Source organism: Schistocerca nitens, chromosome 1 (assembly GCF_023898315.1).
Source record: "Schistocerca nitens isolate TAMUIC-IGC-003100 chromosome 1, iqSchNite1.1, whole genome shotgun sequence".
Lineage (NCBI taxonomy): Eukaryota > Metazoa > Arthropoda > Insecta > Orthoptera > Acrididae > Schistocerca > Schistocerca nitens.
Genome location: NC_064614.1, coordinates 603,349,385 through 603,493,563, shown reverse-complemented (window position 1 = coordinate 603,493,563; position 144,179 = coordinate 603,349,385).

Here is a 144,179-nt window from a genome sequence, read left to right as displayed (position 1 = left end):
AGGGAGTGGTCAGTTTTCTCTTTTTCAGAGCGGAGAGCCCGGCACAACTGCTGGATGAAATTCAAAAGCTAAGAGCGGCTGCCCTTGTTGTGCTAACGGATTTGCCTTAAGAGAGCAGCATGTAAAAGAGATTTAAATTTGGAGGCTGGCGGCACGGCGCCGGAGCCCGCGGTTATTGTTATGCTGATGGCGTCCGCCTCATACGCGACAGCGCCAGAATTACCACTCGCAAAGCCACTGCCGAATTCGCTTTCCTCGGCGGCAGAATATGCTCCGTCGCCGGCACTAAGCTGCCTGTGTTTCTCCTCCACTGCGCCGGGACGTCTCTTTAGGTCGCTTGCGGCGTGCAAGTGAAAGAACTGTGCTGAAGGGGCTGCGGCAGCCACAGCGAATGAACGACGACCGGTTTGCATCACAACGGCCTCCACGCATCCATCACACTCGGCCTTGTATGTTTAACAGATACGGTCAAGATAAAACATACGTAGTTCTGGAGGAAAGAGGTACCATTAAGTGCGAAGACGAACTTCTCTGTGCAGCTGGCTGAACCTACTCATCAGGTTATTCCAGCTACTAGCGCCGTGAAACCCCACCTTTCTATTCCAATGAAACACCGCAGGACTTCTAAAACCAGCTCTTCAATTTGCTTTCCACATCTTGCGAAATCACAGCTTGCACGCTTGTTAAGTCATCTCTGAGATACCAAGACCAAGCACGGTGATCCAAACGTACGCATACTGAACTACTGGTTGAGCCGGTGGGTTTCTGGCGCCAGGCGATATCGATTCCTACTTCCATCTTTGATCGTTTTCCTTGTGCCTAGTCCTCTTTGCGTCTTCGAGGCAGGCTATTTATGGTGACGCGCGTGCTCAAGTCGAGGAGAGTGGGTCCGAGCATGAGCCGAGTGAGTCTGTGACGTGACGTGCTTTCGATGATGTCGTTGTGGGGAGTTGGCGAAACAATGTCACGTGGCACGGCCGTATGCCGTGAGGACCGGTTGAGTTGGAGCAACGAAGAAGCATGGGCCGCTGCCGGAAAGTATTAAAGTTGTATTGACACGGCTGGACAGTTGCGACCAGGATTTGTTAATACCTCGAGAGCTATGTGGATGGATGGCGTGTGAATTTCACATGAAGAAAAAAAAATTTTTTTCGCCAAGCTTTCGTGGTGGGTTCCTCCTTCTATATATAGTGAATATTATTGTGTACTTACGGACTGTTGACTGTTGCAGTTGCTCGTGCTAGTGGCCAGCAAATCATTCACTACAGTGGTGGCGAGACGAGTTATGTTCTGGAACGGCCATGAAATTATGTTACTAAAGTGGCTAGAAATAGCGCCTCGCATTTGTAAGTTTGGATTTGGTGCTTAGTGGCACGCTGAAGGCAGCTGGTTCAATTGAACGTCATTTCTTAATTTCGTTATAGATTTAGAATTTTCTGGTTCTACGCATTAGTGGTAATTGTTGTTTCATGATAAATTATTGTGTGTGTGAAAGTACCCCCCATGAACCATGGACCTTGCCGTTGGTGGGGAGGCTTGCGTGCCTCAGCGATACACATGGCCGTACCGTAGGTGCAACCACAACGGAGGGGTATCTGTTGAGAGGCCAGACAAACGTGTGGTTCCTGAAGAGGGGCAGCAGCCTTTTCAGTAGTTGCAGGGGCAACAGTCTGGATGATTGACTGATCTGGCCTTGTAACACTAACCAAAACAGCCTTGCTCTGCTGGTACTGCGAACGGCTGAATGCAAGGGGAAACTACAGCCGTGATTTTTCCCGAGGGCATGCAGCTTTACTGTATGGTTAAATTATGATGGCGTCCTCTTGGGTAAAATATTCCGGAGGTAAAATAGTCTCCCATTCGGATGTCCGGGCGGGGACTACTCAAGAGGACGTCGTTATCAGGAGAAAGAAAACAGGCATTCTACGGATCGGAGCGTGGAATGACAGATCCCTTAATCGGTCAGGTAGGTTAGAAAATTTAAAAAGGGAAATGGATAGGTTAAAGTTAGATATAGTGGGAATTAGTGAAGTTCGGTGGCTGGAGCAACAACACTTGTGTCAGGTGAATACAGTGTTATCAATACAAAATCAAATAGGGCTAGATTTAATAATGAATAAAAAAAATAGGATGCGGGTAAGCTACTACAAACAGCATAGTGAACGTATTATTGTGGCCAAGATAGACACGAAGCCCATGCCTACCACAGTAGTACAAGTTTATATGCCAACTAGCTCTGCAGAAGATGAGGAAATTGATGAAATGTATGATGAGATAAAAGAAATTATTCAGGTAGTGAAGGGAGACGAAAATTTAATAGTCATGGATGACTGGAATTCGAGAGTAGGAATAGGGAGAGAAGGAAAAATAGTAGGTGAATATGGATTGAGGGTAAGAAATGAAAGAGGAAGCTGTCTGGTAGAATTTTGCACAGAGTATAACTTAATCATAGCTAACACTTGGTTCAAGAATAATAAAAGACGGTTATATACATGGAAGAATCCTGGAGTTACTAGAAGGTATCAGATACATTATATAACGGTAAGACAGAGATTTAGGAACCAGGATTTAAATTGTAAGACATTTCCGGGGGCAGATGTGGACTCTGAACACAATCTATTGGTTATGAACTGTAGATTAAAACTGAAGAAACTGCAAAAAGGTGGGAATTTAAGGATATGGGACCTGGATAAACTGACTAAACCAGAGATTTACAGAGTTGAGTTTCAGGCAGAGCATACAGGAACAATTGACAGGAATGGGGGAAAGAAATACAGTAGAAGAAGAATGGGTAGCTGTGAGGGACGAATTAGTGAAGGCAGCACAGGATCAAGTAGGTAAAACGACGATGGCTAGTAGAAATCCTTGGGTAAAAGAAGAAAAATTGAATTTAATTGATGAAAGGAGAAAATATAAAAATGCAGTAAATGAAGAAGGCACAAAGGAATACAAACCTCTCAAAAATGAGATCGACAGGAAGTGCAAAATGGCTAAGCAGCGATGGCTAGAGGACAAATGTAAGGATATAGAGGCTTATCTCACTAGGGGTAAGATAGATACTACCTAAAGGAAAATTAAAGAGACCTTTGGAGAAAAGAGAACCACTTGTATGAATATCAAGAGCTCAGATGGAAACCCAGTTCAGCAAAGAAGGGAAAGCAGAAAGGTGGAAGGAGTATATAGAGGGTCTATACAAGGGCGATGTACTTGAGGACAATATTATAGAAATGGAAGAGGATGTATATGAAGATGAAATGGGAGATACGACACTGCGTGAATAGTTTGACAGAGCACTGAAAGACCTGAGTCGAAACAAGGCCCCGGGAGTAGACAACATTCCATTAGAACTACTGACGGCCTTGGGAGAGCCAGTCCTGACAAAACTCTACCATCTGAGCAAGAAGTATGAGACAGGCGAAACACCCTCAGACTTCAAGAAGAATATGATAATTCCAATCCCAAAGAAAGCAGGTGTCGACAGATGTGAAAATTACCGAATTATCAGTTTAACAAGTCACAGCTGCAAAATACTAACGCGAATTCTTTACAGACGAACGGAAAAACTGGTAGAAGCCGACCTCGGGGAAGATCAGTTTGGATTCCGTAGAAATGTTGGAACACGTGAGGCAATACTGACCTTATGACTTATCTTAGAAGAAAGATTAAGGAAAGGCAAACCTACGTTTCTTTCATTTGTAGAACTAGAGAAAGCTTTTGACAATGTTGACTGGAATACTCTCTTTCAAATTCTAAAGGTGGCAGGGGTTAAATACAGGGAGCGAAAGGCTATTTACAATTTGTACAGAAACCAGATGGCAGTTATAAGAGTCGAGGGGTTGCGAAAGGGAAGCAGTGGCTGGGAAGGGAGTGAGACAGGGTTGTAGCCTCTCCCCAATGTTATTCAACCTGTATATTGAGCAAGCAGTAAAGGAAACAAAAGAAAAATTCGGAGTAGGTATTAAAATCCTTGCAGAAGAAATAAAAACTTTGAGATTCGCCGATGACATTGTAATTCTGTCAGAGACAGCAAAGGACTTGGAAGAGCAGTTGAACGGAATGGACAGTGTCTTGAAAGGAGGGTATAAGATGAACATCAACAAAAGCAAAACGAGGATGATGGAATGTAGTCGAAATACGTCGGGTGATGCTGAGGGAATTAGATTAGGAAATGAGACACTTAAAATAGTAATGGAGTTTTGCTATTTGAGGAGCAAAATAACTGATGATGGTCGAAGTAGAGAGGATATAAAATGTAGACTGGCAATGGCAAGGAAAGCGTTTCCGAAGAAGAGAAATTTGTTAACATCGAGTATAGAGTTAAGTGTCAGGAAGTCGTTTCTGAAAGTACTTGTATGGAGTGTAGCCATGTATGGAAGTGAAACATGGACGACAAATAGTTTGGACAAGAAGACAATAGAACCTTTCGAAATGTGGTGCTACAGAAGAATGCTGAAGATTAGATGGGTAGATCACATAACTAATGAGAAGGTATTGAATAGAATTGGGGAGAAGTGGCACACCTTGACAAGAAGAAGGGACCGGTTGGTAGGACATGTTCTAAGGCATCAGGGGATCACAAATTTACCATTGGAAGGCAGCGTGGAGGGTAAAAATCGTAGAGGGAGACCAAGAGATGAATACACCAAGCAGATTCAGAAGGATGTAGGTTACAGTAAGTACTGGGAGATGAAGAAGCTTGCACAGGATAGAGTAGCATGGAGAGCTGCATCAAACCAGTCTCAGGACTGTAGACCACAACAACAACAACATGAATGGCAAGTGGCCATGATAAATATAGGTCACATTGTGTTTTATGGCCGGATAGAGGCCGTGTGTATTTTGGTCTGTTGCCATAGGGGCCGTGCTTATTGCATTAGCGACCTATTGAAGTGACATTAGTTTTCTATTGCAATTTCAAATACCTATATGAAGGTTGATTGTCACGTTAGGTACTGCACGTTTCATTTATGTGGTGTCAGCCATTCAGCAAAGACAGATTCTCTTGTAAGGTGGACCTTAAGTCATTGGGTGTGGACTGACAAATCTTTTCACGTAGTATCTAGACAATTTGTTTATTTATTTTTGGATCAAAGGAAACTTATCTCCTTAATTCTGTTCATTGGTTAACTTGTATTATGTTTATATTAAGGTATTGGTTTTATATATATATATATATATATATATATATATATATATATATATATACACTCCTGGAAATGGAAAAAAGAACACATTGACACCGGTGTGTCAGACCCACCATACTTGCTCCGGACACTGCGAGGGGGCTGTACAAGCAATGATCACACGCACGGCACAGCGGACACACCAGGAACCGCGGTGTTGGCCGTCGAATGGCGCTAGCTGTGCAGCATTTGTGCACCGCCGCCGTCAGTGTCAGCCAGTTTGCCGTGGCATACGGAGCTCCATCGCAGTCTTTAACACTGGTAGCATGCCGCGACAGCGTGGACGTGAACCGTATGTGCAATTGACGGACTTTGAGCGAGGGCGTATAGTGGGCATGCGGGAGGCCGGGTGGACGTACCGCCGAATTGCTCAACACGTGGGGCGTGAGGTCTCCACAGTACATCGATGTTGTCGCCAGTGGTCGGCGGAAGGTGCACGTGCCCGTCGACCTGGGACTGGACCGCAGCGACGCACGGAAGCACGCCAAGACCGTAGGATCCTACGCAGTGTCGTAGGGGACCGCACCGCCACTTCCCAGCAAATTAGGGACACTGTTGCTCCTGGGGTATCGGCGAGGACCATTCGCAACCGTCTCCATGAAGCTGGGCTACGATCCCGCACACCGTTAGGCCGTCTTCCGCTCACGCCCCAACATCGTGCAGCCCGCCTCCAGTGGTGTCGCGACAGGCGTGAATGGAGGGACGAATGGAGACGTGTCGTCTTCAGCGATGAGAGTCGCTTCTGCCTTGGTGCCAATGATGGTCGTATGCGTGTTTGGCGCCGTGCAGGTGAGCGCCACAATCAGGACTGCATACGACCGAGGCACACAGGGCCAACACCCGGCATCATGGTGTGGGGAGCGATCTCCTACGCTGGCCGTACACCACTGGTGATCGTCGAGGGGACACTGAATAGTGCACGGTACATCCAAACCGTCATCGAACCCATCGTTCTACCATTCCTAGACCGGCAAGGGAACTTGCTGTTCCAACAGGACAATGCACGTCCGCATGTATCCCGTGCCACCCAACGTGCTCTAGAAGGTGTAAGTCAACTACCCTGGCCAGCAAGATCTCCGGATCTGTCCCCCATTGAGCATGTTTGGGACTGGATGAAGCGTCGTCTCACGCGGTCTGCACGTCCAGTACGAACGCTGGTCCAACTGAGGCGCCAGGTGGAAATGGCATGGCAAGGCGTTCCACAGGACTACTACATCCAGCATCTCTACGATCGTCTCCATGGGAGAATAGCAGCCTGCATTGCTGCGAAAAGTGGATATACACTGTACTAGTGCCGACATTGTGCATTCTCTGTTGCCTGTGTCTATGTGCCTGTGGTTCTGTCAGTGTGATCATGTGATGTATCTGACCCCAGGAATGTGTCAATAAAGTTTCCCCTTCCTGGGACAATGAATTCACGGTGTTCTTATTTCAATTTCCAGGAGTATATATATATATATATATATATATATATATATATATATATATATATATATATATATAGTCATCTAACATTACCACTGGATATATTTCGTAAACCACATCAAATACTGACGAATCGATTCCACAGACCGAACGTAAGGAGAGGGGCTGGTGTAACTGGTTAATACAAACCATACAAAAATGCACGGAAGTATGTTTTTTAACACAAACCTACGTTTTTCTTAAATGGAACCCCGTTAGTTTTGTTAGCACATCTGAACATATAAACAAATACGTAATCAGTGCCATTTGTTGCATTGTAAAATGTTAATTACATCCGGAGATATTGTAAACTAAAGTTGACGCTTGAGTACCACTCCTCCGCTGTTCGATCGTGTGTATCGGATAGCACCGTGATACGGAGGGATCCAAAGGGAACGGTGATGGACCTTAGGTACAGAAGAGACTGGAACAGCACATTACGTCCACATGCTAACACCTTTTTATTGGTCTTTTTCACTGACGCACATGTACATTACCATGAGGTTTGAGGTACACGTACACACGTGGTTTCCGTTTTGAGTTACGGAGTGGAATAGAGTGTGTCCCGACATGTCAGGCCAATAGATGTTCAATGTGGTGGCCATAATTTGCTGCACACAATTGCAATCTCTGGCGTAATGAATGTCGTACACGCCGCAGTACACCTGGTGTAATGTCGCCGCAGGCTGCCACAATACGTTGTTTCATATCCTCTGGGGTTATAGGCACATCACGGTACACATTCTCCTTTAACGTACCCCACAGAAAGAAGTCCAGAGGTGTAAGATCAGGATAATGGGCTGGCCAATTTATGCGTCCTCCACGTCCTATGAAACGCCCGTCGAACATCCTGTCAAGGGTCAGCCTAGTGTTAATTGCGGAATGTGCAGGTGCACCATCATGCTGATACCACATACGTCGACGCGTTTCCAGTGGGACATTTTCGAGCAACGTTGGCAGACCATTCTGTAGAAACGCGATGTATGTTGCAGCTGTTTGGGCCTCTGCAATGAAGTGAGGACCAATGAGGTGGTCGCCAATGATTCCGCACCATACATTTACAGTCCACGGTCGCTGTCGCTCTGCCTGTCTGAGCCAGCGAGGATTGTCCACGGACCAGTAATGCATGTTCCGTAGATTCACTGCCCCGTGGTTTGTGAAACCCGCTTCATCGGTAAACAGGTAGAACTGCAACGCATTCTCTGTTAATGCCCATTGACAGAATTGCTCTCGATGATTAAAGTCATTACCATGTAATCGCTGATGTAGCGACACATGAAACGGGTGAAAGCGGTGACGATGCAGTATGCGCATGACACTACTTTGACTCAGTCCACCGGCTCTCGCAATGTCCCGTGTACTCATGTGTGGGTTCATGGCAACAGCAGCTAACACATCAACTGCACCCGCTTCTCCTGTGACGGGCATGTTACGGACCCGTTTGCGTGCTACGACCATACCTGTTGCATACAGTTGGCGGTAGATGTTTTGCAATGTGCGGCACGTTGGATGCTCTCTGTCCTGGTACCGTTCTTCATACACCCTGCAGGCTTCAGCTGCATTTCGTCGACACTCGCCATAGATGAGTATCATCTCCGCCTTTTCAGAGTTCGAATACACCATGGTCACAGTTCCTATAACACTACACTACCACAGACGTCTGGTAACACGGTGTACTACAGTTGGTCTGCGGGCGGAGACGAATGCAGAATAACAATAGCAGCAAGCGCTACATGCGGACACTGCGATAGCTAGACCAAACCACAACACTGCACTACAGCCACACTCGTAAACACGGTCGTCATCGTAAACATGTCCCTGCAGATGCTTCTCGCCGACCGTGGCCCGTGTTTGTTACAACACGCAACTGAACGTCGGAGGTTTCAAGCGTCAACTTTAGGTTACAATATCTCCGGATGTAATTAACATTTTACAATGCAACAAACGGCACTGATTACGTATTTGTTTATATGTTCAGATGTGCTAACAAAACTAACGTGGTTCCATTTAAAAAAACGTAGGTTTGTGTTAAAAATACTTCCGTTCAATTTTGTATGGTTTGTATTAAGCAAATACACTAGTCCCTCTCCTCACGTTCGGTCTGTGGAATCGGTTCGTCATTATTTGATGTGGCTTACGAAATATATCCAGCGGTAACGTTAGGTGACTCACCCTATATATATATATATATATATATATATATATATATATATATGTGTGTGTGTGTGTGTGTGTGTGTGTGTGTGTGTGTGTGTGTGTAACTTGTATATACTACAGTGTGTCTGTTTTTAGAAACATGTATGGTGGTCGACGCGGGAAAACCTCGCCCCGCGAGCTTGCAGTGTGACGGAAATCTCAGGATTTAAACTCAGGGCCGTCCGGACCCCGTTAACGAGCGATTTCTCTATTCCATTCAACGGGAAGCTTGTTTTAGGCAGAAGATTTCCTACTGTCCAAAGTTGAGTGTAAGTTCACCCTTTGGATCGTGTGTTTGTGAAATCGTAATAAATTAACGTTTGCTCGCGTCCATCACATGTTCATCAAATTGACGTTTTGTCGTAAGCTTGCATAAAGTCTAGAATCTTCCGGACGTTGAATGTAGTAGAATGCTAAGTGTAAACAGAACAATTAATAGTACCATTCAGGTCAGATAGCATCAAATTAATTTTACCTTTTCAGTACGTGTAGAACTGAGTGAGAAAGGCGATAGTCAACATTGTAAACATTTGGTTATCTATTTCATCTATTATTTTGGTTATTGTAACCGGCACGTAAAGGGTCCGTTGTCACTAGTTTGACGGTTAATATTGTAAATATTAATTGTGGAGAGGGCCTTGATATGCAGATGTTGTTAATTAATTATTACTGTTGATGAATTCATGTGTATTTGTAATCTATAAAGAAGTATTGCAACTAAAAACTGGTTGTGTTACTGGTATACAAGGTTAGAATATGCAATCGCCACACCACTAGTAACACAGATTTGATCATTTTAGGCTAAAGTGATTGCAATGCCAAAGAAAGTGTGTGGTGTTTACCGGACAAAGAAACGACGCACTGCGAAGGAATTACCCGAGAGGGGCGGTAATAGGTGGATGTGATGGACATGTACAGACAAACAAACGATAACAATATAAAAAAAAAATTGTATGATTTATTCAAGAGAAAGAGCTTCATAAAGTCAAATCAACAATGTGTTGATCCACCTGTGGCCCTTATACAAACAGTTATTTCGCGTGGGATTGATTGATAGAGTTGTTTGGATGCCCTTCTCAGGGATATTGTGCCAAATCCCGAGCTGAATGGGGGGCCCTGACTATAATGTTCCAAACGTTCCCAATTGGGGAGAGATCCGACGACCTCGCTAGCCAAGGTAGGGTTTTCCAAATACGAAGACAAGCAGCAGAAACCCTTCCCGTGTGCGAACGGCCATTATTCTGCTGAACTGTAAGTCCAGGATGACTTCCCGTAAAGGGCAACAAAACGGGGAGTAGAATATCGTCTACGTACCACTGTGCCGTAAGGGTGCGGCGGAGGCAGCCAATGACGTCCTTCTACGAAAAGAAAACGCTATTGGTTGTGAGGCGTATGGCGGGTGACAGTTTGGTATCCCACAGCTGTCCAGGACGTCTCCAGACATTCTTCGGTGGTCAGTGAGGTTCAGTTCCAAGCGGGACTCATCTTTTTTTCTTGGTCATCAGTCTACTGACTGGTTTGATGCGGCCCGCCACGAATTCCTTTCAAGTGCTAACCTCTTCATCTCAGAGTAGCACTTGCAACCTACGTCCTCAATTATTTGCTTGACGTATTCCAATCTCTGTCTTCCTCTACAGTTTTTGCCCTCTACAGCTCCCTCTAGTACCATGGATGTCATTCCCTCATGTCTTAGCAGATGTCCTATCATCCTGTCCCTTCTCCTTATCAGTGTTTTCCACATATTCCTTTCCTCTCCGATTCTGCATAGGACCTCCTCATTCCTTACCTTATCAGTCCACCTAATTTTCAACATTCGTCTACAGCACCACATCTCAAATGCTTCGATTCTCTTCTGTTCCGGTTCTCCCACAGTCCATGTTTCGCTACCATACAATGCTGTACTCCACACGTACATCCTCAGAAATTTCTTCCTCAAATTAAGGCCGGTATTTGATATTAGTAGACTTCTCTTGGCCAGAAATGCACTTTTTGCCATAGCGAGTCTGCTTTTGATGTCCTCCTTGCTCCGTCCATCATTGGTTATTTTACTGCCTAGGTAGCAGAATTCCTTAACTTCATTGACTTCGTGACCATCAATCCTGATGTTAAGTTTCTCGCTGTTCTCATTTCTACTATTTCTCATTACCTTCGTCTTTCTCAGATTTACTCTCAAACCATACTGTGTACTCATTAAACTGTTCATTCCGTTCAGCAGATCATTTAATTCTTCTTCACTTTCACTCAGGATAGCAATGTCATCAGCGAATCGTATCATTGATATCCTTTCACCTTGTATTTTAATTCCACTCCTGAACCTTTCTTTTATTTCCATCATTGCTTCCTCGATGTACAGATTGAAGAGTAGGAGCGAAAGGCTACAGCCTTGTCTTACACCCTTCTTAATATGAGCACTTCGTTCTTGATCGTCCACTCTTATTATTCCCTCTTGGTTGTTGTACATATTTTATATGACCCGTCTGTCTCCATAGCTTACTCCTACATTTTTCAGAATCTCGAACGGCTTGCACCATTTTATATTGTCGAACGCTTTTTCCAGGTCGACAAATGCTATGAAAGTGTCTTGATTTTTCTTTAGCCTTGCTTCCATTATTAGCCGTAACGTCAGAATTGCCTCTCTCGTCCCTTTACTTTTCCTAAAGCCAAACTGATCGTCAGCTAGCGCATTCTCAATTTTCTTTTCCATTCTTCTATATATTATTCTTGTAATCAGCTTCGATGCATGAGCTGTTAAGCTGATTGTGCGATAATTCTCGCACTTGTCAGCTCTTGCCGTCTTCGGAATTGTGTGGATGATGCTTTTCCGAAAGTCAGATGGTATGTCGCCAGACTCATATATTCTACACACCAACGTGAATAGTCGTTTTGTTGCCACTTCCCCCAATGATTTTAGAAATTCTGATGGAATGTTATCTATCCCTTCTGCCTTATTTGACCGTAAGTCCTCCAAAGCTCTTTTAAATTCCGATTCTAATACTGGGTCCCCTATCTCTTCTAAATCGACTCCTGTTTCTTCTTCTATCACATCACACAAATCTTCACCCTCATAGAGGCTTTCAATGTATTCTTTCCACCTATCTGCTCTCTCCTCTGCATTTAACAGTGGAATTCCCGTTGCACTCTTAATGTTACCACCGTTGCTTTTAATGTCACCAAAGGTTGTTTTGACTTTCCTGTATGCTGAGCCTGTCCTTCGGACAATCATATCTTTTTCGATGTCTTCACATTTTTCCTGCAGCCATTTCGTCTTAGCTTCCCTGCACTTCCTATTTATTTCATTCCTCAGCGACTTGTATTTCTGTGTTCCTGATTTTCCCGGAACATGTTTGTACTTCCTCCTTTCATCAATCAACTGAAGTATTTCTTCTGTTACCCATGGTTTCTTCGCAGCTACCTTCTTTGTACCTATGTTTTCCTTCCCAACTTCTGTGATGGCCCTTTTTAGAGATGTCCATTCCTCTTCAACTGTACTGCCTACTGCGCTATTCCTTATTGCTGTATCTATAGCGTTAGAGAACTTCAAACGTATCTAGTCATTCCTTAGTACTTCCGTATCCCACTTCTTTGCGTATTGATTCTTCCTGACTAATGTCTTGAAGACTAGTCTACTCCAATCGCATCGCAGGCCGAATGTGCCGGACACAATTGCACACGGGCATGATGTGCATAGGTCAATGGTAGTCGGCGCAAGGGGTGCCGTGGACTCAGCCTCCTTTATTTGAATCGCCTGTTAACCACTATCTGCAACGTCGGATCGATGATAATGATGAATGCGGGACTCTGAGTGCCTGTCTGGCGATTGCTTCGTCCTTTCGCTCTATCGTCTCTCTAGATCGACCGCTTCCTTCTTGACATTGTCTTCGGTCATTTTTCACCGTTTCCTGCCAGCATTGTCGAATAGCGGCCTCGCTTCTACTCATACTCCGAGCCTTTACGGCGATTACTCCAACCGGTTTCTTTGAGTCCAGTACATGTCCTCTGTCAATAGCTGACATCTGTGTATACTCGTATCGCTCAAACGCCTGCCTGTGAAGTATACTTCTTGTCCAACTGAGTACACGGAATAAAATTCGCAAAGACTTTATGCTCTTCCACCGAAATGTCCCCTGTTTACTATCCCCGCCAGTTGCGCGGTGAAATTGTGGTGCAGCGCCACACGTTCATCCACCGGCTGCCAAAGATTACAGGTTTGCATTTCCTGTCGATGCCTGTATGAATATCAATTTGTGTAAGTGCTTGGAGTGTACATGTATAACTCCTAAGAAAATAAGGAGTAAGGGAATAACTTTATACTGACGGTGAGATCACTCTGACTACTACTACTACACTCCTGGAAATTGAAATAAGAACACCGTGAATTCATTGTCCCAGGAAGGGGAAACTTTATTGACACATTCCTGGGGTCAGATACATCACATGATCACACTGACAGAACCACAGGCACATAGACACAGGCAACAGAGCATGCACAATGTCGGCACTAGTACAGTGTATATCCACCTTTCGCAGCAATGCAGGCTGCTATTCTCCCATGGAGACGATCGTAGAGATGCTGGATGTAGTCCTGTGGAACGGCTTGCCATGCCATTTCCACCTGGCGCCTCAGTTGGACCAGCGTTCATGCTGGACGTGCAGACCGCGTGAGACGACGCTTCATCCAGTCCCAAACATGCTCAATGGGGGACAGATCCGGAGATCTTGCTGGCCAGGGTAGTTGACTTACACCTTCTAGAGCACGTTGGGTGGCACGGCATACATGCGGACGTGCATTGTCCTGTTGGAACAGCAAGTTCCCTTGCCGGTCTAGGAATGGTAGAACGATGGGTTCGATGACGGTTTGGATGTACCGTGCACTATTCAGTGTCCCCTCGACGATCACCAGTGGTGTACGGCCAGTGTAGGAGATCGCTCCCCACACCATGATGCCGGGTGTTGGCCCTGTGTGCCTCGGTCGTATGCAGTCCTGATTGTGGCGCTCACCTGCACGGCGCCAAACACGCATACGACCATCATTGGCACCAAGGCAGAAGCGACTCTCATCGCTGAAGACGACACGTCTCCATTCGTCCCTCCATTCACGCCTGTCGCGACACCACTGGAGGCAGGCTGCACGATGTTAGGGCGTGAGCGGAAGACGGCCTAACGGTGTGCGGGACCGTAGCCCAGCTTCATGGAGACGGTTGCGAATGGTCCTCGCCGATACCCCAGGAGCAACAGTGCCCCTAATTTGCTGGGAAGTGGCGGTGCGGTCCCCTACGGCACTGCGTAGGATCCTACGGTCTTGGCGTGCATCCGTGCGTCGCTGCGGTCCGGTCCCAGGTCGACGGGCACGTGCACCTTCCGACGACCACTGGCGACAACATCGATGTACTGTGGAGACCTCACGCCCCACGTGTTGAGCAATTCGGCGGTACGTCCACCCGGCCTCCCGCATGCCCACTATACGCCCTCGCTCAAAGTCCGTCAACTGCACATACGGTTCACGTCCACGCTGTCGCGGCATGCTACCAGTGTTAAAGACTGCGATGGAGCTCCGTATGCCACGGCAAACTGGCTGACACTGACGGCGGCGGTGCACAAATGCTGCGCAGCTAGCGCCATTCGACGGCCAACACCGCGGTTCCTGGTGTGTCCGCTGTGCCGTGCGTGTGATCATTGCTTGTACAGCCCTCTCGCAGTGTCCGGAGCAAGTATGGTGGGTCTGACACACCGGTGTCAATGTGTTCTTTTTTCCATTTCCAGGAGTGTATAACTAGTAGTAGTAGTTCAAATGGTTCAAATGGCTCTGAGCACTACGGGTCATCAGTCTCCTAAAACTTAGAAGTATTTAAAACTAACAGACCTAAGGACATCACACACATCCATGCCCGAGGCAGGATTCGGATCTGCGACCGTAGCGGTCGCTCGGTTCCAGACTGAAACGCCTAGAACCGCTCGGCCACACTGGCCGGCCAGCAGTAGTTGTAGTAGCAGTTTTAGTCATCTACAGATAACTTTTACAAGGATATTTGACATGTCATGATATCATAGTTGAAGAACAAAAAAATCATGTACAGTGGTGTGTTTCACAGTTCCTATTACATGCTTCTGGGGGTTGTAGATGGGACTTGGTAGGTAAGTTCTTAATAAGGAACTCATGTCTGGAAATTTGCCATTTGGATACAACATTACTTTTAAGATAAGATCACTTTCAAATCTGCCGTTCCACAGTAATCACTCAAAACTGAGAAGAGCCCAACGTCAAAGTGTCAGATCATATTAATTTTCGTCCGACTACAACAACTGCTGCGTGAAACTGGTAGGGAGCGTACTAAATAACTTGGGCCGTACCTGCGTAGATGGATGACGTGGTATGAGAGGGGACAAGGCAAATGATAGGGGCTCCACTACCGGCATCGGTGGTTGGGGAGGAGCAGTTCAATTCACAAGCAGTACTTGTAAGCTACAGCTAGCGAGTCTGCGAACCACAGTATTAACTGGTTTTCCAGTACGACGAATAATCTGAGAAATCAACTGTTTGTTATTAACAAAACAATGTATTAGAGGATTAAGCTGAAGTGGCAACAGAAGGAGTGATTCACCTCACTTGCAAACCTCTTTTTCTTTCTCTTGTTGCCATCCTAAAATTAGCTCCTTTCGCGAAAACACAGTGGGGTTATACAATTTCACTCCGCTGACATGTTAATGAAGTTGACATTGCGAGAGAAGCCTGAAACGCTGTACTATCAAACAAACAACTGATGACAAGTCAGGTCTATAGCTTGTGAAAAGCTCATGCTCAGTCTAAAAATAACCATGTAATTTCCTCTCTAATGTTATTACACACGTATACTTATTCTCATTTCACCAGCTATCGGTGATCCTTAAAATACGAGGGGCGTTCAGAAAGTAAGCTCCGATCGGTCGCGAAATGGAAACGACTATGAAAATCCGATAAAGCTTTGCACAGATGTGTTTGGTAGTGTCTCTAGTATAACCCCAGTTAGCATCACGTCGCTCTTCTCATTTCTGAGCTCGCAGTGAGTGCGTAAAGATGTCTAGAAAATAGTGTCTGCCGCCAAGTACGAGGGCCTGGTGAGAAATTTCGCCTGAAGCTATGCAGCTAACATTACATAACTGTCGTGCTGTTTCGTCTTCAAGACAATTCTCAGCCGCATTCTGCAGGGGCAATGAAGATGCTCCTGCATTGTTTTCAAATGTAAATGTTAGATTACCCACAATACAGTCCGAAATTGTCTCCCCCTGAGTTACATCTCTGGTCACATGAACCGTTGTCTTTGAAGACAACATTTTGACACAGACAACGAGGTGTAGGGCAGCGTAGAGAATTGGCGGAAAGCACTTGGCGGCTGCCTTCTATGATGAGGCTATTGAAAAGTTGGTACAACGCTATGACAAAAGTCTAAGTCAGAACGGCGACTACGTAGAGAAGTAGCTGAAAGGTGTAGCTAATTGTTACAAGTAAAACATTTCTGATGTTCACTGTGGTTTCAATTTGGCAATCAATCGGAGCTTACTTTCTGAACAGGCCTCGTAATTTCACTATTTCACTGAAAACACCTGTACCTACTCGTAAATTGTGGTATATTTTTTATGTTTTACATTTTAACTGTATGGCAGAATAGTCTCCACCTTGTATCCCATCATTTAGTAAAGACTCGTATCGATATCTCGAACCACTTATGAGATATGCGGGATATTGTGATTATTTCATTTTCATACTGTCGTTTGCGTGAGATCGCGAAAGTGAGCGCGTTGCACAGAATCCATTTTCTCAAGATTGGCGATATTACCCATCTTGCGTCAAACGCAGATTCAGAGTGACCCATGTTTTTCATTGAAAACTACTAAAATTTCGCTCAGTAACTTACTTACGATCGAAATATCGCAATAACTAAGACCATTAATTAAATGAAAGGCAGTTCACAATGGTGAATAGGGCTGTAGATTTGAGAAAATCAATTTTTTTAACCCACAGTTTCGTTAAAATCGTTTGAGAAAGATTGCAACGCAGCCAGTGGGCGCACGCCGCCACCCCAGCAGCGTAACCAGCCAGGCACTGGAAACACCAAACAGGGCAGAGAATCCTGTAATAGGTTATTGCGAAACATCCTGAGTACAGGCGTTTACACTTTTCCAGGTCTAGTTTGACAAGGATGTGGCAGGTAGTTGACCATGGCCTTAAAATAGGAACCATCCCAGTATTTTCCTGAAGTAATTTAGGGAATCCATGGAAAACATCAATCAGGATGGCAGGAAGAAAGGATGAAGACTGGAGCCTCCACCATCCTGAATACATGACCAGTCTGTTTAAAACATTGTCACCTCATTCGTTTTAACCCTTGTATATAACATTTTGTGCAAAAAAAAATCATTTAGTAATTTAAAGGGCTAGTTCTACACTATTAATTCCTTTCGCACTCCCTGTCACTGCACACACTATCACTGCACACACTACTCACTACACACACATTATTTCATAACGTAGCGCTACAAACACCATCAGCTGGCGTCAGAACATTTGCTGCTCTTATCAGACATCATATTCCGATATCTTGAACCAGAGGTGTACAGCACATGCTGTATATTGAAGTACACAGCGTTTTTGGTATCATATATATTAGAGATATTCTGCTTACGTCGTAATCAACAATAGGACAAAGCAGTACAAATAGTACTTGAAATTATCAAAATTTCGGCGAGCCTCGTTTGAAATGGACCATGCTTCCTCGAATCCGTTACAAAAGGTTGATCAGCAGTGGCTACAGGGCCACATACTTCTCGTCTTTGTTTAAGCAATTAACAATGTCAGTGTATTGCTCGGCTTATGTTGGGTTATCAGTGTACCTAAATCCGGATAAGCCCTGATTTGAAAAGAAAAATCATGAACTTTTGCATTAAGAGGTTTGGATCACGCATTAAATTCAAGAACGTGATCTGACTATTAAAGTATTTAAAAAAGTTACCAATCTGTTAACACTTATACGTTATGAGTGAAACGGATAATATCAGGCACAGTCAGAAGAAACTGAATTTAAGTGATCATGAGATGGCATAACTAGTCTCTCAGCAAAAACAGAAAGACTTAAACACTTAGCTTGTAGCCAGCTGCAGTGCAAATGAGTTATATGAGTCTCAAACTGTTACAACACTCAGAATAATGCATCGTACTTACAAAGCCATGCCGCTAACCTGCCACCTGCTCTATCGCCAAAATCTACTTTTTTGGCTGTAAATAATGAAACGAACTGGGCACTTGAAGTTCATAGTTGTTGATGTGAAAGTAAGAAACTTGTAAGATATTACCAACTGCTGGTGACAATGGGATCGTATACTGGCTGCAAAGTCACGCAATGGTATATAAACTGAAATAAGCGACCAAGAAAATTTAAATGGGAGTATTTAAAGAACGTCTTGTAACTGATTTGTACATCTATATGGTTCCTCTGCAATTCACACTTAAGTGCCTAGCAGAGGGTTCATCCAACCATTTTCATACTACTTCTCTACCATTCCACTTTCGAATGGCGCGTGGGAAAAAGGAACACCTAAATCTTTCGGTTCGAGCTCCGATTTCTCTAATTTTATTATGATGATCATTTCTCCCTAAGTAGGTTGGTGTCAACAAAATATTTTCTCATTCGGAAGAGAAAGTTGGTGATTGAAATTGTGTAAATAGATCTCGCCGCAAAGAAAACCGCCTTTGTTTCAGTGACTGCCACCTCAACTCCCGTATCATATCAGACACTCTCACTTCTATTGCGCGATAACACGAAACGGGCTGCCCTTCTTTGCACTTTTTCGATGTCAGTCCTACCTGGTAAGGATCCAACACCGCGCAGCAATATTCTAGCAGAGGACGGACAAATACAATGTAGGCTGTCTCTTTAGTGACTTTGTCGCATCTTCTAAGTGTTCTGCCAACAAAGCGCAGTCTTTGTTTCGCCTTCCCCATAATATTATCTATGTGGTCTTTCCAATTTAAGTTTCTCAATTGTAATTCTTAGGTATTTAGTCGAATTGAGAGCCCTTAGATTTGTGCGATTTATCGTATACTCAAAAATTATCGGCTTTCTTTCAAGACTGTAATGGTAGGAAATTCGAGGGTAAGTTCCGATGGGACCAAACTGCTGACGTCATCGGTCTCTATGTTTACACACTAATTAATTTACTTTAAACTAACTTACGGTATGGACAACACACACACCCATGCCCGAGGGAGGACTCGAACCTCCGACGGGAGGAGCCGCGCGTACCGGGGCCAAGGCGCACCCCAGACCGCGCGGCTACCCCGCGCGGCAGACAATAAGCAACAGAAGCTTATGTACTACCGGCGCACGCAGAATAAGCCGCACACAAAGTTCTGATACGTCATGACATTAAATAAACAAATTTCAGTGAATTCCGAAATGCGTTTATAAAGTTTCACTGATAGGAAGAGTGACCGAAATAAATGTACTACCTATCACCCATATTTATTGATTACAACCTACTACCGGCAGAGACACAAAGAATCGGTAACAAGCGCAATGGGCAAAAGTCATAGCAATTTATCACCGTGAATCAAGGGAAAATTCACCAAATAATGCATATACGCCGAAAATGATTAACGAAATCGTATTGCAGATGTGCGCTGCCTACACACAACCCAGTTACATGATGCATTCTTATCATACAGCAACCCCGCCACAGGTGGCTTTCGACACTGAAAACACATCACAGAACACGCGTGTGTGCTTATTCAAACATCACCCCAGCGTGCAGAGTTCTCATTGGCCTTTTCACATGGAACCGCAAAGCATACTTTCCATATACTTCACAGACTAGCCTCCAATATAAACAAGCAGTTTGTAGGCGGCTAGCGCTTAGTATTTTGCGTAAATTAATTACTTGTTGTTAGAGAGAGTCTCAGTTCCATAAAATAAGAAGCTGTGCCGTCCATTTCATGATCTCTTGAAAAGCACTGGCTACGTAAATAACGGAAGAGAGCCAGAGACTGCCACCAGGCGAGAGGTGAGCTGAAACATTCCCGGCTTTCTTGCTGCGCCGGATCGTTAAACTCGCTCGAGCTTTCGACAGCGCACTCCTCCGTCATTGTCAGGTGCATGAGCGCCAGTTTTCCTGCAGCAGCAGTTCTTATGCGAGCCGGGCGCTCGCAGTGCAGCAGTTGGCAACCCCGTCCGAACGCCGGTGATCACGGCAGGGCTTCGGTGACGCGTCTGCCTGAAAGCCGTCACAGCTAGCGGACAACTGTTATTTAGTTGCAAAATGTCACCAATGTTGATAAGATACGTTTCCCTGCTCAACAATGTTATTTAGATGAGCTACTGTGTATGTATTTGTTACGAAACGTGTTTTGGAATTGATACTCTCTTTTCAGTAGTTTGATAAGATCTGAGCAACTTACAATACGTCTGTGTATGGCTTCTTCATCTTGCTCATTACACACTATCCAAAACTTTCGCAGATATACACTGATCAGCCAGAACATTATGACGACCGACCTGCTATCGATATAAACCCATGCTGGAGAGGAATGGCTGCTAGTCACACGCGTGGTGCATGTAGTATCAATGAGCATGCTGTCCGTGTGGAATGGGGAAGGCGCGCGATCTGTCTTAATTTCACCGACAACAGGTTGCGATGGCCAGGATGATCGGCACAAGCATTTTGGAAACTGCACACCTTGTCGGGTGCTCGAAGAGTGCTGTGGTGAGTGTCTTCAACACGTGGTGAAACCAAGGTGAAACCACGTCCAGACGACGTGGGATTCTGCAAGCGCCCATCATTACAGAGGTCGGACGTTGCAAGCTGGGCTGACAGGTAAAAGTGGGCAGGTGGCAAACTGTGACGGAACTAACATCAGAGTTAAATGCCGTAGAGAGTACAAGTGTCTGAACATACCGTGCGCCGAATACTCCTAATGATGGGCCTACACAGAGGATTGCCCGTGCATGTGCCAATGTTAACACCATGACATCGGGAACTACGACTGAAATGGGCACAGGACCATCGGCACTGGACATTGGCGCCGTGTAGAGTGGTGCATGATCTGATGAATCCCGAGGGGAACAGCAGCTTGACACCTGTACTGCAGTATAGAGACAAGCTGGCGGCGGCTACATTATGCTCTGCGGAACATTCACATAGGCATCCATGGGTTAAGTGCAGGTCGTGCAAGGGAACATGACGACCAAGGAGTAACGTACACTGGTTGTAGACCACCTGCACCCCTCCATGACTATCATGTTTCCAGACGGCGGTGGCATTTTTCGGCAAGATAATGCGCCTTGTCACACGGCCAGGAGGGTGATGGAGTGGTTCGACGAACGCAGTGGCGAGTTCCAATCCACGTGTTGGCCCCCAACTCGCCAGGTCTCAACCCGATCGAACACATCTGAGATGTGATTGAACGTGACGGTCAGAGCCCATCGCCCCCCCCCCCCCACCACCACCACCCGGAATTTACGGGTATTAGGTGAATTCTATATGCAGATGTGATTCCAGCGACCTACCAAGGCCTCGTTGCTTGTAGACATCGCAGCTGATATCCGTAACAAAGGTAGGCATACCGCCTATTAGGCAGGTGGTCATAATGTTCTGAGTGATCAATGCATTACTGGTTTGATGAATATCTAACACAACTCAGTACATTATACCGGACGCAAATATCCAACAGAAAAGAAAGTAACACCCTATGTGCTCCAAGGAAGCATAATGGGACTTTTAATGTTCTCACTATCGTAGTTTATCAGACACTGTCAGCAGCACTGTCAAACCGTTCGTTGATGAGGCAGTTGTCTACGTAGATGGACTGTCTAAGAAAATCCAAAACTCTCTATAAATTTCCGTACAGCTTGATAAAGCATATAGGAAAGAGAGAAAACCGATAATATCCAATTAGACAATTAGTGATGAGCATCTTGAGCATGTCACATCCAATAAGTATACTGGTGTGCAATCGCACGATACCTCAGAGCCAAGTAACATAGCTCAATGAAACTTGCCCATGCAGAGAAAGAGCTACTACAATATAGTACGGAAACAAAGTGAAAGAAATACGGAAAAGACGAACAGAAATGAGACGCTCGTTCAAAGTCAATAATTACCCTGAAGTCCCCTCGACATTACAGGAGGCGGACATGGTCCTTAATAGTGTGTGTGATCAGCATGTTCTGCAACGTGCTCCCACGCTGGAAGCTGGGTTGCTAAGGAGCTCTTGTGATAGGACGTTCCATTTCTCCACCAGCACGGTTGATAACTGCTGGGTGTAAAAAAAAAACACCCTGAAGAAGGTCACCTGCAATAGCGACCGAAACGTCGGTAGTTTTACATACTGACACTGCGGTCACAAACCCAGTGAAATTTTATTGATTGTGACCGCGGAAGCTTACGTTTATATTTAACTGCTGGGTGGACTTCCTGCACGCGGACGTGCTACAGTTCGTCTTCCCAACGCATTCCACATGTGCTCTACAGGTTAAGTCGAGGGAACGGACAGGCCAGTCCATTCGCCGACTATCCCCTCGTTCCGACAGTTCCTCCCCGTGCACTTTTCGATGCGGTCGCGCGTTGTCATCCACAACATGAAATCAGGGCCGACTGAACCCCTTAAAAAGTGCACATTGGAAAGAAGCACAGTGTCACAATAACGCTGACCGGTAAGTGTGCCGTGTTCAGAGATTTGGGGGTCAGCACTCCAATGCAGGTTTATGGCTCCCCGTAACCTAATACCAAATCAGTCATATTCGACAATGTTCCTGGGTACATTGCGTGTTTCCTCCTCTCGCCATATGTGGGTACAGCCAGAATCACTACCCACACTGAATCTTCTCTCATCCGAGAAGAGGATGTGACACCACTCCTCTCTGGTCCAGTCCCTATGCTCTTAGCACTATCTCAAACGGTGCCCACGATGTTGGGGTGTGATCACCACGATACAGTCACCGTGCAACTGTGGAACATGAGATTGCGTGCCTCGTAGTCCTATTAAATGTGGTTTGCAATTGCATGCTCTGTTTCACATGGGTCTTTTCTTGCCTGTTGTACAATGTAATGATCTTGCCTGTCGCACGACATAGTGATCATCGACTGCTGTATTTGAGCGTGGTCGAACATTTCCTCTCCTTCGGGCAGCAGTGCCTGTGGTTCCGTACGCTCCCTATGCATGTGATATAGAGCGAGGTGGCGCAGTGGTTAGCACACTGGACTCGCATTCGGGAGGACGACGGTTCAATCCCGCGTCCGGCCATCCTGATTTAGGTTTTCCGTGATTTCCCTAAATCGCTCCAGGCAAATGCCGGGATGGTTCCTTTGAAAGGGCACGGCCGACTTCCTTCCCTAATCCGATGAGATCGATGACCTCGCAGTTTGGTCTCTTTCCCCAAACAACCCAACCCCAACCCAACCTATGCATGTGATACAGTGCTGTGACCAATGCCAAAATCTTGGACAACACCCATCACACTACGTCCTTTCCAGTTTTCCGATGATTCCTCCCGGTGCGAAGTGATCCAGGTGTTCTCTCCTGGGGGATATTGTAATCAAGATCATCACCATAGTGCACCGTAACTCATCACTGACTAACACAGACTATCTTTTCCCGTTCCTTGCACTGCCTCGTGTGAGGCCAGTTCCATTTGACGCTGTGATCACGCTGACCCCACGCCATGTGACATCCGACTTTCTGGGCACGGCTGGGAGCCCTTTGGCAATAGTCTCCCACACTTTCATTCACTTCCACCGAGTTGTCAATATGTTATAGTAATTTATCTGTCACATCCTTCTTTCGCAGAACAGTGTATTTAGAGGCGACAGTAAGAAGCGATGCGAAATTAATGGTAGCAACAGCAGCTCCGTGGACTATCTCCTTATTGAATTAGGTTTGATGATGATTATTAAAAACTGAAACCTGTACCACCAGTAAAATTAAAACCATTTGACTTAATAATTTTTATATACATCATATTTTCTTTACAAATTCGCATTCTACTCCCAGCGATTAATGAACGCGAAGGGGCAGCAATGTTTCTCTTACAAGAGCAACATCCTTATTCGCAACCTATGTGTGTGAATGAGGAATGAATGAGAGGAAATTTACTGCTGTGCACACTAAACGGATACAATACTGCACCTGTCAGGGCTGTGGTGTAACTACAACACATAATGTTTTCCTGGACTGGTTTCGCCTCATAGAATCTTCTTTTTCCTTTATTCCCTATTCATTAGAATACAGCCTGCTTTTGTAGAACTTTAATCTTTTCAGTCATATCCTGTCAAATGGTTCAAATGGCTCTGAGCACTATGGGACTTAACATCTGAGGTCATCAGTCCCCTAGAACTTAGAACTACTTAAACCTAACTAACCTAAGTACACCACAAACATCCATGCCTTAGGTAGGATTCGAACCTGCGGCCGCAGCGGTCGCGCGGTTCCAGACTTTAGCGCCTAGAACCGCTCGTCCACAGAGGCCAGCCTATCCTATCAATCTGGGAGTAGGGCAAAGGGTTTTCCCAGTTGGGAGTATATGGTAGAGGGTTCCAGTTCCGTCATTCGCCTGAAAGAGGAAAGACGCAGGGGAAGAACTATCTTCATTCTGTCTCGACGTTGTTGTGTGTGTGTGTGTGTGTGTGTGTGTGTGTGTGTGTGTGTGTGTGTGTGTGTGATAGAGTAAAATCAACGACGACTTGCTTGACTCGTTTTGAAGTGTGCTTCAATACTCCGTAGCATACAGCAGGCTGTTTGAGATTCGACCCACTCTAGAACCAAGCTCTTTACAGTCAAACTGTAGGCTAGTTGTAGTGAAGCAGGGGGGGTGGGGGGTGGGGGGGGGTCCAATTTGGTATATTTGGGAGTGGATTCTCAGTATCGAGCGCTGCCTTGCAACAAAGGCAAACCTTTAGAAACCCCTGAATAGCATCAAGTGATTTAAGCTGTTTTTAATTTATTCCTGGAACTGTGGACCACAGATAAAATCATGTAGATCTTACTCCTCCTTATATATGCGCAGAGGACACCAAAGCCGTTGACTTTGTAGTCGTGTGCAACACAGCGGCATTATGTGATGGATTATGATTTCTTGTGAAGGCACCACCCTTGAATAGCAACGAGAGATTTAAACTGTTTTTAATTCATGTGCTTCTTTATGTGTGCGCAGAGAGCGCCAAAGCCAATGAGTATCTATTTGTGTGCAGTCTACCCATATGATGTGATTAATTATTATCTCTTGTAGTCAGACTGCCGTGTCCTCACGATTTGTTGCTGAAAGAGTCTAGTTCAACTGCGAGAAGTCATGGAACCGTCTTTCATTCAGTAACAATTGGTAACGTAAAACAACTTTAATCACGTTCTTTAATCGTGCTCAACACAAATGAAAAACGCGTTACAAGACACTCTGCTGTCATCATTAGCTTGTCAACGTTCAGTACACATCGTCAAAACACTGAAACTAACATTTGTGGCGTTCGTGAAATAAAATTTGTTCTTAGAGTTTTTTTGATTACGATTACACTGTTTGAAAGCTACTAATTATTGATGATTTCCGAATCGTGAGATGGAACAGCAGAAGTTTGAACGCGATAGGGAAGTTAGAAAATCCGAAAAAGGATATGGTAAGGCTAAATCTAGATATAGTAGAGAAAGTGAAGTGAAATGGCAGAAACACAAGGATTTCTGAACAGATGAGTATAGAGTAATATCAACAGCAGCAGAAAATGGTATAACGGGGAGATTCGTTATGAATTTGAAAGTAGGTCGGAGAGTGAGCTACTGTGAACATTTTAGTGGTAGGGGTGTTCTCATCAGAATCGACAGCAGACCGTCAGTGATAGTTCAGGTATACATGCCGACGTTTCAAGCAGAAGATGAAGAGGCAAAGGAAGTATATGAGGATATTGAACGGGTAATTCAATACATAAAGGGGGATGAACATCTAATAGTCATGGTGGTTTGGAATGCGGCTGTAGGGAAAGGAGCAGAAGAAAGGATTACGGGAGAGTATGGGCTTGGTATTAGGAATGAGAGAGGAGAACGACTAATTGAGTTCTGTAATAGATTTCAAATTGAAACAGTGAATACTGTGTTCAAGAATTACAAGAGGAGGAGACATACTTGAAAAAATCCGGGAGATAGGGGAAGATTCTAGCTGGATTATATCACGGTCAGGCAGAGATTCCGACATCAGATATTCGCCTGTAATGCGTGCACAGCATCAGATACAGCCTCAGATCACAAGTCAATAATGATGAAGAGTAGGCTGAAATTCAAGAGACCAGTCAAGAAGAATCAGTGCTTAAAGAAGTGGGATACGGAAATACTAAGGAATTATGGGATAGGCTTGAAGTTCTCTGAGGCTACAGATACTGTGTTAATTAATAGTTAAGTAGGCAGTTCAGTTGAAGAGGAATGAACACCTCTAAAAACGGCAATCACAGAAGTTGGAAAGAGAAACATAGTTAATGGAAGTCAACTGCAAAGAAACCATGATCAGTGAAAGAAGGAAGTACAAATATGTTCAGGGAAATTCAGGAATACAGAAATACAAGTCATTCACGAATGAAATAAATAGGAAATGCAGCTAAGGCTAAACAGCTCTATGAAAAGTGTGAACAAATTGATAAAGAAATGACTGTTGAAAGGACTGGCTCAGCATACAGAAAAGTCAAAACAACCACTGGTGAAATTAAAAGCAAGTGCGACATCATTCTGAGTGCAATGACTCAGAGGGCAGAGCGGATAAGTGAAAAGAATACATTTGAGAGCCTCTGTGAGGGGGAAAACTTGCCTGATGACGTGATGGAAGAAGAAACAGGAGGTCGGCAGGGGAGAGACAGAGGATATGGTATTAGAATTGGAATTTAAAAGAACTCTGAGTGACTTAAGATCAAAACAGGCACTGGGATAGATAACATTCCACCAGAATTTCTAAAATCTTGTGGGAAAGAGGCAACAAAACGACTATTCAGGTTGGCGTGTAGAATGTATGAAACTAGCGATCACCATCAGACTTTCGGGAAAAAATTATCCACACGATTATGAAGATAACAGGCGTCGGCAAATGCGAGATTTATTACACGACCAGCTCAACAGCTCTTGCATCCAAGTTGCTGGCATACCATATAGAAGAATGAAAAAACTGCATATCTGTTAGATGATGATCAGTTTGGCTTTATGAAAGGTAAAGGCACCAGAGAGGCAGTTTTGATATTGCGGTTGATTATGGAAGCAAACTTAAGAAAAATCGTAACGCGTTCATAGGATCTGTCGACCTGGAGAAAGCGTGTGACAATGTCAAATGGTGCAAGATGTTCGTAATTTTGTGAAAAATAGGAGTAAATTAACAGTCTGATAAGTAAAGAATGTGAACTGAGAGTAAATCTAAGAAAGACTAAAGTAATGAGAACAGCGAGGAACGTAACATCAGGATGATTGATCACAAAGTAGATGAAGTTAATGAATTCTACTACCTAGGAGGCAAAATAACCATTGATGGACGGAGCAAGGACGACATAGAAAGCAATTTAGCACTGGCACAAAGGGCATTCTTGGGCAAGAGAAGTCTACTGATAATCAAACGCAGGCCTTAATCTGAGAAAGAAATTTCTGAGAATATATGTTTTGAGCACAGCATTGTATGGTAGTGAAACGTGGACTATGGGAAAACCGGAACAGAAAAGAATCGAAGCATTTAAGATATGGTGCTACAGACTAATGTGGAAAATTATGTGGACTGATAAGGTAAGGAATGAGGAGGTTCTGCGCAGAATCGAAATGGAAGGGAATGTGTGGAAAAAACTGACAAAAAGAAGGGATACGATGGTAGGGCATCTGTTATCTGTTAAGACTTCAGGGAATGGCTTCCACGGTACTACAGGGAGCTGTAGACGGCAAAAACTGTAGATGAAGGCAGAGATTGGATACATACAGTAAATAATTGAGGACGTCGGTGGCAAGTGCTTATCTGACATGAAGAGGTTGACACAGGAGAGGAATTCGTGACGGGCCGCATCAAACCAGTCAGAAGGTTGATGAAGAAAAAATTGCAACCGGTACGTCAGATCCGGAAAATAGGCAGTGTTAAACAGGCTTTCATTCGTTTTCCTGGAGAAGCTGTAAGATGGAACCGGTCGATTTCACTAGTGTACTGTATTATTTTCTACTATTTATTATAATCTGAGAATAAATTGGTCTATGAAATATAGCCGGTGCTGCAATTACTGGTGCTGCAGACTAGTGTAAAAAGATGATAAAGTAATTACTGTTAATATGAGAGGCGTGTGACTAATGTCGACAGGGCGACAGTAAATGGATTGAAACGCGATATAGTCAATATTTGTACGATATCCTTCGAGTCGCCTATTATACATTTACAGAGCTAGAAATACCTTGATCAAAATCAGAAAAAAAATTCCAATTTTATTTCATGTGTATGGCCCTAAGAATTGCAAATACTGAATCAAACCACCATATTCTGTATCTTGTTTCGGAGAGGGAGATTTTAATACGCATTGAAGTCCTCTTCATACGTTCAAATGAAGCTCTCTTCCACATGTCCGGAAACAAAATCAGCGAAGTATGTGAAACTGAAGCTCCGGAAAGAAGTCAAACATCATAACGCTACATGCGTAACATCGTCATCTTACAGATACATCAGTTAATATAGTGTTATCTGATCTTAGTCCACTGAGTCTTTCCTCTGTGCAGCTGCGTTGCTGGCGCAGCAGCGGTCCTCGAGGTAATCGATAGCTCGCAATGTTAGTCCGCCGGAATCGACGCAGCCCCATTAGCCCCGCCCATCGCTGCTCCTGCTCAACCTCGAACTGCCTTGTCCAGCCGCCAGTCGGCACCGAGCCGGCGCTCTCGTTACGACCAATTATCAACTTGAGCGCGAAGCTCTCCGCGGACGCGACAGTTCGCCGTGAGGGGGAGACCGACACCGAGGAGGTACTGCGCCGCGTTCTCGCGAAAAGTTCCGCAACAGTAACTACTCTCTGACTTTATGATCAGCCACCGGATACACCTAGAACTAGTAACAACCCACCACAGTTCCACAGACTTCATCCCAATTGAACGGAGCTTCCACTGTGTAGCGTATCGCTATTATGAGTCCGAGTTGCCGGAAGCAGCCAGCCCATTATGACTCCACCCTTACTCACCCATCCTCCTTTCCCATCCGCCAGAAGGAACAGTTGGAGAGGGAAGAGGTAGAAAACATGGCGCGTGTGCAGGATACCCGCCAAGTGATTTCCTCGTCCATCCAAAAGCGCACAGCCTAATTCTCACTACAATTGTCACTGAAAATTAAGAACACCGGAGCATCGAAGAGCAGATACCTCAACCGTACAGTGATTTTCATAGCACACTACCCAACAAAAATAAAAACAAAATGTTTGTCGTGGTAACATATATCCTCGCTTTTAAGATTCCGCATCTCAGGCGAACCCTTAGTGGATATGTTTTGTAACGTTCTCTGGCAGCAAGCATCCAAAGTCAAAGTTAAAAGAACATTTCGATGTATGATGCTCACTGTAACAGATAATTTATATGTATTTCTGTTAACTGAATTTCAAAATGTCACTTAATTTTGTAAGGAAAAGGATAATTATGAATTTTGCTGTTATAAATGTTAATTCAAAGAGTGTGAAATACGATCTGTGGCGGAGGATGTGAAAACCGCCACAGAAGAAACGATATGTAATCAAAATGACAAAGACTGTACAAGAATTAGTTAAGATATAAATAGGCAATATATTGTAATAGATCCGCTTGTCTTCTGCACGGACTGATTGGGGGAGGAACCCGTGACGTTGCATTGGGCTCTTACGTAGTCTTCATTTGTCATACGCCGATGATCGACGCCATTTGTAGCTGGGATTGTAAAAGGTGTATAAAGATTTTAATTGTTCTGTTAAAATATATTTATCTAGTAAAATCTGTTTGTCACAATTACTGAAAAGTTCGCACCGGACATTACCCATTTTATTTAAGAAATTTCAACATTTTATTGGATATCGCTGGCGGTGCGGAGCTGCGCCGCGAGCGAGCAGTCTGCAGCAGCGGCAGATTTAAATATACGATCGCAATAACGACAACATCCTAAAAATGGTACAGGTAGAGGTGAACGAAAATAATAACGTGTTTCTTTTCACAGCATTCCAGACGCAGAATAAAAGGAGATGGTAGATTTTATCTTGTGCATTCACAGGTGGATACAAGCTGCAGCTTTTGTAAATTTTCATTCAAAAAGTGATAAATTCTGAACATATCGTAAAGTGTATTTAAAAGTGGATAATTTTTCAGGAGAGTTTAGCAATATAAAAAAAAGAAAACATTTTCATATAGTAAAGATAGTCTTATGCTTCAAAGCTAGTCGGGTTATATCCAGTAAACAAAAATCCACTGCAACGTGAAAATGTTTGCTAAGTTCGATGGACAATAATATTTTCATTCTTGCGCAAACAGCTTTAGTACTTGAATAAAAGTAAAACTTGAATCATTATTTTGGGAATATTCAAAGAAATTCATTTTTATTAATCTGCAACAGAATATTTCATACGTAAATTAACAATCACAGATGAAAAATTTATTGCAACCTTTCATTTCTCATGTCCATCCACGTATATGTTAAGTTCAATCTCAACGGTTTCCCAATCAAATTAAACGCAAAAAGCAAAGAAAGTTTAAAACCAGACGGTCAACTCCCGAATAATTAAAACAGACAGAATCGCATTAAAGTTTGCTGGTCAGACTCATTTTTATCAGAAACGGGTAGAAAGTTGAAATTTATGACAAATGCTAAGGCTTACGATCCCTTGGCGGTATCAAAAATTTGCCTTTAAAGCAATACAAGCAAAAGATACGGTCATTTGTGTCGCATAGATTGAGACTCGTAAACTCACTCATCAGAACCTATAGATGGTCTATCTACACACACAACTGAGTTTGTACGAAATCCTCAGAACGCCAGTCCTACTCGCACATAGTCCTGCTTTTCGTCCTTTTGTAATAAATCGTGATCTCTGAAATTAAACTGAGGCAAATGAAACAAAATACCAGTCAACTTCAGTTACGAAGCACAGGAAATTACGAATTAGCACACATCTGATTCAATCACGCTCAGCGTTACCAACAGTAGCACGCAACAGAAAAGTCGCGGACACCGTAAATGTACATTCCCCCATCTTATATAGTTATTGGCTGATCGCCATACCGCTCGCACGAGAAGAACATTGAGTAAAATTATTTTCTTCTGTTGGGTAGCATGAACAACTTACAGAGCCTTTAACGGTCATCATGTAACGTCGACATCGGAAATTTCCGTATTGGAAATGCATCCTTATTACGGACGTCTGACGTCGTCTGTCGCCTCTCTATTCTATAAATCACGATCTTCTGAGAGGGAGAGGAACGTTGCCCACTATCGTACTGTCGACCTCTCTGCCATCATTCTTCTTCCTTCTTTTCCTCCTTTAACGGCCCTCGCTTTAAGTTCAATGATGTGCTCGAAGTGTTTAATTCAGGAAGAAGTAAGAGCCGTCTTCGAAGAGTTCCACGAATTGGTTTTGTTGGAGACCTCGATGAGATGGAATCCAAAGCAAGATCACCGAAGTTCCGTAAGAGATTTTCCGTCCTTATTGTCAGAGTGTTGAGGTCTGACGGTAAAATTAACGAATCGGATATGATCATCAGTGAATTTGGTCGTAGCGCCTTCACTAACTGGAGAGCTAACATATTGATCACTGCCTCTGCTATCAACGTTGATATGTTCTGACGGAGACCACATGGCGATGCTGCTGCTTGCAGATCAGAACCAACACAGGGGCAACCCAAATACATCTGCGTCTGTCATAATCGCAGTACATTTAGTTATTACTATTAATGAGATCGAATAATTATATTTCACCTCAGATGTCCCAACATCTCTCTCCTTTGATTACTTTTGTCATCTGCAAAAGACGTCGTCATCCCTAATCCAAAAGTGATCGTTAGGCATCGTAATAGCTGTCACCATTTTTATTTGCAGAACTAAAATGATGACATTTTCGAATGATGACGAATCGACTGTCCATAAAGTCCAGATATTATTTCAAAAATTGGAAATTATTGTAGAGCGTGGTTTGTTGTAAAACGTTTAGCAAATCTCAAAGTTTTTTTTTTCCTTTGTTGCATATGTGACTTGAAATGCATCAAAATGTCAACAGACCACGAGAACGTGCAATGCACCCTCTGATATAAAGAACCTACATCTGTGACAATAGTACCGGGGAATTAGTGACACCAGTGTTGGAGGCCACCACCGGCAAAAACAAGCATAGCTAGTTCAAAAACTTTAAAGACAGGCAATGTGGAAGACATTCCCGGAAGTTGACGTCCCACTGTATCTCTAGCACATGTTGACAAAGCTGAAATTCAGCGTAGCTCACAGAAGTCGATCCGTCATGCATCATGCGAATTGTAGAAGCAAGATCAACTGTCCATAAGGTATTACAAACGGAGTTTCGACTTTTTGCGTGCAAAAGTTCTACGCATTGTAGCCAAACGATCATCCTCTGCGGTATTCACTTGCGACATCGATGTTGGCCTCCATAATGCTGACAATGGCTATGTGAAAAAAATTATCCAGAAGCGAGTAAGACTCGCGCACTGTGGTCTCAGTACAGACTTCATTACGTATGTGGACTGATAAGGTAAGGAAGGGGGAGGTTCTGCACAATCGGAGCGGGAAGGGATATTTGGAAAACACTGACAAGGAGAAGGGACAGGATGATAAGAAACCTGTCAAGACATCAGGGAATGACTTCCATGGTACTATAGGGAACTGTTGAGGGCGAAAACTGTGGAGGAAGACAGAGATCAGGATACATCCAGCAAATAATTGAGGACGTAGGTTGTAAGTGCTACTCTGAGATGAGGAGATTGACACAGGAGAGGAATTCGTGGCGGGTCGCATCAAATAAGTCAGAAGACTGATGAATCAAAAAAGAGAAAAAATGGACAGTTCATCCATTTCGCAAATCGAGAATCTCGTTGGTTTTTCCTATTATCGACATTGATATTCGTAATATAGTGGTCCCAGGGATTACATGAGCTTCGAGAACGCTTCATTTTCTAGTTTCATATTGGATACCAAATGACAAAAGAAATATTTTTTGTGTGGTGTAGTTACAAATTAACAATTTTCTAATTTTTTTCTTTTACTTGTATTGTGAAACACTGTTTCTTGCCAAATTTTATGATTCTACGTGAACGGGAAGCACCCTATATCTTTCAATGAGTGAGCTTGCGACTATCAAAATATATGACTTTAATGGGCGCATCTTTTGACTGCATTGACTTCGAAGTTTAACTTTTTTTACAGAAACAAAGGACCATAGACTTCAGTATGTGACAAATTTCAACTTGATACGTCCATCTTTTCTGAGAAAGGAGGGTCTTAACAGACGGCGCGACAGACAGATGGGCTGGTAACAAATGACAACAATTTTTTTCTTGTAATATGATTACAAATCGACAATATTCCGATTTTTCTCTTTACTTTTACTGTGAAGCCTTTCTTATAGCCAAACGTTTGCGAGTATCAAAATATGTGACGTAAAAGGCCGTATCTTTTGATTGAACTGCGTAGAAGCTAACGTTTATCATGCATCCAACAAAACACAGAACTTAGTAAGTGACATAAATTTCATCTTGGTACGTCTGCCCACCTCTGAGAAAAATAGTCGGAGAGACAGACAAACGGACGGACGCACGGACTACAAAATGATCCTATAAGAGTTCCGTTTTTACCAATTGAGGTAAGCAACCCTAAAAGTGCCTATTTTCAGATGAAGCAACGTTCAACATTTCTCTACATGTGAATAGTCACAAAATTTGGATTGTGAGCTCCGAATGCCCACTCAGCACTCGTAAACTTATCTGTGATAGTCCGAAGCTTAGTGTTTGGTTTGGCCTAATGCACAATAGCGTGATATGCCCATTGTCCTTTGCAGAGAAAACTGTAACGGAAAATATTTATCTTGGCATGCTGGAACAGTTCCTGCAACTACAGATCGAAGTGTTGCAATCATCGACCATCTTCCAGCACAATGGTGCACCCAGAAATTGGAGTTTTAACGTGGGCGATGTGCTGAATGACACATTTCGCTGACTGACACATATGGTCTCACCCCATATCCCCCGCACTTTCTGTTGACACTCCTTTAAACAACTTTCTGTAGGGTTACGTCAAGGATCGCGTGTACGCAACACTAATCAGTGACACTGCTACCCCTGGTGCGTGAAGCAGTGAAGCAACCAGACCTGTTCATGCTGCAATGCTGACCAGCACAAGGGCAGAACTCGCATATCGCCTACATATTCTACGAGCGACTAATGGGCACAGAATAAAGTTATAGCATAAGAGAAAAAAACTGAGTGCTGTTAAACGTTTTACAACAAACCACGATACTCTAATAGTTTCCAAGTTAACACTTTCCACAAAGATAGCTTGATTTTATGGACACCGTGTATCGTCATCAACGGATTTTTGGCCTTTACGCTTCCATTGCCCTGCAAGCAAAAAGAGTACGGCTTTTCCTTGATATTTCTCCAGAAAATGGTTGCGGTGCAGTTTTCAAACATGTATCAGACGTTTTGGTTTGTTGGGAAAAGCTCGGTTCAGTAACTTGTTCAGCATACTCCTGTCAGGCTCTTGATGTAACTGGAAGGGCCGTCACTTAATAATGAGAGGGTTTTCATTTCATATTAGAATTTTGAATCAAGTCGACCAACGAGCTCATATAATCCATAGAATCTGATATACGACTAACTCGTTTCATGCTTCACTGTTCATAGTTCATGGTTATAGCTGCAGGTTACCTCTCTGACGGCTTTCAGGTACAACAAAAACTAGACGTCATGTAATTATTGGCAGAATTTACAAAAACTTGAAATTCTGTCACTATCTCCTCGTTAAAAGCTGTACTCTTATTTTAAAAGTTTAACTTAGTGAGACAAACAGTTTAAACTGTGAACCTATATACCTTTATGCAGCGTAGCTTACTACTCCACTATATTCATCCAGTATTTCGGAATGAGAACACTTAGCGACTTCCTACAAACTTTATACATAATTTCAACCTTTATAAAATTTTTCCTTGCTGGCACCACCCACAAAATGATGAAAGAAAGGAGGTTCACTACTTACGCTTTCGCCGTTCCTGGAGTAAATTTTCAGCATCCGGCATGACGTTTTAATCTGCTACTTCTTTATTCCAATCCTATTCGCAACACATTTTGGCAGACGGTCTCCACAAATACCACTGAATGTACCTGACGAATTATGTGACTGTGCTACTCATGATTCAGTAGATATGACATCATAAACATCTAAATACCTGAGAAACTAGCTTTGGCTTAAAATGGAGCGAAAAAAAATGTTCAAATGTGTGTGAAATCTTATGGGACTTAGCTGCTAAGGTCATCAGTCCTTAAGCTTACACACTACTTAACCTAAAGTATCCTAAGGACAAACACACACACCAATGCCTGAGGGAGGACTCGAACCTCCGCCGGGACCAGCCGCACAGTAAATGGAGCGAAAGTTACTCACACTAAATTCGTCCAGCGTTTCGTAATGAGAGCAGTTAGTGACTTCAGCAAACTGTGAATACAATTTCAAACTTTTCCTAAACTTTTTCTCACTTACATGTTTAAAGTCAAATATTTAAGACAGTATCTCACTGGTAAATTAATCATGCATTTGGAGCTTTTTTATACACTGCAGTTCCATTCTTTAAATAATTGAGGATTTACTGATTGCTGCCAAATGATTTCCCTATCATTGCTGTGTTTTTGAGTACGCTCGCTTCCCCCTATGACTCTTCTACTCAGATCGTGTTCTCCTTCAAAACTGTTTCTTTTATTTGACGTATTTTTCACAGCATAATTAATTACTGTAAACTTCCGTGAATACGAAATATCTAATCCGCAAGGTAGGGCACAGCTCACAAAGTGCTGAGAATTTTCAGAACACCAACGTCAATTGGTCTGCGGGATTATACAGGTCGCTGCAAGCAGCCATGCTTCCTGAAATGTTGTTTCTTTTTTGATGATCAGTATTTCCATTCTGGACAGAATTTAATATCCACTTGCTGTACTGACGTCTAGTAACAATACCAAGCTTGTCATTCGATGTACTAACGTTATCTACTAAAGTCAGTTTGATTAGGCGATCAGGCGCCATTGACAACCCAGACGGAAGTGCAAACTCGTGCAACGAAATGCTTGTAGTATGAAGAACATGTCGCGTATTTTGCGTTGATCGGAGTCTGCCTCCCTGGTATTGGTTCCGACGAAGTGTCGTACAAGCCACTTGCGTCGTACGTGAATCATTCTGAAAGCATGTGTGTTTGTATGTAGATTTTATGTTACGCATTATATTTTACTGTTGCCGACTGATAAATCTCCTGGTTTGGTGCCAATACAATCAAGCTCACCAGAGAATTTCTTTATGGTCACTAAGGCAATGCTTAGCATCAATACAAAAGGAGCAAATATGAGGGCTGTTTCTCTGATTTAATAATTGTAGAAAGCTGTAACTGTAAATGCACGGCCGGCCGGTGAGGCCGAGCGGTTCTAGGCACTTCAGTCTGGAACCGCGCGATCGCTACGGTCACAGGTTCGAATCCTGCCTCGGGAATGGATGTGTGTGATGTCCTTAGGTTAGTTAGGTTTAAGTAGTTCTAAGTTCTAGGGGACTGATGACCTCAGCTGTTAAGTCCCATAGTGCTCAGAGCCATTTGAACCATTTGTAAATGCACGTTCGCACGATATATTCAAGGGAGTATTTTAGTCTCTTTACAGTCAGGATTTGAGACTGACTTCGAACTGCTGGTTCCATCGTCGGGAGTAAATTACCCGCAACAGCCATCCTGCAATTATACCGCAGCTTCCTTTGTGAGGTGGTACAAAAGTCTAGGACTGTATCTATTCTATCAAAGATTATGTAAATGTTTTTTGGAGCTGGCTCGGACACCTGTAAGAAAGAAATACTTTGCATTAATCTAGATGCAGTTGAACCGTGGTGTCACAGAAGTATGCTAAAATGTAAATGGAGATGTAATAAATACAGCATTTTAAAAAGGAAGTTCACAGGTTCTTTCCAGAACGAGAGATAAGTTGGTGGGATGTGTGCAAAATCATCCACAGTAGTTAACATGCTGTGCAGCTGGTTGCTGAGGATGTGGACTGTTCAAGCTGAAACTAAAATAAGAGTAAAGGGAAGATACCGTCAAATTCCTTTATTATTGCTTCAGCTAACACAGTGCTAAACTGTGCAGTCATACGTCTAAGTGAGCGGCAGTAATATAAAATATACAGCGAGCTTTGTGAGAAAAACATATACTATCAGTGCACGAAAATGACCCAGATTCCGAGACAGCGCAAAAATCTCACAATGAGATGATTTTATACGAGATAATTAGCAATCGAATAAACGGTTGGCTGTGATCTGACACAAATGCGCTGTTTAGTGCTTAGAGTCTGTTATTGTTGTGGGGTAGCACTTGCAGGCGGCACCAGAGTGATATAATAAAGGTTTATCTCATTACTGTTAAATAAACAGTGCTTTAGCTCACGTAATGTAACGTTTTCCATCGCTGTTTAATTAAGACAGTTATTCTTTACGTATGTACAAAATGAGAAGCGCGACCGCTCGTATTACAAAAACCAGCGCGCCCACTTGAGGGCTAAACTAAAAGAACCAATAAACTTTTTTCACTTCTGAAAAATTAACGCTCGCTTCGAGTGCATGAAAGTTTCCATAGATGGATGAATCGCAATGAAGTGTGTTTCTGACGTTTTTCAGTGCATACGTTGCTCTTGCTTTTGCTTCTTAGGTGAGTATTTCCAGTACACTTCGCTGATACTCTGATGCGAGTGGCGCTGTCCCAGAACAAACAGAGCAATGTCGACGCTGGAAGAAAGAAAATGACAGCCGTCGTGTCCGCGCAGCGCTATGCAGGCGCCGCGGTTTCTGCGTGCCATGTGTCCCGCGGGTAGCGGCGCGGCAGGGGCCGCGGGGCCGGGCGCCGCCCTCTGGGGCCGACAGGCGCTGCGTTTGCTTTGCCGTCGCAGACGCCGGCGCCGCCTCCTGTGTACACATTGCGCCACGCCGCGCCGCGCAGCGCCGCTCCACGAGACGACTTCTTCCAGAAGCTCCAGCTCCAGACTCGACAGGGGAAGACCCTCAGAGTCCAACTAGGTTTACCGCCACTGTTTTCGTTTTATTTAACCTCCTCAGTACTGATGTAGCATTCATGCTTTACCCAAATTCAATTTTTTTTTTTAGTTCAGGAAATAAACTAAAATCTTTTCGCCTGATAGTCGCATATATTTTACACCATATGTTTCTGTGTGTGAGTGTTCCCAGTCGGTGGCACCATCTGCTTAAGAGACGTTAGTTATGAAGTATGAGCATGTCTTTGAGAAATTCTTATATATAAAATTCTCGTGTCACAGTGTTAGTTGCCATACTCCTCCGAAACGGCTCGATCTATTCTGATGAAATTTTACATGTATATTCGGTAGGTCTGAGACTCGGTCGTAATCTATTTTTCATACCCCTAAGTGATAAGAGTGGTCCACCCCAAAAAATTGTTTCTTATTTTCTAACAGAACTTTTTATTTTTTTATGATGTGGAATTAAAAATTACACACAATCCTAAATTTTCACTCTTCTACCACCAACGCCTATTTTTTAATAGCGATTTAGTAATTTAATAATTTTCACCCCCAGCCGATAACTGATCAGTTATCACTTGATCAGTTATCCCCGCCAGGTGTCTACCGGGGATAGTACCAAAAGCAACGACTCGAATATCCCTCTTTGAATCGACGTAAATAGACCGAGAAGTTTAATTAGGTAGCACGCGTCATTCGCCATACCGACATTTAGGCCTAGCGCACACACATCGATTTTTATCGTATGGAAATATATCGTACGATCAAATTCTTTTAGTGGAACAAAGAAGTCCCTATGCTCTCCTTTGGTCCTCTAAAAGAATTTAATCGTACTATATTTTTATGTACGATAAAAATCGATGCTTGTGCGCTCGTCCTTATTCATAATGCTGGCAAAAGCGTTTCGACACGAAATTGCCGCTATGTTTGTATGCTCATGGATGTGCCGTTGTAACATCATAGATTAAGGGTCGACCTGCGACAGCAATCCCACAACTTGCGTACGGGCCGCTAGACGCCACCGTGGGCGCTAGGAGTGCATTGCGGTCGCAGGCGCGCGTGTTGCGTACGGGTCGCGAGGTGCCGCCACGAGCGCAACCGTGTACAAGTGCCGACGGAGTTCGGCCGGTTCTCATTTTGTTGGCATCTCATTTTTTCCTATTCTATTATTTGCTTAGTTGCTTAGCTTTTATTCGTTTATGGCTCATGTTATTGTGCTCTCTTTCAGCCATTCTGATTGTTTTGATTTATTCCCAATTGACAAGTGCTCATTTTGGTATTTCACTTTTGCATATTTCTCATTTTGCTAATAATATGCTCCTTATCTTTTTACTGTTGAATTGATTAACCTATTCTCATGTAATGTTTGTTCATTTCAGCCTGTTCATATTTTGATGTTCTTTAAATACTGTAATAATTATCGGAATCATTTCTTCCCTTAAACTTGTGTAAAGTATTCTCGATGTAGGATTTGTTCTGTGACACAGGTGTAAGGTTTTGAATATAAATTATATATGAAACTGTGCTTTAAAAGGAATTTATTTTTTCAGTGTGTACTACATCAGACGACAATTTTGTGATATGAGGGAGAAATTTGAGGGGCGAACCCATGGACATAGTCTTAACTGATCCCCTTTAAAAATAAAAGTTTGTGTGACAGTGAAAGATGTGACACTGTAGGCACCGAAAATTTATATATATAAAATTATATGTTACACCGTGTATCGGCGGCAATTGTTAAATAAGCGCTATCTACCGTAGAAACCCTGGCACTAATAGTGGCCGATACGTACTGCCGAACTTCCCCCTAAGCCTTTTCTCTCTCCCTACACAGTTTTCGGCCATTATTATTGTTTGTGTCACGAGCACCCGCCAACAACGGCTATTGTGTTACACGTATACATTGTGTTACACGTGTACATTATTCTTATAGACTAGAGATAATTTATATCGTAAAACAACGTTTGCCGCGTCAGCTATAACATATAAAGATTTTCAAAGGCGGAACGAAGTTTGAGGGGTATAGCTAGTAAAAATAATTGAAAGCCACCCCTCAGCCCACCTTTCATCTAATTTTGTGGTTTTTACAATTTCGTGGTTTAATCTAGTAGGCAGAGCACTTTTCTCTGTCTTCGTTTTCTCATATTTTGTATGCCAGGGAAGAAGATCACGGTGTAGGCCGAAACTGTGTTTTATTCTCATTTTTGCGTCATCTGATAATGAGCACACTATGTACCGGTAACCACCTGTCCTAAACGTGGGTGATCGCTGTACTGGACAAATGTTGGCGTAATTAAAAACGCAGGCGACTGTGCGAATTCAGCTGGAAAATCTTGGTTTAAAATGTCAATAGAAGCCTTGGAAAGACGGTTAAATACAGTGTACCAAGCCGGCCTGTAGCTAGACAGTTGGCTGCCCAAAGATGTTAAACGTATGGCGACGTGACTGGTTCCTCCGGACTCACGGGTTAAGGACACCGTGTTCGAATTTTGGATGTTATACCGAGCGGGAAATTTTGAGGCGAAGGAACCAGCCATTGCCCCACCTTTCTTCTGATTGGAGAAGATGCCTACTTCCATGGGAGAATTCATCTTGGTTATTGGTCAATCCGCCCCTCCAAGATCGTTCGATCACGGTACGCTGAGGCGAGGCAGTTTGGATTTTGGACAGATGTTTTCGGACACTGACGACATGAGTCGCAGCAGAGAGTCACTGTTCCCTACGGATAACGAACAGCTTCTGTGTGCAATTGAACGCTGATTTTAGATGTGAGCTACTTGATTTTTGTGTTAAAGTCACTGTAACTATTAACCTCTATCGTCAGGAGCAGTGCGGCATTCTCGCGGGTGATATTTCCGCTTCCACGCTTCTTACGTTCAGACGGAACCGAACTTGTTCTTTTATCGGCCACGATTCACTTCACGCATCAGGTGTTCACCTAACATTCATGATTCTTTTCGGTGCGACTCACAAGTCGATTCTGACGATTCAATCATTGCTGGAAAAAGGTGAACTTCGCTTTAAGTTATTCTGTGCGTTAATCTTTGCGTGTGACTAATGGCATGTCCTTATTGTGTTCCTTAGTCAACCCAATCCTTGCTGAATAGTGATGTTCGTTAAGGTATTACAGTTTCTTTATAAGGAACTGTAATTTCAGATTTTTTATATGTATTCCATGTCAAAAGCACTTCAGGAGTACGCTAAACTTTTGTGAACATGTGCAGCTACTTAGTTCGTTAAACTTCGCCACAACGTTCTTAAGTGTGCATGCCAGCACGTCTTCCCTACTCCTGTGATGTCTAACCTCTCGTACCCTGTGTGAGAGAGAGTTACTAGGAAAAACTGAGTAAAGCGTAAACAGTGATCGGCCAATCTGAAGTCAGTAGTTATATTTCCGTCGTGCGTTTTCCTTTGTGGTAGAATCTTGGGGTAAATTTCACTTAATATGTTTGTGACATTTGGCACTTCGGGGTCAAGAAGAGAATAAAAGGTACTGAATTTACCCAATAGGAAGCTGGCGACTACGAAATGCCCCTGTTATAGAATGAATATTCGACCCACCAGAAAATTAATTATCGGTTTTTTCGTAGTGATCAAAAAGCGGAGCGTTTATAATTTCTGTTCCTTTCAGTAATTTTGAACTAAAACGTATTTGGAACATGCTGTAATACTCTAATATACTCTACACTGATAATAAAGCAAGCAAATCTCTGCTTTCTAGCCCTGACTAGCCAGTCGGTACCGAGCGACCGCCGTTTCCTATTCACTCAAAAGCGTCGCTGGATGAAGTATGGAGGGGAGTCAGTGCACCGCTCCTCCGGCCATTTTCAGTCTTTTAACTTTGGGCCACTATTTCTCAATCAAGTAACTCCTCACATGGCGTCACGCGGCTTAGCGTGCCGGACTTCAGTCTTCCTACCAAGGAAAAATCCCAGGCAGTACAGGAAATATTCCGCAAAGTACCGAGACACGCTGACCACTGAGCTACGTAAACGGACATGCTATCGAATAAGTAATTCTTAATTTCATCACAACAATAAAGCGAGTATTTCTTATTTTCGATCGGGACTACATTCCGCAACGATCTATATTTTCACATTCCAGTGGCATTTTTTCATTTTTTTTTTGAGTGCTTGATATTGAATTTAAAGAATATTGCACGTGTTTCAGTTTTTGTGACGTAAAGAGCATTCACTTTGAGCATATTCTAAAATTTTGATGAACCACACCAATTTATAAATTTAGTGTTTTAATCTTTCTTTTTCCCACAACAACGCACTCACTACCAAAAAATTTATCATTCATACAATCTAAGTTCAGGCTGAGGAGGTTAAGGAGTCCCTTTTACGTCAGACATATCAGTGATTTTTAAATACTGTGCACGACAGCATCGTTTCTTTACGGTAGCTATTCGTAGTCCCAGTAGGAGCGATATTACACACCCTGTCAGCGATCCCTACCGAAAGAATTACCACAAACGTTTTTGTGTGTATCGGTCCACATATGCTTAAAATTTCCTAAAGAAGGTCATTTTCCCGCATAGACCTCTCTTTTCTTTCGAAATACTTTATTTCTGTATCTATAATTAGGCAGCTTCGTTCGCTTCGGCATTAGCAAGGTAAATCACAATAAAATTGTTATGGCTTCAGCTTATTTATTTATTTATTTTGAGTCATCGAGCTTCTGACTGGTTTGATACGGACTTGAACGAATTCCTCTCTTGTGTCAACCTCTTCAGCACCACAGAGTATCACTTGCAACCTACGTCCTCAATTATTTACTGGATGTATTCCAATGTCTCTCTTCCTCTACAGTTTTTGCCCTCTACAGTTTTTGCCCTCTATTTCCATGGAAGTCATTCCCTGATGTCTTAACGAATGACCTAACATCCTGTCCCTTCCCCTTGCTAGTGTTTCCACATTTTCATTTCCTCTCCGATTCTGTGCAGAACCTCCTTATTGCTTACCTTATCTGTGCACCTAACTTCCAATATTCGTCTGTAGCACCACAACTCAAATGCTTCGATACTCTTCTGTCCCGGTTTTCCCACAGTCCGTGTATCGCTACCGTACAATCCTGTGCTCCAGACGTGCATTCTTCCTCAAATTAAGGCCTGTGTTTGATACTAGTAGACTTCTCTTGGCCAGGAATGCCCTTTTTGCCAGTACTAGTCTTCTTTTCATGTCCTCCTTCCTCCAACTGTCAGTGGTTATTTTACTGCCTAGGTAGTAGAATCCCTTAACTTCATCTACTTCATGACCATCAATCCTGATGTTAAGTTTCTCTCTGTTCTCATTTCTACTACTTCTCATTACTTTCGTCTTTCTTAGTTTTATATTCAGTCCATATTCTGCAATCATTAGACAGTTCATTCCATTTAGGAGAGTCTGTAATTCATCTTCACGTTCACTCAGGATAGCAATGTCATCAGCGAATCGTATCATTGATACCCATTCACCTCTTATTTTAATTCCACGCCTGAATCTTTCTTTTATTTCCCTCACTGCATCTTCGATGCACAGACTGAACGGCACGGGCGAAAGAGTACTTTCCTGTCTTACACCCTTTCTAATCCGAACAATTCGTTCTCGGTCGTCCATTTTTATTGTTCCTGCTTGGCTCTTGTACATACTGTATATTACCCGTCTCTCCCTATAACTTACTCCTATTTTTCTCAGAATTCCGAACAGCATTTTACATTGTAAAATGTCTTTCCCAGGAAAATTTTGGAAATTTGTGGTATGGTCTTATGGGACCAAACTGCTGAAGTCATCGGTCCCTAAGCTTACTCACTACTTAATCTTACTACTTAAACTAACTTACGCTAAGAACAACACACACACCCATACCCGAAGGAAGACTCGAACCTCTGACGCGGGGAGTCGCGCGGACCGTGACAAGGTGCCTCAGACCACGCGGTTACCGAGGCGCGCCCCTTTTCCAGGTCGACAAATCCCATGAACGTGTCTTTTTTTCTCTTTAGTCTTGCTTCCATTATCAACAGCAATGTCAGAATTGCCTCTCAGGTGCCTTTACATTTCCTAAAGGCAAACTGATCCTCATCTAACACATTCTCAGTTTTCTTTTCCGTTGTTCTGTACATTATTCTTATCAGCACCTTGGATGCATGAGCTGTTAAACTGATTATGCATAATTTTCGCATTTGTCAGCTTTTACAATCTTCGTAATTGTGAGGATGATTTCCGAAAGTCAGATAGTATGTCCCAAACTCATATAGTCTACACACCAACGTGAATAGCTGTTTTGTTGCCACCGCCCCCAATAATTTTAGACATTCTGATGGAATATTAACTAACCATTCAGTCTTATTTGATTGTAATGTCCTCCTGAACTCTTTTAAATTCTGATTCTAATGCTGGATCCTCTATCTCTTCTAAATCGACTACTCTTTATTCTTCTATTGCGTCAAACAAATCTTCCCTTATTTTTCGACCTATCCGCTCTCTCCTCTGCTATGAACAATGAAACTCCCGTTGCCGCCTAATGTTACCACCCTTGCTTTTAATTTCACCGAAGGTTGCTTTGACTTTCCTACACGCTGAGTAACCCTTTCCGATAATCATTTCTTTTTCGAGTTCTTCAAATTTTTCATGCAGCCATTTCGTCTTAGCTTCACTACACTTCCTATTTATTTCATTCCTCAGCGACTTGTATTTCTGTATTCCTGAATTTCCCTGAATGTTTTTATACTTCGTTCATCATCTATCAACTAAAGTATTTCTTTTGTTCATCATGGTCTTCACTATTACCTTTTCTGTGCCTATATTTTTCTTTCCAACTCCTGTGATTGTCCTTTTTAAAGATGATCATCCTCTCCAACTGAATTGCCTACTAAGTTATTCTCTGTCTGACTATAATGTAATCTGCCTGACATCTTCCTGTATCACCAGGCCTCTTCCAAGTATACTTCCTCCTCCTGTAATTCAAGAACAGAATATTCGCTATTACTAGTTGAAATTTATTACGGAACTCAATTAGTGTTTCTCTATTCTCATACCTTGTCACAACTCATATTCTCCTGTAAACTTTTCTTCTACTCCTTCACCTACAACTGCATTCCAGTCCCCAACGACTATTAGATGTTCATCTCCCTTTATGTACTGTATTACACTTTCAATATGTTCATATATTTTCTGTGCCTCTTCATCTTCAGCTTGCGACGTCGGCATGCGTACTTGGTCTGCCGTTGTCGGTATTGGTCTGCTGTTGATTCTGATAAGAACAACCCTATCACTGAACTATTCACAGTAGCACACTCTCTACCCTACCTTCCTATTCGTAACGAATCCTACACCCGTTATACCATTTTCTGCTGCTGTAGATATTACCCTATAATCATCTGACCAGACATTTTCATTCTTCCATTACAGTTCACTAACCACTAGAACATCTAGACTGAGCCTTTGTATTTTCCTTTTCAGATTTTCTAGCTTCCATACTACGTTAAAGCTTCTGACATTCCATTGGTTATTCAATCTTTTTCGCCCGGTCACCTGCCCTTTGGCAGTCCCCTCCCGGAGATCCGAATGGGGGTCTATTCCGGCATCTTATGCCAATGGAGACATCATCAAGACACTTTTTCAGTTATAGGCCATGCCCTGTGGATACACATTACGTATCTTCAATGCAGTGGTTTCCATTGCACTTTGCACGCTCATGCCGTTAATAATTGCCGATTCTTCCACCTTTAGGGATAGTTTCCCACCTGAAGGATAAGAGAGTGGTCTGAACGTCTGTCCACTCCTCCACCCTCTTTGTGAAGTCCGTTGGCAGAATGATGAATGATGGTGACTTTTTATGCCGGAAGCCTTCGGCCGCTAATTTTGATTACTAATCAAAATTTAAGCGGTGGCGGCCTTCGAACCCCGAATCTAGGCGGTTTTGATTACTAATCAAAGACGTTACTCCCAGACCTCAGGCACGGGAAATGATCCACATCTCAGTGTGATGGAAAAGCAACACATCTTGGCGTCGCTAATAACAGTTCCACAAGGCAATAGTAGTTAAAGGTACAACACAGATTTGCAGCCCTCGTGTAAAAGGTAAAAACGTACAACCTTTATTCACGTTCTGTCATTGTAGCAACATGGCACACGAAAATACGTTAACGTAACCACTGAAGTGGAGACACAATTGGTGTGCATTTTTGAAACTTTTAAGGACTCCAAATCATGTTGCTTTTTTTGTCATGTTGATGTGTGAGTCACAACAAGCTGAAACCATTACCATTTTATTGTGGTGGAATTGGATAATGCTCAATGTAATGAAATTAGCTAACTGCTAGACAATAAAATAGAGATTTGATGTTGAGGTAAAAAGAAAATGTCATTCTTTAAATACTCGTATAAACACAAACTGGTGACGTTCTTAAGGTATTATATTTGTTCTGTTTATGATTTCGTGATTAATAATAGTAGATATGCACTGTCAAACAGGCCCTCTGGTAGATTCATTCTTTTTCATTTACTGACAAATGCACCTATTGCCAAAGATCTGTAAGAAAAGTACATATTTGCCAAATCGACGACTACCACAAGTTGAGGCAAAACGGACTACCACTTTTAGAGAATAAATAACATTCACATGAAATAAGAAACACAAAATGTCTTATATTTGCAAGGTATCTTCATGGCGTGTACTAAAAATCAGAGGATGTACAGATTATGTTGGAAGAACTCGCAAAATTTCTTCACAGAAACCAATTTTTACAGAGCTACTTTCCTGCAATTTCCAAAAGAGAACTCGGATCAACATCAGAATAACTAATTCATTTGTAAAATGATCACATTCTAAAGATATCTTAGAGATTCTACGTTTAAACTAAGCATGTTGATCATAAAATTCACATGAAGTTTCAATAATTATTACAGGATGGATAAAACCGACGTTTCGGCAGAGATTGCAGTGGCCTTTCTCGGAGTCCAGTAAAGGAATGTCAATAGCAGACCCCTATGTAAGCTGTTGTGATTATCACTGGAACATCGGTTTTATCTCTTTTTTTTACCCTTAGTTTATGACATTTGGCTCTCTACCCACAAAAGTCACATCAGCTCTCTCCGACTGAAGAAGCCACAATTTCTTTTGTCCTACCTCGGTCAATGAGTGAGGCAGCTGGACTGAAAAAAGAACTCTGTTTCACTTATCTTATTTACCCATTTTCTCTTAGATACAAGGTCTCAGGTGCATGGAGATATACAAGGCCATCCTGATTAACACAACCGTCAGTGCTTAGACCTAGACTGGATAAAGAAAGCAATTGTTAAGGCTTCTGGTCTGCAGTATACCTTTGTGGTTTCAATGAAGGCGGTGTACACCAACGCGATGAATCCAGTTTTTCCACAGTTGTTTCTTTATCTTAACTGTCACACTACCATTTACTTGCTACCATTTCAAGGCATATATTTACGTGTTAGTGAATATGACATAAAACAATAAAACAAACAACATTTCAATGGCATTTTGGTGAGAAAAGATTGTAACATACATTGTAAGAAAGTACCTCAAATAGTTCCAGTAACTTCAATTTCGCCGCTTAATATTGTCTCACGTAGTATGTTACGATAACAGCATTATTTTTGGGATGAACCCTTTTACCAGTCAACGCAGGAAGCCACATACGAAATACACATGTTTTGCAAAAAAAAAAAAAAAAAAAAAACATTTCAGTAATACTTGGGACCGTTTCCAGACCTACATACTTCTTTTTACTGGCTTTCGGGACGTGCCCATATAGTCATCTGAACAGTGGAAGAAAGTAAGTGCGTTCCGACAATTCAGAATTCTCATTAATGCCAAACTACACCCTGATACGTAGCAACATATGCTTAGACTCATCATGTAATATAATGCAGGTGATTTTTGTGTCAGTTATGGCGGTAAGAAAATAAGTTCATCCGAACATACAGTCCCCGACCAGTGAAAGTATCCGATCCGTTCGGGAATCGAACTCAGGCCCCGTCGGTTAGCAATCTACCAATCTACCGCTTTCGCCCCCGCGGCTACCGAGGCGGAAGGCGCACAATGTATCTTACAGTAGCGTCTGGCTGATACCTTACGATCCAGCCACGCGCCACACAAGGGACTGCTGCGGGTTGCCGCCTCAACGAGGGATGGCGGTTATCGCTGAGACAATCGTTTTACGGTTATATTAATTTCTTTCCATGTCAGTTTAACTTGGCCATTAAAATCGCTCAGAATAACCGGTTTCTCAAAGATTTTCGGTTTTTTATTTCTATTATTTCCTGTAGCAAACGTAGAAATCTAGCAGAGATTGAAAAATTTTGACCCTTTCAGTTTCAAGATACATAAAATCCAAATATTAAATTTAATATGCGTCGCAGTCCGTCCACGGCTCGCCGTTTTTCTCTAAGAGTGATAAGTAGTTAATACTACAAAAAATAACCAGTATTCTGCCACTGATTGTAATTTTCTGACACATTGTTGAAAAATCACGTAGTAATAGTGGATCATACCACTACTCGGACATCTTAATTTGTCCATTTTCAGGTAAAGGCATATTATGTAAACACAGGTAGCAAATCATCTACTGTCTCTTTCTATTTTTATTGTATCTATGAATGAATTGCTGTTTCGTTTTTAATTTATTAGTGGTACCTTATTTCCTTCCTCTTTCATTATTTAATAAAAATGTCAGATAAATCTCCAGTCTTTTAAGGCAACTGAAGCATTGTGCTTCATTGCTCTGTCACTTCGTAAAAATATTTCTAGGCCTGGGTTGGTGGCATTGTGCTGTACAACGGATGTCTGGCGACGAGAGCGAGAAACTACCGTATATACCAGGCGGGGCAAGTGTTGCAAGCTGCAGGTACACGCTTACTGTAAACCACTCCACACGGCAACGAGGAAGTTATGATTCAGCAATGCTGTACCAGTTTTTATGTCATACATTTGTTGCCCGTTTCCGTCGGCATTGTTACTTCAACAGCACTAATAGCTTTTTCCACGATAGCATAATATTTTAAACCAATACAAATTTTACGAATAAAAATTACTCCGCTTTAAAAAAAGGTTTACTTAAAAACGGAAAATTTTAGCATTGCTGCTATGGCCAGTTGATATTCAGAATTTTACTTGGTCCTTAGTAAAAAATAAGAAACATCTTTTAAAACGTAGACAAAACAAATACCGAAAAATACGTTATTTAGAGCTAAGATTCCGGTATCAGTTTTAACCAATCTTCTTTTCCCATTCCTGAACTCGAATGAAGCTGCTGCCCGCCGTATACAGCCGGCATTAGCTCGCGTCCGCAAGCCACATGACACTAGACAACCTCCGGGTATTCCTCCTCTGGGCGGCCTTTATAGGACACCGCCTAGCAGTTCTCCAGGTGTGGGCTCCAGGCTCGAAATAAACGTACTGCTTCGGAAGCGCAGGTCATCGGGGTCGGTGACATCGCCAGTGCGGTCTATGGCAATCTGTCTCGCTCACCACGGACCAAGTGGTCAACTTGAACCTTCAGCATCTGTTACCATAGTAGTGACAAACTGTCACCAGATCAGGACGATCTTGACATTTCCTGCACTAGGAAGCTGTGTCAATTGCTCAACTTTATCGTGTACTCTCTGAAATAAAGTTCTATCATTCTTGGCTACCTCGGCATCTTTCTGTTCTTGTGTCTAGATCACCCATAATGACATATTACATTTACCTTTTACATTAATTAAGATAACTATGAAAATGGCCGGCCGGTGTGGCCGTGCGGTTCTAGGCGCTTCAGTCTGGAACCGCGTGACCGCTACGGTCGCAGGTCCGAATCCTGCCTCGGGCATGGATGTGTGTGCTGTCCTTAGGTTAGTTGGGTTTAAGTAGATCTAAGTTCTAGGGGACTGATGACCTCAGATGTTAAGTCCCATAGTGCTCAGAGCAATTTGAACAATTTGAACAATGATAATGATGGATCGGCAATAAACACGTTTGAATACAATTAAAAAATAGTATACTGTGTTAGTCTCCAGCTGGCATCCACAGTGTAATTTAGATGTATTTTTTCGAGATAGTTTAGAAACTGATTATTCCCGTACAATTTGAGGATTTTTTTTTTCTTTTTGCGCGTTTTGTGTCCCGAATATGAAAGTGATAGCGGTAGCGATTCATACCTTGACGTTCCTAACAAAAGTTTCGGATATATATATTCTAATTAGCAGAAGAAGCACGCTACAGCTGTTTCAAAGAAATGCGCCCAAGTTTCCCAGTCGCTCAGTGGCGTTCTTTAATCGACTACGACCGACGTATATATGTTAGCAGCATGTCAGCACCATCACATCAGCCAAAAATCACAACAGCATTTTGCAATAGGACTTCGGACGCGAGCCACGTTTGCAGTCAGAGAGGCAGCAGTTGCAGAATTAAACCGTGACGGAGGGAGATATCGGGTGACTCAGATCAGAAGCGAGCAACGGTAGCCCTGCGAAGCAGGGGTCTGGCCGGCGCATCCGATGGCCGCCGGACACGGAATGCGGCGTTAGCAAGCCAGGCCTCACTATGACCGGCTGCGTGCGCCAGACGGGCCCTCGGCTGCTTCAACTAATGGAGTTTACTCGCCTTAGCCTGAGCAACGCAAGGACCCAGTGGTATCAGACACAAATTTCGCTGTCTGCCAAGAAGATGAATCACGCCTATGAAAGGTGCAGATGTTTGCGTAAAAAGAGGCACCACAAGGAACTAGTACATTATGTAATACTTTCTTATAGATTTACTAACTGTCCAATAAGACTATCAACAATTTTTGAAACCGCTTTTTATTGGGTACAGGCATCTCTAGATCTATTGTTGCCTAATTTACGCAAGCGATTCGTCACACTAATTGTCTTGACAAAGCGTGCTTAGGAGCAACGGCGCATGCAGCGAGGGGCAGGCGAAAATAGCACGCACGCACACTCACACACACACACATACACACACACACACACACACACACACACACACACACACACACACAACCGATTTTACATTCCGCCCGCCACTCAGGCAGACTTATGTATTCGGAATTCTTTGCAGATTCTCAAAACTGATAAAAGTAAAATTCCGACATTCCGACCGACTATGCAGCGGTTCTCTTCAGGGCGACTGAAGAAGACCACTAAAGAATTAGTCGAAACGTCGGCATTTTTTTAGTGTTTTTTTTATAATGACCCGGACTAATACCCAAAATTATTTCTTTCATATTGACATTCGCCGTGGAAGCTTACTAACTTAAAATACGCTTCGTTTCGTCTATCCCTCCACCTTCCTTGGAAATAATGTGGGTAGCACAGCTCCGACAATTATACTAGCATAGTGCCTTTCCCCACTATACTACTTGCAACCGAAAATGCCAAAAGGCTCGAGGGCTCAGGTTTCTTTACGTTTTCATTGTCGTTGTAGCTTCAGTTCACGATGAGTTTAATTTGTTTTTGTTTTCGTGACACTATCCAATGTTAAAATCAAATAACGTTTGTACATCGTACAAACTATACTCTCTCAGTTAATTACATAGTGAATAATATGGATCTGTTAAAAAAGTGGTAACATTAGTTGCTTGGTGATTAATAAACACAATTTTTCAATAACTGTGAGTTTTATTTTGTGAGAAATTATGCTTCGAATAAAATAATTTTGATTATTAGACAGCCTCATTATGAAATACGAAAACAAGAAAAATGCCAACGTTTCGACCGACTATACAGCAGTTCTCTTCTTGCCGACTGAAGAAGACCAGTGAAGAGTTAATACAGCCCCGTCATATGATGGACCGATGGCAGCTGCCCTCTCTCCCAGGTTCTTCATATGACGGACCAATGGAAGCATGCCCTCACTATGAGGTCCATCTTATGTCCGAAAGAACCGACACCATATCCATATAAGTATATAGTTCTGGGAATACCGGCCCTGACCTTCTTCTTCTGTGCAGATGCATACATATTACCCGAAATCGTACGGGACTTGGTAAGAATGGCTTCCATAAGTAATGAGTGTGTTGGGTAGGGACACTACGAATGTAGTGTGTGGACACATAAAGGTGAGAATGTGGGTCTCGCGGGAGGCGTGCGCGAGATAGTTCCTGTAGTCGCACTATCCTCTGTGCCCCGATGGCTCAGATGGATAGAGTCCCGGTCGGGGCACACATTTTCTCCTGTCCCCGTTGATTTATATCAACACCCGTCAGCAGCTGAAGGTATTATTATATAATTCTAATTTCACTAAAGAGTTGGTCGAAAAGTCGGCATTTTCTTTAGTGTTTCATAGTGACTCGGCCTGATACCCAAAATTATTTTATTCATATTGACATTGGCCGTGGATGCCTACGAACTTAAAATACACTTCGTTTCCTCCAGCCCTTCACCTTCTAATATGGGTAGCACCGCTCCGACAACTGCACTACAGATATTGAGAAGCATATATGGAAGACGTTGTGCGTAGCCGAAAATTAAAATGTTGTGATACTGCTAGTTGTGATACTGCTACCTATATTATTTAATATATTGCAAAATTCTAATAAGCAAACACGTCTTTTTTGCAGAAGTAGGTTAGACTTTGCGACATGTAGGGTATTTTTCATTACCTCCTCTATAGCCGAAGTCGCTGACAATCGGCGTGAATTCCACTTATCTCCGTAGTGTCGCATCTTCTCCCGTCTTCATCATCAACAACAAAAATACAACAGGACACTATACACACACTGATTAGAGTACTCTATAGAGGACACTTGAGAAACATGACATCCTAGGTACTTCGTGCTGTGGCAAAGGAGAGCAAGCTCTCACTTTGAGACCCGTCAAATGACAAATCAATTAAAGCATAGCTTAACTACACAGCCCGTCATATGATGGACCGATGGCAGCTGCCCTCTCTCCCAGGCCCTTCATATGACGGACCAATGGAAGCATGCCCTCACTATGAGGTCCATCTTATGACGAACCAATGAAACGCACTGTTGCTACAACTACAGCTAAATTGTTAGTCTGCAATTCACAAAGTGCCACATTCTACAAGTTTCTCTGTAGCTCCACACTCAAACAGCGCACTGGAACGACGAACACTTCAATCTTTCCATGCGAGCTCTAATTTCTCTTATTTTACTATTATGATCGTTCCTTCGCATTTAGATGGAGGCCAAAAAAATATTTTCGATGATCTTTTCCTTTTTCTGGAGTCACATCACGTAAAATTTACGAAAAGACGTTTCCGCCAATAGATTGTATATAGTGTGTTTATTTCATTATCCAGACTTCGAATTTACGATCTTTTCAAGTATTACAACGTCAAAAATCGTGTGATTTGCGTCCAATCCAAGTCATCATCGAAAACTACATGTCGAGTCACATAAAGCAGGTTTCCCGTAAGTGTAAGAACATGTCTGTGATACATAAAAAGGTTGTAAACTTGCATGTCTGGCAAATGGATTAGGACTGTGATGTAAATTAAACGTCCAGACTCCAAACAGCATCACTACATTTGCTAGACATCAAAGTTTCCAGCCTTTTTATGTATCGCAATTATATTCTCACAACTCTTTTATGCAGCCTAACATGTATTTCTCGACAGTGGCTTGTGTTTCACACTAGTCGCACGATTTTTGACATTGTAACACTTGAAAATAGCCTAAGACCGAAATCTAGACAGTAAAACAAAAACATTAGAAACAGTCAAATGGAGGAGATACTTTCTCTAAAGTATTTTCGCATTCGGAGCAGAAAATTGATGGGAGTTCATGAGAAGATCGTGCTCTAAGAAAAAGTCTTTGTTTTACTGATTGACACCCAATAGACGCTCTCCCCTATTTCGCATCAATACAAAACAAGATCCCCTTGTTTGAACTTTTTCGGTGCCCCCCTCAACGCTATCTGATACGGATCCCACACTGCGCAGCGGTGCCGGCTTTGGTGGCCGAGCGGTTCTAGGCGCTTCAGTCCGGAACCGCGCGACTGCTACGGTCGCAGGTTCGAATCCTGACTCGGGCATGGATGTGTGTGATGTCCTTAGGTTAGTTAGGTTTAAGTAGTTCTAAGTTCTAGGGGACTGATGACCACAGCAGTTAAGTCCCATAGTGCTCAGAGCCATTTGAACCATTTGAACTGCGCAGCGGTACTCCAGAAGAGGACGCACAAGCGTAGTGTAGGCAGTCTCCTTGGTAGATATATCAGTAAATCGCAGTCTTTGATTCGCTATTCGCACTACACTCTGTACGTGATCGTTCCCATTAAAATTTTTCGTAATTGTAATCGCTCCTCATTTTGTTGAATTCACAGCCACTAGATTTGTTTCATTCATCGTGTAACCCAAATTTAGCGGAATCCTTGTGGTACTCATGTGAGTCAATTGTCACTTTTCGCGCCACATATTCTGAGACGAAAACATAAATCCTAATATCGAAACGGTCTTCCTTTTACCCGGCTTAGTGCAGCAACTCTGCATGGATTTAACCAGTCGTTGGATGCCACCCGCAGAAATGCTGAGCCATACTGCCTCTATAGGCGTCCATAATTGGGAATATTTTAACGGTGCAGAATTTTGCACACGAAATGACCTCTCAATTATGTCCCATAAGTGTTCGAAGATACCCATGTCGGGATATATGGGTGGCCATATCATTCAGCAGAAATGATCAAAATGTTCTTCATATCAATCGTGAACAATTATGGCCCGGTAACATGGCGTAATTCTCATCCATAAAAATCACTAGCTTGCACAGTGCCCTGTTGACAGCTTGGGTGCTAGGTTTCGTAGGGCCTGCGCCACACTTGAATCCTACCATCAGCTCTTACCAAATGAACTCGGGACTCATCTGACCAGGCCACGGTTTTCCAGTCTTCTAGTGTCCAACCGGTATGGTCACGAGCTCAGATGAGGCGCTGCAGGCGATGTCGTGCTGTTAGCAAAGGCACTCGCGTTGGTCGTCTGCTGCCATAGCCCGTTAACGCCAGATTTCTCAGCACTGCCTTAACGGATACGTTTTTTGTACGCCCCACATTGACTTCTGCGATTATTGCGCAGTGTTGCGTGTCTCTTAGCAGTGACAACCCTACGCAAACACTGCTGCCCTCAGCCGTTACGTGAAGGCTATGGTGATAGATTACGCCTGAAATTTGAATTTGGTATTCTCGGCACAGTCGATCTGTGGATCTCGGAATATTGGCTTCCATAACAATTTACGAAACCGATTCTCCCATGCGTCTAGCACTAACTACCATTCCGTGTTAAAAGTCTGTTAATTCCCGTCATACCACCATAAGCACATCGGGCACTTTCCATGTAAATAACCTGATTACAAATGATAGCTCCTCCAACGCACTGCCCTTTTATGCCTTAGGTACGCGAAACTATCACCATCAGTGTATATGCATGTCGCTATCCGATGACTCCCACCACGTCAGTGTAGATAACTCATCTAAGTCATTTTGCAATTAGTTTTGATCACCTGATAACATTACAAGACGATAAATGGCAGAATCATCTTTAGACTATCTAACAAGGCTGCTCAGATTGGCTCCTAAATCTTTTATATAGATCAGGAATAGCAGAGGGCCTATAACAATTCTTTCGGGAACGTCAGATACCGCTTTTGTTCCACTCGACTTTCCGTCAGTTAGAAGTCGCTTATGAGGGACGGTGTCAAAAGCCTTCTGGAAAACTAAAAATATGGAATCTAAATGACAACTGCTGTCGATAGCGCTTACTACTTCGTGGAAATGAAGAGCTAGTTATGTTTCAGAAAAACAATATTTTCTAAATGCGTTTTAGCTATTTGTCAATTAATTGTTTTCTTCGAGGTAATTCATAATGTTCGAAAACAGCAAATCGAAGTTAGTGATACGGTTCTCTAATACAGCGGATTATCGCTAGTTCTTTTCGAGTATTGGTGTGGCCTGTACAACTTTCCAGCCTTTAGGTACTGATCTTTCATCGAGTGAGCGGTTGTATATAGTTGCTAAGTATGGACCTATTGTATCAGCGTTCTCTGAAAGGAACCTTACCGATATAAAATCTGCACTGGAGGCATTGCTTTATTAAATGATTTAAGCTGCTTCGCTACGCCGAGGATATATACGTCTAAGTTACTCATGTTATCACGTGTTCTTGATTCGAATTTGGAATATTTACTTCATATTCTTTAGTGGAGGAATTTTGATAAACCGAATTTAGTATCACTACTTCAGTGGCACTGTCATTAGAAACATTATCATTGGCAACGCACAGTGAAGGTATTGATCACGTCTTGCCGCTGATGTACTTTACATACGATCAGAATCTCTTTGGGTTTTCTGCCAGATTTCTAGACAGAGATTTGTTTTTCGAACTGTTAAAAGCATCTCGCATTGAAAATCACGCTAAATTTCTAGCGTCTTTAAAACTTCGCCAGTTTTGGGTAATTTGAGTTCTTTTAAATTTGACATGCCTATTTCGTTGCTTACGCAACAGTTTTACGAACTGCTTTGTGTACCATGATGGATCAGTACCATTTCTTGTTTATTTGGTACCGTATATATCTCTCAACTGCAGTCGATACCATTTCTTTGAATTTAAACTACATCTGGTCTACGCTTACGTAGGCAGATTGGAAGGAATGAAAACCGTCTCTTAGGAAGGCGTGAAGCAAATTTTTGTCTGCTGTTTCAGATACTGTGGAGATATACGAGGCCTGTTCAGAAAGTAAGCTCCGATTGATTGCCAAATTGAAACCACAGTGAACATCAGAAATGTTTTACTTGTAACAATTAGCTACACCTTTCAGCTACTTCTCTACGTAGTCGCCGTTCTGACTTAGACTTTTGTCATAGCGTTGTACCAACTTTTCAATCGCCTCATCATAGAAGGCAGCCGCCAGTGCTTTCCGCCAATTCTCCACGCTGGCCTACACCTCGTTGTCTGTGTCAAAATGTTGTCTTCAAAGACAGCGGTTCATGTGACCAGAGATGAAACTCAGGGGGAGACAATTGCGGACTATTGTGGGTAATCTCACATTTCCATTTGAAAACGATGCAGGAGCATCTTCATTGCCCCTGCAGAATGCGGCTGAGAATTGTCTTGAAGAAGAAACAGCACGACAGTTATGTAATGTTAGCTGCATAGCTTCAGGCGAAATTTCTCACCAGGCCCTCGTACTTGGCGGCAGACACTATTTTCTAGACATCTTTACGCACTCACTGCGAGCTCAGACATGAGAAGAGCGACGTGATGCTAACTGGGGTTATACTAGAGACACTACCCAACACATCTGTGCAAAGCTTTATCGGATTTTCATAGTCGTTTCCATTTCGCGACCGATCGGAGCTTACTTTCTGAACGCCCCTCGTATTTTGCGTTTACTTTTGGTGGGTTTGGAAGTTACGGTATTCAGTCACGCTACTAGGACCTTGTGGTTACTAACACTGTCTCCGTCATAATGCTCCCTGTTTGCTCATGATTATTTATTGCTAAGAGTTCAAGTATGTTTTCGCAACCACTTACACATCGGATGGCCCCCCAGAACTAATAGTTAGAAATAATTTTCTGAGAAAGAATTCAGTACACTTTCAGACGACCTTTGTATGTATACCACCAACTGTAAACACGTGTTTTGCCTAACATATCTAGAATAGATTTAAGTCACCATCAACCATAATTGTAGGGGGGGGGGTTACCTATTTAAATGAGACTCAAGTTTTCTTTGAACTGTTCAGCAACTGTGTCATCTGAATCGAGGGGTCGGCGAAAGTAACCAAGACCAAGGTGTCTCAATGAAAACATACCCTCGCTATGACGTTCATCACAGATGTACCAACGAAAGGGCAACTCACTATGAGGTCCGTCATATCATACAAAAAAAGAAAGAACACTCTTACTAATAGAGCTACCGTTTTACTGACCAATGAAAGCATGCCCTCACTATAAAAGGCCTACCATATGAGAGTTCAATGAGAGTGTGCCCTATTTATGAGGTGTGTCATATGATGGAGGCATGAAATTGTGCCCTCACCTCGTAAACCAACAATAATTTTACATTTTTCAGCTTATCAAAGTAGAGTTAGAGTTAATCCAGCCAATCAAAACTTCAGTTTCTATTATTTCTGCCGTTTATGACATGTTGTATTTTGAATGACTTAAACGTCAACAAACCCTTATTTAAATGATCATTGCCAGTCATATTTCTGTTAATTTTTCTTTGTTTTCCAGACGGTTGCTCCATAATGTAGTAATGAAATCGTATTTACAATAAATCGTATAATATCGTTTGATGTACTTACATAGAAAAGCTGGATAATGCGTAAAAAATAGTAACTTAGCTAGCAGTAACATTGCTTGGGAAAGCATTCAATTGGTGAGCATGATGGGGAAGTTGTATCATTTATTTGTTACATAAAACTAGGTGTATATTTCATATGAAAAGTAATAATATACAATAATTTATAAGTTAAAACGTAACAGTCAACAGAAGTACGTATTTCTAAGTCAGCCAGTACAGTCAAATATCCGGATCCAATAGAAGGTTGGGAAATGTGTATGTTATTTCATCGCTCACTGTCTCGTGTTGCGCGGCCACTCACTGACAGATTATTTCCGTGGATAGTGAACCAGTTCATACGACCGATTCCATACCACGTGACACCACGCTGTGCGGCTGCCAATCGGATTAAAGTGTTGAAGAAGCTTGCACCGCTCCGTTAGCTTCACTAACAACAGTCACATTAATGACATACATTGATTACCTAGAAAAACCATCGCTAGGAGCTACGCTCGATTCTCCCCGTCTTAGTACACCGTGTGACACCTTGCGGATCCGGTGTTACAATGTCTACCTGGACTGACGATACGGAGGAATAAGCCAGCTGTCGAACGTCCATGTTCCCTATACTCTCAAGCGTGCTCTGGCCATAATGTCGCAGTGCACGTACAATGAAGCATCAGATGCGGCCTAGTAACATCCAACGCGACTGATTCATTCTGTAAACAAACAACGCCACACTTTCGTCCGTCAATCTTTTCTTGCGATCGAGGACTAGAGAAGAATAATGAATTTCACTTGCTGTATCCAACTGTGATTTCACCATGAATATAAAAAGCAAACTCCTACATACGAAGCTTTCTCCATGGCAGAGACAAGGGGCACAGTCGTTCGGTCAATGGACAACCACATACACACATCTTTTGTGCTACATTTGGAGTGAACAATGCGTATGCAGTACTGCACTGTTACTGATAAGCTCCTGATAACAAACGCAACCTGATATCGAGTGATCATTTACCACAATTACGCGGCAGTGCCAATTGTCCCCGCTGACCACACAGTGTCAACTAGAGGGCGCGTCATCGGGTCGCAGCGATGGGTATCGGGGAACGCGAGCTCAAATAATCTCACATATCCCACTCGGCGGTGATAAACGCATAGAGCCGTCTCTGTCATGACCCTTTATTCCGTGCTGTCACGCCGCCGGGTGCTATTTAGGTCCGGAACCACTCCGATATGAGACTTTTAGTCAGCGCGATGGCCGCACCGGTCCGTCAGGAACGAGATGAAAATTAATAAAAGCTATAGCCGGTCCAGGGGAAAGGGAGCGCCTGGCCCGCACAGTCGGATAAAAAAGGAGTAATTGGAATTCTGCGCGCTTAGCTTAGCGCTTTATATTAAATGTGTGAACACTGCGAAACTGAATCTCTCTCATACTTTAGGCCAGCTGCCCTTTCTAGCTCGCGAGCGTTAAAACAAATTTATGTTCGAGCTGCTGCAAATTTCGCTATTGGTTCCCGTATGTACTTACAAGATATAATACTTTTAATCCTCTCGACAAATAGTCAATTGGGAAAACGATCTCTATAAACGGTCAATACATTTCCCTCAGGTGTGGTTAAATATCTGTAGCCAGATATAACGATGCCAGTTTTTGCCAAAAAATCTAGCCACTCAGTGGGCATAAGTCACAAAAGGAGCATCGTGTATCAGGTAGAACGAATTCAAATACGGATCATTTACGGTTTTTTACAACGTTTTTTATTATATCACTTTCATGTTTGCGTATCAGTACAAATTTTGCAGTTAAATTTTAATTAACTTCCCGACGAGCTAGAAACTTGAAATTTTTAACATATCTCATAACTGCACGACAACGCAATACTAACTCGCTCTGTTGTCTGTCTATTCCACCTGGCTTCCATGGCGATGGGGGTAGGTGTAAAAAGGGGTTGGTAACACCTGACATCTCGCCTGCCTTGCTGAATCACCATGTTGAGCAGGTAGTACCCATTAGAGGTGGTATCAGCAGACGGGCACAGCCGAGCAGAGAGAGGAGCGAAAAGGAGATGAATATTGCTTTCTTGTTTATTCGATTCAAATTTGCAATTGATGAGCTACAGGCCAGAAGTATCAAATATAGCTCAGGACTGGATGACAATATATCATTAACTCGCTTTCTTGTCTGTTGTGTGGTGTAAGGCACTTCCTTTGCAACTGACATTTCATGAGCTAGAGACTTGAAACTTTCAACGCAGCTCTGAAATGTATGACAATGCAATATTATCTCGTTTTCTGATCTTGTGTTTGTTCGAGGCTACTTTGTATATCAATGCCATTTCTCCCTCTTTCTCATCCAATCGCGAATTATTTGCGGGAAGTGGTAAGCCTCCGTCTGATCTCCAATCTCATTTTTATCTTTACAGTCTTTTTACGGGTAGGAAGAAATATATTGGCTGAGTCGCTAGAAGAGAAATTGATATCAGCCTGAAATTTACCTCATGTCTCCGTTTAATTTCATCAAAATGCTTAGAAACAACTGAAAAATTTAACAAACACACATAAGGTTAAAAAGCAGAAAATAATCAATATAAATAAAAATGAATTTTTTATATACTACATTTTTGAACAGACTCAAAAGTATAAAATAACTTCTCCTATCCCCATACAGTTTCCTAACACCATACAGTCAATACAATCAATCCTGAACATTTTTGATGGTGAATTATTAATAGCTATGAAAAACTTGTAAGCCTTAAAACGAAAAACTCGAGTTGCATGCAGAACACAACTGATGCATTAATAGCTCACCTCCTTACTATTGCAGTACTTAGTAATTGGTGCATGAATATTTCATGTCCTTGCTATTATCTGTTGCGTTTTAAATCGTGCAAATTTCTTCTCAGCAATTAAAAATTTAAAATCACAAATTTTCGGGACTGTCTTCAAGGGGTTAAAAATCCGTATGGAGCTGGGACAAATTATTTCATGCTTTTTAGCCTGATTTAAAAAGGTACCATATTAAAAATTCATTTTATTTAAATATTTTTTGTAGTTATACGTCTGATAGGTACTGCTATAAAGCAGAAAATTTGCAAAATTAAGCTTAGCAAAGAAATGAACACTTTTTAAACCTAACGCAACATCAGAATAATGAGTCCTTATGAAATGCCTTTCAAGTCATCGTTATGGCTTTAGAGCAGCACAGATCAGCACTGGAAATTTTATAACGAGATGTCAGTATTAGCTGATGTTGTCATCTGCAACACTGCACTGCGACTTCTGATATCGGTGTACAAGAGGAGGACATATCAAGAAACAAGAAGTACGTAATAGAGGCTCTCATCTGACCATACCTCTGAGATAAGGTGATTTCGTTTTTTAAAATGGCAGCGTTTCCCATACTGCGTGCCCCAGTCACAAATTTGTTACTTGCATCATGGCTGTCTTACGATCACAGTCATTTGTTTCACACAATCAGGTGATATCAGCGCCGTGAAATTTTCAAGTGCTTACTCATAACCTTATAATTTTACACTGTCGCCATCTATAGGTGTGTACTATACATGTCTCTAATTTAAGCCCGCATATCGTGGTCGTGCGGTAGCGTTCTCGCTTCCCACGCCCGGGTTCCCGGGTTCGATTCCCGGCGGGGTCAGGGATTTTCTCTGCCTCGTGATGGCTGGGTGTTGTGTGCTGTCCTTAGGTTAGTTAGGTTTAAGTAGTTCTAAGTTCTAGGGGACTGATGACCATAGATGTTAAGTCCCATAGTGCTCAGAGCCATCTAATTTAAACATACAGGATGATTCAGTTGTCCTTACCGATAGGTAAATCTGTAATGTCTTCAAAAACCATGTACAGAGATTTTCATACTCCCTCGCTCTCTAAGAGCAAACTGTTGGTTAGGCACAACAAATGAGTGGGGCCTTTTTGTAGGACATGTAATGTCGTTAAATTTTGTACTGGAGTACGTTTTCGTTGGAGGCCACGCCTTTTTAGTCACTCAAGAAAAGGGCAAAATGGTTCTGAGCACTATGCGACTTAACTTCTGAGGTCATCAGTCGCCTAGAACTTAGAACTAATTAAACCTAACTAACCTAAGGACATCACACACATCCATGCCCGAGGCAGGTTTCGAACCTGCGACCGTAGCGGTCGCTCGGTTCCAGACTGTAGCGCCTAGAACCGCACGGCCACTCCGGCCAGCAGAAAAGGGCATTTTAATGTTACTTTTGTACGTTTTCTTGAATAATTCGAAAAATACGCCCTATGGCGAGAGTATATCCCAGTACAAAATTTAACTACATTAAATTTCACGTAGGGCTAATGGTTTGCATGTAGTGAACAAGAGAATATGAAAATTTTTCACATGGTATTTGGAAGCATTGCAGGTTGCTTAAAACGCATAGGTAGGAGCATCTGAATCACACTCTATACATGCTGTCTTAGTAGACTCGAGCTAGAACAACGTTCCGTACTCGTTAAACATTTGAATAACACCACTGCTATAAGGCATACATACGTAAACTCGCGATACATCACATAAAACATTGCTCCCATTGATCCCACGCATTTATTCAACATCTAACACGACATATAGTAAACACCAATTCAAAGACATAAGACAACGTTTACCACTGCCCAGATGATCGAACCTATTGATATGTGCTGGTGATATGGTGCCTCATTATTAAATACCTTTAAACAGCGATATTAACTTCATTGTCGTACGGGTCTTCTGTCTTGCACACACAAATATGTTCAGGCTTACTTCATTTCACATTGCAAGTTATTCGATAAAATGGAAGGCAAAACTTTAAAATCATTTTCAAAGACAGATTTAAAAACTCTCGCAACCTTATAGAATTTGATGTCCGTCATATAATAACAAACACGGAATGAGCGTAAGTAGATGTAATGATAACAGCGAAAGCTTTTAACAGTGCTGAAGCAACAAAACTTTTTGGAATTCTGGAGGGCAAGGTTATTTACAACCTGCACAGAAACCAGACATGAAAGGGGCGAAGTGGCTGACGAGCGAGGTAGATAGTGTTGTAACCTGTGCCCCATGTTATTCAATCTGTACATCGGGCAAGCAGTGAAGGAAATCGAGAAGAACTTATGAGATGGAGTTATGGCACACAGAGAAAAAATGAAAAAAATTTTGGTTTACCGATGGCGCAGCAACATCGTCAGAGACGGCAAGGGACTTGGACGATAACTGAACGGAATGAATAGTGATTTGGAAACAGATTGTCAGAGGACCATCAACAAAAGAGAAGCAAGAATAATGTTTCCTGCTCTAATTAAATTAGGTGATGCTGCCGGAATTAGATTAGTAAATTAGAAACTAATATAGTGGATGAGTTTTGCTATCTAGCCAGTAAAATAATTGCTGAATTAAGTAAAAAGGATACACAATAAAGTCTGACAATAGTAAGAAAACCATTACTGAAGAGGAGAAATTTGCTGGCATCTAACATCAATTTAACTTTTAGGAATGCTTTTCTGAAAGTATTTGCCTGGAATGCAGCCTTGTATAGAAAGTGTAACTTGGTTGATCAGCAGTTCGGACAAGAAGAAAATAAAATATTTTGAAATAGAAATATGGTGCTGCAGTGGAGTGCTGAAGATTAGATCGGTATGCTATGTAAGAAATGAGTATGTACTGAGTCGAATTGGGATAAAAGGAAATTCATAGCACAATCTGAATAAAAGAAAGATCAGTTGATAGGACGAATCCCGAAGCATCACTCAAGTGTCAGTTGAGGCTTGCACTGTTTAGACGAGCATGGAGAGCTGAATCAAACAAGTTTTGGACTGAAGTCAACAACAATAACAACAACAAAACCAACAATAGCATAGTAAATAGCATATAAAAAACGAACACGCAAGAAACTTTTGTTGCCCGCCATTAACCATCAATCTTGCCACGGTGGGTTTGCTTGCTTGCCTCAACGACAGACGTAGGCGTACCATAGGCTGAGCTACATCCTAGGAGTATCCTCGTAAAGGCCATACTACACTACTGGCCATTAAAAGTGCTACACCACGAAGATGACGTGCTACAGACGCGAAATTTAACCGACAGGAAGAAGATGCTGTGATATGCAAATGCTTTTCAGAGCATTCACACAACTTTGGCGCCGGTGGCGACACCTTCAACGTGCTGACATGAGGAAGGTTTCCAACCGAGTTATCATACACAAACAGCAGTTGACCGGCGTCGCCTGGTGAAACGTTGTTATGGTGCCTCGTGTAAGAAGGAGAAATGCTTACCATCACGTTTCCGACTTTGATAAAGGTCTGATTGTAGCCTATCGCGATTGCGGTTTATCGTATCGCGACATTGCTGCTCGCGTTGGTCGAGATCCCATGACTGTTTGCAGAACATGGAATCAGTGGGTTCGGAAGGGTAATACGGAACGCCGTGCTGGATCCCAGTGGCCTCCTATCATTAGCAGTCGAGATGACAGGCATCTTATCCGCATGGCTGTAACGGATCGTGCAGCCGTGTCTCGATCCCTGAGTCAACAGATGGGGACGTTTGCAAGACAACAACCATCTGCACGAACAGTTCGACGACGTTTGCAGCAGCATGGAATATCAGCTCGGAGACCGTGAATGCGGCTACCCTTGACGCTGAATCACAGACAGGAGCGCCTGCGATGGTGTACTCAACGACGAACCTGGGTGCACGAATGGAAAAACGTCATTTCTCGGATGAATCCAGGTTCTGTTTACAACATCATAGTGGTCGCATCCGTGTTTGGCGACATCGCGGTGAACGCACATTGGAAGCGTGTATTCGTCATCGCCATACTGGCGTATCACCCGGCGTGATGGTATGGGGTGGCATTGGTTACACGTCTCGGTCACCTCTTGTTCGCATTGACGGCACATTGAACAGTGGACGTTACATTTCAGATGTGTTACGACCCGTGGGTCTTCCCTTCATTCGATTGCTGCGAAACCCTACATTTCAGCAGGATAATGCACGACCGCATGTTGTAGGTCCTGTGCGGGCCTTTCCGGATACAGAAAATGTTCGCCTGCTGCCCTGGCCAGCACATTCTCCAGATCTCTCACCAACTGAAAACGTCTGGTCAATGGTGGCCGAGCAACTGGCTCCTCACAATACGCCAGTCACTACTCTTGATGAGCTGTGGTATCGTGTTGTAGCTGCATGGGCAGCTGTAGCTGTACACACCATCCAAGCTCTGTTTGACTCAATTACCAGGCGTATCAAGGCCGTTATTACGGCCAGAGGTGGTTGTTCTGGGTACTTATTTCTCAGGATCTACGCACCCAATTTTCGTGAAAATGTAACCACATGTCAGTTCTAGTATAATATATTTGTCCAATGAATACCCGTTTATCATCTGCATTTCTTCTCGGTGTAGCAATTTTAATGGCCAGTAGTGTAGTGTATGGTTTTTGCATAGAGGAGCAAAATTCTCAATAGTTGCAGGGTGAACAGTATGGATGATTAACTCATATGACCTTGTAAGATTAATCAACGTGGACTTACTACGTTGGTACTGTGGCACAGCTGAAAGAGTCACCTCAGTGACACTACATGTCACTTTTAACTTTGCTAAATGTGAAAAAAATAATAAATGTGAAGAAATACGTAATATGCCGCACACGTTATAGGCCAAATTAGTTGACGTGTCGACAACTGGACTAGTACGATCAAAAATATTCTTATTTTTCTGAGTATTTCCATCATCGTACTTTGCCGAACGCTGCTTCTAGGTAAACAAATACTATAACATTTCTTGATTTTTTTTCTTTCTTTCGCTTACGCCATAATCCCGCATCAATCGCAGGGTCGGAGTGGTTACAACGGATTTGGCAATCTTAGTGTTAGGGTTGGCCGGATGCCCTTCCTGCCACCACCCCATATCCCCCAGGACGGCCGGCCGCGGTGGTCTAGCGGTTCAGGCACTCAGTCCGGAACCGCGCGACTGCTACGGTCGCAGGTTCGAATCCTGCCTCGGGCATGGATGTGTGTGATGTCCTTAGGTTAGTTAGGTTTAACTAGTTCTAAGTTCTAGGGGACTGATGACCACAGATGTTAAGTCCCATAGTGCTCAGAGCCATTTGAACCCCAGGACGGAATCAGTGTACCCCAACTGTCTGCGTCGAGTGTAAATAGTGCCGACGTGTTTCAAATGTCTGCGACGCGTGTAACCAAGGCGGAACGTGGAGACCAACCGGGTATTCACCTACTGGGATGTAGAAAACCGCCTAAAAACCACATCCAGGCTGGCCGGCATATCGGCCCTCGTCGTTAATCCGCCGGGCGGATTCGATCAGAGGCCGCTGCGCCTACCTGAGTCCAGGAAGCAGCGCGTTAGCGCTCTCGGCTACCCTGGCGGGTTAAATTTCTTGATGCCACACATTAATGCAATAGGTCTGCCATCCTGCTTCATGATTACACCTTTCACAACTACAACAAAGGGAAAATAATCGCAACGCCAAGGAGAAGTTGTGCGACATAAACGAAAGTTGGTAGGCGTGTTTCTACATCTGAAAGATGATGTCTATTCAAATTTCGTGCCAGTCGCAGAAGAGTGGTACTAGTAGCGTCACTATGAGGATGAAAATCAGGTTTACTTTAAATACACACTTCAACGGTCTTCAGTGTTAGTTACCTTTGAGAATGGTCTCCGGCCGGTGTGGCCGAGCGGTTCGAGGCGCTTCAGTCTAGAACCGTGCGACCGCTACGGTCGCAGGTTCGAATCCTGCCTCGGGCATGGATGTGTGTGATGCCCTTAGGTTAGTTAGTTTTAAGTAGTTGTAAGTTCTAGGGGACTGATGACCTCAGTTGTTAAGTCCCATAGTGCTTGGAGCCATTTTTTTGAGAATGGTAGTGGTGAGATGATGATAGTCAAGATTGCCTTTAAGGTGACAAAGACGCCCTTATCAATACCCCACTGAGTCTGAACGAGGTCACGTAACAGGGCTACGAGAAGCTGGATGTACCTCCTGCGATACTGCAGAAAGACTTGGCAGAATGTAGCCACTGTCCATGACTGCTGGCAGCGGTGGTCACTAGAAAGCAGGTCGCAAGAAGACCGGGCTCCAGACGGCCACGTGGCACTACCGAGAGAGAAAACCATCACGTCTGGAGTATGGCTCTGACTCATCGTATCGTATGTTCACCAGCAATTTGAACAGCTTTGGCACCACATTGATACAATAAACTTTTAGAAATCGGTCACTTCAAGGACAGCTCCGGGCCAGACGCCTAGTAGCGAGCATTCCACTGACCCCAAACCACCGCTGTTTGCGACTTCAGTGGTGTCACGCGAGAGCTCTTCGGAGGCCGAGTGGATGTCTGTTATGTTTTCAGATGAAAGCTAGTCCTGAGGCGGTGCTAGTGACGGCCATGTGTTGGTTAGAAAGATGCCAGTTGAGGGTCTGCAAACAACCCGTTCGCTTGCTAGACACATGAATCAAGAAGCAATGCAGTTCCTCTTCACCATGATTCCATATCACAGAAGTGTCATCCACATACCGATACGGCTTGAAAGGACTTTCATTGGCTGACTGCAGAACCTGCTGTTCAAAAAATTCCATGACATGATTACCAACTGCTGGACTTACAGGGCTCTCCATTGCAACTCCTTCAGTTTGTTCAAAGATCTCATTATTATACCGAAAATAAGTCGTGAATAGGCATTATCGAAACAAGGCTGCTTTATCCGTGGGAAACATTTTCAGCTATGTAAGAAAGTGCTTCGTTAATCGGAACCATGGTGAACAGGGACACCACGTCAAAAGTGACAAGGATGTGACTGGCAGAACCTTAGGTAGCCCATATATTCTAGAAGGGTAAGCTTCCGCTTTGCAAAAATACTTTTTATCCTCTATAGGAATGAAAGAATTTTTATTAATCGATGGTAGCTGTTGATACTTTTGTTGTAGGATTCTTTTTCAATTTATTTGAAGTGCTAGGACCAAGAGGTCACTGAACTTCCTGTCGTAGTCTGCACCCTTCAAAACAACGGTAGCACTACCCTTATCTTCAGTAAGTACTATAATATTCTTGTTCGCATTAATCTCCCATAAAGCCTTCTTTTCTCCTTGACACAAATTACAGCCAGGTGTTCTAACTTTACTTAGTATCCTCGCTATTTCCATCTTGACTTCATCAGCAGAATTTGATGGTAACAGACGAATCCGCGCCTCTACATTAGCTATTTATACCTTAGATAATTCTTTTCCAGACAAATTAATGACTGTACGTGGATTGCCTGTAACCGGTCTTTCCTTTCTGCCCTTCTGTTAATTGTCAAACTTCTTCTTCTGGCCTATTAGAAGACACCTCTGTACTAAGTTCCATAAATCTAAGTATTAGCCTATCCACCTTATTCCAATCATAAAACTGCGTTTTGTTGCTAATAAATAAATGGAGATTTATCAGGTGACCGCTAGTTACCGCCACTCCTCGACGTGTTTGATGAATCCGCTCCCGTGGTATCGCCAGTTCAATATGTAAACCGATACGGTTAGCTTGCGCTGAATGAAACAATCTTCTTGCCATCAGACACTACGGAACTGTCCCGGTGTCAGGACAACGCAGCAAAACAGTGAGCGTACAGAGCTGCTGAGCTTTCTTCTTACGTAGACTCTCCACGTGTCGTACCGTAACCGACATATCCTACCCGTATAGGCGTATAATCATAACGTTAAGGCTTTCACGGCTGGCGTCTTCATTGTGCAGGAACGACAGGGTGACGGAAGAAAATATTTCTCAAATTCAGGATTTTTTTCTACGTACTGGAATGTAGTAGAGAAATGGAGTTTTCTGCAACGAATAAAGCATACATTGAAGTTTTTATAGGTATTTTTGTGTTGAAAAATATTAGCATCTTCACTGTGTAATTCAGATTTTCCCGAGGCAGCTCTGAATGGCGGTAGGTCGACGGTTGTCGCTGTAACTCCGTTTGTGGCTATCTGAAACATGAAATTAACATAACAACCTGATCCTTACAGATGTAATATTAGTTCATCGTAGTGATTAGTAAAAAAAAAAGTTTTTTTTACGAAATAATAGATGTTTGAAAAAATGGGCATTATTTAGACACCTCTTTTTTGACCTGAAAAACACTGTCAATGTTAAACAAAATGGGCTACAATGAACTGAGGATAATTCAATTTGCTTCAGGGGTGACAAAAAAAATAATTAAAATCTGATCAAATTGTAGCATGGGCGACGATAACAATGCCGAAAAACATGGTTTTGAAAAAAAACGCAAAGTTTGACAAGTATTTATCATATTAAAAAAAGGGACAAAGCTTGAAACTTACGGGATATCATCGATGCCTGGTTCATAATAACTATCGCCCCGGCTACTTTATGGCCGCTTTCTTCTACTTTGACGTCATAAGCCCTCATTTTCGTCCTCAAAGCCCTTTTCATTGCTGAGCGCATCTTCGTTGGCGTCTCTGTCTTCATAGATAGGTGCATTTTATAGCCGATTTTGACATGAAGGACATTTGTCACGTGCATTAATGCAGTATGACCTACACTGAACAAGCGTACGGCCAATTTGAAGCAATGTTGACAATTTCACTTCGAAATGGTTCAAAAGACTCTGAGCACTATGGGACTTAACATCTGATGTCAGCAATCCCCTAGAACTTAGAACTACTTAAACCAACCTAACCTAAGGACATCACACACATCCATGCCCGAAGCAGGATTCGAACCTGCGACCGTAGCAGTCGCGTGGTTCCGGACTGAGGCACCTGGAACCGCTCGGCCACCGCGGCCGGAATTTCGCTTCGGCTGGATGTTATTTTTGGAGCGTATCTCCAGATGAGAGTATTGAAACTTTCGTTCACATTTTAGTAAAACCACCCAAACAACGATCCAGCAAATCAGGTTTACTCAGATCGGTATATACATGGAGCATGAGTGCGGAAACTGATCTCTAATGCCGAGGCGTATATATATATATATAAAGAAGACTCTATCTAGAAAATGAACAATAAAGTACAATTATTAAAATTAAAACTATAAAAATAAAAAATTAGAATGATATGAAGTTAAATAAACTGAACTTCATATCATTCTGAATTATTCAGGTACGTGATTCCTGTAACAATCTTTTGCGCAAAAAGAGCGGGCAGTAACACGACGCCAAATATGTGAAGTTCCGACGTTGCAGTGGCTTATTGGCGACGAAATTCACGCCACACAGTGCAATACGATTCCACCTGTTGCAAAGGAGAGCGCAAAACACTTTTCGCTGTACTGTGATCGCCGTCCCGACACGGCACCAGCGAGCGACGTAGCCCAACGGCACCGACCGAAAGCCGTGTCATCCTTGGCCGACAGGCGTCACTGGATGCAGATATGGAGAAGCGTTCGTCAGCACGCCACTCTCCCAGCCGTTGTCAGCTAATTCTCATTCCCCAATTGACCTCAGAAGGGTGAATGCACCCCGCTTGCCAACAGCGCTCGGCATACTCCGACGGTCACCAATGCAAGAATCCCGACAGCGCTTAACTTCGGTAATCTCACGGGAACCGGTGTTAGCACTGCGGCAAGGCCGTTGGCAGATAGAGCCCTACCAGCAACCAAATGAACCGGTAACTTACAACTGGCACCAAGGAGAACTCTTACTTTCGATACGCAAGGTTCTATCTTTATTCACGTAGACGTTATAATCCTGTGGAATCTTTTTAAAGTACCTTGTAGTTTAAACGGGATTTAAAGTCTACTAATGCACAACACACGAATCTTTTTAAAATACCTTGTAGTTTAAACGGGATTTAAAGTCTACTAATGTACAAGAGTGAAGATTCCGCCAGCATCACTGTTTCAACGCTGCAAAAACTCTAAAAGAACGCATCAGGACAGTTCGAAGACCGGCTAACGAGGCCGGCTACCTACACCGGCGCGTGCGCACCGGCTTGCACCGCCGTGTCCATTATCAGCTGATCTGGCGGCCGGTCGATAAGCTTCCCGGAAGCTTTCCCTCATTTAAACTTAACAGTTGCGCTGCGCGGGGCGCACGACATTTGTTACCGGATCTAGAATCCATTAACGCCATTAAGCTGCCTTGTGTACTTTGTCGAACACAGGTCCGCCGTACACTAATCCTTCAGGACAATGTGTTAGTTAGAGCTTCGACCCGCTGAGCTGAAGTGTGGAAAACACGACAAAAACGCTTTTGTTGTCACGTCCCTCTGTGCTCCTGTTTACGTGTAATATGTTGCGTGTATTAGAGGTAGCGCGAAACGCACAAAACTGAGAGATGCACTGCTGCGAAAAGTACCCTCAATGCTATAGTATCTATTTAATTTTTTTTTTTCGAAAACGTATTTATCAACTTAAGTGTAAGAAAATTATAACTGTTCTAATGTGTAGCATTCCCGAATCTGCTTAGCGACGTATTCTCCTCACAGGAGATGTTTTCAGTTTTCATCTCACGGTACTCATATTGTTGGTTTTAGTTTTTAACCAGTAAGCTCCCCCCCCCCCTCAGTCCCCCACCCCACACACACACATACACACAACCCACACATTCTCCGCTCTCCGATTCCTTTAGGAATCGAACTCCCACACAGAGGTTTTCGCACATCTCAATGTTTATGACGCCATACCTCCTGACCTATGTCTCGTACAAAGATACAATTTTACACGTACGTTCAGTGGTGTGTGCAGATAGCAACTGAAAAATTTGTTACGAGTTATTAGTAAGGAAGCTAATTAAAACACTATGGCTGTTGCTGAAGTTTTTGTACTTTAACAGCGATAATATAACTGCCATACGATACTGCAGTGCCTGTGTTATTCCGAATTACGGTGCAAAGTTAATAATGTTTCGGAATAACACAGTCACTGCAACATCGCATTTATCCTCTGACACCAGGCAGGAGACTTTCAAGTAAAATGTCTCACGTGTACGGGAATATACATAATGGATGTACGAGTACAGGATGTAGGCACACGGTCACGACAGATGGAAGTCTGGGTCTAACCGGAAGTCGTGCACGTTTAGCCTATGGTAGCCGGCACGGTAGCTCAGCGTGTTCGCTCAGAGAGGCCCTGGGGCTCTGTAATAATAACAATAAAAACTGAGTAAAGGAATAAACGACCAACTTGAACGGATGTCCTATGACGTCCGCCCGAACGCAACGAACATTATCGAACAAAAAAATAATAAAAGATAAATGGTAAGGCGACTGCAAGCGATAAGAGGGAAATCCGGGTTCCAGTTCCAGTCCAGAACCAATTTTCATCGTCGTCTATTCATTATACAGCTGATGGGTGTCCATATTCGCAACTGCCAATATATTTCTCATATAAAATGTAACTAGGAGACAAACTTCTTTCCTTTCATTATTTTGTCGGAATGTTAGCGATAGTGAATCTATTAAATGTTTGAAATTATCCGTTAAGTTTGTTGGAAGTCGCCAAGTGCTCCGATTCTCGAATAGTGGTTGAATATAGTCTGTGTAACATGCGCGCCATGATTTTCGCTTCCTCACAGTTTCTAACTATAATACTGGTCTTACTGCGTTAAACCTTTATCATAACATTATACCTATTAAGGAGTAGATTATGACAGGATTTTAATTTTTAAATTCGGTCAATAATTGTATTAAATATTGAACCTCCAACTGGGGTTATGTACCGTGCACAAGGTTAGATCTTTAGTGATATAACTGGTATCCTTACATTTTATTGTAGGCAACCTAACATGAGAGAAGCAATGATGTTTCTCGCTCACTTTTGTAACACGACTTATGCCTTCACCACTGATTGCGTAAACAAGGTAGCGAAGATGACGTCGAGTGACTGATCAGTAATACGGCCATCTGAGGATGGTTACATAAGCGAAACCGGTAAGAGTGAGAATTAAGTGAACTTTACTAACAATTTGCTGCAACAGATTCTCTGCATCATACCACGTAAATGTCAGGATAGTTGCTTTTTAAAACTGGACGTTCTGTCTCTTACTCCATCCTTGTCCAGTTTGCCGTGGACAAACGATTTCGTGGTCTTCTGGAAACACTTAATTTTAGTTTTTGTTTCAAGGGAAACATCTGCAGAGCTGCCTTATGGGCCAACTTGTGACCTAAACAAAATTATTATAAATGAGTGCCTATTTTCGCTACGATGCGAAATTACAGCTGTCAAAATTTTGCGAATACAACTGAGCAAACTGAAATTTATGAGATGCTACTGACCTTTTAATTCGGTGAGTATTCCTGGCTTTAATTTATGTGCACATCGTTAGTGTTTTCAAGTCTTGTCGCTGGTCCGCAAATAACCAGTACGTCACTAGAAACACAAATTTTACCCTCTTCTTAGTGAATAATTAATTGTGCGTGTTTTTACTGATGTATCTCACAGGGATGTCGGATTAAACTGTTTGAATGTAAAAGTAGTTCTTTAATCATTAAGTCACTTTTTAATGTTTAGCGGTCCAGTAAATGAAATTACAGATGTCCTGAAACTTTAAAATATATTCTTAAGACATTTTTACCTTGGAAATGATGGCACAGCCGTAAGACACTAGAATTGTATCCGGTTCAAATCCCTTTCGGACATCCAGAATTAGGTTTTCCATGGTTTACCTAAAACAGTCAAAGTATGCTGTGGTGCCCCATTGGAAACGGTCACGACCTATTTCGTTCCTAATCATATTAAAGAGGAAAGCACTTCTTAACGTTCTGCAAAATTATATTTATTTGCTAATGAACCGGTTTCCGGTTTCTGAGGCCATCTCCTAGTGACAACTGAATGTCGCAAACACAGATAAACATAATATGCGACTTACACAGATATCTACACAGAAGATACAAAAATACAGCGTGTTTACATATGCGTGTCAGTCGCACAGCCTCTTTATCCGTGTCTGCAACAGTCAGTTGTCACCCAAAGATGGCCTCAGAAACCAAATGCCAGTTCTTGACGAAATAAATAAAATTTTTCAGAACATTAGGGGAAGTGTCTCCCTTTTTTTTCATGTTCTGCGAAGCACCGACTGAAATCTCAGTTAATACTTTTTAATCTTTTCCTGATCCCAGCTTATGCTCCGTCTCTAAAGACCTCGTCGACAAGATGTTAAATTTCCCTTCCCTTCGGAAATTTCTTTCTCACTTTGTTGACTCGTCTTTGAAGTGCACCATTATACACATACAGGACGGTAAAATCACTGATGGGAAAAGTAAGCTACATAAACACGAATGTCTTGTGATTCAGAAAATTTTAAGATGAAGTAACTGATTTCTGAATTAGGTTTCTATATTCAATGGAGGCAGCAGTGTATTATGTTTGGTAGAACTGAACACACTAGGCAATTTCGAATATTTCGGCATTATGTTTCTATGTTTCAGTAATATTTCCGGCAGTAGGAATGACCTTACTCACCGCCTCCCCTTTCAAATTTACTGTTTTTCCTCAAAAGTGAGGACGGAGGAGACGGTGGACTCTGCTTCAGGGAGCTGGAAATAGTCACAAAACTCTTCGCCCGAGACCTCTTGCTTTTATTTACAGTTCCTCCCACTCTCTTTGTTTACCTTTCGTCGCGACAACAAATCAGTGAAGAGCGAGCGAAAGATGTTTCCCGAGCTGAGGCCTGCGTCAGTACTTAACGAATGCACAACAGTCGGTTCCAGTATCAGGTCGCTTTATCTGTTACACGTATTTTACACTGGGTAATGGACTGACGCAAAAGTTTCAGATTATCCTTGTTTTCCTTTCGTGATTTATCCATGTAAAACAAGCTACTTGTTTGTGTAGCAAACAAATCCTGAATATTACCAATATGTTTGTGAGGTATGAAAGTGAGATAGTGCTCGATTTTGTAAACAAACTGGATCTAGATGGTGGAATTTAATACGTTACATTGTTGAACCGTTTGAGAGCCTATGAGTTGATGGCCAACATCACAATTTACGGCAGCTACTCATAAAATAATGGCGACGGTATTTGATACTATCTTATCTCACGCGTGCAGTTACTGCACCAGTACATGTTCGCGTTATTCGACTCTGTAAGGCTTCTGGGAAAAGGTATCATACGTAAAGATAACGGTGTCCCGTTAACTGGTTGACCTTACCGACGCGGACCATTCTGGGACCGATGACCTCGCTGTGTGGTCCCCTCCCCCAAACCATCCAACCAAACTAAAACGTTCTATTTAACGAGAAGTCAATCAAGACAGTCCAATATGTCAGGGAGTAACCGAAAAAGTATGAAAAAGTTTGCCACGAAACTGCATTTATCATTTACTATTAAATAAAGTCAAGGTACATTACTTTTCCTACTTTCATTCTTACCTGAAATTCGTCTAGATCCAACGCAGCTCTTAAGGGTGATTTGTTTCTCAATTATTGATTCCAAGAGTTCTTGCCGGTTTTCAGGTTCATTCGACACATTTATATAAAGTTCGTCTACTTAAGTTCGAGACCCACTAAACAGCATAGGCCTAGAGGATTGTATACTAAGGGTTATTTGGCAACAGTGAACAGACTATAGACTAGGGGAGGCACCACGTACAGAACGTCAATACATCGTAAAACTGGATGCACGGTAACTTGCCATACCGTGGCTCAGTTCATATAATAGTACTTGTGGTAACGCCTTCCATTGTTGAATAAGAGCTCTCTGTAGATCAGTAATGATCCGCGGAGTCAGTACCAGAGCAGCAACCATTCACTCATCAGCGTCCCATCCATGCCGAGCCGAACTTAAGTTCTGAGAGCGAGCTAGCCACACTAGACTTATCATCTTCTGATGCTGCAGTACGCATACGTCAGGCCTGGCTTGTGTGGTCGTACATTAGCACGCAGTAATCAACTCAGAGAGCAAGTATCACGAAAGAGGCGCGAATACCACTGCAAGATAAATTCTCTATAGCTTTCAGTTGCCACAGTAACCTCAAGGAAACTCACGCAGTGTCGTCGATGATCCTACACACTATTTGACGAAAATAATCAAGAAACCTATTATTGGACATCAATATGCGATGTTGTAAGAGGTCCGTGACTAAGGAATTTATTCCTAGCGCACTCGAGCAGATGTAACTTCGATGGATTGCTCACGCGCTGCCTACGATATGTAAGCTACAATAGAGTCGCAGACCAGAGAGCAGTGTCAGCAGTAGTAGTAGTAGTAGTAGTAGTTCGCAGTCGGACGGTTGGGCCGGTCGTGCCTGAGCGATGTAGTATAAGGTAAAAGCAGCCCCGCGCATATGTAATTTGTAACAACTGATTTTGTACTATTGATATATCAAGTCCCACGTAAATGTTTTTAAAAAAATCTTTTAATAATAATCTTTCTTACAAAGATAACTTTCGATAATCATTCATCTGAATTTAAAGATTTTACTAATTTCTCCTATCTATGGTCATCCCTACTATCGCAAAGAAAAATGAGTTGTTTCTTTTTATACATAAAAAATCTGGTGGCCAGCATTGCACTGCGCTGTGCCAGAAAAATTTCTTATAGGAGCAGATATAACCCGTTATCCAGCGACATAATTGAGGTAGGAATTTTCAGTTTATTCAGAATGACTTTTCAGGGCCATGACGCAGCATTGCTGACGTCCAGATTTACCAGTTTAGATTCATAGTCAGTTAATTATTGAAAGGTTATATGTGAGCCACAATTTTATTGAGAAGTTAGTCACATTTCTATTGCGAGGTTGGGTAAATAAACCGTTGGGAGGTTACAGAGTGTACTCTTTCGCCTTTATTACAACCTGAACTCTGCTGTGGGCCTTTCCATGATGTGTGTAAATGTCCGTGGAGGAACTGCAGCCCATTATCGCGCAAGAGCCGAAACCAGGGAAGGTAGATGTTGGACGTTGGGATATGGAGCGAAATCAACATTCTAACTTACCCCAAAAGTATTCCATTGGGCTCAGGTCGAGACTATGGGCACATCAGACCATTTCAGGAAAGTTATTGCCCCACAGATATTGCTTTATGAGAGGATGCATTGTTCCTCCACAGTACGCAGTACACAAATCTTTAAAATGTTTTCATATCCTTCTGCATTTAAGCGTTTTCTTAAGCGCAACAATGGGACCACACTCTAACCATGAAAAACACCCCCATACCGTCACACTACCTTACTGACAGCAGCACATGTGATGGCAGGTATTCGAGAAACCCAAACCCACCTATCCGGCAGAGGGTATAGGCTTGATTCCTCGCCCCAAATTGCTCTTTTCCAGTCGTCCACTATCCACTGACGCCGCTCTTTACACTACCTCAAGCGTCGCATAGCACTGACAAGACAAATGCGTGAGTTATGAGGAGCTGCTCGACCTTTGTACCCCATTGTTTTTAACTCCCCACGCAGAGTAATTGTGCTGGCTGGACTGCTGGTAGCGCCCTGTTACTCGCGGGTGATTCTTTCCGCTGATTTCAAGTGATTTTTACAGCCACGCTCAGCGGTGATGGATGGTCCTTGTCCGTCAGCTCAGGAGGTCTCCCTGGTCTTGGTTTAGCCGTGGTCGTGTCTTCGCGTTTCCACTTCACGTTCAGATCACCAGCTATCTACTTGGCTCCCTTTAAAAGCATCTGAACGTCCCAAATGGATCTGTTACTCAGATGACAAGCAATTAATGCACGTTCGAAGACAATGAGGTCTCTTGATTTCTACTGCTATTGCTTTTCTCTACTGTCGTGACGTCTAGTGGTCAGATAGAATGTATTACTCTTCCTTGGGCAGGTAACACTGTCGCACAAAATTCCTGAAACATTATTTCGCTCAAAGATTGTATCTGTTGTTGATTTTCAACTATTTACTTATTTCGTCTGTTGCGCTTTCAGTGAGTGGCTGTCGTGCATTAGCCCAGGCCATCAGGCTGTCCACCCTGCCAAATGCTGATGGCTGGTCTGCTTGATGGTTTGCCCTCACACACGATGGTTACCTCTTGGGAATGGCGTGATAGGAGGACTGGCCAATAGTTGAAAATAAACAATAGTACCTCCTATAGAACGCCGTGTGACGGTACGTCACATAAATATTGACATTTTTATCGGTTGTAAACCGTAGTTAACGTATTTTATGAATATAGTTAGTATAAAAGATACAGTTAATGTTCTTGAAACAACTGATATGCAGCGATAATTTAAAAGTATCATCTTTATTTAAAACATCTCTATGAAAATAAAAAAGGATCGAAAAGAGACGCTATTGTACGGCCGAGGAGGAAGGACGTACTTTATGGTACACTAACACTGTTTTGTTTCGCGATACAGAAGGCAGCCATTGATCGGCTACACATATTTTATGTAAGTTATTCGTTATTCTGCTAAAATAAACTAATTATTGCTATCACAAAATGAATTTCTTTGTAATAGTCGTCACCTCAAATGGTCGCAGCGGCTAATTATTTTTAATAAGCATTTTTTTCAGTAATTTGCGCTGCGGGTAGCTCATCTTCTGATGCAGCCTCTGGTCGGCCATTACGCTCCGAAGTATTAATTTTTTTTAAAGTGTTAACAGTAACTGTAAATGTGAGATATTTCGTTGTAAGAACCTTTCTAAATTGCAACAGGTAACTAATTTACGTTAAAGCTCATTTTTTTAAAAATTATACGGATTCCATGAGTTCAGTAAGTTTCATCTTGGCCGCTCCACGCCAACAATCGAACAATCGAAATTCTCTCGAGCCTTGCTTTGCAATCAATCTATATAAATTAACAAAATTACATTGAGTTCAGTTAACGGCAACTATATTTTAGTCATCACGTTCAAAATCTAAAGTTGGTACATGAATAACAGTGGCCCTTCAAGAACCCATTTCATATTTACTTACGCACGTAACGTCGTAACTGCCGTCTGCTTCACGTCTGCTGTGCAGCGAGCTACGTTAATTTAAGTATTAACTGTATTTTTCTTACTTGTCTCTTCTTCTTCCGTGTGTTTTTGCTTTTAGGAAGCTTTAATTGTCGAGTGCTATTAACAGTGTTCCATAGATTTCGTGTTTGTTTTGAATACAGTCAGAGAGAGTCCCTTTAGTCAGCCATAGTGCCAGTAGTGCTAGTTTTTGTTTTCAATACAGTCCAGAGACAGGTAATGCTATTTTCATTGTTTTCTACAAGAAGTGTCTAGTAACCACAGTTTAGTCAACTATCAGCCGACTTTAGTGAATTAGCAGTCTAGTTAAAAGATGATTAACTCTCTACAGTAAATTTATTTCTTAGGATGGATAGGATGTGTGACTGCTGTGTACGAACGCAGGAGGAGCTGGCCACTGTTCACGAACAGCTGAACGTGTTGATGGCCGCGGTCAGCCGTCTGCAGGCTGCTGCCTCGGAGTGTAGCGGCAGTGGGGAGTCTGGTGCGTCGCATGCTACACCCCAGGTGTTACATGCTTCACCCACTGTCCCTGCTGTCGAGACATCTTCGCGGGTACCGCGCGCGGTTGGGCCACCCTCTCCCCAAGGGGAGTGGCGGGTTCAGCGGCGTTCGAGGCGCACGAGGCGGAGGGTCAATGTGGAGGCTGGCCGTGTGGCATCGCCCGCTCTGCCTGTGAGTGGACATGTGGCCGCTCCTTCAGCAAGGTCCGAGCAGGCACACGGGGGGAGGGGTTTATTAGTTATTGGGAGCTCCAACGTTAGGCGGGTGATGGAGCACCTTAGGGAAATAGCGGAAAGGTCGGGGAAGAAGACCAGTGTTCACTCTGTCTGCTTGCCGGGGAGTCTCATCCGAGATGTAGAGGAGGCCCTGCCGGCGGCGATAGACAGCACTGGGTGCATCCGACTGCAGATTGTTGCTCATGTCGGCACCAATGACTCCTGCCGTCTGGGTTCAGAGGTAATCCTCAGTTCGTACAGGCGGTTGGCGGAGTTGGTGAAGGCGGAAAGCCCCTCTCGCGGGGTCGAATCTGAGCTAACTATTTGTAGTATCGTTCCCAGAACCGATCGTGGTCCTCTGGTTTGGAGCCGAGTAGAAGGCTTAAACCAGAGGCTCAGACGATTCTGTGGAGATCTGGGGTGCAAATTTCTCGAGCTCCGCTATCGGGTGAAGAGATGTAGGGTCCCCCTGAATAGGTCAGGCGTGCACTACACGCAGGAAGCGGCTACAAGGGTAGCGGAGTACGTGTGGAGTGCACATGTGGGTTTTTTGGGTTAGAGAATTCCCTCCCTAGGCCCGACAAGACGCCTCCTGAGACGCGGCAAGGTAGGACTAGGCAAAATGCAACAGGGAATAACAATATTAATGTGCTAATAGTAAACTGCAGGAGCGTCTATAGAAAGGTCCCAGAACTGCTCTCATTAATAAACGGTCACAATGCCCACATAGCACTAGGGACAGAAAGTTGCCTGAAACCAGATGTAAACAGTAATGAAATTCTAAACTCAGATTGGAATGTACACCGCAGAGACAGGCTGGAGAGTGAAGGGGGAGGCGTGTTTATAGCGATAAGAAGTGCAATAGTATCGAAGGAAAGTGACGGAGATCCGAAATGCGAAATAATTTGGGTGAAGGTCTTGGTTAAAGCAGGCTCAGACATGGTAATTGGATGTCTCTATAGGCCCCTGGCTCAGCAGCTGTTGTGGCTGAGCAACTGAAGGATAATTTGGAAAATATTTCGAATAGATTTCCCCACCATGTTGTAGTTCTGGGTGGAGATTTTAATTTGCCGGATATAGACTGGGAGACTCAAACGTTCATAACGGGTGGCAGGGACAAAGAATCCAGTGAAATTTTTTGAAGTGCTTTATCTGAAAACTACCCTGAGCAGTTAAACAGAGAACCGACTCGTGGCGATAACATATTAGACCTTATGGTGACAAACAGACCCGAACTATTTGAAACAGTTAACGCAGAACAGGGAATCAGCGATCATAAAGCGGTTACTGCATCGATGATTACAGCCGTAAATAGAAATATTAAAAAAAGGTAGAAAAATTTTAATGTTTAGCAAAAGTGACAATAAGCAGATTACAGAGTACCTGACGGCTCAACACAAAAGTTTTGTTTTAAGTACAGATAGTGTTGAGGATCAGTGGACAAAGTTCAAAACCATCGTACAATATGCGTTAGATGAGTATGTGCCAAGCAAGATCGTAAGGGATGGAAAAGAGCCACCGTGGTACAACAACCGAGTTATAAAACTGCTGCGGAAGCAAAGGGAACTTCACAGCAAACATAAACATAGCCAACGCCTTGCAGACAAACAAAAATTACGCGAAGCGAAATGTAATGTGAGGAGAGCCATGCAAGAGGCGTTCAATGAATTCGAAAGTAAAGATCTATGTACTGACTTGGCAGAAAATCCTAAGAAATTTTGGTCTTATGTCAAAGCGGTAGGTGGATCAAAACAAAATGTCCAGACACTCCGTGACCAAAATGGTACTGAAACAGAGGATGACAGACTAAAGACCGAAATACGAAATGTTTTTTTCCAAAGCTGTTTCACAGAGGAAGACTGCACTGTAGTTCCTTCTCTAGATTGTCGCACAGATGGCAAAATGGTAGATATCGAAATAGACGACAGAGGGATAGAGAAACAATTAAAATCGCTCAAAAGAGGAAAGGCCGCTGGACCTGATGGGATACCAGTGCGATTTTACACAGAGTACGAGAAAGAACTTGCCCCCCTTCTTGCAGCGGTGTACCGTAGGTCTCTAGAAGAGCGTAGCCTTCCAAAGGATTGGAAAAAGGCACAGGTCATCCCCGTTTTCAAGAAGGGACGTCGAACAGATGTGCAGAACTATAGACCTATATCTCTAACGTCGATCAGTTGTAGAATTTTGGTTCAAATGGCTCTGAGCACTATGGGACTCAACTGCTGAGGTCATTAGTCCCCTAGAACTTAGAACTAGTTAAACCTAACTAACCTAAGGACATCACAAACATCCATGCCCGAGGCAGGATTCGAACCTGCGACCGTAGCGGTCTTGCGGTTCCAGACTGCAGCGCCTTTAACCGCACGGCCACTTCGGCCGGCTAGAATTTTGGAACACGTATTATGTTCGAGTATAATGACTTTTCTGGAAACTAGAAATCTACTCCGTAGGCATCAGCATGGGTTTCGAAAAAGACGATAGTGTGAAACCCAGCTCGCTCTATTCGTCCACGACACTCAGAGGACCATAGATACAGGTTCCCAGATAGATGCCGTGTTTCTTGACTTCCGCAAGGCGTTCGATACAGTTCCCCACAGTTGTTTAATGAACAAAGTAAGAGCATATGGACTATCAGACCAATTGTGTGACTGGATTGAAGTGTTCCTAGATAACAGAACGCAGCATGTCATTCTCAATGGAGAGAAGTCTTCCGATATAAGAGTGATTTCAGGTGTGCGGCAGGGGAGTGTCGTAGGACCGTTGCTATTCACAATATACATAAATGACCTTGTGGATGACATCGGAAGTTCACTGAGGCTTTTTGCGGATGATGCTGTGGTATATCGAGAGGTTGTGACAATGGAAAATTGTACTGAAATGCAGGAGGATCTGCAGCGAATTGACGCATGGTGCAGGGAATGGCAATTGAATCTCAATGTAGACAAGTGTAATGTGCTGCGAATACATAGAAAGAAAGATCCCATATCATTTAGCTGTAATACAGCAGGTCAGCAACTGGAAGCAGTTAATTCCATAAATTATCTGGGAGTACGCATTAGGAGTGATTTAAAATGGAATGATAATTTAAAGTTGGTCGTCTGTAAAGCAGATGCCAGACTGAGATTCATTGGAAGAATCCTAAGGAAATACAATCCGAAAACAAAGGAAGTAGGTTACAGTACGCTTGTTCGCCCACTGCTTGAATACTGCTCAGCAGTGTGGGATCCGTACCAGATAGGGTTGATAGAAGAGATAGAGAAGATCCAACGGAGAGCAGCGCGCTTCGTTACAGGATTATTTAGTAATCGCGAAAGCGTTACGGAGATGATAGATAAACTCCAGTGGAAGACTCTGCAGGAGAGACGCTCAGTAGCTCGGTACGGGCTTTTGTTGAAGTTTCGAGAACATACCTTCACCGAGGAGTCAAACAGTATATTGCTCCCTCCTACGTATATCTCGCGAAGAGACCATAAAATCAGAGAGATTAGAGCCCACACAGAGGCATACCGACAATCCTTCTTTCCACGAACAATACGAGACTGGAATAGAAGGAAGAACCGGTAGAGGTACTCAAGGTACCCTCCGCCACACACCGTCAGGTGGCTTGCGGAGTATGGATGTAGATGAAGATGTAGAAAAGTGATAAGAAAAGATAATATCCCTGAGAGAAACAATCATGCTCAAACAAAAGAAAAATTCATGCTGCTAAATTAAAAATAAAAATATATAAAATATATACGTAACTTTTTTTATACATAACGTAACAAATGGCACCGACGTAACAGCCGCCACAGACTAGAATAGCTTATTAATTCATATCCACATACCAATTAATAAGGCTAAGCCGCTATTCTCGTCTTTATATATATATATATATATATATATATATATATATATATATATATATATATATATATATATATATATATATACCCCCGTTTAGGACCGCTTTGTTGTCCCTCTGTCTGTCCGACTTGGTAGGAATGTGCAGACGTACCAAGCTGAAATTTATATCACATACTAAGGCCTACGGTCTCTTGGCAGTGTAAAAAAAATTAAAGCTTTTAAGTCAATGCAGTCAATAGATATGGCAATTTATGTCACATATTTTGATGCTTGCATATTTTGATATTCGCAACCTCACTCATCAAAACCTATAGCATGCTTCCCTTTTAGCTAGAATCATCATCCGACTGTTCGATGGCATATTAAGGCCAATCACAAGATACGGCGATTTATGTCACATATTTTGATCCTTGCAAACTCATTCATCAAAGTCTACAGGTACTTCCCGGTATCCTAGATAATGAAGTTTTACAGTACAACCAAAGGAAAAATTCGAAAACTGTAAATTCGTAATTATACCAAACGAAAAAAAATTGGTGTCATTTGTCATCTGACTCTCCGTCGGCTCGTCCGTCTGTTAACACGCTTTTTCTCAGGAACGGGTAGACATATCAAGTTGAAATCTAAAACCTACGGCTCCGTTGGGGTGTAATCAATGTTAGCTTCTAAGTTAACGCAGTGAAAATCTACGGTCAATTGTGTCACATATTTTGATCCTCACTCATCAAGACTTATAGGGTACTTCCCGTTGATCTAAACTGCTGAAATTTGGCAAGAAGTACGTTTTCACACTACAAGTAAAGGAAGAAATCTGAAAATTGTTAATCTGTAATTAATCACACGAAAAAATATAACTTTTGTCACTTGTTATCCGAAGTCAAACCTGAAATTAAAACAATCAGTAATTCTGCATTCAGGATGATTGGGTCACAATGTTAAAAGTCAAACACCAGCAAGGAATGACTTTATTGTTCATATGACGCGTTTCAGAATTTATCCATCATCAGATATCCAAAAGTGATATAGGATGTGAGCAATAAAGCCATCACTCTCTTGATGCTTGTCTTTTGCCATTGGGACCCAATCAGCCTGAATGGAGAACTACCGATTATTACAATAATGGCCGTCTGCCCATTCACGACTTTATCTGACATTTATACTACCGAAATTATTGAAATTAAAACGTTATCAAAAATCTTGAAATCCCTGGGACCGATATTTTCGGAGTATTAATAACAGAAAGAAACGGTCGAGTTTCTCGATTCCGGCATGGATGAATTGTCTGTCTACATAATCAAGTATGAGAGCTCTACTCATACCTGGCAATTTTTTTTTTAATTTTTTTCATGCATCCCGCTACGAATTCTTCTCCTGAGTCAACCTTTTCATCTCAGAGTAGTGCCTGCAACGTACGCCCTCCGTTATTTGCTGGATGCATTCCCGTCTCTGTCTTCCTCTAGTTTTTACCCTCTACAGCTGCCTCACTATAATGGAAATTATTTCCTGATGTCTTGACAGACGCCCTTTCACACTGACCCATCTTCTTTTCAGTGTTTTCCATATATGCCTTTCCTCGTCGATTCTGCGGAGAACCTCCTCTTTCCTTACCCTATCAGTCTACCTAATTTTCGACATTCGTCTGTAGCACCGCGTGTCAAATGTTTTGATTCTCTTTCGTTTCGGTTTTCTCACTGTCCTAGTTTCCCCAAATTGAGGCCTGTGTTTGATACTCGCAGAATTCTCTTGACCAGCAATGCCATTTTTGTCAGTGCTAGTCTACTTTTTGTGTTCTCATTTCTCCGTCTGTCACGGGTTATTTTGTAGCCTAGACAGCAGAATTTTAACTTTCTCTACTTCGTGATCACCACTTCCAATGTTAAGCTTCTCCTGTTCTCATTTCTACTACATCTCATTACTTTCGTCTCTCGTCGATTTAGTATCACCGAAGTAAAATAGGCATCTGAACAAGTAGAAAGTTTTATACATTCAGTACACTAGATGAAGAAGCAGTCATATCTCAACGAGGGCTTCAAATTTTTAGCTTAGGATAAGAGCATATAGAGATACTGTGGGGCAAGGTTAAAAGAATAGTTGCCACACAATGGACAGATATGTCTGCAGCAGAACAGTTCATGGTGGAAGGTACCCTCTATAGTATACAGTTACTGTAAGGAAACTTCTGAACAGCGACTGCTGCATAATAGGTATAAAACAAAGCATAGGGCTAGAAGGAGAACTGATTGAAACGTGAGAGTCATACGTGAATCCTTCAATGACTACCACAGCAGAATATTGTCGAATGGTCTTTTACAAAAGCCAAAAAAATTCTGATCGCATATAAAGGCTGTTAGTGGCATCAAAGCAACTGTCAAGTCACTCATGGACGAGACATGAATCCATATTGAGAATATTAAGGTAAAAGCAGCATTGCTTCAGTCAGTTTTCAACAGTCCCTTTACAAAGAAAAACCCAGGAGTTCTGTCCCAATTTAATTCTCGTACCTCTGGAAAGATAAGTGAAACAGTATTAGGGCTAGTGGGGTTGAGAAGCAGTAAAAGCTATTAAAATTGAACAAAGACCCAGGTGCTGATGGAAATCCTGCCAGATTCTACACTGATTTTGCGGCTGAGTTAGCCCCTCTTGTAACTACACACATAAAAAAAAGTTTTACATCACCCTGGTTCCCAGAACTCTTGAAGATAGACGTTGACTGTTGATACTGTATCATAGCCATAGTCACTTTGACTGTTCAGAAATGTCAATAAACCGCCAAAAGATATAAACAACAATGCGTGAGCAGTGCCTATTAGACGGACGGGTTCCGACAGCCTATCAGTTTCAGTCATTCCACCAGGAAGGAGGTACACGGCTGTAGTTCAACCATGCCTAGGCGGTCAATAACGCGGTTCGATCGCGTCCGCATTGTTACTTTGTGCCAGAAAAGGCTCTCAACAAGGGAAGTATCCAGGCGTCTCGGAGTGAACCAAAGCGATGTTGTTCGGACATGGAGCAGATACAGAGAGACAGCACCTGTCGATGACATGCCTCGCTTAGGCCGCCCAAGTCTACTACTGCGGTGGATGACTGCTACCTACGGATTATGGCTCGGAGGAACCCTGACAGCAACGCCACCAAGTTGAATAATCCTTTTCGTGCTGCGACAGGACGTCGTGTTGTGCACAGTAGGCTGCATGATGGGCATCTTCAATCCCGACGTCCATAGCGAGGTCCATCTTTGCAACCACGCAGCGCGGTACAGATGGGCCCAAAAACATGCCGAATGGACCGCTCAGGATTGGCATCACGTTCTCTGCACCGATGAGCGTCGCATATGCCTTCAACCAGACAATTGTCGGAGACGTGTTTGTAGGTAACGCCTTAGACATACTGTCCAGCGAGTGCAGCAAGGTGGAGGTTCCCTGCTGTTTTGGGGTGGCATTATGTGGGGCCGACGTAAGCCGCTAGTGGTCACGGAAGGCGCCGTTGTGAATGCCTTCCTCCATGATACCGACATCAATCGACTAGAGTGGCCAGCATGTTCTCCAGACATGAACCCTATCGAAGTTGCCTGCGATACATTGAAAATGGCTGCTTACGGACGATTTGACCCACCAGCCACTCTGAGGGATCTACGCCGAATCGCCGTTGAGGAGTTGGACAATCTGGACCAACATGTGGATAGTATGCCACGACGAATACAGGCATGCATCAATGCAAGAGGACGTGCTACTGGGTATTAGAGGTACCGGTATGTACAGCAATCTGGACCACCACCACTGAAGGTCTCTCTGTATGATGGTATAACATGCAATGTGTGGTTTTCATGAGCAATAAAAAGAGCGGAAATGATGTTTATGTTGATCTCTATTTGAATTTTCTGTACAGGTTCCGTAACTCTCGGAACCGAGGTGATGCAAAACTTTTTTTGATGTGTGTATAATCTACAATGTACCCCGCGAACAAAAGACTGTGCCTTGTAGTTGGAAGGAAGCACAGGTCACACATTTGTAGGATAACGAAATCATTTTTCCAGCGATTCGTACGAGAATGGAACGATAGAAAATTGTATTAACTGGTACAATGGGACGCAGCCACTGCCATGAACTTCACAGTAGTTTACAGAGTATACATGTAGATGTAAATACAGAATGTACAAGAACCAAGAAAGGATAATAAGAATGGAAGAAATAGAACGAAGTGCTCGGATTGAAAAGAGTATAACAACGAGATGCTGACTTTCATTCTTCATGCTCTATCTGTTCACAGAAGATATATTTACAGAAATAAAAGAAAGATCCATGAGTGTGATTGAACTTCAGGATAAAAGGATATCAATGACATGATTCACTGACTCCGTTGTTGCCCTCAGTAAAAGTGATGAAGAATCAGAGAAGCTGATGAATGGAATGGTTTAATGAGTGTGGAGTATGGATTCACAGTAAACCGAAGAAAGACAAAAGTAATGAGGGATAGCAGAAATGAGATAAGCGGTAAACTGAACAACAAAACAGGTGACCGCAACATAGGCAATATGAATTAATTCTTCTACACTGGAAGCAAAATAACACATGAAGGACGGAGCAAGGAGGACATAAAAAGCCGACTACCTCAAGCAAAGAGGGCTTCTGATAACGTATTGTTGAAGCACATTATTGTATATTAATGGCCCAAGGACTCTGCGAAAACCGGAAAAGAAGAGAATTGGAGCGCTTGAGACGTAGTGCTGTGAAAGTAAGTTCATAATTAGGTGGACTGATAAAGAAATGAGGAGGTTATCCGCAGAATCGGCGAAGAAAGGAACATACAAAAAACGTTGCCAAGGAAAAAGGACAGGAAGATAGGGCATGTATTAAGACATAAGGACATAAGCTTTGTGGTACTAGAGGGAGCTGTGGAGGGGAAAACAGAGATTGAAATACATCCAAGAAATTGTTGAAGATGTAGGATGCAAGAGCCACTCTGAAGTGTAGAGGTAAATTTGCACAGCAGAGGAATTCGTGGCTGACAGCATCAAATCAGTAAAAAGACAACTAAAAATAATTGATACACATCACGATTTTAAAATAGTGTACACTGATGGTTCAAAGCAGCGGACTCTGGCTCTCAGTCGTGTTCACCGACCGTGTCTTTCGGATTCTACTTCCAAATTAATTACGGAGCTCCATAGAATCCAAGGCCCTCGGCCAGATGAGACGTCTTCAGAATAAAAAGTTTCTCATCATCCTCTATTACCCTACTACCATGCTGGCACTGCAGCAAATGTACCCAGTGGAAACATGTTAGACACCCTTTTCCTTCTTCAAACATGTAGAAAATATGTATTATTTTTCTGGGGACCAGAGCAAGTGGGAATCTAGGCAAATGCACAAGCAGATCAAGCAGTGAAGAACACCAGCATGGAAAGTGAAGTGGCAGCATGTGCCATATCCTTGCAGGCTGTCGTTGAACTGTTGATTCCCAGAGGCTTACGACAGTGGAAGGGGAGGTTGCTGGTCGTTAAGGACAACAGGCTACGGCCGGTCACTCTGGAAGGAAAAAATAAATCCGATCCAACTCCGACTAAGACTGCGTCCTAGCGTCATGCTCTGGTCATAGGACCATTTTAAGCAAGTACACTTTATATTGTGATGAGAAGACGAATGCAGATTTAAGTGGGAAACTGTCCTCTATTCCTCAACCGTATTTAATAATAACGTGCCTCTATAGTAACCGACAGCCGAATCCAAAAACTTCAGCTAACGTTAATAACTTCTCAAGATGTATTTTTCTTGCTCAGTAACAAACAGAAATACTTCCAGAGACAGTAATATTTTAAGATGAGCTTAATTTTAATCAACGTTGGTGAATTCGGCCGTAAGCTAAGTAAAGCTCAGGGACAGAGTGGTATGCTGCGGGATTAATAGAAGTCAGATGGGGAATATTTTATTGTTTTACAGTGCTGACAATCACGAGTGTGTGCAACTAGCACCGATCAGCTCATATGGTATAAATGTCAAACGGACGTAACATGGATTCGTGAATGCGCATTATAGAGACGGCCATCTTTAAAGGTAATATGAATTCAAATTAAGGCTATTGTAATACAATACAATGTTACTTATAACCCGTCTTGATTGCGAAAAATATTTACTCATATGACCGGTTTCGGTTCCTCTAGAACCATGATCAGATCTGCATGTGAAGGTTGCTGTGTGTGGACGGGTTACTCCTGCAACCGAAATTGCAGATCTGAAGATGGTGCTATAGGAACCGAAATCGGTCGTGTGAATAAACATTTTTGCAGTCAAGACGGATTATAAGTAACATTGTGTAACCGGTTATTCCGGTATCCCATCAGACATTATGTCTGTTTTTGCAAAGTAATACAATACAATGAGTAAAAGAAAAATGACATTCAGAACATTTAGTAGACATTTGTCTTATATTTAAGTTACTGTTATTAATTAATGCAGGTTCCTCATTTATTCTAAGATCGTGAGAGGAAGGTGCGATAGATTGGGCAGTAGTGCAAAAGTGGCCACTGCATGTTTTTTTACCTGAACAGCGCTGCTACCCGCCGCGAAGTTCCAATATAAATCGCTGTTGTCAGTGAGCTTGGCAGAGGACATTTGTTCCATTATCTTTGGTAAAAACTCTTCAAGTTTTCAGACGACTGACGCAAAAAGTCACTTATATTATTCCTGTTACTTCAATTGTATAGAGCGCAATAACTTTTTTTGCAATATTAATGCTTAAAGAACGTCTTTTGTACTACAAATGTAGTTTCTTGTTATTTACTTCAGTTTGATAGTTTCTTCTGTGTATCACTAATGCCGAAATGACGTCCGATCGGGAAAAGTGGACACACTACTGGTCAGTAAAAGTGTTCGAGTTGTTCACCCCAAAAAACACGCATAATACAAAAGATAAAACTGACTTCTCAATCCTTTTATACAAAAAGCTACAATTAACCATTCCAGCCCTTTGTGACAAGTTTGAGTTAATTAAGTAATACTATTTAGGACTGTCTCTGTTCTGTTACATTTCGCCTAATGCAAAAGTCCAGCCGCGCGGGATTAGCCGAGCGGTCTCAGGCGCTGCAGTCATGGACTGTGCGGCTGGTCCTGGCGGAGGTTCGAGTACTCCCTCGGGCATGGGTGTGTGTGTTTGTCCTTAGGATAATTTAGGTTAAGTAGTGTGTAAGCTTAGGGACTGATGACCTTAGCAGTTAAGTCCCATAAGATTTCACACACATGAACATTTTTTTGAGCAAAAGTCCGAGTGAAAACCGTCTGCTGTAGCCGCTTCGTATTCTTTTACGTACTAGCACGTGATGATGCCGAAGAACCGTAGTCGGAAATCAGAAAATCAAACATAGGAACCTGTCGCGATGCCACTAGCCACAGACCCGGCCTCCATATGGAAAACTGGTCACTATATAAGCCATCAAAAAATGCACGTAGTTGCAATTCATTACTTATCTTTCTCACTTAAAAATATTTGGAGTGATACGTTAAAATACGTAAATTCAAAATGTGTAATTGATAACCTCTTAAAAGTAACCATGGTTAGGCGAAAATTGAATTTCTGTTTGAGTTGCAGCCTCCCCCCCCCCCTCCCACCTCCAATCCCTATGCGGCCCGTTATGTCACCCTACACTGTCAATATTGGCTCTTAAGCAAACAAGTTTGACGACCACAGGTTTAAACCAACACATCATCATCATCCACATCACCTCATTTCATATCCATTCCGATGTACTAGATCAAGCAGCTGTTCTTCATTATACTCTTTCGTTGCGTAATTTCTTTGTCTGATAAATTTTTAACATTTGATGCAGTTGATGATCACATGGACTAATAGTCACAAATGGCACAACACAGTACCATCCAGTAAGAGATCCCGCTGGCGCCAAGAGAACACTCTGTAGGTGTGTAGGGCGTTGCAGGCAAACAGAGGAAGAGGAGGCCAGGTGAGTAAGCGAGAAGCGGGGCGGGAGGGTGGAGGGCGCCGGCGGAGGTCCCGGGAGGAGCCTAGGCGTGGATTTGTGTGGGCGCAGTTAGCGGGCTCGTTCAGAGACATTAGGAGCAGGCGACTTCCGTTCCGAGACCCGGCTGGGCGAGGCGAGGCAGGAAAATATCGCGTTACCGGCGGCGGCAACTCATCACTTAGTCTGCGCGGGTGGAGGTGGAGGCAGCGGAGGAGGGAGTCGCGAGTTACTGGCCGCCCGGCGCGCTCCGGTTGCAGACCCCGGCCACTGGAGGCGCTGTGGCCGTGCCTGGGTGTCTCTTACGTTTCAATAACTAAGGCGTCACACTTATTTATTGGCCAATTTCGGTTGAAAAACATCCAGAATTTGTTGTGGGACATCTTGGAATATTCCCGATTCAACACCTGTACTTTCGTGAAGTTCCGGTAAGCTCTATACTTAGCCTTCAAAATGGCGTTTATAACGGAGGTGTATACTAAGCAGAGAGCTGTCATTGAGTTTCTTTCGACGGAAAACCATAGCATCGCAAATATTCATAGGCACTTGCAGAATGTCTACGGAGATCTGGCAGTGAACAAAAGCACGGTGAGTCGTTAGGCGAGGCGTCTGATATCACCGCAACAAAGTCGCGCAACCTGTCCCATCTCCCGAGTGCCGGCTGGCTGCACACAGATGTCTCTCCTGCAGTGTTGGAACGTCTGGACACTCTCATTCGAGGTGATCGACGGATCACAATCAAACACTTCGTTACTCAACTGGACGTCTCTGTAGGCAGTGCTTCCATATTCGTCCACCATTTCGGATACTCAAAGGTGTGTGCCCGCTGCCTTTCCCGCTGCCTAACAGAGGAGCATAAAGAGCAACAAAGGATCATCTGTGTGGAATTGCTAGCGCGTTACGAGGCTGAGCGTAACAATCTTTTGTCGAACATCATCATAGGCGACGGAACATTGGTTCATTACAGTCAATAAAACTGTTCTGGATATGTGACGCCATAGTGAATGTGCAAAAACACCCTGAGGAAGGCCATTTGCAGTAGTGTATAGAATCAAGCAGAATTTTAGATATAGACAATGCGGTCACATACCCAGAAGAATTTTATTGACCGTGACAACGTCCATGGAAACCTACACTTGTATGAGTTTATCATATCGAACAGGAAACAAAACGGCACTCCACTGATTGGCTCCACACCACCTCTACTCCGAAGAAAAAGATCAAAGCTGCACCCTTCGCTGGTAAAGTCGTGGTGCCGATCTGCTGGGACTCTCGAGGGATAATTCTGTTTTAATGTCCTCCCTTACGGTGCAACGATAAACTCTGAAGTGTATTGTGCTACCCTAAGGAAATTGAAGAAATGACTACTTTACAGTGTTCGTTGCCACAAAAATGCAAAACCACCTTCTTCTTCTCCATGACAATGCAAGGTCTCGCACAAGTCTGTGCACCCGAGAGCATCTCACAGAACTTCATTTGACTGTTCTTCCTCATCCACCTTACAAACCGGACCTCGCACCTGCCGACTTCCATATGTTTGGTCCAATGAAGGATGCACTCCAGAGGAAGCAATACGTGGATGATGGGGAGGTTCTTGATGCAGCAAGGTTTTGGCTTCAACATGGACCAGTAGAATGGTACCATGCGAGCATAGAGGCCCTCCCAGTAAGCTGTCGTAAAGCCGTCGCATTGAAAGGACATCATGTTCAAAAATAGAGTTTCGTAGCCAAACAGTGCGGATTAATATGGTGTACTGGAATTCCGAATAAAACTAATAATCTTTCAGAAAAATTTCTGTTGCGCTACTTTTTGAACGCCCTTCGTGTATTTTACTGACATTTGGTCTTATGACCATACATTTACCGTTTTTGGTTACTGACATCTGTACATTACAACTAAAATTCTTATACATAGCCTGAAAAAAATAGTATGGCAACGAGATGACATGATCGGATGACACCGACACTTCGTAGACGTACAAACCATCGACAGGTATGTAAATGGTTAGAGATGCGTTCTCTTGAAAGGTAGAATGGTCACCAAAGTGCATTACTCGCGTTTAGCCTTCTTACCAGACCTGGTACATGGTAGGATATACAGGACACGTAACAGCGTCAGATGTTGAGTGATCGTTGTGACGCACACAGAGATGCTGTGCACTCGTGTGAGATAGCGTTATCAGGATCTGACGGAGTTTGAAAAGGGTCTCATTGCGACGCTCAGTTTGACTCGCTGGTCGAATGGTGCAATATCCAGATTTGTGAGGCTTTCGAATGTGACAATGCCCCAGTGTTGAACTGCATGGGAACGTGAGGACAGAAGTGATGGTCGTCAAGGGTTTAGTCTTCCATGTCCGGCCTCCACTATGGACGATCGCTCTACGCACAATGCAACTGCTTCGCATCTGCACCTGCCAGCCGAAAACAAGTAATGGACTTTCTGCAACGTTGTGTCAACCCAAATCGTTGGTCTAAAAGTAGCAGCGACCGGATTATAGAAGTTCTGACCACTGTGTATACTGCCGTTAACATTATAACAAATGGTTCAAATGGCTCTGAGCACTATGGAAATTAACATCTGAGGTCATCAGTCCCCTAGACCTTAGAACTACTTAAAGCTAACTAACCTAAGGACATCACACACATCCATGCCCGAGGCAGGATTCGAACCTGCGACCGTAGTTGTAGCGCGGTTCCAGACTGAAGGACCTAGAACCGCTCGGCCACATGGGCAGGCTAACATCATAACACAACGGCCGCGTTTGGCTTTGGTCCGTTACCAGGAAGAATGGACTGCTGACGTGCAGCATTGTGTTTAACGAAGAACTAAGATTCTGCACCACCCCGGGCCACCGTCGTCGTCGACTATGGCGATGAACACTCTACCAACGTTTTGTAAAGGCACAGTAGTGTTACTCCTGACGTCATGGTGTGGGCAGTCATCGGCTGATAGTGATTCATCAAACTCTGACGCCACAACGATATGTCACAGGCATTCCGCGACCTCATGTGTTTCCTCTCATCTGACAGTACCATGGAACCATTTTTCAACAGAAAAATTCTCGTTTACACACGGCGTGTGTCTCATGAACTGTCTTCGTGGTGTTGAGGCGCTCCCGTGGCCAGCAAGATTCCCAGATCTGCTCCCGATAGAAAATATGTGACACCAGATTGGACGTCAACTCTGTTCCAAAGCCAGTATCGAGGACATCAAGCACCATTTACAACAGTACGTCAAAGGAGATGATATCCTTCCAAACCGAATCAGTGCAGGTATCCAGCCCAAAGAGAGTGCAACGTCATACTGATATCCGGCTCATACTGCAAAGTTATTTGTAAATTTGAATCGATTTTGTGATCACTGAAATAATACACTCTAAGACAACAAAGACGCAATACGAAGGAGTTATGCAAGTTGGTCACAAATTTATATTGATGCAGGTATCGACGAAAAACGCAAAACTGTGAACATTGGCGGCCGATGGATGCATAGTGACGCTGCAGCGCAGTTTCACAGAGCAGATGGCATGGGTAGCAAACACGGGACATCTCTATACCAGTACAAAAAAAATTTGCGAATTTCCTTTCGTGTACTCAGTTGAACAGCAAATATGCCTCGCAGCCAGGTGTGCGAACAATAAACTCAGATATCAGCATTTGAGAGGACATGCAATTTGGCTCAAAGACGCCGTTTGGAGTAACGGCGAATCGCTCGACGTTTGAATCGAAGCGATGCCGCTATTCGATGATGTTGGAAGGAATGAATGAACCATGTCTGACCTAAAGAGATGACAGAATGTGAGGACCGAGCACCCAGAGCCCCGGATTAGTCATTATCATCGATCCGACGTGCAACTTGTGCTTCAGTGACCACAACGACTCGCAGAAAGGAGGCAGACCTCATGGCGCTCCTTGCGACAACTACCATTGACCTCTGTACACCAACAAGCCCGTTTGCAGTGGTGTCGGGCACAATCGGCTTGGAATCTTATTGATTGGAGTAGAATTGCCTTCAGTGACTTGTCCCGCTACGAACTGAGCCCCGATGAGAACGCTGACGTCTCAGGAGACGCGGCGTACAGCTGTGTGATACCAACCTGACTGTCGCCAGCCATACGGCCCGACAATCATGAGTTATGGATTGGGGTGCCATTTCTTTCCATAGTAGGACCACTTTGGTTGTCCGCGGCACCCTTACAGCACAGCGGAACGTCGACGACATTCTACGCCCCGTTTTGTTGCCCCTCAAGGCAAGCCATCCTGGGCTTACATTCCAGCAAGATAATGCATGCCCTGACAAGGCGATTATTTTTACTGCTTGACTTCGTGCTTTCCAAACCCTACATTGGCCAGTAAGGTTGCCGGATCTCTCCCAAGTGAGAATGCGGCATTATGCACATTGCCCTCCAATCGTCTCGGGATTCTGACTCGCGAATTGGACAGAATTTGGCACGATATTCCTCAGGAGGCCATCTAGCCACTCTATCAATCAATGCCAAGCCGAATAACTGCTTGCAGAAGGGACCGAGGTGGACCAACGCGATATTGACTTGGTCAATTTGTGAAGCTCTTTCTCTTGAATAAAGCATTGAAAGGTATGTCCTAAGGTCTGATCAGGGTAGATCTAGAAAATAAAGTCGGTGGTTGACAAGGGCAAGGTGGAATGAGTATAATATCTTTGAGTAGGAGGATCTTTGATGGTTAAGAGAGCCGCGTGCGCGCAGTAAAAAAAAAAACTCGGGAGTCGCAGCTAGGTGCCCGGAGGAAGCAGACGTGTGCGGCCAGCTTTAAGGTAGGAGTCGCGCTCGTTGCGCAGTTACCCTGAGCAAACTTTAGCACGTAAATGAGAGAAGATATATAATTTCAAATTAGTTTTGGTTAGATAATGTTCAGAGTTAGGATTTGTATGTCTAAGGTTGGACACGGTAAGCGTTTTGTAAAAATGTTTGCAAGAGTGATTCGTGCTACAAAAATGTTGAAAAAGTTAGGTTTTGTGTACGACTTAAAATGTTAACAATATATATATTGAGATCAACATTGTGTTTAAATGTAACAGCTTGAATCATAATCCACATCCTTTGCTTGTATTGACTATGAAAATGAGTAGTAATGTAAAGTTACCCACCAATGAAAGAACGTAAAGAAAATGTGACCTCTATGCAATATATATGTGTTCATGGTTTGAAATCGATTTTGGTCGAACTAACGTTATCACAGCAAAGTTATTTCAAATAACTAAGTTTATGCCATTGCACAACTGGCATTATTCAAGTCAAGATACAATTTCATTAAGTAAACAACAGGGCTAAAAGTTAATTTTTCAGTACCATCTTAATGCCATTGCACAAACGGAATTATTCTCTTAAACTTGATTGCTGAGTCAAATACATGTTGCATTTCTGGCAAAATGGAGGAGTGCAAGAAACAAGTTCACAGACGCAGTCAGATGCAGGTTTGTTGAATAATTAATTTGGAACAATCTTATCATTGACACTTTCACTAATTAAAAAGGGAACAATTTTGATTTGATACTTTCAGCATCCAATTTTTCTGAAATTGTAATAATTTTATGTCTGTATATGAACAGAACATCTACCGATCCCCATCCCATTCGGATACTTCCTTCGTGGTGCGTCGTTTCTTCTGGCTTAGAGTGCATTCCCCTCACACGCCCTCAGCTCGTGAAATTTTATTTCGGGTCTTCCTGTCCTTCTGGATGCTTCGCCTTTTTTGCCAGAGAGTCTATTTAACATTTTGCCAATTTTTTCAACTTCCAGTGAACAGATGGAATACTCAACAGGCACTAACACATTTTAAAACACGTCTTATCATGTTGTTATTCTTGTTGTGGTTTTCAGTCCAGAGACTGATTTGATGCAGCTCTCCATGCTACTCTATCCTGTGCAAGCTTCTTCACATCCCAGTATCTACTGCAACCTACATCCTTCTGAATCTGCTTAGTGCATACATCTCTTGGTCTCCCTCTACGATTTTTACCCTCCACGCTCCCCTCCAATACTAAATTGGTGATCCCTTGATGCCTCAGAACATGTCCTACTAACCGATCCCTTCCTCTAGTCAAGTTGTGCCACGAATTTCTCTTCTCCCCAATTCTATTCAGTACCTCCTCATTAGTTATGTGGTCTCCCCATCTAATCTTCAGCATTCTTCCGTAGCATCGCATTTCGAAAGCTTCTATCCTCTTCTTGTCTAAACTATTTATCCTTCATGTTTCACTTTCATACATGGCTACACTCCACACAACTACTTTCAGAAACGACTTCCTGACATTTAAATCTATACTCGATGTTAACAAATTTCTCTTCTTCAGAAATGCTTTCCTTGCCATTGCCAGTCTACATTTTATATCCTCTCTACTTCGACCATCATCAGTTATTTTGCTCCCCAAATAGCAAAATTCATTTACTACTTTACGTGTTTCATTTCCTAATCTAATTCCCTCATCCTCACCCGATTTTATTCCACTACATTCCATTATCCTCGTTTTGCTTTTGTTGATGTTCATCTTATGGTTCAAATGGCTCTGAGCACTATGGGACAACATCTGAGGTCATCAGACCCCTAGAACTTAGAACTACTTAAACCTAACTAACCTAAGGACATCACATACATCCATGCCCGAGGCAGCTTTCTAACCTGCGAAAGTAGCGGTCGCGCGGTTCCAGACTGAAGCGCCTAGAACCGCTCGGCCACACCGGCCGGCCTGTTCATCTTACATCCTCCTTTCAAGACTGTCCATTCCTTTCAACTGCTCTTCCAGGTCCTTTGCTGTCTTATCGTACGAAACCTATATTAAAACACTACAGAACACCATATCTCGAAGTGTCACATTTATAAGTTAAATCATAGATAAATTCAAATAGTAAAACTACTCATCGATATGAATTCAGGCTCGGGCGTCCCGTTCGACCGTCATCAGAACTCCGGAGACGACGCGCGTAGTCACCACTTGCGGCCGTGGCCTGAAGGTGCACACTCTCAGTATACCGAGGGCGCAAGACGAAACACTAGACGCAAGCTGCTCGCAGATTAATTTATAAGCGCTGTTTGGCGAATACTTACTAATTTTCTGCATTGCTAACCGTTAAACATCATTCTAAATACATGTCGGCAGCCTGTCTTAGACACACGATATAAGTTTAGGCTTCTCACGCCATCTAACTGCTCTCAGGGAGAACAGAGGTCCTACTAGCGGACTGAAATATGTACACCTCTAATAGTTCATACACTGTCTCCGTCTGGCCACTAACAACTTTCACCGACAACTGCAACTGACATGCTCACACGTTAGTAAAGTAAGAAGACCACTCAGTAAAATTCATCAGACAAACATTCTCTTTAATGCTCCAAGATTCTAAATGAAACATTGTCCTTGAAATTCTCAGTCGGCACCTGGTGCGTTGTTCATGATTTCAAAAATCATTCAAAGACGGGATTAATGTTTCTCTAACCTGTTTTATTTCTTACCTTGAGACAGATCGTTTCACAAAACAATGGAACTTTTTTCAATTTTTTATTTTTCTTCATTTTCAAATTTCATTCAGAAAACGAGATTTTTAAATATCGATCATTATTCTACTATTATTAGGAGTACTGGTTTAAGACAGATCAGAGAAGTGTCCATTTGTGCTGTGACTTGATATTTTTTGGCACTACATTTACATAGCTGGCTGCAACTGTTCGTGAAAAATTTCAGTTTTCCCCAAAATCATTAATTAAATTTTTCCTAGTCACCCTGATTACTTTGAAGCAATTAAACCATTTTTTCGTAAAACCAGATTTTTCGCTTCCAAGTTTGATACCCCATTTATTCATTTCCCTCTGTTCGTTGGGCTATGAAAGTTCGGACAAACACTCATGTTCTGTTTTCTACGTCAAGTATTTCTTTTGTACCTATAGTTTTATTGTGTTTAACTAATATAAATTCGGTACTAGTGCACAGCCATGAACTGAAAAATTACCTCGCAGGTCTCACACAAACATGGAAAATTCTTCAACAGTAGTACTTAAAAACTTTTTTGAGAATCTGATGGTAAGTCCTAGTTCCATAAATCTGAAAACAAGACTAAATAATATTTTATGTCCTGACAAGTTTTTTAAAACTCTTTTTTTACGTGTTGAGTCAGCAGTACGTTGACTGGTTTGATGCAGCCTCTTTATCTCGGAGGAACACATTCAGCCAATATCTTCAATTATTTGTTGAATACATTCCCACCTCTGCTTTTCGCCAAAGTTTTTGCCGTTGGCGGCTGCCTGTAGCACCATGAAAATTATTCCCTGACGTCTTAACGCGTGAACTATCACACTGTTCCTTCCTTCAGTCAGTGTTTGCCATGTATTCCTATACTCGACGATTCTACGGTGGTCACCCTCATTTTTTATCTAATATGGTCAGTTAAATTTCGTCATCCATCAGTAGCACCACATATCAAGCTCTTCGATTCTTTACTTTTCTGACTTTCCCACAGTCCGGGATTCACTTTCTCACAATGCTGTGCCGCAGTGTGCATTCTCAGAAATTTCTTCTTCAAATTAAGGCCTACGTTTGATACTCTCAGAATTCTTTCAACGAGGAATGCTATCTTTTCTGTGCTAGACTGCTTCCTTGTCCTCCTTGCTTCGTCCGTGATGCGTTATTTTGCTTCCAAGATAGCAGAATTCATTCACTTTGTCTGCTTCGTGATCATCAATCTCATTTCTGCTACTCCTCATTGCTTTCACCTTTCATCGGTTTACTCTTAATCTGTATTTCAATGATATTTCTTCACCTTGAATTTCAATCTCACTCTTGAACCTTTCTTTTATTTCCTTCATTGCTTCTTCGATGCAGCGATTGAGCGGTGGCGGTAAAAGATTGCTACCCTGACTTAACGCCTGTTTTAATCCGATCGTTTCGTTCTTGGTCTTTCAGTATTATTGTTCCCTCTTGGTTCTTGTACTAATTGTATATATTGTCTTTCTCTGTAGTTTACACCTGTTTTCCTCAAAACACCAGTTGAACAGTAAAGGGGTGCATCCCTGTCTTATATCCTCCTTAATTTTGCAACATGTCATTGGCTCTTCCGTTCTTATTGCTCCCTTTTGGTTGGACATATTCTATTTCATCCGTCTTTCACTAAAGGGTATTCCCATTTTCCTGAGGATTTCCATCGTCGTACGTTGTCGAACGCTGCTGTGGGTAAACAAGTACTATTAAATTTCTTGACGCCACACAGTAATATAGTAGGTCTGCCATCCTGATACGTGATTACACCTTCCGCAACTATTTGATCTGTGCGTATGTGATGGTAATACTAATATCTACTAATTCAAACAGCAGTAAATGGTTCAAATGATGTTACCATGCTTTTGATTTTTTAGTATGCTATATTCGACGATCGCAGTATTTATTTTCTGGCCTAATACAGGTAATTACTTCGAGCTTAGATTAAGAACAATTTCTGTTTTACGAAGAATTTTTGGAATACTTATTAACTTATGGCTCTTATCTTTTGTAAGCACATTGGAATTCTCGTTTGGAGGTCTGGTTATAAATGTCGAGCTGTAATGTCTGACGATTCAGTGAAACCTAATTACACCGACAGCGAAGTAAATGCTGCCATGACAGTATTTGTGACAACGTCAAAGTAACGTTGTACTAGAAAAGTGGGCTGGATATTTTTTTAACTGGAAAGCTCTAAAAGCGTTGTATGGTTGCCAGTAATGTAAGTACGGAAACTTCCTTGTTCTAAATACCGCGTCAAGGTGCTTCAGCGTATTTTTCCTTTTTCAGGTTGTAATAATGACTAAATCTGATGTTAAACTGATGTATTTTCATTTAGATAGCGTGCTTTTCTTTGAAATCTACGTTTTTATAACAAGAAGCAGTGTAAATTTGGCTGTGTTGTACAATTTTCTACAGATAATTTTTTTCCATGACTACTCATATTTAATGATTATTAAGCATTTGTGAGCGTAAGTGTACAGGTGTGTAGCTTCCAGGAAACATTTTGGCCACTCAACATTAATATTTTGTTGAATAAAAACTGGAAAATCGTTTCTGAGTTACATTTATCATTTAAAGTAGCGAGCAGAAACATCGCAACTTGTGAGTATACAGCACGATATTGACTGAGCGACCTCATTAATTGGTTTAAGAAACAGTTTAAACTGACGTTAACAATATTAAAAATCAACTTTTCTTATAAGTTTTCAGACTTGTTCGATGCACCTTGAACCTCAGTATGGATTTAAATTGAAAATTCATTAATATCCATACCGTACGCAGTTCTATTACAGGTTCGCGGAACACTGCAGTGTGTGCTGGGGAGTTTCTGAAACACGTGCAGCGCATCTGCAAGGCTGAAATCGCTGTGAGCAGAACTCTGATGCCATTGCCAATGATCGAGCTCCTGCCACTAACAGGCTATTGAATTAGTGTGAGCGAAAATCGACCCAAACTCATTACCGAAATACATCGCGTTTTTGTTACGCGGTAGAACGGCGAATGTTGCGCTCGAGAAGATAAGAGCCGTGTTTTTCCGTTCATTTAAGCCAGCCACTTGTGAGCGAGATGGCTGTTATGATTACCTCGACATAATAACCGCTTCCAATAACTGCCGTAGCTGTTCATCAAGAAAACAAATTGGCTGATAAGGAAAACTATATCATGGTAGTTTTAATGACTTTCCGGAGTACCGATATTGAAAATCTGATTCTGACGAAAGCGATTTATAACATTTCATTAAGGCACTGCAGATTTCGTCGAATTATTTTTTATACTCTTAGCATATTACTTTTTGTACATTTTCCTCTTTGTAATACCAAGCATTCTTCGAGGTTTTTCAACAACGATTATTACGATGGTAATGATGATGGCCATCAAGTTGCTAGAGAAATAAATTCCATCAGCCATACACAAAACATTTAATATGCTATATCTCTAACAGAAAGATACCTCACAGACAGGACATTAGTCAAGTGGACATAAGACGTAAATTAGTTAATTCTGGTTTGGGGTATCTTGAAACAGGCATTTTAGAGTTTAAAATCCATATGACGAAACACTTCATGATCCCTGAGCTGCAGCCGATACGGTATTAATAGCAGACAGCTTAAAAGATGTCAGACATGGCAACTTCAGAAAATGTAAAACGGACATGACTGTAGCTTAATACCAATTAAACGATGATGATGACAACTCTGGAACCAAATGAGTTTATAGGTATAAATAGATGGAATCGAAATATATACAAAAAATATATAACTCACGAAGTTACAGTTCACCGTAGTAATTAGAAGTGTCCATTGACAACGTGAATAAATTTGGAATGAATCTTCAACATACCAAAATCCGTAATTCTACTTCTAACTTCTCGGCGGGAATGCCGACTTTGAGAAGATCTGTGGTGAGGAAACTGCAACAGAAGAAATACTGAAAGATCACTTTTTGGAATGAATCTGAAAAACTTACACCTCTTAAGAAGAATGGCACCAAATTGTAGTACAGAAAGTGTTGACATATTATAATGACAGTTGACGGAACATAAAAGTTTGAAAGACAAAAGAAATCGTAGAGTGACAATTGAGGGAGCATTGGAGAAGTAGAGAAGAATGAATGGACTGTTTCAAGAAGTTTTATTCCAATTTTACCGTGTCGCTTGACGACAGGAAATACTGGAAACATTAGAGAGAGCCTGTATGCAAGAGCGGACAAAAGTAGTTGCTTTTGGGGATTATAAAGCTTCCGTTACAGCTCTACCCTTCCCAATCAAGCTAACTCATATATTTTTGTCGTTATGTATGCGCAGTGTCAAGAAGTATAATCTGGCAAGGCATATTTTAGTCTCTTTATTTCTGGCCAGATACCTCAATTCAGTACAACATGACTTGCAACAAATATGTACATTCAAAATAGAAATTGAACTACCTTTACACATAGCAGATTTCTGCATTTATATTGTAGGTTACTGGGACATCCGGTGCATCGTGAAAAAACTGATGTTGGATCTATAAAACTGAAGTTTTGTGTGTTACAAGACATTGTCCAGTAGCTCATCGAAATGTTGAAATGTGTGTGAAATCCTATGGGACTTAACTGCTAACGTCATCAGTCCCTAAGCCTACACACTATGTAACCTAAATTATCCTAAGGACAAACACACTCACCCATGACCGAGGGAGGACTCGAACCTCCGCCGGGTTCAATATGGTTCAAATGGCTCTGAGCACTATGCGACTTAACTGCTATGGTCATCAGTCGCCTAGAACTTAGAACTAATTAAACCTAACTAACCTAAGGACATCACACACATCCATGCCCGAGGCAGGATTCGAACCTGCGACCGTAGCGGGCGCTCGGCTCCAGAGTGTAGCGCCCAGAACCGCACGGCCACTCCGGTCCCTCCGCCGGGACCAGCCGCACAGTCCATGACTGCAGCGCCTGAGACCGCTCGGCTAATCCCGCTCGGCGTCCAGTAGCTCATCTGTCGAAATACGGACTAGAGAAGGCATTGATTGGCAGCTTCATGGTACGTCTGACAGTGGGGCCAGAACAATGCTAAGTGTAACGTAACAAAAAAATCGAGACTTTTGCGTAATAAAAACTCTTTGAAGTACCCTTCACACACCATTATATTCATCGCCACGATGAACTTTATTTTGGGTTTTCAGCTTCATTAATATTGGATAGCCGGCCGCTGTGACCGTGTGGTTCTAGGCACTTCAGTCCGGAACCGCGCTGCTGCTACGATCGCAGGTTCGAATCCTGCCTCGGGCATGGATGTGTGTGGTGTCCTTAGGTTAGTTAGGGGACTGATGACCTCAGATGTTAAGTCTCATAATGCTTAGAGCCATTTGAATCATTTGAATATTGGATATGTTATTTACTATTTCTAGAGATTTTTAATGAAAATGAAGCAGATGTGAAAAGAATATGAACCTCATATCCATCTTGGCGTAGCATGTACCTACTCTTCGAAGTGGAGAGGGACAACTAACACTTAATTTAGAGAAACTTGAAGTTACGCAAATCACGAAACGTATTATCAGCCATCAGTATTTGGAAGTACTTTCATGCTTCAGTCTTTTGCAGTCTTGTGCTAGTATTTTCAGATCTGCGTGACTACTATACCCAAACCCGCCTCCGAAGCCGAGTTCGCTAACGCGCACCAGTGCGGTCGTGCTCGACGCGGTTCGAATCCTGGCGGCGGATGAAATTTCCTTTGCCGTTATTTGACAGGCAAGAGAAGAGAGCTGTGGCGCGAAGTTCCTCACCACCACTTATTGTGCCAATGTCCTGGAGTAATTACCAAACCTCTCCGCAGTGTCACATGAAGTGAAGGGATAACAATGTTGGTGATGTTAATTTCGGCGGCCCCCTTGGTGCTGAGGAATAGGCTTTGTGCCGGCACCCGCTTTCACCCCTCCCCTTCTCTCGTCATCACGTACGACAGAAATATGACACTACTCTATCCATTACACTCATCTACACTCTACAAAAACATATACAACACAAGTGACACATATCCGCAAGGGAAGGGGCCAAAGTGCAATATATCCATTCCGACTTGCAGCTTAACCCACCCAGTGGGACCAACAACATCATACATTTACTTATATTTACTATGCCGCCCAATATCCTCCATATAGTATTTTATACAATCTAGTCTTTGTCTGTCCCTTTTCCCCGCTTCTGCCTCTTCCAGCGCTTAACTAACTGTTTCTCGATGCCCCACTAACCTGTTCCCCGGATGCATTTCCTCACACGTTCCTTGAAGGACTTCTTCATTTCGTACTTTTCAATCCATATAACGTTTTTTCCATCTTGGAAAAAAGTTCTGTACTCTCTCAGAGGGATCCAATTCACTTAAGATTCATTGTTACAACAGTGCATACGGAGTACATGAAATGATTACACTTACAAATCAATAGGACAAGCGGTTCTGCCGGCCGCGGTGGTCTCGCGGTTCTAGGCGCGCAGTCCGGAGCCCTGCGACTGCTACGGTCGCAGGTTCGAATCCTGCCTCGGGCATGGATGTGTGTGATGTCCTTAGGTTATTTAGGTTTAAGTAGTTCTAAGTTCTAGGGGACTGATGACCACAGCTGTTAAGTCCCATAGTGCTCAGAGCCATTTAAACCATTTTTTTGAACAAGCGGTTCTGAAATACCATGTATCGACCTATACTGAAACACCCATATTAGTTCGTGGCGTAGTCTCCATTGGTGGCAATGAAGGCACAGAATCTGGCATCCAATGGATCGTACAGATGGCGAATACGGTTCTCGGAAACGTTATGATACGCCTGCAAGACCTCTTCTCATAGTTCTGTAGAGTTGTTCGTTGGCGGGTAGCACGAGTCACTTCTCGTCCCCTCATATCCCAAGGGTGCGCGACTGGAGACAAGTCCGGAGATCGTGCCGATCAAGGAAGTTCCTGTACGTCTTGCAGAGCACGTTCAGTTTGATATGCAGTGTGTGGGCGAGCATTATCCTTTTGGAACAATACAACACCTTCCTGTCTCAAGGATGGCAAACGAACCGCCCTAACAATATTCTGCACGTACCGAGCGCTGGTTAGCGTCCCCTCAAGAAACACCAAATATGAACGTGAGTTATAGCTAATCGCACCCCACACCACATGGCCTGAAGTGCGGCTAGTGTGTCTTGGACGAATGCACGCTACGAGACAGCACTCAGTCTCGCGCGCAAACGACCATCACTTGCGAGTAGGCAGAAACCGTTTTTTTCGCTGAAGACCACGGCGCGCCATTCCATCTTCCAACTGATCCTCTGACGGCATCAGTCGAGCCATGCAGGGGCGTGAGGGGAATACTGGCCAGAGGTGTACATGGCCGTAGTCACTCTGCTAATGACCGGTGCCAGTCCACGGTGACACGTCTGGGCTCACAAGCCCTCTTACCTGTGCTGTGGTAGATGTACGATTTCCCACTGCTGCCCTTACAATACGACGACCCGCTGGCTGTGCTGTGCTGTGTGGACGTCCAGAACCTCGGGCAGGGGTGTGAGAATGTTCACGTGACCACTGATAGCCCCATTGCTCCACAACTGACGCAGCACGTCCGACTCACGTGGTAGTTCTCCGAAGGACCATCTCGCCAGTCGGAAGGCCACAATCCGACCCCTTTCAAACACACTCAGTTGACTGAAGAAAGCACGAGGGCGTTTCCGTGGCATGGTTGCCTGCTTTCTTCAAACGTATGCACCACGTTGAGCCTTCTAGCTGTGAGCATTCGTATTAAAGGGTATACTAACTCCTAGGTGGCATATGCCGTCATCGGATCAAGATCGACATCGTCTTTCCAGATGTACTAAATTTTTGGCGGCAGTGTATATTCTAGTCCTTCACTCACGACAACTGAGTTGCAGTGCATGTTCTAGTCCTTCACTCACGACAACTGAGTTGCAAATAGCGCCACTCGATTCTTATAAGTACGTGGAAGTAGGAATATGAGGTTGTAGGTAGAGTAAAACACAGGCATCGATTCGTTCGCAAGATGTTGGGTACCTGCCTCTGGATTAACAACAAACGTGCTCAAACAAAGGCAGTGCAAAAGAACACAAGTCTGTTGCACCCAGCTGTCAAAGTAAGAGAACGGTTACAAGATCATAACAAAGAGATATTTAAACGAAGGTGATTAATATGAATCTCTGGCATTTTCCCCTATTCGTACATTTCACACCCATACGTACCATATACATGAAGCATTACGCTCAAGCACCATCCGTGACTTTCAAAGAAAGACATTTTACTTCTACTATTTAGAAAACAGTCGTAGGCTGTACGATATTCTTTATGATCTTAAGAACAACGCGTTTCGCAGGGATAGGGCATCATCAGATTATGTTAAGAAATCAGAAATTTTCGGCCATAAAGCATCCGTAAGGAATATTGCTTTTTGGCAGGATATTACTGAGTTTCTAACATAACCTGCTGATGCCCTATCCGGACGAAAAGCATTGGTTCAAAAATGGTTCAAATGGCTCTGAGCACTATGGGACTTAACTTCTAAGGTCATCAGTCCCCTAGAACTTAGAACTACTTAAACCTAACTAACCTACGGACATCACACACATCCATGCCCGAGGCAGGATTCGAACCTGCGACCGTAGCGGTCGCGCGGTTCCAGACTGAAACGCCTAGAACCGATCGGCCACTCCGGCCGAGGAAAAGCGTTGGTCTTTAAATAATAAAAACTATTGTGCAACTTACGACTGTTTTTTAAATAGTAGCAATAGAATATGACTGTACCACCACGTCAGGATGAAATGGAATAATTTTACTACTAGTTGCAATCAAATGTGTTATCGCATACTTGACGGGGAGTTCCCATCTGGGGAAATCGGCAGCCTCGTGCAAATCTTTTTATTTCATGCCACTTCGACGACTTGAGCGTCGATGATGAAGAAATGATGATGAGGACAACGGACACACCCACTACCGAATGGAGAAAATCCACGACACGGTTGCGTATCGAACCCGGGGCCTCGTAATGGAGAGTCGGCAACGCTAGCCACAAGACCACGAGATGCTGACTGACGTTCACTAAGGCGTTCTTACTGAGGGAGTAACTGCGGTAAACAACCACTGTTTAAGTCACACGTCACACTCACAGTGTACCTCAATCCATTACGAGATAAATCGTATAAAAAAAAAAAAAAAAAAAAAAAACCATATTCGCTTTTGGTCGAATCTGTGGTTTTGTCTTTAGAGCTGGTGTTTGACGCAACGGATTTTTAAAGTTCAATTTCACTGCAACTCCGAATTTATTCTTAAACTAACTGATAAACCCGGTATTTCCCAGGTATTCAGTTTGCCAACTTTCTATAAGAAACGGGAACAAAAAAAAAAGGTTCAAATGGCTCTGAGCACTATGGGACTTAACTTCTGAGGTCATCAGTCCCCTTGAACTTAGAACTACTTAAACCTAACTAACCTAAGGACATCACACACATCCACGCCCGAGGCAGGATTCGAACCTGAGACCGTAGCGGTCGCGCAGTTCCAGACTGTAGCGCCTAGAGCCGCTCGGCCACACCGGCCGGCTGGAAACAAAACATATGAACTGTGTTTGTAGCGTAATACCGAAAAAAAATTTTCCATGTATTCGTGAAAGCACCTTTGAAATTATGAAACAGTCGTACAAGGAAATATGCATAACGTGCAAATGTATAAGTATAGCTGCTCCGCGAACCTACAACGCAATTTTGTAAACGTCTGTATTGCAAAGCCTCCTGATAGCTCAATAGACGGGTATTATTTTCTCCTACAGTAATTTACACTTTGTAGTTGAAAACTGTTGAAAGTGCTGCTAGGTGCAGGGATTTCCCTAAGTTGACTCGACTGTAGGAGTGTCTTAGCAGCAAAGAACTAATGTATTACAACTTCAAGCATTCTGCGGAATATTTTCACGCATCTCAGTGTTTATGACGTCAAATCTCTTGAAATGTGTGTCGTAAATGGTGTATTTGTGTAGGTACAGTCAGCGGCATTTGTGGTTAATGTCTACAAAATGTGTTGCGAATATAATTAGTAGCAAAGAAGTTGTTGTTGTTGTTGTGGTTTTCAGTCCTGAGACTGGTTTGATGCAGCTCTCCATGAGCAAAGAAGTAAAAAATATAAATGTCACGCATAATGCGGCAGTTTTTCACGCATCTCATTGTTTATGATGTCATATCTGCTGAACTATGATAGACTGGTGGTTCTTACCTCGAAAGCAATTGCTGCCTGTCAATAAGGGACGTGCGAAACAAGTTTGGTTGGAATAGGTCCAGTAATTTAGGAGGAGATTTTGTTCATACACACGTACATAGATAGGTACATGCATTTTCACAATATGTATGATGTCAAGATTGCAGCGTAATTTACACAGCCTCTGGGAAACAATAAAGACTCTCGTCCATTAAAAGTTGAATTTTCGTTGAAGTTGAGTCGAATTAAACAATAAGTCTTAAACTAAAACACAGGAAATTTCTATAACTGACTTCACTAAAAATTAATAGCCAGAAGATTAATAATTATTAACAAACACAGTAGTGTCAACGATGCTTTTACCAGACTACATATTAATGAGGAGGACCAATACTGGTATGAAATTTTTATAACTTACGCTACTGGTAGTGGATGGTATAGCGAAACTATCGGAAATGAGCGAAAGTACATCCAGATAGGGATGGTAAATTGGATAAACTGAGGGAGTAATGAAGGAAGTGAATGAAACCTTAATCATTGGAAGAAAACTGCTTGGTTTGCAGGATGTCCGCGTTTTGACTGTGACGAATATGTAGAGGTGTTGGGAGAAATATGAAAACACAGCGAGAAAGCTGTGCTTGAACATAAATGCAGACGCTGTCAGGCCTGCACATTACGCTGTTACCTGTTGCATTTAACCACGAGCAGCACCTGTACAGAGTCCTTGACACGTGGTTATAACAGTTTTTGACACGTGGTCACAACAGTGTTCTGTGTAGCTATAAGTGCGTTATGTCAGAGATAAGCGAATTCAAAGGTGGGCAAATTGTTGGACCGGGTATGGTGGCGCCCTCCGTAACCAAGGTAACCCAAGTAACTGGTGCTTCAAGAGGCAGCATATCCAATATTCATACCGCATACAGGGAAAGCGGAAAAACATCATGTGCTAGACCAGAACGCGGACGAAAATGTTTGTTGAGTGAGCGTGACAGACGATCATTGAACAGGATCGTGACGGAAGATAAGAGGACGACAGTTGTAAAAGTCACCAAGAACTGAGTATCACATTCGAGAACTGTGTCAGCACCAAAACAACACGAAGGGTGTTCCATAAGCATGGAATTCCATGTCGAGGTGGAATTCCATGTCGAGGTGGAATTCCAAAAGAACCAGCTGTGATGCATATACGAGTAACAGGAAAATGAGGTGCCGAAGCCTTAAAACCTAGACTGTGGAGCAAACCAAGACAGTCATTTGGTCGGATGAGTCTTGTTGCACACTGTTTCCAATTTCTGGCCGAGTTTACGTGTCAAGAGTTAAACAGGGCGGGGATTCGGTACTGATTTGGACAATCATATCCCTGTATTCCACGAGCCCCCTAGATACTCTGTAAGGTAGCATTACTGCCAAGCATTATGTGACCATTTTGGCTCATCAGCACCATCACATAGCACAATACGCGGTGTTCGAAGATGACAGGACCACTGTTCACACGCCTCGTGTACTCCAGGAATGGTTTTGTGAACACGAGGATGAATTGTTGCATTTCCCCTGGCCACTACAGCCATTCAACAGATCTCAACATTATTGAGGCTTTGTGGACTACTTTGGAGAGAAGGCTGCATGATTGGACTTGCGATTATTTTGCAGGAAGAAACCATACAGGACCTGTATTTATCCATCCCGAGAAGGCTGAAAGCTGTTTTGAATGCCAACGGTTTTCCTACACTGTATTTGGCATTGCAGTCTGTTGTGATTTCCCTGTTTCCATGTTTCTGTCCATCCTCTTTACGTGGATTATGGTTGCTTACATATGTACAAAGGGCGTTCAAAAAGTTTTGCACAGTCGTCTCTATTTTTTTTTTTTTTTTTTTTTTTTGCAGGAGGAGAATGAAAAATTTTTGTGAACATACTTGGAACGTTTAGCTATAAGTTGGTATATAAAAGTAGTTCCTTTTATTTACAGGTGAGCCATAATGGACCGTGAAGTAGATGTCAGGTTGCGACAACGGTTGGTGATGGAGTTGTTCTTCAAGACCGGCCATGACTCTGCCAATGATACTATACCACACAATGACAAACGAGTCATTTCAGTAAGCTGTCGTGTCGTCACACATCTGTCATTTTGGATGATTTTATCAATGGTCTCCTTATTCACATCACTCACTGCCGTCGATGGTCTACCGCATCGTGGATTGTCCAGTAGAGAGAAATGATCTTCTTTTAACCTCTGCAACCACTGCTGGATACTGCTGCGATTCACTGTGTCCTCCCCATAAACAGGGAGCAACTTCCTGTGAATCGATGTGGCAGAGTCATAGCCGGTCTTGACGAGGAACTCCATCACCTACCGTTGTCGCTATCTGACATCTATTTCACGGTCCATTATGCCTCACCTGTAAATAAAAGAAAATACTATTACATACCAACTTATAGCTAAATGTTACAAGTATGTTCACAAAAAATTTCATTCTCCTCCTGCAAAAATAAAAAAATTAGAGACGACTGTGCAATGCTTTTTGAACGCCCTTTGTACTTGATATCCATTCCCCGTCGGAAGAGAAGGCTCCGAGAACACTCCAGGATTACATCTGCTTTTTGAAAGATTTTCACCATTTACCAACGATACACAGGGTGTCCCAGAAATATTGCGAGTAACTTCTAGGGGAGCTGGGGCGCATCATAAATATTGAGAACTGCATACCAGCCCATGGCCTTAGACGTCGTCGTACGCCGCTAGATCTTGCTGTACACGAGAGTACTGTAGGTGAAGGTGGGGCTTTCCGCATGCGAGCGCTAACCAGCATACGAGGATCATGGAGTGGGAGTGGTATACGAATATTGAGCCTGCGGATATGAACTTAATGTATGAAATAAGTGAGTGCAGTGGGCTAGATGCTGTACGCATTAATCGAGAACGCTTCCCAGACAGAAATCAACCACAGTTTCTCTGCACGTCTGCTTTGAGATTCGTGCAAGTATGGGTCGTTAAGAAATGGCAGGGCTAATGAGGACAGGCAACGATCTACGCGATGGGTCCTTAGTGAAGAAAGTGTGTTGCATGTCGTCCACACTAACCCAAGCACCAGCGTACGTGCCTTTGCCCCGGGCTTATGGATGTCTCGTAGCAGTGTTGAACGCCGGGTCCTTACGCGCCTTTCCCATCTTCAGAGGGTGCAGTTACTTTGCGCCTGAATATGAGCGTTCGGCGCAGTGGATTCTGCAATAAAGTGGCCGCGTTATGCGTTTCCCAGCTTACGTGTTGTTCAGTGATGAGGCCACATTTACTAAGGATGGCGTATTCAATCAGCATAATGAGCATTTGTGGGCAGCAGGAAACCCCTATAGTGTGCGGCACTACGCATCATAAAATCGCTTCACTTCTGTTTGGTCGGTGGCTGATTAGTCGGGCCGTACCTTTTACTATCCCACTTGAACGCTGCGAATTATCAGAGCTTTCTGGAACAGATGCTTCCCGGCTTGCTTCAATATATTCCAGCCGATGTGAGTCGCAACGTGTGGGACGCCTGCTCATTTTCGACTGGCTTTTTTTTTTTTTTTTTTTGGACACCGGAACAGGTCATTCCTGCAGCGAAGGATTGGGCGGGGTTGACCAGTTCCCTAGCCTCCACGCGCTCCGAATTTATCGAGCTCTGATTTGTTTCTGTGGAGAGTCATGAAATGTCCCATGTATCGCGACCCTGTGGAGTCTGAAATGGATCTCGTTGGAAGAATCGTCTGCATAGCTGCTGCAATCAGAGAAACTCCTGGTGCGTTCGAGCGTGTCCGGCAGTAAGTGCTCCGTCGGAGTCAGGGATAGGTGGTGTTTGTTGATGCAAACTCCGAACATCCGTTTTAACATTAGAACTGTGTTCATGTCGTACACCATGTGTACTCATTATGTCCGGCAAATGTTTCAATGGATCACTCGTTTGTTTCCTTTCGGATCTTCGACCTCGGTTACCACTTACCCCTGATGTCTGCGTCATAGGTTGCTATGCAATTCTCAGTCGATATGATGTGGTTCCCATCCCCTAGAAGTTCGTTACAACATTTCTGGGACACCCTATATAATTCTTATTTCCTTTATCGACATCTTTTCTGCTGTGGCACTGCCAGAAAATGACAGGCAGTCACACTTCTTGGATTTTCTGACTGTTTTAATTCTTCCACCGGTTGTCCTTCTTCTTGTCACAGTCATCTGTTTAGGTTAAACGAGAAAGCGAGTGGGCGATATTCGTCTGTGAATACAGCAAGCATGGTTCTGTGTGTAATCGTATTTTAACTTTGTATTTTGTTTTTCTGACGTCGAGATGGAGAACCAGCCTGTCATTTCCATAGAGAAGAAAGAAATACTACGTAAAAATGACGCTCTGGGCGGCCAATGTACCAGATCACCAGCCGTTATTTCAGCAATTGGACTCAGTTCGGGTTTGGCTCAGCTCTTTGTTCAAGATATGAGAATATTAGGAAAAAATGGTCGGTAATTCTAATACCGAAATGTAAATTCACAATCACGTAGTTAACGGCGGACGTCTATGAAAGACAGAATGAAACCAATTTTTAAAAAGGGACTCAAAGTTGGTAGTGGGTGAGATTTCATTTTCAGTAACAATGCAGTTTCATCGCACTCAGACGTGCTTAAAATCCTCAGTTGATATTTTTGACATTGATTATTCCAACAATAATTTTAGACCTGACGCTTTTCCACATAATGGTAGAGTACGCTGAGTCCACTGTTGCAATCTTTATTGCGTAAGGGAAAAATTTTAATGCAACTACGAGAAGGGTTGTCCCATTTAAAGATGCTCGGCGTTTGATGCCAGAATGCTATGACTGGATGCGACATCTGGCGCCAGTGTAAACAGCATATCTGATCAGTCCGCTATAGTCAAGTGTGTGGCCAGCATGGTAGGCAATGAACGTGCAAGGCTTTCGGATCATAGCCTGTTGTCGGAGGTTACACAATAATTCAGGATTCCGAAGTTAGCAGTGTTTAGGGTAGATCTCCAATATCGCACATGTAAAATGAAGTGTTTGACGAACGGCCGTGAGGTCACATCCTCAGAGCAGTACAAGGCGATCGGCGCTCTGCTGTGAGCCATACCGCCTACGATTTGAATGTGGGCGTCAGGAACCCATTTCCGCCAGGAGTGGGTAGCAGTTCCCTTCCCAGTATCCTCTATTAATAAAAAAAATAAAAAAAGATCGAAATAGGGAATCTCCCTGCTGCGATATACACTACTGGCCATTAAAATTGCCGCACCACGAAGATGACGTGCTACAGACGCGAAATTTAACCGACAGGAAAAAGATGCTCTGATATGCAACGTACCATCACGTTTCCGACTTTGATAAACGTCGGATTGTTCGGATTGTAGCCTATCGCGATTGCGGTTTATCGTATCGCGACATTGCTGCTCGCGTTGGTCGAAATCCAATGACTGTTAGCAGAATATGGAATCGGTGGGTTGAGGGGGGTAATACGGAACGACGTGATGGATCCCAACGGCCTCGTATCACTAGCAGTCGAGATGACAGGCATCTTATCCGCATGACTGTAACGGATCGTGTAGCCACGTCTCGATCCCTGAGTCAACAGATGGGGACGTTTTCAAGACAACAACCATCTGCACGAACAGTTCGACGACGTTTGCAGCAGCATGGACTATCAGCTCGGAGACCATGTCTGCGGTTACCCTTGACGCTGCATCACAGACAGGAGCGCCTGCGATGGTGTACTCAAGGACGAACCTGGGTGCACGAATGGGAAAACGTCATTTTTTCGGATGAATCCAGGTTCTTTTTACAGCATCATGATGATCGCATCCGTGTTTGGCGACATCGCGGTGAACGCACATTGGAGGCGTGTATTCGTCATCGCCATACTGGCGTATCACCCTGCGTGATAGTATGGGGTGCCATTGGTTACACGTCTCGGTCACCTCTTGTTCGCATTTGCGGAAATTTGAACAGTGGATGTTACATTTAATATGTGCTACGACCCGTGGCTCTACCCTTCATTCGACCCCTTCGAAACCCTACATTTCAGCAGGATAATGCACAACCGCATGTTGCAGGTCCTGTACGGGCCTTTCTGGATACAGAAAATGTTCGACTGCTGCCCTGGCCAGCACATTCTCCAGATCTCTCACCAATTGAAAACGTCTGGTCAATGGTGGCCGAGCAACTGGCTCCTCACAATACGCCAGTCACTACTCTTGATGAACTGTCGTATCGTCTTGAAGCTGCATGGGCAGCCATTCAAGCTCTTTTTGACTCAATGCCTAGGCGTATCAAGGCTGTTATTACGGCCAGAGGTGGTTGTTCGGGGTACTGGTTTCTCAGGATGTATGCACCCAAATTGCGTGAAAATGTAATCACACGTCAGTTCTAGTATAATATATTTGTCCAACGAATGCTCGTTTCTAATCTGCATTTCTTCTTGGTGTAGCAATCTTAATGGACAGTAGTGTATTACTGCAGCTAAACATGCTAACACCGAAGTGGTCCCTTATGCGGAGTTGCACATACGGAAATCTACGTTGGAGATACTGCAAGAGTCTATTAGTCTGCACTCAGTGTTTCGGTGACTGACTGAGAAAAGGCCTCATTATTCATCCGTTCTACAGCTCTTTCACGTACCTATTGGAGTTCTTCTCCGTATGTCCCTTTACTTTAAGGAAAAGGGGTGCACCTTATTTATTCGTCCAAGTGTAGTAAGGAAACGTTATGATAAAATCACTGCTGCTTGAGAGGCAGTCGAAATCCATAAATCAACTTACTGATGTTGAAGTCTAATCATACTATTTCGAGCACCACAGGTATAACTTTACAGTCTTTTAGTCCAAGTCTTCTAATACGAAATTAACACTGAAAGTTTATCCGTTACGTCACGATCACTAACTAAACTCTCACTGGTCCAATTTGATCTCAAGTTATGGGTTCACGGTACCGATCACCGAGATCATCTGTGTGACACATACACACCCTGACTGATAACTGCTGCTAACCGTTTCCCTGCCAGCTCAAAGCGCAAATTCGTGATACCTCAGTCACCTCGCCGATATTTGTCATAGTAATCTAGTTCATTTGTTATTTTTTGCCAGATGATTTTTAATGAATGAAATTATAATTACAAAGTGTCAGTATGAGTAAAGACTCCAGCATGGTCAGGTTGACTTTCCAGTGAGTCAAGCAACAAGTATTATTACTGGAAGTTAGGCATCTTGCTGCCAATTTTCTTGCGAAAGTTCGTTCCACCTGTCGTCTCTCAAGGACAAATTCCATCTGCCATTACCAGAATGTACAGCCTGTCTAACAGCCCTCACAATTACAGCAACGAACTGCAGTTCTACACGGATACTAAATCGTGACCTGTAATGTGGCATGAACGCCACGTACGGAGACGAAAGCTCCACGTAGACATCGGGATACGAAACCGACTTGTGCTCCCTTTACCTTCACGTGACACAGCCACTCAGTCTAAATATCTAGTAGCTGTATGGTGTAAACTTTCCCACCGGCTTCCTCTTTACAAAAGATCTTTTTGAACTTTGAAGGTCTGGTGCGGGGGAAGATTTGTACAACTCTAGAAGTAAGAAGTAGTGATTTAACGACCTTTAATGTCTGAGTTGTAGGTCTTGCCCCTGTTTGCATAAATCAAAGCTGGAGAATAAAGGAGAGACCATTCTACAGTTGCTGCTACGACCAGTTAGCCCGTTATTTCCGCGGCCGCTGTATAAGTTGCTGTAAGTTGGCCACGCGGAGGAGCCTCAGCCGTGTGACACTGGCTGCAGTGGGTCGCCCGCCACCTCTTTCTGCGCGGGGAGACGCGCCCCCCGCCTGCGTTAATCTCTGGCGCGAGGATAAACGGGCCGCGGCAATGAGTAATGGCCCGTGGCGGGAAGAGCGCGCGCCGCCACCGAGTTGGCGCCAGTTTTAACGAGGCCGCTTAAAGGAGCCCCGGCCGCGGATGTGGCGAGTTTATAATGAATGCCGCTCGAGGGCAGCACCGGCGACGCGTGGGGCCTGCGAGAGCCTGACGCGATAAGCGCTGAGTTGCGGGACCGGCTCTGTTATTGAAACGAGTGTGTAAACACCGCGGTAGCGCGACGAGGCGCACGCGCGAGATTTTCCTCACGCGACCGTCACTGCCGCAGTGTTGTTCGAGGCCACTTGTACCAGCGTCCCACAGAACTTTCTTTTTTTTTGTTATTTACTAGTATGAAGTAAACTTTCAGTCCTCATCCGCCCTACCGACACGCCCGTACAACTCTATCCACACAACTCCCTACGTCCAGCTCCCACCGTTGAAGACATCGTTCGCTTCATTATCACTCTCCAGAATATAAAGTCCCTATAACGCCATCAAGCGACCCACACTATCTACTCCGAATTCCATTTGAAATCTACTACCCTATATCTCACAAACCATTTTCACTTTCCCCATGTCCTCTGTTAAGTCACCCTGATCACCTACGGTATGTCCCATTAAAATTCCAATGCCGTATATTTTCAAGCCACTCTCACATCCCGTTTTCATGAGCAGACACTCTCATCCAGTACGAGGGGCTTCAAAAAGTGAGCTAGACATGTCGTCCCACGCTAAGACCACTGCGCAACAACAGTTGCGCATTGTCAGAAAAGAGTACATGTCCCGTGTCTCCTGCAGAGGCAGTTCTGTTGCAGTACTGATACCAGATGCAGCACAGTAGCACAGTGTGAGAGTGAAATGATGTGGCAGCTGGAAACGTACTCCAAAGCTGAAGCACGCACAGTTGTAAGATTCTTGAGGACAAAAGTATAAATTGCACGAGGTTTCACCGGGAATGTATTATGTACTGCAGACACGTAGTTAAGTGAGAAAAAACAAGTTAATAATCACAACAGCATTTTAAGGCAATGTATGCAAGTTTTATTCGACTGCTGTGTAGACAAAATACCTTCACCTATAGCAGAATCATTAGAATTTCGATTTCTTATATCAAAAACCGAGCTTTCACTCTTAAATATATATATAACTGGCATAGTTTCACAGATCCCATAGTTCAAAGCTTAAATATGTGGCCTGTTAGGATCGCTCTGGAACGTAGAAAATTAGAATTGACAGTACACTCATGCCGATAACGATCAACTGGGTTTCAAGAGCCGGATTAATATACACCTAACTAATATCGTGTAGGCCTCCGCGAGTAGGCAGAAGTGCTGCAACACGACGTGGCATGAACTCGAATTATATTCGAAGTCTTTCTTGATACAATAATTTACCAACAGTCGTATGTATTGTAGAAATTAATTTTATGAACAAGAGCTGTTGCATAGTGGCCGGCCGCCGTGGCCATGCGGTTCTAGGCGCTTCAGTCCGGAACCCCGCGACTGCTACGGTCGCAGGTTCGAATCCTGCCTCGGGCATGGATGTGTGTGATGTCCGTAAGTTAGTTAGGTTTGAGTAATTTTAAGTTCTAGGGGACTGATGACCTCAGATGTTAAGTCCCATCGTGCTCAGAGCCATTTTTTTGTTGCATAGTGATTGATTCTCGGATCCAGTTATATGGCTCCTTCCGTGTATAGGATTTCACGACTGTGACCCGTGGGGCCTGAAGATGGCATCAATGTAATGGCGAAACTGGTAGCACATAAGAAGTTCATAAAATAAATTTCTACAGTACATACGGCCGTTGGTAAATTATTGCATCAAGAAATACATGCCAGCCGTTGTCCCACAGTCCATAATGGATGAACAAAGATTATATTCGATGTAGCGCTGGAGGCAATTGATATCATTAATCCTGCAGGCCTATCCATAAATCCGTAAGAGTGCGAGGGGGTGGAGATCTCTTCTGATCAGCACGTTGCAAGGCATCCCAGATACACTCAATACGGTTCTTGTCTGGGGAGTTTGGTGGCCAACGGAAGTGTTTAAACTCACAAGAGTGTTCCTGGAGCCACTCTGTAGCAATTCTGGACGTGTAGGGTGTCGCACTGTCCTGCTGAAATTGCCCAAGCCAGTCGGTATGCACAATGAACATGAATGGATGCAGGTGATCAGACAGGATGCTTACGTACGTGTCACCTGTCAGAGTCGTACCTAGACGTATCGGGGGTATCACTCAAACTGTTCACGCCCCACATCATTACAGTGCTTGAACAATTCCCTGTTGACATATAGTGGCCATGGATTCACGAGATTGTCTCCATACCCGTACACGTTCATCCACTCGATGCAATTTGAAACGAGACTCGTCCGACCAGGCAACATGTTTCCAGTCATCAACAGTCCAGTGTCGGTGTTGACGGGCCCAGGCGAGGCGTAAAGCTTTGTGTCGTGCAGTCATCAAGGGCACACGAGTGGGCCTTCGGCTCCGAAAGCCCATTTCGATTATGTTCCGTTGAAATCTGCAGCAATTTGCGTAAGGGTTGCACTTCTGTCACGTTGAACGATTCTCTTCAGTCGTCGTCGGTTCCGTTCTTTCAGATCCTTTTCTGGCAGCAGCGATGTTGGAGATCTGATTTTTGGCGGGTCCTTGATACATACGGTACACTTGTGAAATGAAATGGTCGTAAGGGAAAATTCCCACTCCATCGCTACCTCGGATGTGCTGTGTCCATTAACGTGTGCGCCGACTATAAGACCACGTTCAAACTCACTTAAATCTTGATAACCTGCCATTTTAGCACCAGTAATCGATCTAACTGCGCCAGACACTTGATGTCTTAGATACACGTTGCCGACCGCAGCGTCGGATTCTGCATGTTTACTTATCTCTGTGTTTTAATGCGCATGGCTATATCAGTTTCTTTGGCGCTTCAGTGTATAAACGTTTCCCTCGGGCATGGATGTTTGTGATGTCCTTAGGTTAGTTAGGTTTAACTAGTTCTAAGTTCTAGGGGACTAATGACCTCAGCAGTTGAGTCCCATAGTGCTCAGAGCCATTTGAACCATTTTTTTGTATAAACGTTTCCTCAATGCAAAACTGCAACGTCTAGCGAATTTCCACCCCTCTACCCACCGCCACATCACACCATCGTGATATATAGGCCATATCAACATTATACTTCTGGCAGGATAAAAGATTCACGGTTCCTTACGCAACGAAGGCAACACCGTTATACAAGGGCTCTTGAGGTTGTACCATCCGGAGATACAGTGCGGGAGATTTCAAAATGCTTACATTATGAAGTCAGTGTTTCAGCTAATGACACCACAAAGCCTCCAACCTCTAATACACCTGTCGCAACATATACGCGGTTTTGATTACGTTGCCAACTACTTTTTTGGTCAACGTTACATTAGGGTGCAAATTATGCATACATACGCGGCATATATTTATACAATCTCAGTAAATAATTCCCAGCTGTACAGCAGAACTGGGAAACATGTATCAAATGCCAAGCAACGAATTCTGCAGCACATACCTCTAAAGGGTACTCATTCGTAGAACATCACCCAATGCTAACTGTTCGGATAAACGGTTCAGGCAGGACACGAGAATTTATCCACGGCGCAGGAACAATGTTGTGCGCGATGTGTTTCATTGAATTATATCGCATATTTAAAAAAATGTAATGACTCTGTATCCTGAAATCGATGAAGTATTTTCGATTTTCTTTTATTAAAAAAAAAAACAAGAATAGCTCACTAAGAGTCCTTCCCGCACTTCATTACATTCCATCTCCTTCTTTTATCTGGATAGGGAATGTTTGGTGATATGACGGTTGCTCGCCATCCGGGTGCTATCACACGCATATTGCATCCTCTCATTCAGAACCTGCAGTCTAATATTTTTTGTAATGCCAAGTCCGATTAATTTTGTTGGGCACTGCAATATATATCATCGCATTGTGCTACATTTCAACACGGTCAACCATCTCCCAACTTATCGCGCCCCTGCAGCGATTTCTGCGCCTACTCTCATCAGAAAGGGAAAATCAAAGGTAACAGAGCGCATATTCCGGTCAAGTGGGAAGTTTTATTTTTATCGTTTACGTTAAATTAAACGTGAGAATTTTATTTTTATCGTTAACTTTAAATTAAACTTGAGAATTTTTACTCCCACTGTAGCCTTTGTTATATGTTCCGTCTCAGAAGACAGACTCTAGAATTTACTTCAAGATAAGTAGCCCACTGGCTCATTTCAGACAGGGCACTGGAAAAACTGTATGGATATTACACTACTGGCCATTAAAAACGCTACACCACGAAGATGGCGTGCTACAGACGCGAAATTTAATCGACAGGAAGAAGATGCTGTGATATGCAAATGATTAGCTTTTCAGAGCATTCACACAAGGTTGGCGCCGGTGGCGACACCTACAACGAGCTGGCCGGCGTTGCCTGGTGAAACGTTGTTGTAAGGAGGAGAAATGCGTACCATCACGTTTCCGACTTTGATAAATGTCGGATTGTAGTCTATCGCGATTGTGGTTTATCGTATCGCGACATTGCTGCTCGCATTGGTCGAGGTCCGATGACTTTTAGCAGAATATGGAATCGATGGGTTCAGGAGGGTAATACGGAACGCCGTGTTGTATCCCAACGGCCTCGTATCACTAGCAGTCGAGATGACAGGCATCTTATGCGCATGGCTCTAACGGATCGTGCAGCCACGTCTCGATCTCTGAGTCAACAGATAGCGACGTTTGCAAGACTACAACCATCTGCACGAACAGTTCGACGACGTTTACAGCAACATGGACTATCAGCTCGGAGACCATGCCTGCGGTTACCCTTGAAGCTGCATCACAGACAGCAGCGCCTTCGATGGTGTACTCAACGAAGAACCTGGTTGCACGAATGGCAAAACGTCGTTTTTTCGGATGAATCCATGTTCTGCTTACAGCATCATGATGGTCGCATCCGTGTTTGGCGACATCGCGGTGAACGCACATTGGAAGTGTGTATTCGTTATCGCCATACTGGCGTATCACCCTGTGTGATGGTATGGGGTGCCTTGGTTACACGTCTCGGTCACCTCTTGTTCGCACTGACGGCACTTTGAACAGTGGACGTTACATTTCAGATGTGTTACGACCCGTGGCTCTGCCCTTCGCATTTCTTCTTGGTGTAGCAATTTTAATGGCCAGTAGTTTATAAATATGAAGTACACAAAGCCGGATTCTATGCTAAATGTAATTTCGAGATTGGCAGAACATATTTCTTACTTTATTTAGACCGCGTCCCTTTTAGTAGATGGTCAAATGGTTCAAATGGCTCTGAGCACTATGGGACTTGAGTTCGGATGTCATCAGTCCCCTAGAGCTTAGAACTACTTAATCCTAACTAACCTAAGGACATCACACACACCCATGCCAGAGGCTGGATTCGAACCTGTGTCCGTAGCGGTCGCGCGGTTCCAGGCTGTAGAGCCTAGGACCGCTCGGCCACCCCGGCCGGCTTAGATGGTCACAATGTTGACTAATACTGATTAGCGGTGAGAAACAGAAGACCTACATCCTGTCTGCCCCTTTCAGAAAATGCTCAGTGAACAAGTAATTGGATCAACAAATTTGCTGTGAGCGTTTCCGTAGCCACCAAATCAGAATGCGCATATCAGCTATTGAAGTACAGACATCAGCTGTACTGTTCCAATGACCTTCTCATTGGGGCGTTAGCTACTGTGCAGATAGTGCATGTGGCATACCTGCAATTCTCTGTCTATGCACCAAACTCCTAGGATTCAAACTACCCCAGTACAAGGATGAACACAAGTTAAGATTTCTGTCTGCTTACTAACTTGAACAGAAACTCGATTCTAGTATTCCTCCGTAAAGAATCACTTCAATATGTGTCAGACTCCACAAATGGAAATGGAAATACCGTTTGGCTATGGCCTCCCGTCGGGTAGACCGTTCACCTGGTGCAAGTCTTTCGTGTCGATGGGGATTAAATGATGATGATAAGGGCAACACCCAGTCCCTGAGCGGAGAAAATCTCCGACCCAACCGGGAATCGACCCGGGCGGTTAGGTATGACATTCCGTCGCGCTGACCACTCAGCTACCAGGGACGGACAGACTCCACAGAGAAGTAAAGAATCACCAGACAAGTAAACAACGTAACAACTCTGTTCACAAATGAACTACTTCACGAGCTCCTTGTGTCGAAAGCAACACCTCTCAAAATCTGTCCGACTGAGTCTCCACTGCGGATCTCGCCAGCGAAGTCTCCAGGTCGAACTCCAGAGGAAAGAGTCTTCGATCGATCCTCGCAGGTAAGTGCCTTTGATCAATCCGCGGAAGGAAGCGCCTTTCCTCACCATACACCCACTCCCTCCTGGACATGCGACGTCTATGTTTGCGCTCAGGTGACTAATCCCAACGGCCATTACCAAAATATTACCTCTCACTACGTGGGTAATGAATCACCTGAAGTTCATACTCCTTTCACGTCAGTATCACTCTACGAATCAAATACACTGCTTTTCATTGGGAAGCATCCCCCAATGCTTCCTGTGAGAAGATTCCTCATACGTCACCTCGTGGCCATGTTTTGTGGCCCCACGAATTTCTTTACATTTTCAGCTTGTTCTTCCCCTAATTCTCTTCGCCAGTTACACTGTTCTGAATTTAAATTTGCGCCCCACCAGAGTTCAACCTCCCACCCACACTGCCTGCACTACAGGGGTTCTGCGGCATCTAGCAACGTAAACCGTCACCTCCTCGCTCTGCTCTCTCAAGGCAGTAAATGTCTGCCCCTGCCAAACATAACACTTTTCTCAGCCCCTCTTTAGCTGATAGCGACTTCTGAGGAACACGTAGCCCGTGTCACGTTCTCTGTGCTCAGTCTGCCCTAGACATGACATAATTAATTACCAAAAAAATGGTTCAAATGGCTCTGAGCACTATGGGACTCAACTGCTGTGGTCATAAGTCCCCTAGAACTTAGAACTACTTAAACCTAACTAACCTAAGGACAGCACACAACACCCAGCCATCACGAGGCAGAGAAAATCCCTGACCCCGCCGGGAATCGAACCCGGGAACCCGGGCGTGGGAAGCGAGAACGCTACCGCACGACCACGAGATGCGGGCAATTAATTACCTTATTGAGCACTGTGAACAATGATCTAATATAAATATAAACTGAAAGGAATTTACGGAATATTAAATGTATGGTGGTAAAATATTGCCGCCTTACAATTCAATAGTTTTGCTTATCACAATCGAATTCAACAGTACACGATAATGTGGTCCAACAATAGTAGGTAATTAGGCATTCAAGAGGACTGAATTTATATCGCATGTGCATCTAGTGTCGTATCACTATTTCGCTACTTCCACTTAGCCATGTAGCACTGCAAGAACATCCTTGTTTAATACAAGCAGTTACTTGGATACTGAGTTTATCTGAATACATTACATATAAAATGCATGAATTCAGTCATGTTGCTATCTTAAAGACAGGGAAAACGGGCACAATGGAGCCAGCAACACAACACAATAATGAGTCTAATACTGATGTTAGTGAGTTTCATAATGTAATTGTAGTCAATATGAAAGCTTCAGTACGCAAAGACGAAGCATGATCCAAAGGTGATGCTGATAATACTATGGTTAATCCTACAGCTACTACTATAATGAATCCTATGGCTACTCCAAACACTAATTGAGTACAAGATATGAGTACTGACCAAGAGGATATCATGAAACAATGGTCATCCGAGATATTTTAAATATCCAACTTACATAATGAAATGCGTACAAAAATGATATTTTAGGACAGAAAAATAAAACGTAATCTGAAATACATAATGAGATATTCACTAACGTTGACCAAATATCAGAATTTTAGAAAAAAACGAAATGTCAGAAATGTCAAAACTGTCAGCTCATTTCGGTGGCATATTGAAGCATATGCGTATTAAACATAATGAGATCTCAAATCAGTTAACACCTAAGATGTCAGATCAGACTTCACATAAAAGAGTTAATGAATTTCCAACCAGACACAATGAAATGCCATCCATTGTAAGAAACTTCTAAATGCAACAAAATGTGTCAACCAAAAAACTTAAATCAGTTGTCATCTAATTTGTCATCTAAGACATCAACAAAATCAAAAAATGAATGTTCAACTAAATGTAGTGGAATTCCTAAAAATCCTACTGCCTGTAGTGAAATGTCTACCAGTGTTAGAACAATGTACCCTGTGGGTAATGTAACGTCGTCTAACATAAGGGAAATGACCTCTGAAATAAACGAATGGATGAGTTATGTGAGTGATGGGATAGCGAACCGAAAAACTATATGTAATTAACTGCTCACTATTCGCGAAAGAAGTGTAACTTCGTAAACAATAGACGTATTGCAAACATCAACTACCAAACGAGCCACCCATTTGTGAGCCAGACATGCTTTCTTCTGTAACTACCGCAAAGAGAAAAATGTTTACTCCGCATTACACAATGAAACACTTACCCACAAAACACATCAAACATATCAGCCAACCAATTACCTAACATGTTGGGTGGGGGCGATGCCACATGTGCAGCGAATATTACTGAATGAGTGCCTGTGTGTCAATGAACCAATTCAGGTAATCACAAATAACACGAACAATAACATGCATAGTAATAACAATAGCGACACTGAACATTCCTCTCTACTGAATGAGAAGTTGTACAGTCACGGTATGTTAAAAAGCGACACTGTCAGTTCTTCGCATCTCCAGCATGCTAGGTTGGAGTAGCTCTGCAACTGTTTTGGGATTACTATAACCGTTTTCAAAACCGTCTAATGATGCATATGAAGAACATTTATTTCTAAAGACCAATTATGAACTGCTTGTCTTTTATCAAATCAGCCAGAAATGAAATTCTACTATCATGCTGAGTGATTTCATGGTCAATGTTTTACTTGTGTGACTAGTGTAATGCAAGACTTACATTTATGGTTTTTCATCTATTTTTGAACAGTGTTAGTGGTGTAGAGTTTATGTTGCTACTGTAATACATTTTCGTAAACCTTATTGCTATATCATGCAACATCTTCTGCATTTCATTCCTCAGATTTATTTTATAATGGGCAAGCAGTCCTTAACCGGTCATTGATAAATAAATGTTCTTCCTGTGCAACTTCAGGAGGTTTTCATAACGATAGTTGTAATCACTGTCAATTGTCGAACACCGCCGATGACGCTACTATTACATTATACTTAGCATGCAGAATGAACAAACTCGCCTGGAGACTCTGGAAGAACAATTACAGAAATTTCTTGAGACTAAATTCCTCAGTATTATCGATTTAAGAATTACGTACTGGCAAGTAAAACTCATCGAAGAGTGTAAGAAATACACTGCCTTTATTTTCAGCGGGAAGAAGCTATCATTTCTATGTACTGCCACTTGGCTGAAGTCTGAGCTCAAGAGTACTTATCACCACATTCGATATTGTGCTAGGACCTAAACAGCTTGACTAATTTACACTGTATGTTGATGATATACTAATACACTCCTGGAAATGGAAAAAAGAACACATTGACACCGGTGTGTCAGACCCACCATACTTGCTCCGGACACTGCGAGAGGGCTGTACAAGCAATGATCACACGCACGGCACAGCGGACACACCACGAACCGCGGTGTTGGCCGTCGAATGGCGCTAGCTGCGCAGCATTTGTGCACCGCCGCCGTCAGTGTCAGCCAGTTTGCCGTGGCATACGGAGCTCCATCGTAGTCTTTAACACTGGTAGCATGCCGCGACAGCGTGGACGTGAACCGTATGTGCAGTTGACGGACTTTGAGCGAGGGCGTATAGTGGGCATGCGGGAGGCCGGGTGGACGTACCGCCGAATTGCTCAACACGTGGGGCGTGAGGTCTCCACAGTACATCGATGTTGTCGCCAGTGGTCGGCGGAAGGTGCACGTGCCCGTCGACCTGGGACCGGACCGCAGCGACGCACGGATGCACGCCAAGACCGTAGGATCCTACGCAGTGCCGTAGGGGACCGCACCGCCACTTCCCAGAAAATTAGGGACACTGTTGCTCCTGGGGTACCGGCGAGGACCATTCGCAACTGTCTCCATGAAGCTGGGCTACGGTCCCGCACACCGTTAGGCCGTCTTCCGCTCACGTCCCAACATCGTGCAGCCCGCCTCCAGTGGTGTCGCGACAGGCGTGAATGGAGGGACGAATGGAGACGTGTCGTCTTCAGCGATGAGAGTCGCTTCTGCCTTGGTGCCAATGATGGTCGTATGAGTGTTTGCCGCCGTGCAGGTGAGCGCCACAATCAGGACTGCATACGACCGAGGCACACAGGGCCAACACCCGGCATCATGGTGTGGGGAGCGATCTCCTACACTGGCCGTACACCACTGGTGATCGTCGAGGGGACACTGAATAGTACACGGTACATCCAAACCGTCATCGAACCCATCGTTCTACCATTCCTAGACCGGCAAGGGAACTTGCTGTTCCAACAGGACAATGCACGTCCGCATGTATCCCGTGCCACCCAACGATCTCTAGAAGGTGTAAGTCAACTACCCTGGCCAGCAAGATCTCCGGATCTGTCCCCCATTGAGCATGTTTGGGACTGGATGAAGCGTCGTCTCACGCGGTCTGCACGTCCAGCACGAACGCTGGTCCAACTGAGGCGCCAGGTGGAAATGGCATGGCAAGCCGTTCCACAGGACTACATCCAGCATCTCTACGATCGTCTACATGGGAGAATAGCAGCCTGCATTGCTGCGAAAGGTGGATATACACTGTACTAGTGCCGACATTGTGCATGCTCTGTTGCCTGTGTCTATGTGCCTGTGGTTCTGTCAGTGTGATCATGTGATGTATCTGACCCCAGGAATGTGTCAATAAAGTTTCCCCTTCCTGAGACAATGAATTCACGGTGTTCGTATTTCAATTTCCAGGAGTGTAGCTACTCACACCTGTGAAGAGCACATAAAACTAAATTCTCCATGGCAGCAGCAAATTTACAAAAGTCTAAATTTGTCAGAGAGAGAAAGTTAAGCTTCTTGGTCACATTATTACCTCTACTGGAATACTACCTGACCCCCAATGAGATTACGGCCATCAAAAATTATCCATGGCCACATACGAAGATATAGAGTATTCTTGAGCTCACACACACATTTGTTTCATCAATTTGTACCCATGCATCTTTTAAATAATTCAAACCTACTAAATCTTTCGAAGAAAATGCACCATGGAAATTAACGAGTGACAATTGTGACAATGATTTGATTCAATAAGAGATGCTTTAGTAAATTCTGACACTCTGCATCATCCTTATATAAGTAAAGATTTGTGTTTAGTTACTGATGCATCATTTTATGGATTAGGAGATTGTCTATTTCAGATACATGAGGAAGAGAGAAAACGAGAAATTAGAGCCTAACTTTTGTACCTGTGGTCTAGGCGTACAGTCTCTGATTAGCGAAAAAAGAAGTTGTTCCCGGCTTCGAACCTCATCACAGTTTAAAATTTGAATAAAAAATCATCAGCAAAGGAGGCCGAAGGGTTCCAAGAAGTCACCCTCGTTCTGCCAACGGTCTTCTATAAGAGCGCAGAGGAGCGGACAGTGATCCAGAGCACTCTCTTGCGCTTGGGATGGGAAACGGCCCACGGGAGGCAGAAGAACAAGGAATGATCAACGTCTTGAGGAAGTAGAAGGCAATGGAGACCACTGCATTAAAGAAAGACACATGAAGTGTACCCAAGGGACATGAGGCCTGTATGGAAAATGTGTCATAATGATTTCACCATTGGGAAAAGATTGCAGACTGGTCCCCCATTCAGATCTGCAGGAAGGGACTGCCAAGGGGAGACTATCATGAGAAAAAGACTGAATAAGAAACGAAAGGATGACGTTCTACAAGTTGGGGCGTGGGAAGTCAGAGGTTTCAGTGTGGTAACGAAGCTAGAAAATCTGAAAACGGAAATGCTACGGCTCAATCTAGATTAGTGGGATTAGCGAAGTGAAATAGAAAGACGACAAAGATTACTAGTCAAATGAGTATAACTTAACATTAACAGCAACGGAAAATGGTATAACGCGGGTAGCATTCGTTAAGGTTCAAATGGCTCTGATCACTATGGGACTTTCTGAGGTCATCAGTCCCCTAGAACTTAGAACTACTTAAACCTAACTAACCTAAGGACATCACACACATCCATGCCCGAGGCAGGATTCGAACCTGCAACCGTAGCAGTCGGGCGGTTCCGGACTGAAGCGCCTAGAACCGCTCGGCCACCGCGGCCTGCTGATTCGTTATGAATAGGAACCTAGAGCAGAGAACGAGTTACTGTGAACAGTGCATTGATAATCTTGTTCTCATCAGAACCAACAGCAAACCAATAACGAATACAGTACTTCAGGTATATATGCCGAGGTCGCAAGCAGAACAGGCACGGGAAATATACGTGGATACTGAACGAGTAATTCGGCACAAAGAGAGATGAAAGACTAATAGTTATGGGGTACTGGAATTCGTTTGTACAGGAGGGTGTAGAAGACAGGGTTATGTGAGAATATGGGCTTGGCAGTATGTGGGAGGAGAGAAACTAATTGAGCTCTGCTAAAGATATCAGTTAGTAATAGCGAATACTATGTTCACAACAGCAGGAGGTATATCTGGAAAAGGCGGGAGATATGGGAAGATTCCAGTTAGATTACATCAGGGTCAGGTAGAGATTCCGAAATCAGATATTGGATTTCAACACTTCTTTAGGAGCAGATATAGACTCGGATCACAATTTAGTAACGACGAGGATTAGACTGAAGTTTAAGGCACTAGTCACGAAGAATCAGTGGGCAGAGAAATAGAGTACAGAAGTATTATGGAATGAAGAGATTGCTTGAAGGTCTCTGAGGCTATAGATGCTGCGATAAAGATAACTCAGTAGTCGGTTCAGCTGAAGAGGAATGGACATCTCTAACGGGCACTAACAAAGTTAGAAAAAAATACAAGTACCAAGAAGGTAACAGCTAAGAAACTACCAGCTAAGAAAGCACGCATAACAAAACAACTACTTGGCTTGATCGACAAAAGAAGGAAGTACAAAAATGTTTAGAGAAATTCAAGAATACAGAATTACAGGTCGCTTAGGAAGGAAATAAATAGGAAATACAGGGAAGCAGCGCCTAAATAGCTGCCAGAAAAACGTGATGAAATCTAAAAAGAAATGCTAGTCAGAAGGACAATCTTGCGGGAAATTAAAAGCAAGGGCCATAACTTTCAGAGTGCAACGGGAATTCCACTGTAAAATGCAGAGGAGATAGCGGATAGGTGGAAAGAGTACACTGAAGGTCTGTATGAGAAGAAGGAACTGTCTGATGCTGTGACAGAAGAAGAAAACAGGAGTCTGCAGGGAAGACACAGGGGATCCAGTATTAAAAATCAGAGTTTAAAAGATCTTTGGACGACTTTAAATGAAACAAGACTTAATGGATAGATAAAATTCCAGCTGAAGTTCTAAAATCATAGGGGGAACTGGCAACAAAACGACTAGCCACGCTGGTGTGTAGAATGTATGAAAAAGGCGATATACCATGAGATTTTCGGAAAAACTTCGTCCACACAATTCCGAAGATAGCAAGAGCCGACAGGTGCAATGAGCTTAACAGCTCGTGTATCCCAGTTGCTGACAAGAATAACACACAGGAGAATGACAAAGAAAATTGAGGCTCGTTAGAAAACGATTAGTTTGGCTTTCGGGATGGTGGCAGAGAGGTAGTACTGATGTTGAGCGTGATAATGTAAGCAAGACTGAAGAAAAATCGAAATACATTCACAGGATTTGTCTGTCTGGAAAAAGCGTTCGAAAATGTAAGATCGTGCAAGCTACTCGAAATTCTGAGGAAAATAGCGATAACCTACAAATAAAGGTGGATAATACATAAGAGTAGAAAAACCGAGTGGGAACAATAAGACAGGAAGATCTAGAACGAAGTGCTTGGATTAAAAAAGGTATACGAAAGTAATGCAGGCTTTCGCCCACGCTCTTCAGTTTATACATGGAAGAAGCGGTGATGAAAATAAAAGGAAGGAAGACTGGGATTGAAATTCAAGATGAAGGGCTATCAATGATAAGATTCGCTGGTGACATCCTGAGTGTAAGTGAAGGAGAACCGCAGAAACTGTTGAATGGAATGAAAGTCTAATGAATACAGAATATGGATTGAAAGTAAACCGAAGACAGACGAAAGTAACGAGACTTAGCGGTAATGAGAACAGCGGAAACTGAACATCGGAACTGGGGATCGCGATGTAGAGAAAGATGAGTAATTCTGCTACCTACGCCGCAAAACAACCCAGCATATACGGAGCAAGGAGGACAAAAAGGCAGACTAGCGCAGGAAAAAGGGCATTCCGGGCGAAGAGAAGAAATTTCTGAGAATGTACGTTTGGAACACCGCTCATAATCTGCTATTGCGATAGAAACTTCAGCAGTGGGCGTTTAGAAAATTTAAGTACTACATTTATGGAAATAAAATTAAACTTGGCGGGAAACACTATTGTTTTAGTAATTTATACGTGATCACTTTGCGCTCTGAACTGAAAAGAGCGACGCGAAGTTCCATCGAATTTTCACAGTGGTTTCCATTTCGGGCCTAATCGGACGTTAGTTTCCGAGTACCCTTCGTACATTTCACTCCAGATGATCTGATAAGAAAACCCAAAGAGAAGAATGAGTGGATAAATCCACTGCCGAGAGCACGCAGAGAAAAGCGTTCCTGGGAGTAAAAGGTAAGAAAAGTATTAGTCACACTTACGCAGCAAGCACACTTACGTAAATTGCACTGACAGGAAGCTGCTACATGTACAATATAAGAGTCTACATTATTTTAAAATGGTTCAAATGGCTTTGAGCACTACGGGACTTAACATCTGAGGTCATCAGTCCCCTAGAACTTAGAACTACTTAAACCTAACTAACCTAAGGACATCACACATATCCATGCCCGAGGCAGGATTCGAACTTGCGACCGTAGCAGTCCCGCGGTTTCGGACTGCAGCGCCTAGAACCGCACAGCCACCACGGCCGGCTACAGTCTTTTAAGAATCCTCCCGTAGTTATCACTTATGCACAAGAAAAATTGTAAGTGGCAAATTTTATAGCTTGGTCCTTATAGGATTGTAAAAATACTCCATCCTGGAAGTTATCTTCTGGATTATCCTAAAAATAATAAAATGAAGAGATTATATCTCTATCAGTACTTTTTAAGTATTCAATCTTATTTTTATGTGTAATATTTATGTTTGAGTGTATTTATTGAAGGTGATATCTAAAATTATAAGTACTGCGCTAAACGGAGAAGCAAGATAAAATGTAGGTTCTCGACGAAAGAGAGCCCACTTTGGAATATTGAAAACGAACTTGGATTACTGTAGGCCTCCCTGCCGACAAGAAACGTGTAACGCTATTTGATTGGTAGAAGTATCTAGAATTACATATCATTTATATATATCATTTGTTGAGTTACATTGTCTGCAGAAAATTGAAATACGATATTTATCAGTCAACAAGTCATCTTTTTAGTTCTCCATAGGGATGCTCTGGGGCCACTATACCAAGTTCAGACACGTCACGTCAAGTGCAGTTACCAAGCAATTCATCTATGTTGATGCTACTCATACTGGTAGTGCGCTGCACTTAGTCCAATATCCCCTCGGAAATTGGTACCGTCTGACCTATACCAACTATATCAGTAATTCCTAAGGTTCAGCAACCAGTCTGGAGACGAAAAGAATATCATCCCTATCGATAAATGCTACCCCCCTCATACAAACTTAGGTTGTGTGCGCTGGTGAAATAAGCTACTTCCTGGTCACGTCCTGCATATTTATTTATATGAAAGATTTATTCTACGCCTCCAGATTTTTAGTTTTGCTTGAAAACCCAAATGCGACCCCATGCCTCTGTTACATCCGACTTGCGATTCTCCACCAAACCATCTTTAACGAAACCGAAGAATTCAGTTGCTGCAGTATTGTTGATACCGTCATTGCAGAATGCTTGACTTTGTTGACGGAGCCACAACATCACCTCTGTTTGCATCACATCATCACTATCAACGTGAGGTCAGCGAAGATGTTCTTTAAGTTCTGGAAACAGATGAAAATCTGATGGAGCTAAGTCGAGACTGTGGCGGATGGTCGATAACAATATAACCAAGGCGTCGGACTGTTGCAGATTTGGCAGCACTCGTGTGTGGTCTGGCGTTGTCATGCGGATGGAGGGGGTATTTCATGTGTAGACGACTTCTTCGAATTCGAAAATCGATCACAACACGCTGCTTCTCACCTACAGACATAGATACGTTACACACTAACATGTTACGTGCTACAGTTCAGATCCCTCTAGCGGCAAGGGGCACCAAATAAGTGGATATAAAGAATAATACCGTAGAATGTTAAAAACGATTCTTTTATGTAAAAAGTTTAAAGAGCTCCCACATAAAAAATTCAAAGGCATTACCTTTCCATACGTCCTCGTGCTTTAGATACGAGGGTTGGAACTTTAATAGTGGCAACTATTTATTTACAGCTCGTACATAATAGATATGTGTTTCAAAGTTTTACTGACCTTCAAAGTATTCACCAGCATTGTGTATAACCTGTTGTCAGCGATGTGGAAGTCGTGGGATGCTCTTAGCAGTGCCAGTTGTGTTGACAGTTCGAGCGGCGCAGTCTATTGCTTGACGAATTTGTAGCAGTTCTGAAGCGAATGCCGTGAACTGTTTGCTTCAGTTTGGAAATCGAGTTGAACTCTCGAGGGCTTAAGTCAGTGGAGTGCAGTAGGTGATATAGCACTTAGCAGCCCCATCAGGCAAACAAATCAGTAACAGCTTGCACTGTACGTACGTGCTTGAGCATTGTCCTGCAAAATAATTGTCAGGTTTTGCAGAACGTGTCATCACTTCTGTCTCTTTGCTGTTCATTTTTGGAACACAACCTACGACCAGCTTAGAGACAGAAGTGATGACACATTCTGCAGGACTTGACAATCATTTTGGAGGACAATCCTCAAGCACGTACAGTGCAAGCTGTTACTGATTTGTTTGACTGATGGGGCTGCTAAGTGCTATACCACCTACTGCCCTCCTCTGGCTTAAGCCCTCGTGAGTTCAACTCGATTTCTAAACTGAAGGAAACACTTCACGGCATACGCTTCAGAACTGTTACAAATTCGTTGGGCAATAGACCGAGTCGCTCGAACTGTCAACACAACTGGCATTGCTAAGAGTATCCTACGACTTCCACATCGCTGGCAACGGGTTATACACAATGCTGGTGACTACTTTGTAGGTCAATATAACTTTGAACCACGTACCTATCTAGTACGAGCTGCAAATAAATAGTTGCCACTATTAAAGTTCCAACCTTCGTATCTTCCTTGCTTCACCACATCGTTGGTCTCACTTTCTAGATGGGAGAGTTATTTCTCTCCTTTTCTCAATGTATCGTCGCCAGTTTCGTTATTCGTGAAGTCGCTATTTTTCGTTTACCACTCTTCATCAATTTCGTCTAGCCTACAGAGGGATGTGCTGCAGTGTTAGCACAATGAAGTCGAATTCGGGAGGCCGACAGTTCCAGTCCCGGAATGGCCATCTAGACTTAGGTTTTTCGTGACTTCCCTAAACCACTTAAGACAAATAAGAGATTAGGTTCTTTGAAAAGGAATTTCATTCTCCATCCTTTCCTCATTCCGGTTTTTTGTTCCGTCTAAACCTTGACCTTCTCTCTTTAGCTTCGTTTTCACTTATCCCTATCCTGCCCTCTGTGTTGAGCATGCTGTCTGGCCCAGTCAGCACTTGTTTCTTATTTCCTGTCAAAAGTTCTGGGTTGCTGCAGATCTTTAGTTTTTGCGTATCACCACAGAAAATATCCCTCACTGCCTTCTTTGCTAATTCGGCTTAAACAATGACCATAAGTCGTATACCCTTCTCAACGTCACCTCGTTCTTTAAACTGGACTGCTTGTAGCTTCTTCGATACTGTAATCATAAACCTTTTTTTAGGGATTTAATTGTGTTTCCTTTGTCACAGATATTTAATAGCACGCCGAATAATCTTATAGTTCCCAGTACCCCTCCTAGCCAACTGATGATTTAGCAATCCGGCAGAACCAGGTGACCTCTTTTTCCACTCCTCCATTTGGGAAATTAACTTACATTCTACAGACTTCGTATCTAATGCATATATTTATTTGGCTGATCTTCTGTATGTAGCTATACTTTTCCATCTGCATTTCCTAGGGTAATGTATTTACTCGATCCTTCTTCTATCCAAAATTATAGTTAATCATCCTTAAACTGGATAAATACGATATCTACATATAATCGTTCTGTTTCTACGGAAGAGACTCCTTCAGGCCACTCTATAAGGGGTTACCTGTGTCAAGAATAATAATTAACTTCAAAAAAAGAAGGACAGGGTAACGTCGTTTTGAACACTCCAATTTTTATGGCTCTCTGATATTTTGCTGTCCCATAACAACCGAAATGTATTGCAGGTTTTTTCTGTAAACGTTGAGTTCGCAATCATAGGAAATTCACTTTCACACGTATCCCAGTTTGCCTCTTGCATAACTATTAAGCCAAATTACGTACTGGACATTTCCATGTCCTACTCGGAACTCGTATGGTTGGAATGAACAGAGTGATCCCTGCAAGTTTAGCACAGCTCCGACTTCGTACTGTATGTTTACAAGCAGAACAGGACGAATACAGGTCCTGAGAGTAACGAATCCGTAGATGGGCTATCTCATAACATCCATTAATCCGATATGCGTTTGAATCCTGTTATCCACTCACTTGCCACTCTAAAATTAAAACTGCATTACTACGAGTACACAGTGTGCAATAATCACTACTGACTGCATAAACTTTTTGAATGTCACGCTTTTCCGCTAATGGATCGTTGGCGCTGCAAACACATTTGAAGTGCCCGTATGCAGTAGCAATTTCGGCATTTAGCGACGCATTAGCACAAATGAAAGAGTGAACCTCCTGGGTAAGTACATTTGTAGTTTCCATGTCTGTATGTGGCAGAGGGTACTTTGTGTGGCACTCTCATCCTAACCGCCTCCCCCCCTCCCCAATCCCCCACCCCACCCCGCCCCGCTATTCTTCTCTGATCCATTCGCAAACGGTGCGCGTGGAAGAAAGTGTCCGTAAGCCCCCGATTGTGTCTATCGTGGATTTTGACCTCTAACCAATGCCGTCAAGCACTGCAAGACATTATCAGCATTATTATGAATTGTGTATAGCAGCTCCAAGGCCTGTGGGTCGGTGGTTTCTTATTTTTAGTTACCTAAAAGTAATTTCTTGTTAGATGGAATCAATTGTTTGTACCTGTAGCTCTGTTAATGTGGGTAAATAAGTTCGTAGCTGCTACTCACTAGTTCTTTAGAAGCACACTAAAAAATTACAAGCTCTAGAGATGGACTTCTGGAGAAGATCAGCAAGAATCTCTAGGAAAGAGAAGATAAGTAACACCAAAGTAATAAGGAGAATGGAAGTAAAATAAAGATGACGTATTGGATAGGAAGAAATTACAGTGGTACGGGCATGTACGACGAATGGAGGAAGCCAGAATACTAAAATTGATACTGGAGTGGGAACCGCAAGGGAGAAGAAAAAGAGGACGACCTATGACCACCTGGCTCCAAAATGTACAGCACACAATGAGGAGAATGGGCGCAGAGGGAGAGGACACAGAAGATCGGAACACCTGGGGGAATATTTTGAAAATATAGTTTCAGAACGTTTATTCTTTGTACAGCAATATCCGAGTAAATTATTATGTTGGAGTTAAGCCTCTGTAATAAGGAAAAGCTCAAAATTAAAAAAAAATTACTTTTCCTATCGCTAATAAGCTATATGGCATTGAGTTGATAAAAGCAGTGGGATACGTCCTAATGTCGTGTCGGACCTCCTTTTACTCGGCATAGTGCAGCAGCTCAACGTGGCATGAACTCAACAAGTCGTTGGAAGTCTCCTGCAGAAATACTGAGCCACGCTGCCTCTATAGCCTTGCGTAATTGAGAAAGGGTTGCCTGCACAAGCACGAACAGGCCTCTTGATTATGTCCCATAATTGTTCGATGGTATTCTTGTCGGGCTATTTGAGTAGCTCGATCATTCGCTCAAATTGTCCAGAATGTTCTTCAAACCAAACGCGAACAGTTGTGGCAAGTGATATGGCAAATTGTCATCTACAAAATTTCCATCGTTATTTGGGCACATGAAGTTCGTGACGGGAGCAGATGCTCTCCACGTAGCCGAAGTAAATCGTTTCTAAAATTCTGCGTGGTGTCTGTTTGTTCTAAATCGTGTCTCCCTACCACTTTCGCTCTGAGCGTGTTTTTTAGGGAATTGACTAGTTTGAACCTGGGACCTGTTGCTGGTAAGGAGACGCCAGACCACACATGACATGTAGAGTTCAGAAGAGTTCAGGGAGACTAGCGATGATATAATCAAATAGTTAATGATTTCAGCATCAGCTCCACAGTACTCCCTGTAAAAGAATCTTAATACTAACTAAATTTAGTGGAATGGGTTCAAGGCGTTCCTATTTCTAGTTAGCTGGTAAAATAATGTCGAAAAAGCAGTTAAGTTTACCATTGAAATTTTTATTCTACTCACGAAACATTGTTTATAAATTGTACAATTGATAAAAGGAAATATTTGAATACAGGAAGATAAAAACCAACTGCGTTCAATAAAAATGTGAACGAATATTCCCTGAATGGGTTTCCAAGTTCTACAATGGATCGAAGGATGACCTGTGCCATATCACATCTATAATCTAGGTTTAAATTAAGTTTCATAAAAGAGAAAACTATCAAAAATGGCCTACAGTGACCCTCAGCTATCTTTAATTACTTATTTAACTTCTCGTAAATTACAGTGGCTGATGTGGCTTCTCAGTAATTATATAACAGAAATATCATCGCGTTTCAGATTTTAACTTCGAGTAGCAAATCTGAATAACACGAAGTTTCATTGACGATCGACACTAGTATTATGTAAATAGGGGATGTAACAGATGAGACTTCTGCAGTTCTGAGTGAAGCCTTATGCACTCTTATGCGGCATCGTGTACGTTCATTACCCTGTCGGTGGTTAGGCAGCACCAGGGGCTGCTGGCGGCGCAGCTCCACACACCTCGCCGTCTCGGTAGCAACTCTCTCGAACTTTTCCTTACTACTGTTTACCGAAGTTGGTTTAAGAAAAAGGTATCTGGCTGTGTTTTCAACTGACCAATCAGCGTCTCAATGTTAACCTTAAGCTCCACCTACAAAAATTCTGTCTATCCAATTAGAAACATTATACTTTTCGTGGTGGGGCAATGTTTTTAATGTTTGCTACGTAACAGAGACGCGTATAGTCTCACGCTAAAACTTGCAGCTGGTGTGGCCCTTTTAGTGTTAACGTAAGATCTATACTGTTCTTCTGGAGGGCTCTATCTTTTAACATGGGCTGAGGGATGGACCTCTTGGTTCTCGGCCGGCGATGCGGGTGTCCCATTGTCCCTCTCTTATCGTAGGGCCTTCTAGCCTACACGGCTCTGCTCTCGGCTTCTGTCCTCGTTTCTACCCTCGGAACTGCGTCTGTTTCACGGTGGGAAGGTATGACATCCATTTAGTCGTTCTTGTCTTAGTCTGCGGTATTCCATTTGCTCACTCGTTGATCGTATTACTTTGGTTAATTTAATGTCAGGATTTATTCGGAGCTATGTGACATATTGCCGGATTTGCTATTATGTCAGGGTTTTCATGGAAGGTGTTGGATTTGCCTGACACCTTACACATTTACAGTCAATGATAGGGTCAGTTGGACAGAAGGACCCAGTCCATTCCATGTAAACACAGCCCACGCCATTATGGAGACACCACCAGTCTGTACTGTGCCTTGTTGACAATCTAGGTTCATGGCTTCTTGGGGTCTGCAACACACTCGAACCCTACCATCAGCTCTTACCAACTGAAATCGGGACACATCTGACCAGGGCACAGTTTTTCAGACGTCTGGAGTCCAACCTGTGTGGTCACGAGCCCAGGAGAGGCGCTGCAGGTGATGTCGATCTGTCGACTGCTACCATAGGCCATTAACTCCAAATTTCGCCGTCCTGTCCTAACGGATACGTTCGTCGTACGTCCCACATTGATTTCTGCGGTTATTTCACACAGTGTTTCTTGTCTGTTAGCCCTGACAACTCTACGCAAACGCCGCTGCTCTAGGGCCATTAAGTGAAGTCCGTCGGCCACTGTCTTCTCCGTAGTAAGAGGTAATGCCTGAATTTCGATATTCACGACACATTATTGACACTATGGGTCTCGGTATATTAGATGCAACTAACGATTTCCGAAATGAAATGTCCCATGCGCCTAGCTCCAACTGCCATTACGCGTTCAAATTCAGTTGATCCCCGGCGTGCGGCGATAACCGCATCGGAAACCTTTCCTCATGAATCATCTGAGTACAAATGAGAGCTCCAGCAATGAAGTCCGCCATTATACCTTGCGTACGCGATACTACCGCCATCTGTTTATCTTTGTATCGCTACCCCATTACTTTTGTCACCTCAGTGTATGGCATGCAACTCGTAGTCTGTTTGTAAAGGTTCAACGTACGAATCATGAATTCGATGTGCATCAACCTACAGCCCTGCTTTGTAACACTTATCTAGATCTACAATTTTGGCGAGAGATAATCAGTTCAGTCACGACGTTTGTGGTGCGCTACCTCGCTACACTTTCTAAGACAATGAAAAAATATGGCTTGGAGAGCACGAAGACAAGCAGTAGCAAATCTCACTGTGTGTAGCAGGCATTATCTTGCTGAAATGTAAGCCTAGGATAGCCTTCCACGAACTGCATCAAAACGGGGCGTTGAATATCGTCGATGTGCCGCGGAAAAGAACTAAAGAGGTTCTGCAATGAAATGAAATGGCACCCTAGACCATAACTTCTAGCTGTCCGGCCGTATGACGGGCGACAGCCAAGTTGGTATCCCACCACTGTCCGGGGCGTCTCCAGACACGTCTTCGCTGGTCGTCATGGCTCAGTTCGAAGCGGGAGAGAGGAACACGCCCATTTTGTAGTCCTTGGTATCAAGCCGTCCTGGGCTTATATTACAACAAGATAATGGGCACCTGCACACTGTGAGTGTTTCTACCACTTTCCTCGGGCTTGCCAAATCCTACTTTGGTCAGAAAAGTCGCCGGATCTCTCCCCATTTGAGAACACTTGGAGTATTATTGACAAGGTCTCCCAATCAGCTCGGGATTTTAACGATCGGACGCTCCAACTGGACAGAATTTAGCATTATATCCCTCAGGAGGAAATCAACAGCTCTGTCATTCAATTCCAAGCCGAATAACTGCTGGCGCAAAGACCAGAGGCGGACCAACCAGTTATTGACTTGCTCAATTTGTGAAGCTCTTTGTATTAAATAAATCATCCAATTTTTCTGAAATTGTAATCATTTAACTGTCTGTACATACACATCACATCTACTCACTCCCAACCCATTCATACAATTTCTTCGTCGTGTGTCGATTGTTTTGTCTTAGAGCGTAGGTTAACCACCGAAGCTGTCTAACGCAGCTCTGGACGAAAAGTCAGGAACTAAAAAGTTTCTTCGACCACGGCCACACAGCCTGGAAGACTGAAATAATCGACACCGAAATGCCAAAGAAACTGGTATAGGCATGCATACGCAAATACAGAGATATGTAAACTGGCAAAATACGGCGCTGCGGTCGGTAATGCCTATATAAGACAAGTGTCTGGCGCAGTTGTTAAATCAGTTATTGCCGCTACAAAAGCAGGTTATCAAGATTTAAGTGAGTTTCAACGTGGTGTTATAGTCGGCGCACGACCGATGGGACACAACATCTCCGAGGTAGCGATGAAGTGGGGTTTATCCCATACGACCGTTTCACGAGTATTTCGTGGATATCAGGAATCTAGTAAAATATCAAATCTCCGACATCACTGCGGCAGGAAAAAGATACTGCTAGAACGGGACCAACGACGTCTGAAAAGAATGGTTCAGAAGCGCAACCCTTCCGCAAACTGCGGAGCTGAAGGCCCACTCGTGTACCCTTGATAAATGCACGACACAAACCTTTACGCCTCGCCTGGACCCATCAACACCGACATTGGACTGTTGAGTCCGCAGCTCGCGGACTAGGGGCTAGCGTTGCTGCCTCTGGATCACGGGGTCGCGGGTTCGATTCCCGGCCTGGTTGTGGATTTTCTCTTCCTAGGGACTGGGTGTTTGCGTTGTCCCCATCATCATCATTCGTGACTGTGGCTAGATTGGATTGTGAAAAATATTAGACTGTGTAAAAATTTGGACCCTGTACGGGCTCTGATAACAGCGCAGTTGAGCGTCGCACCAACCAGACATCATCATCATTGGACTTTTGATGACTGGAAGCAAGTGGCTTGGTCGGAGGAGTCTCGTTTCAAGTTGTATCGAGCGGATGGACGTGAACGGGTATGGAGAGAGACTCATGAATCCATGGACCCTGTATGTCAGCAGAGGACTATTCGAGCTTGTTGAGGCTCTGTAATAGTGTGGGGCGTGTGCAGTTGGAGTTATATGGGACCACTGATACGTCTAGATACGACTGACAGGTGACACGTACGTAGGTGTCCTGTCTGATCACTTGCATCCACTCATGCCCATTGTGCATTTCGATGGACTTGAGCAACTCCAGCACAATAATGCGACGCCCCACACGTCCAGCATTGCTACAGAGTGCCTCCAGGAACACTCTTCCGAGCTTAAACACTTCCACTGGCCACCAAACATGAACATTATTGAGCATATCTGGGATGCCTTACAACGTGCTGTTCAGAAGAGATCTCCGCCCCCTCTTCATCGTACGGATTTATAAATAGCCCTGCAGTATTCGTGGTGTCAATTCTCTCAGACATTAGTCGAGTCCATGCCACGTCGTGTTGCGGCACTTCTGCTTGCTCGCGGAGCCCTACTCGATATTAGGCAGGTGTACCAGTTTCAAAATGGCTCTGAGCACTATGGGACTTAACTTCTGAGGTCATCAGTCCCCTAAAGCTTAGAACTACCTAAACTTAACTATCCTAAGGACATCACACACATCCATGCCGAGGCAGGATTCGAACCTGCGACCGTAGCGGTCGTGCGGTTCCAGACTGTAGCGCCTAGACCCGCTCGGCCCCACCGGCCGGCAATACCAGTTCCTTTGGCTCTTCTGTGGATACAGAGACAGCGCGAAAGTGGCCAGGATGCTCCTAAGAAGACTGACAAATTATGATCATTGTCACTTCTGTTACACTTACGCTTAAGCTAAATCACTGTAACGATCTCAGTGTCAAAAGTTTCAACGTCCGAGTGAAGAATTATAGTATTCCAAATCGAAAATTTCGGCGTTCGTCCCTCATTTACTCATAGTAGTTTCGTTTTCTGACGCTGTCCAATATCGGACACTCCCACCTGAATTGGTAAACTCCTGTTACTGACTGCGCGAGTCTTCTCTCAGATACCATGAGGGAAACGAAAGTGTCAATTACTATTTTTGCTACATATTGATGACCATTCAGTAGCCCTTCAACAATTACCAAATGATTCCAGTTGCTCATATACAATTACTCCCTACTCCGAGATTCTCGGAGGCCGAAAGGTACGGGTCTCGAGAATCGCTGCTTCCTTTGATATTTCAGCGGGTCATCTACTGATATGTTGGTATCAAACTGACCACTACCTACAGAAGCGAGACTCGTCGTTGAACACCACAGAATGCCACTCAGCGTCTCTGCTAATTCCAGAGGAAAGTCTCTATTGTCTATGGCTGGTGTCAACTGTAGACGACATTTGGGAATTCGAAATCTCAACCCAGTTCCCTGTTATCTGTTCTCATAGGTTCGTGCTAACACGTCTGTGATCTCAAGCAATATTTCAGCTTTTCATCTGTATATTCGTTTGTTCAAAATTCCTACAATCCTACTGTTGTGTCGCGTCTATTCTTGCCACGCATAGAAGGCAGGAGATCTCCAGTACGACATAGGATGGTATTGTGATGCTCATATCAGCCATTGAGATAAAGTTGGTTAATTTTACACTGTCGAGTCACATTAATTTGACCACCTGTCAGGAGCCTGAACAACTGCCTTTCCCAGCGCGCAAAGAGATGAAAACGTGCAATGAACATTGACAGCTCAAACAGTTTTACTTATGTCGCTCGAAGTAAAACGGGCTCAGCGGAGCACACAGGACGACTTGTTTTTTTTTTTTTTTTTCTCATACAAGCAATTTGTTCCCTATCGAAAAAGAAGCCATTAAGCGAAAGGACGACTCTGACGAGGAGAAAGGCAATCTGTTGCTTGTCAATGGAGTTGTTGGAGATACCATATGGAGGAGCTGTTATTGATTTAACTGTCCGACAAACGAGTCGCTTCCTTCTTTTCTGGTTAAAGGTTTATTCGAGTGCATGTCGAATGTTCTGTATTTATTAAACATCTCTGTGCGCTGTAATAACCTCTCAGGAGTAAATTTGTCTATCGTTTATCTTTTTTTTTATCGTGTAGTCTCAACATACTAATTAATTATGGAATTTATTTTCAACTTAATTTTCCTGATAGCTTGTGCGTCTGGAAGCGGTGTTACGACTGTTGAACACTTAATATTCGTAAGAAGCTGTTACCATCCGTTATAGTATGACACAGTAATCACGTGCATTTACGTTGTTATTGCATTTCCATTGTTATTGCATTTACACTGTCATTGCATTTACATGGTTATAAGTATATTGCTAACATCAAACCTGTTTCAGT